Source organism: Amphibalanus amphitrite, unplaced genomic scaffold (genome assembly GCF_019059575.1).
Source record: "Amphibalanus amphitrite isolate SeventyFive unplaced genomic scaffold, NRLGWU_Aamphi_draft 000529F_arrow, whole genome shotgun sequence".
NCBI classification, from domain to species: Eukaryota; Metazoa; Arthropoda; class Thecostraca; order Balanomorpha; family Balanidae; genus Amphibalanus; species Amphibalanus amphitrite.
Window position 1 is genome coordinate 373,471 of NW_024882023.1, and position 102,360 is coordinate 475,830.

Sequence of the window (102,360 nt, forward strand, 5' to 3'; positions counted from 1 at the left end):
ACGACGAAGGTCCCTCCCGGAGGCGGGCGCTGGGTCCTGGCTGAGACAAACATGAAGCCCTCACACTGGCGAGGCACCAATCCAGCGCGTGAAACCCCAGTGACCGTCGTGTTGTGGGTAGGAGATATGTGCCAAGGTATGTGCGAGGACCGACGTGGGTCATCATAGGTCACCGGTTAGCTCCCAGTAGACCGTTCTGGCCGTCCTCAGAGACCGGCGTGGGCCTCTCGGGAGGCATCCGGTACATGCTAGGTCTCGCCACGCCATGGATGGATCGCCCATGATCGTAAATACATACATACAAGCAAATTCTGAATGCTTCCGTGACAGCCTGGCCGGGCCCATATCAGATCTGAGAGACTAATAGGGTCCGTGTCAGTAGAGGACTGAGGTCGGCGGTCGCTATGGAACGGAATTGAGAGATGTAGTAAGTGCACGTCAAGGTCACATGCTAGATCTGGAAGTTAGCCCTGGGGGTCATGCCTGAGCCCACCTCATACGATTGCCGTTATTAAGTCCCCCTTCCCCCCTCCCTCCCCCCAGTGCCCAACGCTGGCCTCTTGCGACCCAATGAGTATCTTAGGGCCCGGCTTTGGGCCTGGATTATATCCCTACGATGGTCTCTGATGTTCTCGGGTGATTGTGAAGCCTCCACGTCGGCCACCCTATGATGGCTTTATTGACTCCTGAGGGCCCAGCCAGGCCATGGCCGGCAGAGCCTCACGCAGGTCAGCCCGTGTCGATCTCTGAGTTCCCTAGGCAGACTTCTGAGACTTAACCACGCAGGCCTTTGAAGCGTCACGTCGGTCTCTGTGAACCTCTCCACACAGGCGCCTAAGGACCAACGCTGGCGGCTATACTGGGGCCTTACACTGGTCTCTGGGGGAGGGTCCCGCAGGCACATCTTGCTGGTCACTCCACTGTGCGTCTGATGCTTGGTCTGATGGCGCCACCGGCCACGCAGGCCCCGTGCACCTCCCAAAGGGCAGCACCCCAGTAAACATGCCGACGTCGGCCGACGTCGGGGTGACGTCGGCAACTCGGCACCGGCATGCCGACGTCGGCCCGACGTCGGTCCAACCTCGGCACGACGTGGGCTGGATGTCGGATATGCCCGCATGTTCCGACGTCCAGCCGAGGTGCAGCCGACGTCGGGCCGACGTCGGACCGAGATCAATTGCTGAGGTCCAGCCGACGTCGGGCCGACGTCGGGACGACGTCGGACCGACATCGGCCGCTGTTTTGACCGTTAAAATAACATAAAATACATGTTTCATGTTTTATAAAGAGCCTCTGTATTCAAAATATCCTCAGGAAACTCAAATCTTCCTCCACGCCGCAACCCCCTGATCCGGACTGGACGGGAAACTTTATCCCATTTGGGATTGCCCGTAAGCCGAGCTCGCCGGTAGCCGGGTGCGGTGATCACCGCACCCGGCTCCCCCCAAGCACTCGAGTGCTTGGGGGCTGCTCGGCCTATCCTTTGGTCAGGCTCAGCCCCGGCAACTCACCAGGGCCGGGCCTAGTTCATATAGAAAGGCCAGTCGGCAAGTGTCACTTTGCCAAAGATCAAAGGGACACTTTGGGAAACGTTGGTGCAGGTGTGTAAGAGTGGCTATATGAATCCATTGTGGGGTCGCCCTTTCCAATAAGTGTCACGTAACAGCAATGGGACCAGGGACTCTACTATGAACTGGACCCAGGGTGCTCGCCAAGAAGACCAATGTCTCCATCCTATGATCCTTCCGGCTCTGAAATGGTCTTGTCAGACCGAAAGGGCATAACACAACAAAACAAACCATATTCGTTAGCTGGTTGTGTGGTGTAGTGGTTAGTGCCCTAACCTCGCGTTTGAATGGGATGGGTTTCGAATCCCATCGCCGGTGGATGCTTTTGGCGTGTTGTCCCAGTAAACATGCCGACGTCGGCGACTGGGGGGCTCGAATCCCGCCGCCGGTTGATGTTTTTGGCGCGTTGTCCCAATAAACATGCCGACGTCGGCCCCGTCGGTCCAACGAAAAACGGTCTCGTCAACCTTGGCAAACGATCTCGGCCCGACGTCGGCTGGACTTCGGCTAGACGTCGGAACATGCGGGCATATCCGATGTCCAGCCGATGTCGGGCCGAGGTTGAACCGACGTTGGGCCGACGTCGGGCCGACGTCGTCATGTTTACTGGGACCGGTTACTGAGGACATCCAAGGACCCTATGCGGACCTCTAAGGGCCCTATACCTACATACTAACGAGGGTCCAGTCTGACCGGTGAGGTCCCAGCGCTGGCCTCAGAGCGTTCCTCGCCGCTCTAAACGTATAGCTTAGAAGCAATCAAATCGGTAACCTTTTTTACCAGTTTGTAAGCGGATTAAACAAACAAATCACCTTTTAACCTATCTGCATTGGTTTGATGCAAAAATGGACGGGCTCTTCCCTGATTTGGGTCCGTTGACTCTCCCGTATTGGCGTTTTCTCAGGTGACTAACGTATAGGTACCTAACAGGAGGGGAAGGGGGGGGGATTCTAGCCCTCCTCCCCCAACCGCTCGGCCCCTCACAGAGCTAGAGCATCGTGAAAAAGCGAGCGTGTTGCTAGTGACCAGGCAAAGCCGAAAGTATTTACTTTTCGTAGCAAATCACGGTACCTTTCGAGTCAGGTTTATAACCTAACCCGGATCTCAAGAAAGTCAACACCTGCGGAGATGACGGTGAAGGTACCTTAGCACCTGCTAAATAAAAAGCACGGCGGGGTGCCTGCTGGTTGACCCGGGCAACCCTATAATGCACAAATTTACCTTTTATTTTCGCAATAACAACTGCTTGACGTAAAATCAGGATTCCAAATCATCTTTAAAAACCTCTCAAGAAGTTTCAAGAAGTCATGATTTTCACGAGAATCGGATCATTTACAAGACCTGGAAGGTCAACGAATGACTTTGGATCGCCTTAGGATCATGCAGTTCAATTCCATTAGCTTCCTTTCGTCACGGGCAAAGCGCTCCTTTTTAGCAGCTCCCATCAGAGGCCGAATGGCTGGAAGTATATAATCGACACCCGCGCCCCTTCACCCCCTACCTGACCTGTACAGTCTGTCTTAAAAGTACCGCGCAAAGTGACGGTGGATCCATCAAGCCTGATCGATGAAGGACTGCCAAATTTGAGTCACCGAAGCAATGGACATCCTCGTCCATTCCCCAGCTCCATTGGTTCGGTGACTTTCAAATTATAGCAGGCCCTTCCTCGGTCAGGTCAGGCTTGATGGATTCACCGTCACTTTGCGCGGTACTTTTAAGACAGACTGTACATTAGCCGCTGTGAAAGCGCCAATGCGGGCGAGGGTAAGGACGAGGTTATACTGAAACTTTGGATCACTTTACGCGAATTATCCATTTCAAACCGTTGAGATCCACCTTACCTGCCTATAACAGCGAGGGACTAGGTACGGACCCGGGCCCTCCCCTTGGCAGCGCCCTTGCGGAAATCCTCAGCCATCAGCCATCAGGGCACGTGAGCCAACCCTGTTTGGTCGCCGGGGATCGGCCCGTGTAGTAGATGGCAGCATACTCCAAGCTCGATGCCAGCGCCACCTACCAACATTGACGAATTTCCAGTTACTGTTCGATAATCATTTGCCAATCCTTTCGATTTGCACCAGCACTTATGTCAAATCATAGCTATTTTTGTTCGAAACACACAGCACACATTCTTCAAAACATGCATGTTCCAATGCAGCTGTTGAGCCACAATATATTTGACCACAAATAGCTAACATGTAGTTCATAGAGCATGGCAGGATATCACAAGTTGTGTTTCTTATTGAGACAGACTAGAGGTATCCCTCAAAATGAATACAGCAAACATTGAATTTTTAACCATTCCTGCATCTTGTTGCCCTGCATGCCACAAAGCCAGCCCACTTGCTGCTTAGCAGCCTCAGCAAACCCACTCAGCAAACTACTTTGCAGCATTCACAATCTTCACAAAGTCAGGCTTCAGGGAAGCTCCTCCAACCAGAGATCCATCAACATCTGGCTGCTTGGCCAGGTCCCTGCAGTTGTCAGCTGTGACAGAGCCTCCATACAGGATTCTTGTGTTGTCAGCAACACCAGGGTTGATCTTTTCCTTCATCCAGTTCCTGATCTGGGCATGGACTTCCTGGGCCTGAGCAGGGGTGGCTGTTTTTCCCGTGCCAATAGCCCAAACTGGCTCATAGGCCACAACAACATGAGTCCAGTCCTTTATCTTCTTTGCACAGGCAGTCAGTTGACGGACCACCACTTCCTCTGTTTTACCAGCTTCCCTCTCTTCCAGCTTTTCTCCACAGCACAGGATGACCTTCAAACCAGTGTCAAGAGCATGCTTGCACTTTTCAGCAATCAGTTCATCTGTCTCACCAAACACATTTCTGCGTTCAGAATGTCCAAGGATTACCCACTCAATGCCGATATCCTTGAGCATCTCTGGGCTGATCTCACCAGTGAATGCACCCTTTGGCTCCTTGTAACAGTTTTGGGCAGCACACAAAACACCAGCAGGAACCTTGGATTTAGCATACTCCAGGTAAACTGATGGAACTCCAACGACGATCTCCACATTCTTGTCGAGAGGACCCTTCTTCAAAAAGTCGCAGATTCCGTCAATGCTTTTCTTGTCCCCATTCATCTTCCAGTTTCCACCCACGAAAAACTTGCGAGGCATTGTGGCCGTTGTATATATGAACCACGCTGAATTGAATATCAAAAACTGAAAATTTGCACTGCGGTCGCCACCAAAGTCAGACGCCAGCGGCCGAAAAATAACAGGAAAAACAGACAGCTTCCGCTCGAGCTCCGGGATTACCGACGATGGCCAAACTCTGCTGTCTTATCGAAACTGTTCGGCTCGAGTTTTGTCATTTGATGACGCATATATAAGTGCCATGAACTTAGTCGATGCTTTGCTTACCATTGCTCTTCTTCTTATAATTATTTTAGTAAGAATTTAGCAGAAATATGCTAAAAGAATTTAAGTCAGCTAAAATAAACCAGTTTTATTTTCATATATTTTCATACTACGGAATAATTTATCCCACGAAAGTGTAGGACGAAGCTCTCCATCCACCCCTAAAAATGACGCAAGCTATACAAAAGATGCTCGAACTTGTTTGACCTCTAACGATTCAAGGTCAAACCAATAATATTCCATCGCTTTGATCTAATTGTTTCAGTGATGGCTTATGAGATAACTGCTTTTTTCACTTATATTTTTTATATGTTATGGGTATAAAAATACTACGGTGGGTACGCACGCTCTATGTTCCTTTCCTTTCCTCCATACAAGGATTTGGTATCTATGATTTGGTAGCAAATTATTAATCCATACATGGCGCAGTGAGTTGAAAATATGCGCACTGCAACTCGTTTGGGACCTCTTTCAGGGGGCTGTCATCCCGAGCTTTCCTATGTGCCGGGCGCCCGACTGTTTAACATTACCCGTGACGTCACGGGAGCGTACACTTGTCAGCTGGCCTTCCCCCTAAGGTTTTTCGCGAATAACTCGCGTAAAAAGCGGCCGATCGCGACGAAACTTTCAGTACCCTCGCATTGATCAATTGTACACCTAACCTGAAAATTTCATGACCCTGACCCAAATGACCTTTGACCTGTGACCTACTTTCCGAGACCATGTTTGGCCGGAATAGCGATTCGGCGTATGTCGGCTCGCATTAGCCGCGCGTTTGCAAGCTTTTCGTGGTTTCAAACGTTCAAACATGTGATTTGATGTTGCTCCTATGCATTAGGGTGGATGTCAAAAGGTCACCTGAAGGTCAGGTCAGGTCATTGACCTTTGGTGACTTCGGTTCACTTTTTCGAGTTTTACATGTTTCTAGGCTAGTTTTTGGAGCTGATTTCGAATTTAACAGCCATTTGAACATTTACGAAGTAGTTTTGGTGCCTTCGTGACATGTTACGAAGCTGTCAGAGTCGGTTGGCACGTATTACGAATACCCGTCACGACCCCTACCGGTTGACCTGACCTGACCTGACCCGATCTGGTCTAAATGCTTAAAGACATCATCTCTGATCAAAACTAACACGATATTCGTGATCAGCACCCCGGAGAACTCCATAGCAGCCACACTTTACGACTTTCTAGGGCCCCGATTTTCCCGATTTTCGGGTCATTGACCTGACCTGGAAGGTCACCCGATGACCTAGGATCTTAAAATTGGATATCATCGGCTTCCTCTCGTGACGGGCAACACGCTCGTTTTTCCGCGAAGCTCTAGCTCAATCAGGGGCCAAACACGAGGGGGGGGGGAGTGGTCGTACCAACCTCTTGTGTCGTCGAATGACGCAAAATGGCCTGTGCCGGCGAGGGTTAAGCAACGGCTACTTAACGCTTTCCTAATTGTAAAGTGTTGCATTGTCTGCATGGTGAGGAGAACGCTAACCGGTCAGAAGGGCGATGTGTTGTGAGGAGGGCGCCGACAGGTCAGGAGGGCGCTGTACGATGAACGGCGACGCTGACTGGTCGGGAGGGCGATGCATGGTGATGAGGGCGCTATGCGTTGCAAAAGGCGCGGGCTGGTCAGGACGGCGCTGAACGCGAAGATGTCGCCGACAGGCGAGGAGGGTGCTGACAGGTCAGGAGGGCACTGCACGGCGATAAGGGCTGCGACAGATTTGGAGAACGCTGTCCGTGAAGAGGGCACCGACAAGGCAGCAGGGCGCTGTATGGTGGGGAGAGCGCCGACAGATCAGGAGGGCGCCCATGGTGAGGAGGATGCTGTACGATGAGAAGGGCACTATACGAGTGAAGAGGGCGCTGACAGGTCAGGAAGACAATGTATGAAAAGAAGGGTGCGGACAAGGTGAGGAAGGCGATGTACGGTCAGGAGGGTGCCGACAGATCAGGAGGGCCGTCTACGGTGAAAAGGGCACCGACTTGTCAGGAGGGCGCTGAACGTAGAGGGCGCCGGTCTGGAGGGCTTTGTATGGTTAGGAGGCCGCTATACAGTGAGGAGGATGGCGACAGGTCAGGAGGGCACTGTACGGTGAGGAGGGTGCTATAATACGATAGGCGCTGCCAGGTCAGGAGGGCGCTGACAGGTCTGCCTGGAGGGCGCCGAATGTGAAGAGGATGCCGACAGGCCAGGAGAGCGCTGAAGGGCGAGAAGGGCGCCGACAGATCAGAAGGGCGCCGAGCAGAGTCGCAGACAGAAGGGCGCTGAAGGTGAGCCGAGGGCGCTAGATGGTCAGGAGATTGGGAGTGGATACCCGTCATTTCAGGATTGTGGGTGCATCTTCACCCACAAAGAGATATAAAATTGTAAATATGGGCGCCAGCACCGCATGATGACGTCGCAATGGCTTACCGTCGAGGGCGACTAGAGTGCTGGACACTGAAAAGGCGCCATCGGCGCACAGAATGATCGTGGAAGGCGTCTGGATGGCGTCTTTCCAGAGGGCGCCTGCTAGATTGGGAGGGGCTAAAGCACAGTGTGCCCCCCCCCCCTTGGCTGCGCCCCTGAGTCCTTTGTCTAGCGATTTTCGAAGTACCTATGTATCGCGACCGTATGGGCCTTGGGAGCTGCCGGTGACCACAGGGGCCTTATAAGGCCCCTGATGACTCGGGACTCGTAGGCCGTATACGGCCTACGGGTCCCGAGTCATGTGGGCCATATCACCACAGGGCACCGTATCTTTTTCGAGATAAATGACCGTTCTGAAGCGTGTCGCATTTTCCTGAGCATGATCTGGCGGCGACTGACGGCCCCTCTCCAGTCTGCGGCTGACAGCTTACTGACAAGCCACCTGGCGATCGCCAACTCAACCCTAATTACGAAGTTGTCCGCTAGGTGGCGGGGCCATACAATCCCAGTCAGGACAAGGGATTCTCATAATTATTTTGCTATCATATTTTCCCCCCTTTAAAATCATTTAAAAGCGCTATTGCACCAGTAATTTTTATACTAGCAGTAATTCCAGCCGCCGCATCAGGGTCCAGATGGAGCCAGGGAGCATATGCACCGGTGACGTCACCGTAGTGTTGCAGATTTGTAACATTAGCGAGCCCGGACGATCTTACCTAACTTATACGGCCTTGACCTCTTTGGACGCATTGCTTAGGACGCTTAGGACAGTTGTCAGTTCAGAGAAATATATACTATGGCAATGGGGCCCTGGAAAAGGTTACTTATTGGGAGCAGGCAGGAGTGGACTGGGATTTATCCATAAGCATTACTTTCTTCCTCGCCCGGCGCCCCTGCCTATGTATATTGAGAGTTGAGACTGTATGCTGCTATATATTGATATGCTATATGCAAAAGTTGAAGTTGGTGGTCATATATTTATAAGCAGGGATATTGGTATTTGTGGGCTGAGAACAGTGGACATGGCTTTCAACACAATGCTTAAGAGTTGCTTAAATTGATGATAATTGTGAATTGAACTCCAAGCTTGGATTAGTATCAAACCAGATTTTGTACCACTGGTTTGAAAACCACAATAGTGCATGGATATGGAATATGGATAGTAGCAAATATCATCTTGACTCACTCTAGATGACACTCATTTTCTCTCCCACTTAGCAAAACAGTGTTTGCAACAACTATTAGCATTTTGCGGCACCTTACATAAATGTCATATATTTACTTTTCAGAAAAATAAAAGGGAGTTGTGGAGGTAAACAGTTTACAGGTTAAAAAAAATCTTCATTTTTGCACCAGAACTTCATGAGGACCTTACGGAATAGCTGTTCTTTTAATCTTGGTGTTCTGCTGTGTAGCATTTCAGCCATTGCACATAGTGATGTTTTGCAGCACTTGAAACACTGGAGACAGAGCCAACCACCGCCAGAGGATAAGTCTCCCAGCCCCAGACGCGACCGCGGAAAACACGGGTCAGCGGCTGGCTGCTACAATTTCGGCGCTAACCTGACTGCGTTTGTGTGCGAGCCGCGGCGGCGTCTGGCGGCGGCCATGTGTGACGAGTTCGAGTCGCTGGTACGCGACACGCTGCGCTGGCACCAGGACACGTACCGGCACTTCCCGCTGGACCCCAGCCGGGAGAACTCTGTCCGCTTCATGGTGCGCGGCGCGCTGTTCTCACGCGTGCGGCCCACGCCGTTCCGGTCGGCCGTGCGGCTGGCGGCCGCCTCGCCGGCCGCGCTGCGCCTGCTCGACCTGGGACCCGAGATCGGCGCCAACAGCCACTTTGTGGACATCGTGGCCGGTAACGACGCCGTGCCCGGGGTGCCGTCACTGGCGCACCGCTACGGCGGCCACCAGTTCGGCTTCTGGGCCGAGCAGCTGGGCGACGGGCGCGCCCACCTCATCGGAGAGTACACAAACAGGTGAGCGGGACACAAACAGGTGAGCGGGACACAAACAGATGGCGGGGACAGTGGACACAAACAGGTGGGCGTGCCCACCTCATCGGAGAGTACACAAACAGGTGAGCAGGACACAACAGGTGGCGGGGACACAAACAGTTGGGCGAGCCCACCTCATCGGGGAGTAAACAAACAGGTGAGCGGGACACAAACAGTTGGGCGCGCGCGCCCACCTCATCGGGAAGTACACAAACAGATAAGCGGGATACAAACAGGTGAGCGAGATACAAACAGGTGAGCATGGACACAAACAGGTGGGCGGGGACACACGCAGGTGGAGGGGTCATAAACAGGTGAGCGTCCAACAGCGAGGCCAAGGTGCACTCTACACACAGTGAGCGGAGACACAAACAGTTGCGCGCTCATCGGGGAATACACAACCAGGTGAGCGCTTATCGGGGAATACACAACCAGGTGAGCGACCATTGGAGGGCATGCAAACAGAGAAACGTCCATTCCTAGAGGAAACAAACAGGTGAACGGCCATCTATCGCTATGAACGGTACGCTCAGCATCAGAATAGAAATTCCCTTTCCCGTCCTGTGATAAGATGTGAAGAATGAACCACGGAATATGTGGGAAATTTATACAGGTGCAGTTAACTCAATTTGATTTTAGAGAAGGTCATTCTAAGGTTGTCTCCCATCACTGCCGTTTCAGTGGTAGTAAATAATAAGTCCTTATTTGTGTTCCTGCGGGCCGTGTTGTGTGACAGTCCCAGAAGGGAGCCACTGTTCGTCAGCGGCGGCGCGCCGGGCTGACGTGTGCCACGTCTGTTCTGCAGCGGCGGCGAGCGGTGGGAGCTGCAGCTGAAGGGCTCCGGCCGCACGCCCTACTCGCGCTACGGCGACGGCCGGGCCGTGGTGCGCTCCTCGGTGCGCGAGTTCCTCTGCTCAGAGGCCATGCACTACCTCGGTGAGTTGTCAGAGGTACCGCAGACCGGGGACCGGCGCGCAAAACTGCCAAGTCACGGAGACGCAGCGCTATCGGAGCGCCCGGTATTGCCTGAGGAAACTGCGGCTGGTGAATGGCCGCGCAGTCTTCTACTGCGGTCAGTTGCCGATTACTCACTTATCACATATTTTTACGTTACAGTCACGCACTTGTCTTGTATTACGCCAGTTATATGTTTGATCGTTCTCACCTCCGGCCTCCCGTTAAATTATGTCCTTATATCTATTTCCATTTCTAGTCGCTGAACAATATCTGCATTTTTGCATTGCGATTTTATCTCTAACACTTGTTCACCGAAAACGTAGGCGCGCTGTGTTTGAGCGACTCCCGTCCCTGCCACCGGGCGCGCTCTGCGGGCGCTGCTGACCGTCCCCGTGCCGTGCCCGGTCCGCCAGGGGTGCCCACCTCGCGCGCCGCCACGCTGGTTATCAGCGACGACCGCGTGGTGCGCGACGCCTTCTACGACGGCCGGCCGGTGGCCGAGCGGGCCGCCGTCGTGCTGCGCCTGGCGCCCTGCTGGTTCCGCTTCGGCTCGTTCGAGATGCTGGCCACGGACGGTGACACGGAGAATCTGCGCCTGCTGGCCGACTACGTGATCCAGCGGCACTTTGGCGACATCGACCTGTCGGCGCCCGACTGCTACCTACAGCTGCTGCGCCGCGTGGCCGCCGATACCGGACGTCTAATCGCCCGCTGGCAGTGGTGCGGCTTCGCGCACGGCGTCATGAACACGGACAACATGAGCATCCTGTCAATCACCATCGACTACGGGCCGTTCGGCTTCCTGGACGCGTACGAGCCCGACTTTGTGCCCAACCACTCGGACGACATGGGCCGCTACTCGTACGGCAACCAGGAGCGCGTCGGCCGCTGGAACATCGAGAAGCTGGGCGCGGCTCTGCGGCCGCTGCTGCCCGCCGAGCAGGCCGGCCAGCTAGGCACCGCGCTGGACGCCTACACGGAGGCGTTCGCGGCCGAGTGGCGCGCCAAGTTCAGCGCGCGCCTCGGGCTGCCGGCCAGCGCCGAGGCTGAGCAGCTGGCGCGCCGGCTGCTGACGCTGATGGAGCGTACCGGCGCCGACTTCACCATGACGTTCCGCCAGCTGGGCGACGTGACGCAGGAGCAGCTCAAGGACGGCCAGCTGCCGGACGACATGTGGGCGCTCCGGACGGCGGCGGAAACGCCCGGCTGGAAGGAGTGGGCCGCCGAGTACGCGGCGCAGCTGCACGCGGACGGCGTCGGCGAGGAGCAGCGCCGGCAGCAGCAGCGCGCCGCCAACCCGCGCTACGTGCTGCGCAACTGGATGGCGCAGCGGGCCATCGCTGACGCCGAGAAGGGCGAGTTCGCCGAGCTGCAGACGCTGCTGGCAGTGCTGGAGCGGCCGTTCGACGAGCAGCCCGACGCCGAGGAGCGCGGCTTCGCCGGCCGGCCGCCCGACTGGGCTGCGCGCCTCATGGTCAGCTGCTCCAGCTGAGAGCGCCCGCCTTCTCGTCAGCTGCTCGAACCGCCCGCCTCCTGGTCAGCTACTCGAGCTGAGAGCGCGACGCCGAAGGCGGCTTCAGGACGCCACGGCTGACCCGGGGCGGCTCCCCGTGAGGACCTGTGTCGCGTAGGTAACGTTACACCGCCTCAGCCCGCTGGTAACGGGACTCAGGTAAGAGGCGTGCTGCTTTAGTGTGCTCTGCGGCAGTGAACGCTGGCGTTTTTTAGTTTAGCAGAATGGGTGCTATTTGTAAGCGCTGCTTGAATTCCTGATGAAGCGCCACCAGCTCGCCAGGCTGCTGCCGGGGGATAATGCCTCGAAGTTCTGGGCGCTCGAATACTGTTTTATGATGGATATTGTTGATGTTAAATGGTCCGTCATCGTGGAGCCTTGGTGGTGTTTCACCGGTGATAGCAGCACGCTGCTATCACACGTGTCACATTGGGTTTCCATGGAGACGTCAACAAGCCCATTGCTCCAACACTACCACAAGTGTGACGTCAGCATAATAGCAGCGTGCTGCTATCACCGGTGAAACACCACCCTTGTATTCGCTCCAACTGTGTTAACTAGAGTAGCCTGATGGTGACTGACCAGACGGAATGAATGGCTGTGTATGTTATCCACATACTGAGACGTATGTCTCAGCGAATGTGCGCAAAAAGTGATGAACGCTCACAATATATTATAACGGTTGAGGTATGAAGCTGGCAGTGTTCGTTCGATGAGAGGTCGCGATTCGTACAACTACACACTATCACCGGGTTCCCCGAGTGGCGCTAGCGCAGCTCAAACTCCTGGTTGAAGAGCTGCTGGAGGAAGATGTCCACGCCGGCCTCCGAGATGAACTCGTCCACCAACTGGTTCACCAGCTCCTGGGGCAGGCTGGAACGGAACGCGGGCGACGCGGCCTGTCAGCATCGACCCTCTGGTGTTAGGTGTTGTCAACCCACTGAAAGTGAGGAATCTGCTACAATACGACTGAGAGAGCTACTGCAACGAGTATTGAAAGCTTAGAATCAAGGTACACGAAAGAAGCGAAATTTCCCAGCTCAGGAGATCCCGATGATTCTCTTGTACAGCCCGTATACTATGACTTGATTTCCTCCGTGAGTAGCATCAGGCGTCTAAGAATGTTTATGTGCGCATAGAAGGTGACATCTCACTAGATTGAATGAGATCCAACTTACACCAAGTGCGAGTATGTTTGTGTTTTAGTACATTTTTCAGTTATAGCGAGCATTCCGACAGTGCTCCCAATAAAAAATATTAGTAAGCCTGCTAAACATAATACCGAAAAAAGGGACGTAAAATTTACATGGTTCAGTTCAGTTACTTTATGTTTATCGACATAGTCTGATACCACGTAATCCCGCCAAATTAGCAAAATAACGTGATAACGAATGCCGGGCTCCTCGGAGCCTAGAAAACCCCCAGCGTCGATTACCATGCCGCTCCTAGGCCCCGTACCGGCCACAGTAGCAGCACCCCCCTCCGCCCTGACCCTGGGGTCCGACACTGACCTGCTGACGGCGCTGTCGTCGCAGCTGCCCAGCAGCCCACGGAGCTGCTCGGTCAGGTCGGTGCGCAGCCGCGGGTCCAGAGCCTCCGCCGCGAACACGTCCCGGACGCAGCGGCGCTGGTCGGCGCCCAGCCCCGCACCCGGCCCCGGCTCCGGCGGCACGGCCAGGGTCGAGGTGGATGTGGCGGCGTCGGCCCGCGTCCCCTGCCGGCCGGTGTCCTGCGCGGCTGTCAGCTCGACCCCGGGATGCGTCCCCTGTCGGCCGGTGCCACCGCCAGTGACCTGTGCGGCGGTCAGGTCGAGTTCAGCCGAGTCCAGGTCCGGGTCCATATCCAGATAAATAGCGTCCTCCTCACTGCGTGACCTGCGAGCAGCCGCGGGGTTTTAGGAAAATATGTGCAAGTGCCTTTCTCTGCACTGCAACGGAAGTCAGTATGCGTCGAATATCAAGTTAATATCAAGAACGGAAGTCGAATATCAAGAACGGAAGTCAGAATGCGACTGACTTTAGGGCGGACTCGGCTGCCAGACTCACCTGGCCAGCAGCAGCGTCTACCGGACTCACCTGGCCAGCAGGAGCGGCTGCTGGACTCACCTGGCCAGCAGGAGCGGCTGCTGGACTCACCTGGCCAGCAGGAGCGGCTGCCAGACTCACCTGGCCAGCAGGAGCGTCTACCGGACTCACCTGGCCAGCAGCAGCGGCGCCCAGCGCCGGCGGATGACGGCTCTCTGTCGCTGTAGCTCCTCCAGCCGGGCCAGCACGTGACGCAGTTGGCGCCGAGACCTCTCCGCCTCACGCTGCCGGCGAGCACTCTGTCACAGCGCGTAAAACGACAGGTGGACGCTTGTCGCTTGTGCAGGCTGCTAGCACTCTCGTGTATTTTATGTTTCTCTTAAGAGGAAAAGGAAGACGAAAGATATGGCAAAACTATCTATGAAACAAGGCCCCCGTAAGAGCACTGGTTCCCTGCCGGGAGCTCACCTTTGTCTGCTGTTTGACGCTGCTCCGCCGTCGCGCCGGCCGGTCCCCGCTGGTACTGTTACCGGCCGGGCCGCGGCCCTCCGCGGCCTGCTGCTGAGAGTCCGGCGGTCCGTCCGGGCTGTCCCCGCCGCCAGCGACCGGCCCGACCCGCCCGCCGGCCTCCCCGGCACCCTGCTCTCTATCCCCCGCGTCTCTCCGGTCCGTCAGGCGTTCGGTCCCGCTCTCGGTGCCTCCCCTGTCCCCCCGTCTGTGGAGCTGCGCGGCCGTCTCCCCCGGCAGCCCCGGAGCGGCGGCGACCTCGGAGAGAGCCCGGCGCACGGCCTGTTCTACAGTGGCCGTCAGCACGTCCGGCGGCCGATCAGGCGCCGACCAGTCGGCCGGTCCGGGACCGGCGCGGCTCCACGGGTCCTCGTCAGAGCTGGAGGCGTCACCCTCCTCCGGCAGCGGCGGCAGCGGAGCACGCTCACCGCCCGCCCGGGCCTGCCGAGAAAACCAGGCACGCGGTGAGGTAGGTGGCATTTATACTAGCAGAGACACATTGTGGCAACATGTGACGGCTGACTGGAAGGTACTGATGGTGGCCCAGCCAACCGATACACTAGAGTCGACCGGTGAATAATAATACAAGGCGAAACATGGACACGCGAGGTGAAGCAACTAGCACGGAAATTAAAATCTGCTTTAGACGTAGCTACCAGCTGGTTGGTGTGCCTCCCTAATCACCTTGTTCACGGCGTGCGGGGCCGAGCCGGGCCGGGCGGCTCTAGGTCGGCCGGCCGGCCGACGGACAGTGGGTGCGCTGCGCACCGATAGCTTCTCACCGGGCCGACCCGAGCGCAGCCGGTCAATGGTCGACTGGGGGGACAGCGGGGTGGTGGTCAGGGTCTACCGTCGAACGTGGGGAAGGCAGGTGATCGGCGTCTACCGTCGACAGGAACGGTAGAGAGGGTCGCGCTAAGGTCAACCATTTCCAGATTGATGCTCATCGAAACGCAAAAAAGGAAAGTCAATATGCGAATCTGTGACGTGCAAATAACAGTCGATGACTAAACTAAAAAATGAGTAGAATAGCATTACTACACTCGACGGTCTACTCTACAACCACATTCGTCACCTCTGAAGCTGATCGGAGGTCACAATGACCTTGACCCTGTGCGCTGAGCGGCGGTCACTGACCTTGACCCTGTGCGGCGGCTGTCGTCCGGCCGGGTGGCCGCGGCTCCGCGCCGTCCCCGTCGGCCGGGCCCGCCCGCCGCTCCGCGCGCTGACCGTGGCCGCTGCCTCGGCCGCCGCCGGGCCAAACCGGCCCAGCGCCATCTCCCGGATCAGCGAGCCCACGTCCCCGGCCGTGGTGACGTGCTGACGAACCATGGCCGCCAGCCGCTGACAGGGACATCAGGTCAGAGGCAGCAGACACAGAGGAACATCGAGAGCCGGTGACGTGAGCCGACCGGGTGAGATTAGGGCTGCGGACAGACGTCTCCATCCTAGCGCGGTGGTCGGTGAATTAATATGATCCAGTGGGAGCATCACACAGAGTAACTGTCGAAAGCCCGGAATAGCGTTGCTGTTTCATCCACCGTCTTCTTAATCTACCCACATTTCACAGGGTTTTCCCAGCCTCAGCCAGCAATGCTGGTCTTCGTCACCGACAGCGACCTCTGAAGTCCTCGACACCCACCTCCCCGTCCCCGACACCTATCCCCAAATATGTCAGATTGACCCCATCCCTGTCGGCTGTCACCCACTCTGACAGGTATCTGTCAGACTGCCCAGTCCCTGTCAGTCACCTCGGGCACATATCTGTCAGACTGACCCCGTCCCTGTCAACCACCTCTGACACATATCTGTCAGAGTGACACCCACCTCTGACAGCATTGACAGATATGTGCTCGAGGCGGCTGATAGGGACAGGGTCAGTCTGACAGATATCTGCCCCCGTCCCTGTCACCAACCTCTGGCAGGTCGGCGATCTCTGCCGACTCGAGGTCCAGGTGCTGGCAGACGTCGGTCAGACTGCGACACACAGAGAGCAGCTGCAGAAACCGGCCCGCCTGACGGCCGTCCAGAGAGCCGTCCCAGTAGTTCTGCGCGAACGCCTGCCGACAGCCGAGACCAATAGTTCAGTACGGCTCTCCATCATAACTCCACATGTAGTTCTGCGGCCGGAGCGGGCCGTACAGACGCACGCAGTCGTACCAGCTACGGTGACGGCCAAGGCGACTTGGCAAAATGACTCAACGAATGAAGAGCCTTGCAACAGCTTTTAAGCCTTAAAGTTCGTTCGTTAGCTAAATATTGTTGAACTGAAAGAAAGACGAATCAGGCGCGGTCGGCACCATATAAGCATATGAGTTTTTTTTTGCTTTTGTTTCACATGAGCTGACAACAGGTACACTTTAGCTCTACCACGATAACGTCTGTAACGTTCATCTGGCGGCGGTTCGCACCTGCGTCACTCGTAGGGCGGATCGGTGCGCGCGCACCAGCTTCCTGATGACGTCACCCTTTAGTGATGACGTCACCCGTGTGCGCGGGATGCTGCAGACATTATCCATGATCAGGTCCACCTGAAACGTCAACAGTCAACAATCATCAATCGTCAGCAACGTCGACAATTTCGACGTTCTAGCGCAGTCGAGGAAACTGCAAACAATTTTCCCGATCAAGAACTGAGAGGTGATAACAGTACCGATGTAAGGCAAAGGCCGCAGGGACCAGTTTCGGTGCGCATTTCAGACAAAAGAGCTGTGGTTTAATGGTCCACTCCTAACCTTATTATGATAGTCCAATGTTTTGTTTTAGGATGAAACAAAATGGCACCCCTCTTCCCAACAATAACAACAGAAGATGACTGATCCAAGAATCTGAAGCCAATTTCCATCCAGAAGCTGGTCCCTCAACAGTTGAATCAGTGCTAGCTTGACGCGCATACGCTGTCTCCAGAACGTTTCCGATTGATCTAACGTATCAGGGCGGACCCATCGACCGACCCGACCTGTCAGGACGAACCTATCGACTGGCCCGTCCTATGAGCGCAACATCTCGACTGACCTGACTCGTGACGATTCTCGACTGACCTGTCGCGGCGGGAGAGACAAAGCGACTGACCTGACCTGTCCGGACAGACACCTCTTACTGACCTGTCTCGTCAGGATGTACATCTCTCGGGTGATTTTGGCGTGGAACTCGTCCATTCTGGCCACCTTGCGGTCCCAGTCGAGCTGGTCGAGCACGCGACTCTGCCAGGGCGCCTGCGCGCGCAGCTGGCCCACCTGCTGGAGGGCGCTGACCAGTCGGCCGCGCAGTGTGCGCAGCAGGTGCAGCGACGGCAGCTGGCCGCCGCCCGGCCGGCCGGCCTCTGCCGAGCACTGCGTCTGGGTGGCTGAAACCGCGGCGAACCAGACGTCACCGGTGAGTCAGACGTCAGCGGGGCGAACAGACCGTCAGCGGGGTAAACCAGACGTCAGCAGTGAGTCAGACGTCAGCGGGGCGGACCAAACGTCAGCGGAGCGAACCGAACAGCGCGAGCGGGGCAAACCGACCGTCAGCGGGGTAAACTGACCCCGTCAGCGGGCGAACCAGACGTCAGCGGGGCGTACCACACACCAGCGGGAGAACCAAACACCAGCGGGATGAACTAACTCGTCAGCTGGGCGAACAAAACGTCAGCGGGGCTAACCACACATCAGCGGGACGAACCAAATATCAGCGGGATGACCCGACTGTCATCGGGGCGAACAAAACGTCAGCGGGGTAAACCAGACGTCAGCAGGGAGAACCATACGTCAACGGGGCAAGACAAATGCCAGCCGGGCTAGCCACACATCAGCGGGATGAACCGACTGTCAGCGGGAGAATCACACGTCAGCAGGGCGACCAACCGTCAGCGGGGTGCACCAAACACCGGCGGGTGAACAAAACGTCAGCGGGGCCACGGTAAATGGCGATCGTGAGGTCAGATGAACGTTACCGACAAACTGATGTGTGATGAGGACATGGGTTGAAATTGGCGGTATGCCAGTGGCGCTCCAGCGACTCCAGTGCCGGCCCGTCCGATACCTTGTTCGCTAAGCAGCGTTGTAGCCGTGGGGATGTGCTGGACCGAGTCGCAGGCTTCATTGTCGCGTCTGTGCGAAATGCTCGACACTTCTGAGTCGCTGTGCGCTGTTTGATCTGAAAAAGAAAATTATGCTATACTTCGGGAAAGAAACATTGTAATACTTCAAACGAAAGATTAAGAAGACTATCCGAATCCCACGAGCAAAGATGAAGCTGGCATAATGGCAACCATCACCCATTTTTTGTGTTATTCAAACAAAGCATTCGACCCTTGATATGTCTAGTATTAGAAAGGACGCCCGTCTCTGAACTACAGGCAGCTGGGGCTGGCGAGCTGAGTTCAGCATAGCCCGCGCTATCATGTTAAACCTCCTTAGCTGAGAAAAGTTCGAGTTCCAATCGTCCCCGAGCCTGTTCTCAACTGCCCGAAACATAGCAAAGATAGTTCAAATTGGCGCACCTTACTTTCCACTCAAGCCGCCAGAAAGCGAGTATCATTTTCTTTTCAGGTCAGGTCACTGACCGGACGTCACACGCAAGCCTTTGTTCGGTCATACATAACTGTCGCCATTTCGGTGCACTCTCATTGCCTGGGATTTCGAGAAAGCTTATAAACTTAGACTTCATGCAGCTTGTAAGCCCTCAAACTTGCAGCTCTAGGCCTTGCAACTTGCGAAACCAGGATTTTTCCTACAAGTCAGCAGCGGTCTTAAAACTATTACCATTTGTTGCGTCTTGTGGCGACCAGCACGCCCCTTTTTGCGCCCCAATTATGGCTCACTTAGGACGAGTCAAACGGCGTTCATACACTCCACTCTATCCAAGGCAGACGTCAAAAATGGATAGGCCTGGCGCAAATGGATGGATAGGCCCAACTTTCATCCATGATTTAATGATGATAGGTGGTAAACATATTTTTGACAAGAGGTGGTAGGTAATAGCCACAAGCATTGTGGATCGCTTAATGAATATCTATGCCCATGTCAATTGTAGCCGGCCAGTGCCACTGACCGAGCTCGGCACGGCTGGGGCCGGGCCGCCGCTGCCGCCGCTCAGCGCTGCCGCTCGTCGGCTGCGTCTGCTGGAGGTTGAGTGCCTGCAGCAGCGAGCGGGTGGTCTGCTCCAGCTGCAGGTCGGCAGCCGCCCGCGCCACGGCCGACTGCAGCCGCCCGGCCGGCAGGTGCTGTCGGCAGCCGAACGGTCAGGATGCAGTGAGTATGTACAACAGAACGGTCCGGGAGGGCAGGTACCTATAGTGGAGCAGAACTCGATGACAGGACTAGGGGACAGATGGATACAATGAGGCGAGACTCGGGGTCGACAGATGGATACAGTGGAGCGGGACTCGGGGACGGACGGGTACAACGGGGTGGGATTCGGGGACGGACGTGTATAATAGTGTCACGGAGGAGTAAATGAAGCGGAACTCAGTGACGGTGGCGGCGGACGGTTAGAACGTAGTGGGCTCGAGGCGGATGCATGGGAAATTCAGTGGGGTAGGCAATGTGGTTACCGTGGGGTGAAACAAGACTGGACACAGTAGCAGGGAAGGGCAATCAAATCATGACAAGATTCCTTGCAATGTGACCAGCTAAAAATGACGAATGGACGATCCCATGCTATGTTATTGTCTCGCAAATTGTCCTCAAATATTCGTCCCTGAATTTATTTGTATCTGCATTGTCTCTGAAACATTTTGCCTTGCCTTACTTTGTTCATCATGAATTTACACCTCTACAAAACTGAAAACGCAATTTTGGATCTACACAATACACATCTTTGTTTACATTACCTTACCTTACCTTAATTTGATCGGAACTTGGCCTGTAAGGAACCGTTCTCATCGAGCTCGTGACCTTTTGGACTTTTCTAGCTCCTATCAGGTACAATGTACCTGATATTTGCCCAGTGGGCATCCAATCTGGATTTGAACTGCTCGATGTTGGCAGCGTCAACTACCGTCTGCGGCAAGCCATTCCAGTCATTGACTGCCCTCACACTGAACGATTTCCTCCTTGGTCTGGTGGTGGCTCTGGGCTTCTGGACCTTCTGCGAGTGGCCTCGAGTACGACCGTCGGTGGAAGCAGTAAAGAACTCTTCCGGAGCCAGGTCAACACCTCCATGCATCAGTTGGTACATTTGAATCATATCGCCTTGCCACCGCCGATAGAACAGCGAAGGCAGCTTCAGTTCTCGTAGGCGCTCTCGTAAGTTTACCCTAAAATCTAAATAATAATTAGGTATCATGTTAACTTGGCAATAAAAACAACATTAACCCTAGAACGCCTAGGGGGGGGGGGGGTTGTATCAACCCCCCGCTGAGGTTTTTTCGAAGTGCACGCTAAACGGCTTGTCGTAGCGGGCTGAAATTTTCAATACCCTCTGGGGCAACCTTTGCGCATCTTTTGCCGAAAAAAAATTGATCGGGTCATGTCAGGTCACGGAGTTATGACGTCATAAGAGGTACAGCCTCCGGCCGGATTTTCACAAACAGAGTGCCAACGCCCGAGGTTTCCTGCCGGTGGTACGGACATCGGTTGATGGATCGTGATGAAACTTCCCATGCATGTTGGGGCAAGTATTGGCTATCATATGGTATAAGAAATTTGACCGGGTCAGGTCAGGTCACGGAGCTATGACGTCACAAGAGGAACAGCGTCCGGTACTATTTTTGAAAAGCGCCCGAACCACTATTTTGCTAATTCTTGTCACCTCAATGGGAATATGCAGCAATATTAGCTTCTATAGGGAGCAAATGGACCTCCCAAATCCAAAAATACAATCAGATTTCAAAAATTTAAATTTTGATTTTTCGAATTTCTGCCGCCGACTGTGACCTTGCCGACTTCCGGCGCTCCCAACGCGCCATTTTTAGAGCTAGGGAAACGAAATACATACCAAACGATAGAGAATTGATCAAGGAACACGATAGTGAAGGTTTCAAGTCGATATCTCCCACCGTTTTGCCGCAATCGCCGCCGAAAGTGGAAAAAAGTCTATTTTTCCGAAAATTTGACCTTTGACCGGTCAAAAGTAGGTCAAATGTTGACCTAGGACCAAAAATATACCACCAATCGCGAGATCTCGTTGAGAGCAATCCGTTGGTTTTTTCCGCTAAGCTCTACGACCTTCCGTTTCGAAACGCCAGGGGGGGTCGTAACAACCCCCCCCCCCCCCCCTGGTCGTTCGTGTTATGAGAAATGGCCTGGTCGTGCGAGGGTTAACATGAAATGACTTACCTTGAACTGATGTGTAGCAGTTGTCTGTTGAGGAACCAGCCTCTGGATGGAAATTGGCTTCTGATTATTTGATGAGCCATCTTCTGTTGTTATTGTTGGAAAGAGTGGTACCATTTTGCTTCACCCTAAAACAAAACAATGGTCTCAAATATAAAAAGTCATTTTATAGATTTATTGGACCAAAAATAAAAAATAAAGAATTTTGAAAAAAACGGAATATATACGATAGTCCCTACCACCTATCCAAATACCAAATTTGACATTGATACCTCTTCTTTTTGCCAAGTTATAGCAAAAACACCACTCAAAATTGATGTCAAACTTTCAAACTCAATTTTTAGCAATACTAGACGACATAGCGTAAAACAAAGACCACCATTAGACTCCCCGTGACGAGCTGCATCAAATCGATATCCATTTTATGCAAAACTAGCAACTTTGAAAATGACCTAATTTGACCCGACCGCTGACCTTCACCAGAACGTAACTAAACTGGCTCCAAAGGTTGCCTGACACACAATCATTGCTGCATTTGTCAAGCAAAATGGGCCACAAAAGTCAAAACATGTATCACACAACACTTTTGTATTTTGACCCTTCATTGATCTGACTTAGTCCGAACCTTTTGATGGGAAGGATTCACAAGGACAGAGCCACCGCTAAGCAAAGCTTGTTGCGATGACCCTGCCCTCTACCCTCCAATCGCACAATTCCGATTCTATGGCAGAATTTAGAGTCCAAAGTTTAACGTGCCCACAAAGCCGCGCACGGCCGGTCCCCTCGCTGACTTCGCCTGGCTACGGCCTGCCACCAACCGCAACCATACCTGTCAGGAGGCCCATAAATGTCGAGCGCCCGTCGTGCTTCGAACCCGGACTGTCATAACCGGGGACGCGTGCTCTCACCACGTGGAGTCCAACGCTCTAACCAACTGAGCTACGGGACCGGCGGCTTGTTCAATAACATGCCTTTTACTTTATTTTACAACACATTTCTTGAAATGCCTGTAAACTGTGAAAATTTGACATTTGACCTGATCTGTGACGTCATCAACAGAGGTCAATGAAAATGGGTCACAAGGTAGTTCCAAGGTAGGGCTATCCAATAACGTTTGAATTTTGAAAATCAGCTGGCAACTTTCCGAGATCTTAGAGGGGGCTGAAACAGACCCCCTACGGGTGGCGTGGCAGGGTCCGCCGAGAGCCCTACGGGGCGGGGGCTAAATGTTCCAGAGGAAAGCAGGACGCATGATTCCTAAAACAGGCTAAAATGGGTGGAACATGAAAGAAGAGAGTTTAGAGTGTGGGGAATCTGATGACATGCTCAAAATTCAAGGCCAAGGTCATGACTGATGGGTGCCTACTAATGACACCAATTCGGACAATGCCGAGGAAAAGAGTTGATAAAAGGTCAGCATAATCTTGTCATTGAACCTTATGTCCTTTTAACTTTGCGGAAATATTATCATCAAGGAAAAAAACCAAATTTGAGGCAATTAGTGAGTGTTCCATATAGCAGATTTATGGACGAGTGAGTGGAATAAAAAAATACGAAATTTAATGAAGATATGTCATGGAGTACGAATAGATCTATTTCCAAAATACATAGTTAAAAGACGAATTTGAATTCATTCAAATTCAAATGAGCACAACACCTTCTTGCTTGTGGAGCCAGGAGCACACAATAATTTGTTTGCGTCGTGTTTGTCCTTTACCATTCATAAATGTAAAAATTAAGTTCAGGAGCTAAATAAAATATTTTAGCTGTTGAAAATACGATTAGAACTCCATTCCTTCAGATCAAAATTATCTGAATATTTTTAGTTTCTATAGAAAATCTATAAAATAAAGGTAAAAAACAATAAAACAGAAGTATGACATGAATCAGCTGATCCAACGCAGTTACGACAAACAAGGCTGACGCCATATTGCCCGTTGTTACATGATTACGTGGTGTTTTCGGAAAGTTTTGTTTCAATTTAGAGGCTTTTGAAGAGCCAAACCCCTTTGGGTTGTTAATGTAAGTATGTCTTTTGAAATTTTGTCATTTATTGCATTTCATTTAAGAAATTGGGCTTGTTATCCTCATGTTTCATCGTGGTCCCTTGACTTAAAAGAATTGCCAATTTTTTTTTATTTTAAAAACGATTTTCCTACATGCTGATGCTTATAAATACTCCCAGGCTTTAAAGGGACCCTCCCACCTTAACATTAGATTTGAGTTGAGATAGCCAAAATGGGGTCCCTGGCTCACAATTACCGGTTTCGGCACTCACAACATCGAGAAATGCCTTAAATCGGAAATATTGAATTTCAAAATTGCAGCATTTTGATTCAGAGGGGCTAATGCTTAGGAATACCCCTCTGAATGTGTGACGTCAGCGCAGATATCTAACGATTTTTAAATGTTTGACTAAAACGTTTTGTAGCACGCTGTGGTATATGCTATTTGCGCGCAACATCTGCCGCAAACGCCGCACTTCTTAAATAAAGTCGCTCGAAACAGCGGAGATCCCAAAAAAGTAAACAAAAGTTAAAGTCTAATATGTATGTATGTATGTATGTATATTTGCTAAAATCCATCCATAAGACATGGTTTTTCAGGAGTTGCGTCATACAGGTATACGGTTAAAACAAATAAAAGCAACACAGGGGTGATCGTGAAAGTAGCGCTTACACAGCCAGGTTAAAAAGCATCACAGTCTCATCCGGCAGCAGCACATCACATCACGCGGCGAAGCGACGCCCGGAAGGAGGACAGTGTCTGCTGTCCAGTGACAGTCGGGGACAGCTGGTTCCAGGAGGCAGCTGCACGGTACCAGAACCCCCTCTGAGTGGCCGACAGTCGGCATCTGGGCAGCTCGAGATCGCCGGCCTCAGATGAGCGCGTTGTCCGGCTGGACACAGTGGATCTCTGGACGAACATGGTGCGGATGGCGGGCGGACAAAGCTGCTGGTGAAGAGCTTTGTACACTTTCAGGAGGTCCCTCTCCCGCACCAGCCGCTCCACCTGCTTCCAGCCCAGGGATACCACAGCCGGACCGACCCTCTCCCGACACCGCACGCCTGTCACGATGCGAGCGCTGAACTTTATAAGTTTTTGGATGCGAGCAAGTTGTGTTTTTATCGCTCCGCCCCAGACCGAGATGCAATACAAAATGTGGGGAAAGACGTGCGTTTCAATGATAAGTTTCATGATTTCGCTATTAAAGTGGTGACGGAAACGGTAAAGTGAAATCAGTAGGGCGTTGCACCTTTTGACGATTAGTCCCATGTGAATTTCCCAGGACATACATGGGTCTATGGTCACACCAAGCAGCCTGATGCATGGCGAGGGCTTTGTGACCACGCCCTCTATGGTGATATGAAAGTTGTTTGTGTTTTTGATGGCTTGCCGAGTGCCGATGATGCAAAAGTCTGTTTTTGTAGGGTTCATTTTTAGCGAATTTGATCGGAACCAGAGCTGCAGCGAATCCAAAGAGTTTTCTATGCGCACTTTGAGTTGAGCTAAGTTTTGAGGATCGGGCAGTGAGTGATCGAGCAGCTGGGTGTCGTCAGCGTACGCAATCACTCGGCAGCCCGGCAAGTGACAATGCAAGTCATTTGTGAACAGGCTGAAGAGGATCGGTCCGGCTATCGAGCCCTGAGGGACGCCGAAGCTGACCGGCAATGTCGCCGATCCACCCTTCACCAGCTGCCCCCGGCCACTCAGGTAGCTCCGGAACCATCCAGGATCGATTCCGTACCATCCTAGCTTTGATAGGAGGACGCCGTGGTCGACGCTGTCGAAGGCCTTACTGAGGTCAGCGGCCGTAATCGATGATATTTCACCCCTCTCGGAGTTACGGTTGATCCAATCGACAGCGTCGAGCACGGCGTCCTCTGTACAGTGGCACGACCTGTAGGCATATTGGCTGTGATACAGAATGTTGTTATCAGTTAGGTACCGAGACAGTTGATTGCAGACCATTTTCTCTGTAAGTTTTGCCAGATGAGACAAAAGTGAAATGGGACGATAGTTCGAGGCCTGATCTATATCGCCCTTCCCCTTATATATAGGCACAATCTCGGCGATTTTCCACGCGTCCGGGAACGAGCATTTTATCATTGATGTGTTGACAATTTTCAACAAGTGCGGGCCAATCACAGGAAAGCAGCGTTTCACGGCACTAAGGGGCACGCGATCCAGACCGACAGCCCCGGACGAGTTCATCTCTCTAACCGCTCTGCCCAGCTCGGGCAGAGTGGCCGGCGCGAGACGGAAGGCCGATGACACAACGATGGGCGGGCGAGGTGGCCGCCCAGCCGCGACATCGTCCCTCAGGTCGTCCGCGATCTTCGACCCCACTGACGAGAAGAAGTCGTTGAAGCTGTCAGCCCTGGCCTGCAGTTCGCCCTGACTGGAGTCTGAGGTGGGCGCTGCCGAGTCAGAGGTCAGGAAAAACCGCTTCAGGCTGCTCCAGAACTGGCGGCGATCGGAGGTCACGAGCTGGCGGCCGAGAAACTCTCGACGGGCTCGCGCCAGCCGACCCTTGACCGAGTTACGCCGACGACAGAAATCGGCTCGTGACTCGGGGGTGCGCAGGTCAAGCCAGGCTCGATACGCCGCGTCCCGCTCCGCCATCGCCTCACGGAGGTCAGGATCGTCCGTGATCCATGGGCAGCCAGCGCGTCGGTAGCGCCTCGTGCGGGCTGGGCAGTGCCGGTCGATGACCTCCCACCATGTCGCCGTGAACTTCTCCACCATCGTGTTGATGTCGCCCTCCGTGTTCAGAAACGTCCAGTCTTGGAGCAGAAGATCAAGGCAGATGGCGTCCCATATCTTGAAAACCGGTGAATATTTTCGGTTAAATTTGGTAGATATTCGTTTTCGCTCTTTATGAACCGAGCGACATCACTTTCATGCCAATTCATAAACTTTTTTGAAGGTGGGAGGGTCCTTTTAACTGTGCAGTGTTGATTTGAGAGCTAAAGATGTTCATATGAAAGGACAGCAGCATCTGTCAACATCTTCAACTGGAGATTGTTACATATCAATACAAATATTAACTTGTCTTGCTTGCATGTTTGCCCTTCAGTTGGTGACTTACCAGGGAAATAAGCTTAAATTGGAGTGCTCTATTTAATCATCCTGTGACAGCACTACCTCCCTTCAGTCAGGGGAGGTTTGATCAATAGCTGTCATTTTAAGCACAAGCTATTTTTGTCACACATGCTAAAATGACAACGATTCTGCTTTTTTTGACAAAGATGAGACTGATTTCACTTCTGGTAGTGCCAGAGGAATAGACTAGTTGATGTCCCCATGGAAACCCAATTTGACACGTGTAATAGCAGCATGCTGTTATCACCTGTGAAACAGGGCCCTGAAAATGTCATGATTGATGGAAAAATGAAAAAGGAAAAGATTTGTTCTCAAATACTGCTCAACTCCCTGTAGAACATACTGAAGTATGACTCCAAACTGTGAGGATAGGTATGTAAATCAACAACACAATAAATTTACCATCATTTTTAATCTTTTATGTACACCATCATATAAAATCAGCCTATTTTTTGGAACACTATCTTTTGTTTAATAAATTATTACAAAATTCATTGGTGAGAAACATATCAATCAAAGTACATCATAAGTCCAAATGGCTATTCTTGAGCCATTAAGACACCTTCCTCCAATTTCCCCACTTCTTACATCAGAACTAAAACTATGAGGGCAGATATGGCTAAAAAAGATGTCCATATAATTTTGCTATTCTATGTACTATAGATAGCTGGCTGGATGCCTACTGGTTGACCTGACCTGGCCTGACCCGACCTGGCTCAAATGCATGAAGACATCATTTGTGATCAAAACTAACCCTCGCCGGCACATGTCATTTTGCGTCCTTCGACGGCACAAGAGATTAGAGAAGAGGGGGTTGGTACGACTCCCCCTCGTGTTTGGCCCCTGATCGAGCTAGAGCTTCGCGGAAAAAACGAGCGTGTTGCCCGTGACGAGAGGAAGCCGATGATACCCAATTTTAAGGTCCTAGGCCATTGGTTGACCTTCCAGGTCAGGTCAATGACCCAAAAGTCGGGAAAATCGGGACCTGTTAGAAAGTCGTAAAGTGTGGCTGCCAAGGGTTTTTTTCGGGGTGCTGATCACGAATATCGTGTTAGTTTTGATCACAGATGATGTCTGTAAGCATTTAGACCATGTCGGGTCAGGTCAGGTCAGGTCAACCGGTAGGGGTCGTGACGGGTATTCGTAGTACGTATCAACCGCCTCTGACAGCTTCGTTAAATGTTACGAAGGCACCAAAACTACTTCGTAAATGTTCAAATAGTTTCAAAATTCGAATTCAGCTCCAAAAACTGGCCTAGAAACATGTGAAGCTTGAGAAAGTGAACCGAGGTCACCAAAGGTCAAGGACCTGACCTGACCTTCAGGTGACCTTGATATCCACCCAAATGCATGGGAGCAACATCAAATCACATGTTTGAACGTTTGACACCACGAGAAGCTTGCAAACGCGCGGCTAATGCGAGCCGACACACGCCGAATCGCGATTCCGGCCAAACATGGCCTCGAGAAATAGGTCACAGGTCAAAGGTCACTTGGGCCAGGGTCATGAAATTTTCAGGGTGAGTGTAAAATTGATCAACTTGAGGGTACTGAAAGTTTCGTCGCGATCGGCGGCTTTTTGCGCGAGTTATTCGCGAAAAACCATGGGGGGTCCATCCGACCCCCCCCCCCGTACACATGCGAGGGTTAATACCTACTCATGATGAAATTGACATTGGTGGTGCCATTTCAAGCAGTTGCATTGATATAGTGATGCCTTTTTCAAATGACCTTTTCTCTTTTTCAGATAATACACAATTCACAATGGCATCACCACGAAAGAAGGTGTTGCTGAAAGTCATCATTTTGGGTGATTCAGGTGTTGGAAAGACCTCATTGATGAACCAGTATGTCAATAGGAAGTTCTCCAATCAGTACAAAGCTACCATCGGTGCAGATTTTCTTACAAAAGAAGTGATGGTTGATGACCGACTTGTAACAATGCAGGTAAGAAACGGAATGTCTTTAGTAAAGTAACTCTTTACTAAAGAGTTACTTTACTAACTAATCCCCGTACAGCCCAAATCTTTAACGAGCTTGCAAAAGATGACTGATGTCATCACTGTCAACCGTGGAAGCCGTATGGCTACCCATCTACGCTGGAGTACGAAAAACATCTCATAAAGTAACTCTTTCTGGCCTGGGGGGACCAATGTATGTTGTTTTTCTCATTGGTTGGTACGCACTAGCGATAGAGAGCTGAGGTTGTCTGGCTGTGGCCGCCGCTGACGGCGACTCGGACTGACTGTGTGGCCGCCGCTGACGGCGACTGACGGTCCACCGCCGGCAGATCTGGGACACGGCCGGCCAGGAGCGCTTCCAGTCGCTGGGCGTGGCGTTCTACCGGGGCGCCGACTGCTGCGTGCTCGTCTACGACGTGACCAGTCCCAACACGTTCCGGTCGCTGGACTCGTGGCGGGACGAGTTTCTGATCCAGGCCAGTCCGCGCGACCCGGACCACTTCCCGTTCGTGGTGCTCGGCAACAAGGTGGACCTCGACAACCGCGCCGTGAGTACACTGAGGGAGGGGATGGGAGAGGGTTAACAAATGTGCCGTGAGTACACTGAGGGGGGAGAGGGTTGACAACCGCGCCGTGAGTAGGTACACGGAAAGGGGAGACCGTTGACAACCGTGCCTCGAGTAAACTGAGGGGGTACAATTACTGCACCGTGAGTAGAAGACTGATGGGCTGAAAGGGGGAGGGTGGACCCTGCGACGTGAATAGACGGAGGAAAGAGAGAGTGATTAACGATAACCACGCCGTGAGTAGACTGGGGTTCTGTGCTAGACAGAGGAGAGGGTAATTAACGATAACCACGCCGAGAGTAGACTGGGGTTCTGGGCCTGGAACAACTGTGCCTTGAATTGGGAAATGAGAGAAGGGTTGGCGGGCAGGGTGAGCCTCCTTTGCCATATCTGGGACACAGGGGGATGTAACCCCCCGGCCCTCATCATACACTCCAAGTCGCCAAGATACACATTACACATGCTAATCACACATGCGCTGTGGAGGAGACGTGCTAAGGAAATCGAGCCGTGCTAGGTGTCTAGCCGTGGCGACGGAGGCGACGGCTTTGTTTCTGGTGCGCCGTGAACATCCAAACCGCCTCCCACACATTGTCACATGTTGATCTCGCCGGCCGGACGGCGGCCCGGCCGTTTGATGACGCCCTCGCGGCTGTCGGGGGGATGTGGCGGGATGAGCGGACGCTGAGTCATGGCTGCATCCTGCCGGACCATCGATCCCTCCGAGCTGGCGCCGAGGCGCCGCCGGACCGCGGCACCTGGAGGGTGCGGCCGGCCCGCGGACGAGCCGTCCCCGCACCACCCGTTATGCAACCCCCACTGCATGTCGTCAGACGGCTCATGAAAGGCTAATCGCGTGCCCGGTGGTCGATGGAGCTTCGCCACCGACAAAATTGGCATTTCGCTTGTTCTAGTAAGAGCTACGATGAACTTGTATAGATCCCTGCTAAAATGCTGTAGTTCGCTTTCGGGGAGGGGAGGATGAACCTTTTCTCCATAGTCTTCTTTGCATTCATGCTGGTCTATTTGGGTCATTTTCGAAGGTCGTCAATGGCGCTGACTGCCCAACTCCATTTCGTTTCCCGGTCCATGGGAAGATACACTCGGATATCGGCTCTTCTGATAAACGTCTCGGAGTCCTATTACAGGCATTTGTTTTCATATTGTCCCATTGTTCAACTTCGTACACTGCTCTATCTCCCAGCATTGCAAGGGTTACGCGATGAGGGCGATTAATGTCGGATGAGGACAATCATTCTTTATAGGCATGTGGGTACAGCCCAAGGTCAGTGTCCCATATCCAGCGACGAGTACCTACTGTCATAGTGCATTGGGTGCATTGGCGGAGTAGGGGTCATTAACCCGTATCCTGGTGCGGGAGCACTTTGTTTCAGCGTTCAGAGGTCATTGTCCTATATTCCTGTTGAACGGCGCATGATATTTCACGGTATGACTGGCCAGTTCCGAACTCTGTTTATAAATGTATATTAATACATACTTTACGGTGCGTTCACTGGAGATTAACCGTGCGTTAATTCGAAGGTAGCCGTGCACCAATTTGAATTGGTGCACGCGCGTGCAGTGATGACTTTCTCAGCTGAAGTTTTTCGGAAGGGTCATTGACTTTATTCTAAGAATTCCCATAAAAGGCCCTTTTAGTGTCATGGACTAAGTTTAATTTTAATTCAAATTCGCACCGTTAAGCATGTATTAATTAGTTTAACACATGGTTTCCGTGCATAAATGGTTTTAACGCACTCGTGGATGGAATGGAGCACTTGTGCGTTAATGCACTCGTTTCACTCGTGCATTAACACACTCGTGCTCCAATCCATCCACGTCGTGCGTTAAAACCATTTACACACGGGAAACCATGTGTTAATATATATTGCCGATCGTAAGCTGTGTAATGTCTGGCTCGCCCTCCACCTTGATGGGTTTCTGGTCACAGCCTCTCGTGTTCGGCTGTTCGTTATGGTGCTGCGCCTCGCCCACCGGTTGGTCGGGTCGTCCCCAGTCCGGCAGCTCCGCAGTGGAAGGGCGCAAACAGCCGAACAGTATCAGCCGCTCGACTTCCCGGCAGCTGTACTGTCTCACCACGGCGGTTACGAAACGTGTTTTTGTCTAATTTATCTGGTCAGCCCTCGAGGCCTGCGCTTCGTGGGGTAACTACAATGGCCCACACAAAGGCGGTTTGACAGTTGTTGTCGATAGTTGTTGGGACTGTCACCGGTTGAGTGTGGCGATTGTCGATATTGGTTAACGGACTTTCGACCCCGTCCTATGTGGAGATGCTAGCTTCTCAACGTTTCGGCCAGATACTGAATGTAGTCAATCTTACATCTCTACGCAAGATGAGGACCAAAGTCCGACAGCGAGCATCTGTAATGCCTCGTACCTATCAAGCATTGCCTTGAAATATTGAGGATGGTCGGGCTCCCTGGCCAATTAATGACTATCATGGGTACCGTCATTGTTTTCACGAGGTGCACGGTTCCAGTTTTGTTCGAGTTGCATGCGCAGCTGGCTGGCTTGTCGCCGCCGCCTGGTGCGGCAGCATGGAAAGGTCGACCAAATATGGGCATAGTAGCATTGATTGATCACGCACCTGGGCCCAATCTTACCAATGCCGTGAATAGGATTTGGCAGCACTGGCCGGAGTTTACGGCACTGATATCAAAGATATCCTTTTTATTTACATCTAGCTAATCTTGTCCAATGATTTTGACTACGTGAATGATTATTAATGTTGCCTGAACGAATGAATAAGTGAATGCGGAATAGTTCTGAATGTTACCAAATGCCGTGAATGCGCATTCACGGCATTTGGTAAGATTGGCCCCTGAAGCCGAGCAGTATTTAATGGCTATAAACTTTTTTAGTCATCACGTTACGAAATTCCAGAGTATGACTGAAGGTGAAACTACTGCCTGGAATCCGACCCATGTTTCTTGTGGTGGACTTTCTAATGTGTCTGCGTTAGGGGACTCTCACACCCTCTTCTCCCATACACCGCTGATGCACACACATGCACTTGTAATTTGTATCACAAGGGATGGAATTGAGGCTATCGTCGGCTGCTGACTGGTAAGGCACTGGTGTGACGGACGTTGTAATAAAGGATTGATAAAGCAACTGTGATTTCAAATACAAAATCCCTTTTTATATGTAATGAATAAGTGTGATTTTGATTTCTGCTTTTTATAGTTGTTAATCCCTTTTCCCCGCCAACCTTTGGATAATAATTACAGCTGATGTTGGCCGCTCATATTTCAGCTTACTGTAAGAACATTTGCCGTTTTCGTAAGAGTTCCGAGTCTCGTCCATGTCCATCCTGTGGCCGGGTCTCTGACGTCTCTGCGCCGACAGATGCCGGCCAAACGGGCGCAGCAGGTACTCTGGGGTCGGGTCTCTAACCACTGTCCGTCTCTGCCCCAACAGGTGCCCACCAAGCGGGCGCAGCAGGTACTCTGGGGTCGGGTCGCTAACCACTGTCCGTCTCTGCCCCAACAGGTGCCCACCAAGCGGGCGCAGCAGGTACTCTGGGGTCGGGTCGCTAACCACTGTCCGTCCCTGCCCCAACAGGTGCCCACCAAGCGGGCGCAGCAGGTACCCTGGGGTCGGGCCTCTGACCGCCGGCCGTCGCTAACCACTGTCCGTCCCTGCCCCAACAGGTGCCCACCAAGCGGGCGCAGCAGTGGTGTCACAGTAAGAACGAGATTCCCTACTTCGAGACGAGCGCCAAGGAGGCCATCAACGTGGAGCAGGCGTTCCAGACGATCGCCAAGAACGCGCTGGCTCAGGAGTCGGAGGTGGAGCTGTACAACGAGTTCCCCGACCAGATCCGGCTGACGGGTGACAGCCGGAACAAGCAGGAGGCGTGCGGCTGCTGAGGCCGGCGCACGGCGCGCCCCGGCCACCGCGACTGACCGACGGACGGACCCAGACGGCGCCCCAGCAGACTCGGACCGACCGCCGACATTACGCCGACGGCAGGGCAGATGCCGCTCCATGTGGCTCGTTATTTGAGTTTACGGGTCGCGTTTACCGGACCGGTGCTAGTATTGAGACATCTTAGAATATTTACTAGCCGCTGCTGTTCAATGCTTAAATTCGAGACCACTAGCTGATTTCTTTCAGTTTCTCCTTGGTCCGGCTTAATCACCGACGAACTTCGCACACCTGCTCATACTCTGACTCTGACTGACCTGACCTGACTTGACGCGACCTGCCCCAACTGCCCCCGACTGGACGGACTGGAGCGGACTTTAGAAGGACTGGGCATGCGGCGCGGCGCGGCGTCTCGCCTGTTTATCCGGGGAAAGCGGACTCGTGTGCCCTCACTCAGCCCAGCTTTATGTCAAGTGACGCGCGACGCGACGCGAAGCCCCCACATCTACCGTGGCGCGCCTGCTGAACTGTGTATCGGAGAGCGTGGCCGTGGATCGTATTAAATCATGAATATGAGAGTTAGCCGGGGTGCGGCCTGAAGTAAATCTGGGGGCGGTAGCTCGGCTGGGGCGTCTGATACCCCCGGCGCAGCGGCAGCGCCCCCTGGGATATACCTATACATACATAGATAGTCGTCTAGTTTACAGTGAACTCGCTCATTTAGGTAAGGGTGCATGATTCTGTTGCGGCTTTTCTGTTACGTCACATGTTCCTCTCAAAGGCTCCGCTAACCACGGTGCGTTACGTGTGGCGAGTGCACGAGCGAATGACTAGTCGGTAAGTGAGGCGCGTTCCGCGCGCGCCCGCCGCCGCGAGCGAACCGAGCCGGCGGCGGCTGTCGGCGCCGCGCCATGATATGTAAACACGTGTCGTGTAGGTGCCTGTGATACACGCGTTTCGGACTTTCACTCTCACTTTCTCGTCCTTTTCCACCGCGGACTGCCGGTCCTCCCGTCGAGCGGGCGACTTTCCTCCTTTTCCCCTCTCTTCCCTTTCCCTCATCTCCTTTCCTTCCTCTCTCTCCTCCATTTTCTTCTCCACTTCTCGCTCTGCTGTCCTCTGTCTCTCCCTCTCCTCTCTCTCTCTCTCTCTCTCTCTCTCTCTCTCCTCTTTCCGGCGCCCACGGTGTAAGGCGGCAATCGCGCCCTTGCGAATGACATAGCTATGCCGTTACGAGTATTTTTCTCATTTGGCTTAAATATTCATGCATCCATATTACACGAAATACAGCCGGTTTGTTGAGCTGCTTTGCAGTTATTTAGAGTCTGATGTAGCTTTGTAAAGGTTCTGTATAATAAAACGGTATAATGTATCGGGTGGCCGGGCTGTGTTGAGGACGTGTGGTCAGCAGTGTGCGTCACTCCCGGGCTGGATCTGACGGGGGGGGGGGGGGGGGTGCGGGCGCCTCGGGGGCCCTGTGACCGGCAGTGGGAGGGTCCCTCAGCTCCCGTGACCGCCGTGGGAGGGTCCCTCAGCTCCCGTGACCGGCAGTGGGAGCGTCCCTCAGCTCCCGTGTAGCCGGGGACTCGTCTGCTGGAGCAGGGGACGTGTGGGTTGGAGAGGAAGGCTACAGGGAAGGAGTCAATCGTCACTACTGTGTGCAGATCAGCTGATCGCCGAGAGCCACCTCTGTTGACTGTGCGATTTGTGTTGGTCCTGGTCTCTTCATCAAATATCTCGAAATGGCGACGACAAACGTACTGGGTAGCTGTGGGCTGCTAAGGGGGGAAGTGACCGTGTGGCACTGCATGCGTTGATTCGGTCCGCCGAACTCACGATTTCGACTTCTCTGACATTGTAACTGAGCGCAGCGCCGGCGATGTAATAGTCTTGGTATGGCCAACGCTGCACGCCGCAACGTACAAACAACAAATAATCTGTACCTATTCGTCACGTTGGTAGCGGTACCAAAGTGTAGACACTGACCAGTGGCCGATGGCCATACAGCTACTAGACATAGAACCCTTCTATTTCTATTGCCATGTCTAGTGCCTCTTTAGTGCCCTGGCCTGTACCGTGCGTTGAGCGAATGAACGATCGCTGTCAGCCGGGAAAAGGGAAGTACAATCACGGATGATATCTCGAGAACTCGCAAGGCGTCAACTCGAGAACTTGCGTCGACAGCCATAGGGACTGCCGGACCCAGCCGGACCGATGGCACCATTATGACGAACCGAGTCAGCTGCGTCGACGTGGCCGAAGTTCTGGGCGATCACCAGAGAAACGGATGTTTTTGTTTTGTTGGGTTAGGCCCTTTCGGTCCAATGAGACCATTTCAGAGCCGGGAGGATGATAGGATACAGGGGGAGACATTGGTCTGGGCAGGCACCCTAGTGAGTCGCCGGGGCTGAGCCCGTCTATAGGACAGGCCACCCAGCCCCAAGGCACTCACTGCACCCGGCTACGGGGTGCGCTCCCTCGGGAGGAGCGGTGCCGCTCAAGGGAGCAGCCCGCATGAGATAAAGGAAACGGATGTATATTCTTCTACTGCCACAAAGACCTGTGCGCCAACCGAGCAGTCAGCGTGGAGGGAGCCGGCGGGGCGCGTCAGGGAGCACCAAGGCCCTATTGATAGGGCCTGAGCCCTGAGCTCATATAGGGCCTTAGTGCTCATAGGGATCGCACAGGGTCTGAGCGGCACCCCGACCGGCGGTGGAAAGACCAAGGCCTAGAAAAGACCCCGACCGCCTCCATGTGTATGGGCGTATGTGTATGTTGGTGAGATAATGTAAAAACCCGTATGTATCATGTCCCAGGTGCTCATATAAATAAATCGAAAACTGCATAATTTGCACTAGCTTCACCCTAGCCGAGACTCTATAGACACTAGCCAAAATGAAGCGTACTAGTGGTTACTTGTACATGCAAGAGATGTCGCTACAGATGGTCACGTGACCTTGTTATTGTGGCGGCCATTGCTGTCGACGAAGAGGTTGCGCAGAGGTTACGCCGTGGATGTAAACAAAAGAATTTCCGAAGTTTGCCAGGATCATCCTGAGTCGGTGGAAAGTCAACTGTAAGCCGGCCAGGTGAGTTTCATCTTTCTTTGCTTCTGGGTGCGAATGGCTCAAAAGTAATAATCCATTCGTTGCATTTTTCTGCGCCGAATTTGTAATGTTTTGTGTCACGTCAGTGTTCATGCTCAAAAGCACCATCATTTGGCGTCACGATTATGGATCACTGTTCAGTCATTGCAAATTAAAAGATGAGTTAATTTGCTAAAAGCTTACTTTCACTCATGACGGTAAAATGGCAGTACTTGTTTCAAATGTTTTATACTGATTCACCTCTTTCTACTGTGACCTTCGCTGGCTTACAACAGTTCAGCAAAACATTTGCCAATATTGCCATTTATTATTTTGCCTTGTAACTCATTGAAACTTTTTTCAAGCTCAAATGCACTTTGTGTGATGTGTAGTGTTAAGTTTTATTTTCAGTCCTTGTTGTTGGATGGAGGGCTAAGGCTTGATGCGAGCAGGACTCAGACTGGTTGTTTAAAGGAAATAGTTCACATTTTAACATGGGTTTTGAACTGGAATAGCAGTTCCGTAGCTTGGGCTGAGATGAGCATAAATCAGGAGCTTTTACAGCCCAACGATCACCCTAGGCAAAGATATTCTATTTCTCGTCCCGAAAAATGTGTCTTGCGTTGAGGATGTGTGCCTTGCATATATTCGCATCCAGTATGAAACGAGCATGGGTCCCGAAAATTCTTCAGAAACTACAGTAATTATCTACGAGAACTCTAGAGAAATTCGCTCCAGTGAGGCGCTCCAGTAACAAAAGCACGAGCAGATCGCCCAAATGCCGGTGGCCGCGATAATTTTCAGTTTCTGAAGAATTTTCGGGACCCATGCTCTTTTCATACTGGATCGCGTGTGCCTTACAGAAACTGAAAAGTTCTTCCTTTATCAAAAATATAGAAAATAATCTTTTGTTGTAAAAAGGTTTTATTTTCTTTGCTGATCATTTTGAACATAAAAAATCACAAATCCATTGCAAAAAAAATAATTTCGTGAAAGTGAACTATTTCCTTTAAGCAGTTAGATAGGCAGCTAGGCTAGGTGCCCTGGAAGTTCACTGGAGGCTCTGGTCTATAATTATTGCACACATCAACATGTGACAATTACAAAGATACACAATGGACTATTGACTGTCAATTTTACAATTTAGGTGTAGAGAAAATAACATTATAATTTCTAAATTTTTTTAACTAAAATTGAAAACAAATTTTGTTTGTGAACCATCATCATTCTTTTGATATCCCTGACACCAATCTCCAGAAATCTCCAGATTGCATTCCTGTGCCTCCAGTAAAACTTGCTATAGAGCCTCTAGTCAAGAAGGTAAATATTGTCAAGAATTTCAACTGGAGGTGCTCAGCCAGGCCAATATCCTAGGATAGATTTGTGATCCAGAGCAATCTTTATGTGCCAGGTTTCACCTTTTTCTTCCATTTAGTTTTTTTCCCTTTTTCTAAAATATCAGCTTTGCTGTAAAAACACAACGGGTTTGTTCCCGTCGCTCCTCTAACCTCCTCCAAGCTCCTCTAACCTCCTCTCGTTTCAAAAAATCGTTCCCGTCGCTCCTCCAAGCTCATCCAAGCTCATCTTGATTTCACATCTTACCACCACTATTTGCCTCCTCCCTCATCCCAAACGAAAGTTGGTTTTTTGGAGGAGGCTCTTGCGTAGACATATTTGGCGCACGTAATACAAATGTGAATTGTTTATAAATGAGATTTGTGGGAAGTAGAAATGATTTTAGTGATTGATGACGATTGGATATCTTTAAAGGGACCCTCCCACCTTCAAAAAAGTTTATGAATTGGCATGAAAGTGATGTCGCTCGGTTCAGAAAGAGCGAAAACGAATATCTACCAAATTTCACCGAAAAATATTCACCGGTTTTCAAAATATTTGACTTTTACTTTTGTTTACTTTTTTGGGATCTCCGCTGTTTCTAGCGACTTTATTTTAGAAGTGCGGCGTTTGCGGCAGATGTTGCGCGCAAATAGCATATACCACCGCGTGCTACAAAACGTTTTAGTCAAACATTTAAAAGTCGTTAGATATCTGCGCTGACGTCACACATTCAGAGGGGTATTCCTAAGCATTAGCCCCTCTGAATCAAAATGCTGCAATTTTGAAATTCAATATTTCTGATTTAAGGCATTTCTCGATGTTGTGAGTGCCGAAACCGGTAATTGTGAGCCAGGGACCCCATTTTGGCTATCTCAACTCAAATCTAATGTTAAGGTGGGAGGGTCCCTTTAAATAGTAATGTTTCATATTAATCTAAGGTTATTTTATTAGAAAGCGATTATTATCTCTTGATTTATGTTTGCGCGCCACAAATCGCCGACCGTTACAGCCCGCAAACAGCTGATTTCCTCGCGAAAATGTTCCCGTGGCTCCTCTGAAACGGCTCTCCTCCAAGCTCATCCAACCTCATCCGAGATTTTTTGGGAGGAGCGACGGGAACAGACCCGTTGAGCTGAGATTTTCATTCCAACTGAAGTTTGAATGGGTGTTTTTTTTTTTTAATTTTGTCCCTTGCAAACTGTAGTGTTCCAGTCCATGGGCAGATAATCTGTACCCAGCCTGCACACCTGATGCCTGTCAGTTGCCTTCTCTAAGTGTTGTCAGGAGAGGACCGGTCAGTCCTGTCTCTGTGGGAATAGAAGATATAGCTTCAGGCAGGAGCCAGCAACTGGCTGCTAAAAATGAGAGCTTGAGACCATAACAATCCACACATATCATCTTCAATGGACACAGAAGTGTTCATCAACTTCATGCTCAATCTTACTCTGGACAAATATTACACCCACACATTCTCAGCAGCTTGATAGTGTGTGCATTGTGCAACATGAGCAGAATTTAACTACTTAGGCATACACATTACACTACTCTCCTTAGGAGAGTCTCCTACATATGCTACAGCCATCTGCTACGCAATGTGTGGCCTGAGTTTAATAGTTGCCATCCTTTTCGCTGGGTGCGCAGGGCTCTGCCGAACTGGTCTCCACAAAGACGTAAGGGGACTTTGTTTGGGTATGTTGTGTCTTAAGCACTATGGTGGCCATGTACCTGTAGCTGGCTGTCATGGCCCCTGTCGGTAGCTGGATGTGGTGGCCCTCTGTAGCGCTATGATGGCCCTCTGTCCCGCCAGCCACCCATGGTGCAGCTGGCTGGCTCGGTTGCCAACCTGAGGCGCTGTGCCTGCTCGTTCTCGGTGAGTCTCGATGTCGGTCTCACCTGCTTCAGAGGGCCTCGCGCCGACCGGCGCCGCGGCCCGGCCAGTACCACGCTGTGCTGAGAGGCAGTCTGTGCTGCGGTCGCTGCATTAGACCAAGCTTCTGTAACTGGTCCAGGCTGCTTCATATTGGTTTGCGATTTTTGCACTACTTGTCGCTGTTCACTTGTCGCTGTCGCTTGAGGTCCCACTCCCAGTTTTTGTAGTTGCGATCAAGATACGCTTTTTTGTTGCAACGTGTCCTTGTATTATTTTGTTCAGAGTCTCACATTCTCTCATCTGAGCCGCTTCTGTTTATTCTTTGCGAAGGTAGATTGTAGAGGGAATGATATTGCATCTCCCATTTAGTGCCATCTTGTTTTTGATGAGGCACTTTTTGCGTTCGATGCGCTCTTCGCGAGCCTTTCACCGCTCACGCCTGAAGAAGGCATAAAGATTCGCAATTCTACCGTCACCTGCCAGATGTAGTGGCCTGATCAGGTGTGCTACTGCTCTCAATCAGGTTTCTACTCATGCACCGGTCACGCACACCTGCACCAAACGTAATTGTGCATCACGATTCCGACTTAGCAAACATGAGGCGCTCACTTTAAAGGAATGTTCCACATTTCATAGATATTCGGTAACATGTGCCGTGTTGCCAGTACGTCGGGCTATTTCTGCAGGAAGGGCGGCCTACATATGACGCGTGTTTCTAGGTATTCCTTGCATTGACCATATTCTGTGACAGTGGTAGGGTTTCATCAGTGGTAAGGCCCAGCGGCTTCCTCTACGAGTGACCCACTTCTGGGTCTCGAGCTGCTCCAAGTAGCCAAGCCTGCTTACATTGATGAATCTGATAGTCATTGCATTATTTGCATATGCCACATTGTCGTCGCGTCAGTAGCAGCTCGGAGATTATTACTGACAGATGGTCTGACGTTTATAGTGCCCCGCCCCCGGACCAGTGCCCCACACACCCACCTCGGCATCTGAGTGGGCCGGCCTCATAAATAAACACGGCGTATCGCCCGGCGCGGCGGTCTCATGGGCCGGCCGCGCCCCCCGCCGGCCGCGTCCTTGAACCGTCCTCCGACCGGCGGTCACTGCCGACACTCTGACCGATGACGGACGGATGGCGGCTGATTAATCTCCTACCCTGTACCTGTTTGTTGAACTGTCTGTCCAAAAGCCGTGTGCAAACGACAGTTCGGCAAGTGCTGTGTTGTACTGAATTAAGAGGGACTTCTTGTCCATTTGCTTGAGACTGAGTACTCAGACGGCGACGTGCTGACTGGAGCATACCCTATTTGTTGTTTGGTCCAGTCAAATAGATGGTGTTTGATTGTACTGCTGGCCTTGGAATTCTCGACACAGCTTGTATAATTCAAGATTATGTAAGATCATGCAAGTTCTGGACTGGATTTGCCCGGCGCGCGGCGTTCGCCTGTTTTCGGCAGTGTCGCCGCTGTTGTTCAGCGTGCTGCGGTTTTACTGTGTCGCTGTGGGCGGCAGTGGTCACATTCTGGCGGCTCGTTTCGCCACACGGCGGGCGTGGGTGCCGGATGGCATCTCTGATCTCGCCGCTCTGCCGTGCCGCCCAATTGGCTTCGCCCCGAGCTCGGCTCAACCCCAGTGCTGCGGCGGTGACGCATCGACTGCCGTGTTCTGACCGGCCCCGGAGCGTCACTGCCACGGCAGGTGTTGTGCCACCTCGGATACCACCTGGTCTGAGCTGGCCCGGCCCGCGGCGCCACTGACTTATGCAGGAGGGCTGACGAGGGTTCGACTGCCACTCCCTCCCCGGAGCTGCTCGGACAGACTCGGACCGGACTGGAGCTACTAGGTCGGACGCCGGCTCACAATGCCGCGCCGATAACTCGATCGGACAGCCACTGCATTGTGCAGTGTGCATAGAGCCGGGGTAGCGTGCCGTGTCCGATCGGGCTCCGCTCGGCGGGGGGGGGGGAGGGATTGCACCGGTCGGCAGAGGGGCGGGGGCCGCCGAGCCGAGAGGCGGCGTCACGTGTCAGCACACGGCCGGCCGAACCCATTAGTGTCGGAGCACGGGCTGGCGCGACACGGCGCCACGGGCCGGACTCGGTCGCACGGTACTCTCCGGCAGGCGACGGCGGATGGCAATTAGGTGCCGGTATATATCCTCCCAGTCGGAACTTGTTGCTATCCCGGCAAGCTATAAGGTCTGCTCACTGCTCAGTGCTCAGTTCTTGCTCCTGCACTGATCTCGCAAACCTCAAACCTGGCCTCTGCACTGGTGCTCGGGAACTCTTTCTCTCTCTCTCGAACTCTCGAACTCGGGAACGGGACAATCGTGACCGTTGCTTCCTGTGTGGACGGGCGTCTTTCCGGCCTCCCCGGTGCCATCTTTCCGATGCTCCCCGGAACTGATGGCTGTCGAAAAGATGGCGCCGTTTCGTGTCGGGTCAAAATGGCCGCGCTCGTTGATATGCAAAGGTTATCAATGTGCCGTCATCGTGGATGTGCTCTGCGGAATCCCGGCTCCGTTCTCAGAGGCTGCTGACCGGCCATTCTGGTCGGCGATTACACAATTAATCTGCTGCAAGTCTGGATTTGGCATTCTGATTATCAGAGCATAACGGTCTGGCCCGGCCCCAAAAGGCAATGCTGCCATATCCCAAGCAGGTCGAGGTGCCTCCGCCTACCGACAATGATCAACGATAAGTCTAATTAACTATGACAGTTGTGAGTTGGTCACGTTCTAGGTTGTCACACACGACACACCTCGGTGCGAGTTGACTTGTTTTTGGGGGACATCGGTTCGAGTTGTCCGTATGGATAGCGTCGGTGCTCCCATTTCCTGTTTGCTCGTTCCGTAACATGCCGTCCTGCGCCGCTGTGTCGTTCTGTCCGCCGTGTTACGCCGGGCGCCGTGTCGCCTGTCTGCCGGCCGGCCGGTCCGCGGTGCGGCGCGGCCGCCCCAGTCCCCACGCCGTCAGTGTGCCGGTGACGGGCGGCGCGCGAGCAGGCGCCGGCCGGCCGGCGACCAGTGAGTGCTGTGCAGACGCGCCGTCAGTGACGTGTGTCGGGCCGGTGATCGATTGCGCCCGGCGCACAGTGCCAGCCGAGACGGACCCGACGCTGTCGCCATGTACGACTACCTGCGGATTTCATACTACCTATCGGCAAGTGCTGTGGGGGGCGCCGTGGTTGGGGGTCAGCGGGACGGGGGCACGCCCACTGCGTCGGCCGGTCGATACGGGCCGGTCGGCCGGCCGGCGTGGACCGATCGGTCACCTGTGGCACCGCCGGCCGTCAACTCTCCGCTGTCCAGACGGCCCGCGGCGGCACACCGGCGGCCTTGTGTTCCGGCTGAGCGCGGCGCCGGTGGCACCCTCGGCCGGTCCACGGGAGCCGAGTGTCGCCGCTTCGACGGTCGATCGGCGCCGACCTCGACGGTTCTCCTCACTCCTCCCTCACCCGCCCACCGGCCCCGCGCGGCTCGGCCTCCACCCTTTCACCGGCGCCGCGCCGGCCGGGGCTGTTTGCCACCTCGCTGCATTGAACTGGTTGTGAAGTGTGCCCGCGCAGATAGGCGAGCGTCCCTGTTTGCCTCGCCCGTCTCCGCTCGGAGAGGCGGCGCGACCTTTCGCGTACACTCGTGCACTTTCTCCCAGGCGCGGCGCTGGTACACAAACAGAACCGGCTCTAATGGTGCCGGGAGGGCGGGGTCGGCGTCCGCCGTGGGACCGCGCTGCCCGCCGTCTGCCCGTGCGCCCGATCCCGTCTCGCCCCAGTAACCGAACCCAGGTGAGACAATGTTCTATATACCCTGGGTGAGACTGCGCCCACTCCTCGCGGTGGGGGAGACAGCGGCCGGGGCGTTGGACCGCCCCTGTGCTGACCACGCCGTCGTCGGCTCCGGAGGCCCACGTCGCTCAGCGGGCCGGTCACAGCGGCCAGCGTGTGTAAAATCAATCGGGTGTCGGCCACCGGCGAGTGGGGAGCCGGGGAGGTCTGCTGGCCACTATACCCGGCGGCGCTGGGGCTGCACGGGCCGCTCGCGGAGGGTGGTCAGCCTCGGCGCCCGCCCCGTCCGCTCCCATGCCCTTCAGGTGACGCCGTAAGCGGAGCCGGCTGAGGCTGACCGAGTGTCCCACACAAACACGGCCTGACTCACTGTTGATATAACCCCGCCGACGTACTCAGCGCGCAGTGCGCACACAGTCATACAGTCGTTCACACAGGCACGCAACGACCGTATGTGCGACTGCACCTCGGGACGTACGGCCTAGACACACATCGCTCAGCGTTCCGGCGAGCTGACGCAGCCTGTGACCTCGCCACTCGTCCCGCTGTTGAGGCGGGTCGCCGGGCGGACCGGTCCGGCTGCACGCAGAAGCCGCCCCTGCCGGCCGTATTTATCACACAGCGAGAGCGCACCGGCGCAAGCTGCTGGCTGCCGGGCGGAAGTGACGGCGCTGGCGGACAGAGCTGTCATCCCCGAGGAAGTCGATGACTGAAGCCTGTCGGCGCGGCCGCCGAGCCCGAGCACTTGGCCGGGGAGGGGGGGGGGGGGCGGAGCGGGCTTACGTCGCAGTTGCAGAGGGCTGCGCTGCGCAGTTTGGTGGAGCTGCTGGTCGTGCCGGCTACGGTCGCTGCCGGGCCTGGCGCGCTGGGGACGGCGGTCTGCCTAGAGGGCCTGCCGCCACGCCGCACACTGGTCGGAAACGCCCTCACGAGAGGCCACGGGCGATTCCGGAGTTTCGGATTATTTTTTATATAGATCGATTTGAAATTGATCAAATTATTATACTTAGGCCAAAAAAACTAATCCGGGTGACCAAAAATAGCTGTAATCAGCCCCCGAAGATGGGGTATCCCAGAACTCGGAAACTGACGCGGAGCAAGAGGTTTCTTGAGCCGGATATTCAGAGTCTTATTGCTGATAGACACCAAATTGAAATCCCACATATTATGCATCAAAATGTTCGTTATGAAGTTGCCGACTGGTCAGTGCAAAATTTTTGGTATACTTTTTCCCTAACTAAGATGTACTATAGATTTTTATGAAGGCTCTCCTACAGTGATTCTGGAATATAACTGCAAAGTTTAGGTAAGGAAACAACAGGTAGTCCCATCTAGTTCCACTCTGATTTTTTGTGAGATGAAGTAGGATTTAAATCTACACCAGGGCAACATAAAAGCTAATTGCGCATATTTGCGCAAAATTTGCAGGAGCCGCTCTTCCTAGCCAACTACCGCCCGCCCCGCCCCAGTTTCGGCTCGGCCGCCGCGCCCGGCTTACGCTGACCTGTGTGGCCTGCACGCATCCATGCGTAGTTGACTTGTCATTAAAAACAGATGCGCTTGAGTTTATGAATTTTGTGAAAAGCGCGTTATATGTATGCATTTATGTATGTATTGACATCAAAAGCCTTCCACATATTGCGTGGCGATTACGGCTTGCATTTAGAGAGCCTTGCTATTGACAACCATCACTCGGCTGAAGAAAGTGGAAATTGAAACCTTCGTGAATATAAGACGCTGCAAATATAGGACACCTGTCACTGACGTCGGGTTACCTTGGGCCGTCTTTTTACATTAGATCACAATTCCGGTATTTAACCCTGGCCGGACCGATTGGTTTTCTACATTGACCGGGGAGGGTTGGTACAACTCCCTCGCCGTTTCGCCTCTAATTGAGCTAGAGCCTCGCGGAAAAAACAAGCTTGTGTGCCGTTATGAGACGCAAAAATTAGGTACTACCCGATTTTAAGGTCTTAGGTCAGCCAGTGACCTCATAGGTCAGGTAAGTGCCACAAGGCACATGCTTGGTTTTAGGTTAATTACTTTGCCAAAAATGGTCGCACTGCCACGATTTTGGCATAATCGTGTTTGTCTAGCTCAGGCGCGTTGAATGCTATACTTGGTGTTCGGGTGAAGTCAACTTAACCCTCGCCGGCACAGGCCATTTTGCGTCCTTCGACGGCACAAGGGTTGGTACGACCCCCCCCCCCCCTCGCGTTTGGCCCCTGATCGAGCTAGAGCCTCGCAGAAAAAAACGAGCGTGTTGCCCGTCACGAGAGGAAGCCGATGATACCCAATTTTAAGGTCCTAGGTCATCGGGTGACCTTCCAGGTCAGGTCAATGACCCGAAAACCGGGAAAATCGGGACATGTTAGAAAGTCGTAAATTGTGGCTGCTATGTGGTTTTCCGGGGTGCTGATCACGAATATCGTATTAGTTTTGATCAGAGATGATGTCTTTAAGCATTTAGACCAGGTCGGGTCAGGTCAGGTCACGTCAACCGGTAGGGGTTGTGACGGGTATTCGTAATACGTGTCAACCGCCTCTGACAGCTTCGTAACATGTTACGAAGGCGCCAAAACTACTTCGTAAATGTTCAAATGGTTGCTAAATTAGAATTCAGCTCCAAAAACTAGCCTAGAAACATGTAAAACTCGAAAAAGTGAACCGAGGTCACCCGAGGTCACCAAAGGTCAATGACCTGACCTGACCTTCAGGTGACCTTGACACCCATCCTAATGTATGGGAGCAACATCAAATCACATGTTCGAAAGTTTGAAACCACGAAAAGCTTGCAAACGCGCGGCTAATGCGAGCCGACATACGCCGAATCGCGATTTCGACCAAACATGGTCACGGAAAAGAGGTCACAGGTCAAAGGTCATTGGGGTCAGGGTCATGAAATTTTCTGGGTAGGTGTAAAATTGATCAATGCGAGGGTACTGAAAGTTTCGTCGCGATCGGCCGCTTTTTACGCGAGTTATTGGCGAAAAACCTTAGGGGGGTTGCATCAACCCCCGTGCCTGCGAGGGTTAAGGTGTTAACCTCGGGTCAAGGTCAGGTCGGAGCCCCTCAGGTCACGAAAATGGTTGAAGGAGGTCATATCGCATATCACTCGATTCGGCAGGTCTTCCTGAGTCCAATAGTGGCTTTCCCGACTCTCTAGCTCCATCTGATCAGGAGTTATTGACGAGAAACTTACATGGCCTTAGTGACGTCATAAATGACGTCACGCAAAGTCAACGATGCTAAAGTTAAGCACTGGACTTGCAAGAAGTGCACGAAACCATTCCCGGTGCCCGAATAGCAGCTCCCAATTTCCCTTGTTGACTTAAAGTGGTGCTAGATCCTGTATTATACTCAATTATGACGTCATAACTTAACAGATTCACGTCATATATCTAGTGCTTGACATCCAAATGATAGCTTACATATGACAGAGAAGGTATGCAAAGTTTTATTAAGTTTGCTTCACTAGTTGTGGAATAACAAGCAAAAAACTTTTGCGGAAAGGCCGCTGGCCTCTCGCTGGAGCGTTTCCGACCAGTGTGCGCCGGGGGGCGCAGAGCATGGCTGACCGGGAAGCATTGTCGCTGAGAGGACATGTGTCGAGTCTGTCCTACGTCCGAACTACCGGGGCAGTCCCGGACCACGCCCCTAACTAGTACGATACGCCGCCTCTCATCTGTCGTCGATCGGCCGTCGACTGTGTCCACCCGCCGCCATCCGAGCACCGGCTCCGTGCCGGCGCCGGCGGCGGTCCGGCGGCCGGCCGGAGCGCCTGCCCTTGAGACAGCCGGCCTGACCTTGAGCCGGTCCGCCGCGGCGGCCGACCGCTGCCGCCGCGGCTCCGATAGAAGCCCTGAGAGCTGTGATCGCCGGCCGGTGCGGCAGCGAGCTGCAACTCAGTGGGAGTCCAAGGAGCGGAGCTTCTGTGTTCAGCTCAGAAACTGAGCCCGGGCGGTGGTCTACGTCCTCGGCTGGTGCGCTGAATACCGGCCGGATTAGCGCTAATGCAGAGCTGCGGCGTGCCGCTGCCGTGACCATCCCCGGGATGGAAGCGGCCGGAAGGCTCCGGATGCCGGCCTGGTTTCAGCTCTCGGCGGCGAACTCTGTGACCGGAGCCGCGCCGGGCGACCGGACAGCGAGCCGACCGGCGCGGCGGAGCGCGATCGATATATTGAGTGGAGTGGACGTGCCGACCGGCGACCGACTGACCGGGCTGGTCAGCAGTCGGCTGTCACTGCGTCCGTGTCGCGCTGCCGCCCCTCCCCTCCCCTCCCCTGGGAGGGGCCACCGCGCCGCGTGGGCGTGTCGTCTGGCCTGCTCCCCTCCGTTCCCCTGGGAGGGCCGTCGCGCCGCGTGGGCGTGTCGTCTGGCCCGCCCTGCAGACTGCGGCGCGGCGAACATCGATTTTAGCCGGCTGTCCCGTCAGGTGCGGCAGCCCGGTGGCAGGACACGTACACAGCTGTTAAATATAGCCGGTCGGGCTCATAGCGCCGGCAGTGCCATCCCGGCCGGACGCGACTCAGCTCTGCCGCTCGACTTGTGTTCGGCCTGGTGGTTCCCAGAGAGAGCACGGCCCGGCTGCCGGGAAAGGGTGACTGTTATTCGGGGTCACGGCCGCGACCCGGCGGTGCCACACTGATCACCGGGCGGCTGAATGGGGTCCGGCGGGTCACAGGGGAATGAATCCACGCAGAGGGTGCCTGGTGATGGGTGGCTATGACCTCAACTTGTCGCGGGAGCTACAAAAACCATGTTTGGTTTGGCCTATTGCGCGTCACACTTGATTCCTTTGCGACTACTTATTTATTTAAACTGTTTCGGCATGTTTTGCTTTTATTTTCAATCCATTTCTCATTCAAAATAATATTTTCTTCAGGCTGGCATAGGACTTTACTGTCTGCCACGACTGGGTATCAATCTGCCTTTGGACGGTCCGGTCACGCTAAAGCCAAATCACGACCACGGCGCTGCGGCAATTCCCGTCCACCGCCAGCTCGGTTCAATTGATAGTTTCTTTTTCAGCGTCTCGTTCCCGTGTCCCTCCGGCGTGACGAAGCGTTTTCAGCACCATGAGGCTCCGCGTTCTTTTACCCTTTCCATCCACCATCACCGCCCCCCGGGTGGGGGGAGGAGGAGGTGTCTGTCGGTCGCGCTCACCTTGCCACGACCTGATGACACGCGCGTTTGGTGGACGGGCTCCCTGAAGCGCCGTCGAAGCTCCGGTCGTCACCGCCTCAAGGACAGCGCGGTTTTGTCTGCGTCGTCGCCGGCGAGGTGACGAGTCAGTCTGGCCGGCGCGTAGGGCTCTGGGCGGGCGCAGACGGCGTGGGACCGGTGGCACCTCACCGCGCCGCCCCCGGGGTGCCGACGGACGCCGGGAGCAGCTGGTGCGCGGGCCACACGGGTCCGGCAGCCTTGGAATGCTCGGTGGAAATGTCGACTTATCAAACCGCGGACAGGTTATTGGCGAAGTCGTTAATTTGATCGGCGGCGTTTCTCACCACCAGGCCTTTGATTTCGGAGCGACTTTGTTACCATTGGGAGGTAGGCACTGTGAGCGCTGGGTGCCGCCGTGGGAGTGGGCGGGCCGCCGCGCCGGCTCGCCTCTGTCAGCTGCAGTGGGCTGTTGCCACGGACGGACGGCCACCGGAATCTCGGAGCGGCCGAGTGGCTCTGAATGTCGAGCAGGGAAGGGCGGGGGGAGAGGGACGGGCGGAGGCGGCGGCAAAGGCTCTGAGTCGGGCCGGCCGCGGTTGCCTCATCGGCGTGCAGGCCGGCCGTCTGACAGCGCTGGAGACGGCGGCCGGTGACCTTTCGCCTCCGTCCGTCCGCCCTCGCCATCGTCGGCGGTCCGAGAGAGCCCCGCCCACTGCGGTGTGTCCGGTCTCGGACGAGCCGCCGCCCCCGCTCCCGCCCCCGCCCGCCGGGGTGTATCCGGTCTGGGACGAGCTGCTCGCCCCGCTCCTCCCCGCCCCGCTCCGCCCCGCCCCTTCTTCGCACGCGTGTCTTGTCGTCCGCGCCGGCGCGTGTCGGTCGGACACTATCGGGCGCGTGCCCAGAATTGTTGCGTCAGCCTCGGACGAGTGAGGCGTCGCTACGGCGCGCGCACAGGCGGCGCACCGACTTTTTGTGCGGCGTCTGGGCTGAGGAGCCGTACACCGACCGGCTGACCGCCTATGCCGTGCCTGTCCGTAAATGGACACAGCTGTGGTGGATAGGGCGGGCTGGAGAGGCCGACAGGCCACGGCCCATTACCGACATAAAGGGACGGGTTTCGTCAGCACTTGCATCAGCGATGCCTGTTCATCATGTGCGGTGTGTCATGTCATTCGACTTTGAGTACCTTAGTGTTTGTGTGCTTGTCTGGTAACATGCCCCATGTTGTAGACCTACGGATTTTCGTATTAGGATCCTAGCAGTCAATGGTAGCGCTCACAAACGCTGCTTGCATTTTTCTTCCACAAGGGAACTGCAGACCCCATGATTCTTGCTCAGCTGCTGCTATAGCTGCTAAAGGCAGGCAACTACGAGATATATCATTTACCCACTCCGGACGTTGGACAGTTGCCCTTCCGGTGGCTCTGTTATTTCAGTCATTCTGTGGCCTGATCAGTGCCCTTCCGCCTTCTGATGCCCTTCCTGACATTCCTGCTCGCCTTCCGCACCATTCTGCCGTCTTCCTGTGGCGGGCAGGGTAGGATGTCCGGCGGCAGAGGCGGCGCAGGGGGCGCGCCCGGCCGCTCAGGTCAGAGCGGAGCCGGACACACAGCACACAGCTCGGTACGGACGCCCGTGGTCGGCCGGCTCGCGCGCGCGATAGTGCTCCGGCACCGGCCGCTGTCGACGGCAGGGCAGTGCTGCGGCGCAACCGAGTGGGCCCTGCAATAGTTATGGTTTGGGCCGGGTCACTGTGACCGTTTGTATAACCTTGGCGGCCGCAGGACCCGCATACCGTTCAGCAACGTCAACCCAGGTGTTTACTTGTGTGGCGAGACTGAGCCAGTTTTAACTGGTAACGTTTGAAGTTCATGAATGGTGGACGGGACTTTAACACTTTCCGTGTTTTGAGATGGGTGTGTCGGCCGACGGCCGTCATAGGAAAATCGCATCGATCGTGTTTCGTGGCACGCTGCCTCTGTCTGCTGTGTGTCTGTATCCGCCTATAGTTTGGCCTGCTGTCGGTTGACAGAGGGACGAGACGACAGACGTCAGTGTGACCGGGCGTCTGGAGCCGTGTTCTGTTTGGCATTTTCCGACACAAATCCAGCGCTTCCTGGCTTTGATGGATGACCGCTCCTCATCTACATATTTGATTGTTTGACCTCCGTCGCTCTTCTCGAAAGCCGGAAAAAAACATGAAGGAAGCCGCTGTGTTAGCAGTGCTCTCCAGACGGCGGCGTCGCCCGCCGAGCACACAGCACCGGCTCCTTGTGTCTGTGTGGTGTTTGGTCTCTTCACCCCCCCCCACCCCCACCCCTCCGCCTCACTGTCACGAAGTGATCGACTGGGCTGTCGGACCTCCGCCATCCCCTATCTTACCCTGACTACGGCTGGTGACCCCCATTGGTATGGGACGACGGTCACCAACGTATCAGCCAGTCTGCCGACAAACAGCGCGTCCTGTTTTGACGGGGCGCCGGTCAGCTGTGTAGAGTAAGGGCGCTGTGCCAGCAGCAGATTGGCCGACCGGGCCGCCGCGCCGCGCTGTAGCGGCTCCCTGGCTGCCAGCTCAGTGGGGAGCTGTCCCAGCCCGCCCGGCCCTCTGTGTCGGCTGTAGTCGGCTGAGTCTGAGCTGAGGGGTGTATCACAGCTCCCCAGCTGCCAGCTCAGTGGGGAGCTGCCCCAGCCCGGTCCGCCCCCCCCCTGCCCCCCCGCCTGGCCCTGTCGGCTGCAGTCGGGCGGTCTGAGCTGATGGGCGTGTGTCACAGCTCCCCGGCTGCCAGCTCAGCTGGGGGCTGCCCCAGCCCGGTCCGGCCCTCTGTGTCGGCTGTAGTCGGAGGATCTGTAGCTGACGGGCGTGTGAGAGGCGGACGGCGGCTCGGAGCGTGGCACCCACCACCACATAACGTCCGTGGGGCAGGCCGACTGGCCGTGTTTGGTGACCGCTGTCCGTTGGGGCAGGCCGACCAGCTGTGTTCGGTAGCCGTTGTCCGTTGCCAAGGTTACGGTCTGTGCGGCCTGTTATGTTGATGGAACGGTGACTGATGATACGGCTCGTAATGGGTAAATCCGCTGAGCGATCGCTGTTTTTAGATGTTTTCGTTACTCGAGGCTGAGGGATGCGTCGTTTTGGCTAGGTCTGGGCATAAGGATTTTTGATCCATGTTGGATGGAAGGTTGGTATGACGCTCGAGATCGATTCGGTTAAGTGCACCAGTATCGTTTACCTAAGCTGGTAAAAACTTATGCTCTTCGTCTTGGATGTCAAATGACCACTGGACCCGTTATTGTCGGCAGACAATGGCAGTCATTGAGTCCGGTGGCTCGCTTCATGGCCGTTCCCTCCAAGTTTGTCCATTTTACAGATCCTCCAAGCCAAACGTGACGCACGCAGCGATTTGCTAAATGTTCTTGGTGATCGACGTGGGCCTAAACCCCGATCATTAGGTAGCCACCCCACCTGACAGTGAAAATAGGATAGTTGCGAAATGAAATGAATGCGGGAGGCTGCGTGGTTGGGAAACGGGCGGATGTTGCCGGGCGGCGGCCGCCTGTTGCGCCATTCGCTGCCGCCTGGGGTCGGGGTCGGTGGTCGATGGATACAGATCCTTACCCCCCCGGTCTGCTCTGTCGGTGGTCTCTGATACAGCTCCTTACACCCGGTCTGCTCTGTCGGTGTCTGTGAGGCGGCTGATGTGCTCCCTTTTCCCGCAGACGATGGAGCCTGAGGAGCCGTCGGCGCTGGAGCACGAGATGACCCAGCTGTCGGGCGGCAGCAGCGAGCCCTCGGCCGCTCCGCCGCCGCCCCAGCCGCCGCCGCCGCCCTCCCTGCCGCTGCCGCCGCCACCACCACCGCCGCCGCCGCCACCGCCGTCATCCGAGTGTGCGGTCCAGCGGGCGCCGTCACCGGCGGCCTTCAGCGGCGGCCCGGGAGCTGCCGAGCCGGGCGGGCCGGCGGCGGCGCGCGCCTGCCACCAGCAGTACCCGAAGCGCGACTGCGTGCTGGACGCCGAGAGCGCCGAGGCGGCCGCGCTGCTGCCGGCGCCGTTCCGGCTGCTGCACGGCGAGTACGTGGTGCGCGCCGGCCGCGTGGTCGAGGGCCGCCTCTACCTGACCAACTACCGGCTCTACCTGCAGGCCGACACGGCCAGCGGCCTGCTGAACGTGCCGCTCGGCCTGCTGGAGACGGCCGAGACGCGCGACATCTGCTACCTGCACGTCCAGTGCAAGGACGCCAGGGCCTTCCGGTGAGTCCCGGACGGGACGGCACGGGATGGGGTGGGACGAGACGGGACGGGACGGGACGGCACGGGACGGGACGGGACGGGACGGGATGGTTTGCAGAACTGTGGAAGTCCCACCAGCCTGCCGGCACGTTGGAGGTGATTTGTGGCCGTTTTCCCTCCCCGCGGCCTGCAAGCTGCATACATATGCGGCAGTGCAGGCCGACTGCTAACCAGATACCCAAACACGTCGGACCTTGGCCCCTGTTCTGTGGGCGTTTGGCCGTTGTTTCTGTCACCTTTTATGACGTTAGCAAGGTGTTACCCACCTCCACTGTGACGCAGTGCGACCAATTTTAATTATGGCGTTACTTGACTTCGAGACGTGAACTATTTGCATTTCTGGGGATGGATGGAGAGGTGTCGGCTGCCGCCAGCTCGCTACTTTTCACCAAACGCGCTTGAGCTGCCTAGCGCTGCGTAATACGTAAATAGCGCCCGTTGGGCCTTGCGCTCCGTTTTTGCACTCAGCCGGCAAAGCTACTTTGACCAATGAGTTATCGGGGCTGAGCGGCCGGGTTGTGCAATGCGGAGCTTTTTGGTGAATCGCCTTGATGGGTTTGATGAACGTCTGGGCGATTACGAATTTTTCTCTAACGAATCAGTTAGATATCAGGTTGTCCGATCATGGGCAACGCTGTGCATAAAAGTTGGATAGGCAACAGGTTGTCTGATCATGAGCAACGGTGTGCTTAAAAAGTCATGTGACTGGAGCCGGAGCTGAATAAGTTGTTTTGTATTGGCGGTCTTATTGGTCCTGTTCAATCCTGCATTTGCTACTCTGTGAGTACCGTCCGTCCGTCCGTGTTCCCTGTAGCTCGGCGTGTGAGTGACGCAACGCTGTCTTGTGGGAGGGGTCGCACGCTCTGTGTGACCCCCGCTGACCCCGCGGGTGGGGCAACTCGGCCGGCCGACCGGGCGCTGGCACGGCCCCGCGCGGACCGGCACAAAGCCGAGCTCGCCAGGCCGCTGTGCCAGTCTGCTGGCGCCCCGCGCCGGGCGTGGGAGGCGCCAAACATACTCGGCAAAAAGGGACCACAAAAACGGAGCGAAAAAGCCGGCCATAACACCGTCCCCGGCTGGTGGCGTTCGTTCGCCTGCGCCGCGTCCGTGGATGGAGCGACATCAGGCACTGTCGACAGAGGCGCTCCATCAGCTGCCCACTACTGTGTGATATTATTGTCCCCCATAAGGGACAATAAGCTGGGCTGGGCTCGGTAGCTGAACAACGCCGTCAATCGTCAGCGGCCAAATGACAGCGTTACATCGGGCTCCAAGGCGCTGTCGATCGACCACCATGAGACGCTGGCGCAGCTTTCACAGGACGTCAGATGCTTGGTCAGGTCAGAGCGTCGGGGTCAGTCGGGGTGCTGAATTTCATTTGAGATGCTGGTTTGCTCGTGATAAACAATCAGCGCGCTTCTCATTGGAGTTTCAGTACTTGACTCTCGACAAAGACGTTCAATTGTCTGACCTTCGTGCAGGCGATAGCGTGCCTGTGTGTGTCGATCTTTCGACGAGCAACTGTGAAGTGAACTGTCAGTTACGTCTGTTAGCGACTGGGTTCGGTCTTCACGACCGGGCCGGGTCAGTGACCAGTCCGTGGCGACGGCATCTGAACAGGTGCGATCCATCATATGCGCCTCTGAGACGAGACATTCCAGCATCCCGTGACCGCGGGGCACCCCATCAACGCTCTATCACGGCTGAGCCATCTGGGCCAGTCTGTACGGTATGGTGGTCACCGCTGCTGCCTCCGGCCGTGGGACCACCTTCTGGTGTCTGAACTGAAGCATCTCGGCAGTGTCGGCACCGTCCGCCGCTGCTGTAGGCCGTGAGACCAGTCGCTGAAGGCGGAACCGGAGCAGCTCGGCGCCGGTCAGCCGCTCCGGCTCAGCTCTCTGTGTGACGTCACAGCCGTCCGGCCGCAGCGGGCCGGTCTCTCCCCAAAAGGCCGGGTCCGGGCCGGGCAGTGTGCGGCCGCGGCCCTGCAGCCGGTCGATAGCGGCCGCTATCCGGGAGGCCGTCCCGATCCGCGCCGGGCCGCCGCGCCGGCGATCGGACCACCAGAATTTTTAGACGGTTTTAGCGGCGTGAGCCTTCTAATTTATGCGTCTGATTGGCTCAGGTTTTTGCGGTTGTATGTAAATCTGAGCGGTTACCGCGGGCGCTGCATGCTAATGACACTTGGGCAGCGGTGGTTTAACACGGTGGCCTCGGCCAGCCACCGGGCACGGGACCGCTGCCTTATGGGGCTATGGATCTTAGTAGTCTGGACGGGTCGGGCCGCTCCCCCGGTCAGCTGGGCGGGTGGGTTGCAGTCAGCTGAGTGGGCGTGGCGCCTTCAGCTGAGGGGCGTGTCACCGTCAGCTGGGTGGGCGTGGCACAGTCTCGGCTGAGGGGGCATGGTACAGTCAGCTGAGTGAATGAGATGTCCTCAACTGGATGAGTGGCATTGTCAGCTGATTGGGCGTGGCATCGTCAGCTGAGGGAGTGTGACGCCGTCGTCGGGGGGGGGGGGGGAGAGGGTGTTCGTCAGCTGACGGCCCCATTCCTGGAAATTGACGGGTTGTGAAATATTTCTTAAGTGTTCTTGGTTCTTATTTACAAGTTTTTGGACGGATATTCTTTCTATTGAAATATCATAGCGACCCGAGTATGTTTGGATGGTTTGTATTTGTATTTATTCCACTAACAGTAGAATTTAGTGCTCAAGCTACTACCAGCCGCGACAATGGCCGTCACAAAGCACCCACCCGCTGTCACCTCTCCGATGGAGGCAGGGCTGCTGCAGCACAGTCCGCGTATGACAGGTGCATGTGCGTGCGGCGGACGGCGCGGCGGACTTTCGCCGAACTGCCGGCGCGTGACGTGCGTGTCGGGATGCGTGACGGCGCGCGGCCGCGGCGGTCCGCCCAGTGACGGTCACTGCACTGTCCGCCCAGGGGCTGCACCGTTCTGTGCTGCAGTGGCTGCCGGCGACGACATATGTGGCCTGGGTGCTGCAGCTTTTCCCAATGTCTACTGGTGCAGGTGTACTGGTATCACCTCCCGAGCTGTGTGAAAGATTATTCTTTTCGATCATGGTGTGCGGAATGGCCAGTAGTGGACAGAGTTGAGTTGTTTGCAGTATGGAGAGCTATTGCGGCTCGTTCTTTGGTTTCCTCTTTCAGTGGGGTGGGAGGGGGAGGGCTGGTGGAATGCAGCGACCGGGCTGTGTCTGTTTACCGTTTTGCCACAAAGGAACGTCCGGCCGCGCGCTGGTCGACTGACATGCTGACAGCGAGCCTCTCTGGGGCGCGGGGCCGGATCGTATCTCTGAGCCGGCGCGGCCAGTGGCGGCCTTTGTTGTCGTGCCATGCGGCGCGCTGTCGTGCCGTTTATCAGGGCAGCGCTGCTGAGCACGCGCCGCGCCCGGCTGGCTGCGGGCCGGCCGAGGGCCTGTCGGGGCGGATAGTGTCAGTGGGGTGTGTATGGCGATCGACCCCGCTGGTGGGGCGCGTGACGCGGCGCCCGGGGTGCAGCTGAGAGCCGCCTCACGGCGCGGCTGACGTCACCGGACGGTGACTCACGCCTCTGTCTGTCTGCCGGCGCGGCAGGGCCGGGCGGACGGAGACGGCGGACCGGTCGGTGTCGCAGCTCCGTCCGCTCGCCGCTGTCTGTCTGCCGGCGGGGCCGGACGGACGGGGACGGCGGACCGGTTGGTGTTGCAGCTGCGGTCCGACCCGGCTCGGTCCGATTCTCTGCTCCGTGACGTCATGGGGCGCCGGTCGGCGAACACGAGTCCGCTACACCGCCGGGTGTCACCCAAGTACCGCAAATGGAGCGGCATGCGACCTTGGCAAACTATTTATAGCGGCGGCCGGCGGCGCTGTCATCGCTCGCTCACGGGGTGATTAGAATAACTGGATGACGCGTTGCGAGTCATGACTAGTGGTGCTGGGCTGCTGATGTTGCAGTTCTATACGAGCTGCAAGCGAGCTACGAGCGTAGGGTGAACTACCGAGACTGTTTGGCATTAATATTGACAAGCTAGTATGGGTGAACGTTGAGCACGGATAAGACAGGTCAAACGGATCATTCCGAACTTTATACAATATACAAGTCTCATTCGTGATCATCTTGACCTAATAACATTGCAACTTATCCGTTTCACTCCGCGATTTTCTAGGATTTCCGGATCTCACTTGCCGGATGTGTGCTGAACTTGGCCGCTTTTGCAGGGAAGTTGAACAAGTTTCAGATTCCCGTGCCACCTTTGAGAGGCGTATTGCTCAGAGGAAGTTGTGTCTAGTTTCCACACTCGGTACGCTGAGCTGCGCCCCCTCTCGAGCTGGCCGCCGCCGCGTGACGCGGAAGTTGGTCTGACGGCGCTCCATTCCAGTTCTGCTGGCCTGTGCTGACTAGGCGGCGTCTCATCGTCTCGGCGCCCTCGCGTCGCTGTGTCCTAGCCGTCTGTCCGTGCCCGTCGGACCGTGCCGGCCGTCTGTGCCGGCATCGTTAGCGCTCCTTTCCCTGAATGGCACCGAATGCCGGGAACTGCTCCGAATTCCCCTAACCGAGCCGATCCGAGAACCGTTAGCTGTTCTCTGGGCTGAAACGGCTGCTGTTTTTGCATGTCCTCGACCAGTCTGTAATTAGCTGGTCGTCAAAGCCAGAGTCGCCTGCTCTGTTAATGACACTTTCCAGTTCGCTGGGTTTGAATTTCACGGCGCTGCATCAGCTCTTTTGACGGATTGTAGGGCGTAGGCGCTGCTGGGTCTTTCCATATCCAACACGTCTTTTTTCTGTGTTTGTGAAACCGCCTCTATCACGCATCATTAACGTTTGGCGGGACGCCGGCGGTTTCTTAGTGACCCACTTCTGGGCGGGGCTCTACCACAGGTGGCCTCGAGCTGCGACCGGCCTCGGTCTGCGTTCGAGTTGTTCGACGGACTCATTCGGCGGGAAGTGTTCTGGGTTTGAACGATTCCTGTTCCTGGTTCCTCTGATCGCACTGGGCTCGAAGCAGTCCGATCCCATGCCCTGCTGCTTTGCAACATCCTCCAATTCCGGTGCTACGCCGCCCAGCTGTTCTGACGACTGCTAGAGAGCCGGCGCGGTGTCCGATGGCGCTCTGGGCCGCCAGCCCTGCTCAAGTGCTCAGTGCCCGCCCTGCCGTGCTGCCTACCCGGAGGTGCACGCCGTGCGCCCGCCCCTGTATGACGTACCCAGCTCTGCCGTACCGTGCCGTGCCGCGCCGTGCCGCCCTGCCGGCAGCTCCGGTAGTGATCGAATGACGGGCATCCGGCCGGCCGGGTCGTGCCCCGGTGTCCTGTTTTGCCGCCAATTCCGCTGAGGGTGGTGGTAGTGGAGGACGGGCTAAACTCTCAGCGGAAGTGGAGGGCAGGTTGGAGTTCGGGTCACCCCGATGGTGCAAATGATTGTGCCATTCTGGGCTGGGACGCCAAATTCGCCAATGCTAGCCAAGTTCGGAGATAGGGTGCCATACGTTTGCGCAAAACTCCGCGATTTTGGGAGCCAGCGCTGGGGAGCAGGAAGTCAGCGGCTGTGGGCGTGCCGCCAATCTGGAGCTGTACTGGTATTGGGCGTTAGCTCGAGTTACTTTGTTGTGATTGCCTTCACGGGGAGGCACCGTGTCCAGAACGAGCGAAACGTGACGTGACATCATAGATATCGGTTAGCGCTACGTCGTATATCGGCTGCAGTGAAGGCGTCAGGGATTCCCCTCTATCAGAGAAGCTCGCGGCTTCCTGTCCCAGCGTGATAGCCTGCTGTTAGTCATGGGGGCCTCCGCCTGCTGACTTCATCGACCAGAGCGCTATTGCTCATACGAGCACATCCTTTCGCTGAGCGGTCCTACGTGCTCTTCGAACGGGTCACAGACAACGGAGAGTCTCCACTATGAGACCATTGGAGCTACGTATCGGTATATCATGGCACGGTGTGCCCGCCACGTGGTTATGGCTCTGGTAGCTGCTCCGAGATTCGAACAGTGCCACCAGACCCCCGAACGTCTCTGCAATGTCGGTGATTCGATATGACCCGGATTGTGGCTGCCTTTCAGCATCAATTGCTGGCAGTCTGGAGTCCTTCAATATGGATTTAACTCGCAGTCTGAAACAGGCGACCTTTGATCACATTATGCTGATTGATGATGCCATTTTTATATTCGTACTTTGAAAGTTCAGTGATGCTTTTTATTGATTTTGTCGTCGTGTGTCATGACCTGCGTCATACCATGTCGCTCAAATATTGTCGTCCCTGGGTTTCATCTAAACCTGTCCCGCCTTCCCTCAGACTGATCTCTGCCCGGTCTCCTGTCTCCTCCCCCAAACTGACCCCTGCCTGGTCAGGGAGACCCCTTCCAGGTCACTTTCCCACACACTGACCTCTGCCTGGTCACTTCCCTACATTATGACCCCTGCTTGGTCAGAGGAACTTCTTCTCAGTTCCCGTTCTCCTCCCCCAAACTGACCCCTGCCTGGTCAGACTGACCTCACCCCGGCCACCTCCCCACACACTGACCCCTCCCCGGTCACCTCCCCACACACTGACCCTGCCCCGCCTCCCGCAGGCTGACGCTGCTGACGGGCGAGGCATGCGCCGAGTGGCAGCGTGACCTGGCGATACTGACCCCCACTCCTCCTCCCCCTCAGGCTGACGCTGCCGACGGGCGAGGCGTGCGCCGAGTGGCAACGTGACCTGGCGGCCGGGCTGGCGCCTCCCGAGCGGCTCTCGGCCAGCTTCAGCCACGCGTTCCACGCCTGGTGTCGCGAGGAGGGCGCTGACGAACTGCACCAGACGCTGACGGCGGCCGCTGTGAGGCCCGCCGGCGCCGAGCTGGCCACCTACAAGGCGGAGGTGAGGGGACAGAAGGGACCGGGTGGGGTACGGTCAGGGCAGGGTGTCAGATGGAGACGGTGTGTGAGAGGGAACTGGGAGACAGGTCAACGGGGGGGGGGGGGGGGGACTAGAGTTGTTGTGCGGAAAGTGGGGTCGATACTAGGGGCCCTAGACTGGAGACGGAGGACTATGAGAAAAAAGGCGTGTGGGTAGAAGAAAGCTGTGACAAGAATGCCGAATCCAGGTTGAAGAGTAATGGTTGTATGAGGCTGGAGATGACGACGCATTGGAGCAAGTCAGCATAGAATGGATGGATTGGAAGTGGAAAGATGAAAAGTTGTAGCGTGGAAGTGCTCAGACGAAGGGGGATAATGCGAGTGAAATAGTAATTCTGGATGGAAGGAAAGGAGATCCGTCGATATGAAATAAAGGGTAGTGCGACTCGCAAATTTGTAGTGAAACTTTCAAGGCTTTAGCTTCTATTGTGGTTGTGGTAGTACAAAGTACTGGTAATACCAAACAGCGTCCTGTTAAGAATTGGATGAAGTTTTGATGTGTAGAACTATGAACAGAAGTTCGGGTAAGAGCCTTGGGGTATGGGGCTGTAAGCGATGAACCGGTCAGGCTGGCAGACAAAAGTTTATACCCAGTTATAATTGGTCTGGGCGCAATAAGCAGAATCCAGGGTCTAATACATTTGTCGGGGTAACTCTCGAATCTTCGAATCTGATGTCGTTACGCCCACTTGACCACACCGAGTTATTTGATTGACTTGAAGTGTCACTCCATCTATAGGTTTGCTTGGCTAATTGAGTGTTGAGTGGTAGTCACCCTGTGTGCCGGCGGGGACAGCCGGGTATTTCCCTATCGGTGACACTGAACTCCGCGCGGTCAGTGGATGGCCGGCTGATAGTCTGCGTTAGTGGGGTTGGTGGATGGCCAGCTGATAGTCAGCAGTTAGTGGGGTTGGTGTCCCGCTGATAGCTCCGGCCCCTGAAGTGGATCAGGCCCGGCCGCGCTATGCCGTAAGCCGGCGGCACTAGCGGCGCTCTGTATCGATAGCCGTGATAGCGGCAGACCCCGCCGCTGCGGACCGATCATCCCACTGATACGGAGAGGCCCACCTGTCGAGGAGCTCTGTCAACAGTGAGTGGTCGCTGCAGGGGACATTTCCGGCGGATAGCGACCCGGTGTCTCCAGATAGCCCGGTCACACCCCCAGCCTGCCTCGCTGGGATCCACTGACGACAGGCGGCCGAGCCAAAAACTGCTTGCAAAACTTCACCTCTACAACATACACACCGCGTGGTTTCAGGACTATCTTAACGGACACTCACAACAGGTGAAGGCTAGGTGCGCAGACGGCTCTTACGCCTACTCAGGATCACTGCCGGTAACAACAGGAATTTACCAGGGAGGGTCGGTTAGTTGCTTACTGTTCGCCATTTTTGCAAATGACTTGAGCTTACACGTGCCCGATGTCTGCGTCGTACAATTTGCGGATGATACGCAGCTCCTGTTATCTGGCAAGAAGGAGAACCTGGCTAGCTTAATCGCAAAAATGGAACGCGCGCTTGACAAACTATTCGCATGGTTCTGTGTCAACGACATGAAAGTTAACGCTTCGAAGAGCCAGCTGATAGTGCTCGGCACGCGGCAGATGTTGAGAGACCTGCCCCCTGTCACTGTCAAATTCGCCGGAACCTCTGTGCATGAGTCTGATATTGTTAAAAATCTAGGCGTTACCATGGACAAAAATTTGACATTCCAGAAACATGTTACCCAAGTGGTATCAAAATGCACGGGATCACTTTTGGCGTTGAACCATGTGAAACATGTGCTACCTGTACTGACTGTGAAACCGATCGTGACATCGTTAGTAGTGTCCGTGTTACGCTACTGCCTGTCAATCTACGGCACGTGCGGAGCCACCGAGCGGCGCCGGCTGCAGAAAGTCCTGAATTTCTGTGCCCGCGTAATCAGTGGACGCCGCAGGAGTGATCACATCTCGGACGTGTTACGCGAGCTAAGGTGGATGACGGCAGAAAACCTGACTTTGTACCACCGAATATGCAATGTGAGACGCATTGTCGAGACAGGACAGCCGCAGAGTATCGCCAGTACTTTGACGAGTGCGACTGACCATGGCCATGACACGCGGAGAGCCAGCCGCCTCAGGCTACCGCAGATTCGAACCGAAACAGGCAGGAGACAGATAGTTTACAGTGGTGTGAAGGCCTACAATGAGTTTTGTGCCACCTACGACGGCAGCGCGTCATTCAACTCAGCACTCAGGGCGTATTTGTTACAAAATCAGTGGAACTGACTGCGCCTCTGTGAGCGATGTTACACTGGGAGGATGAACGTGGAATGAGTGATGAATGAGTGCATGTTTTCGCAACCATTGTCTTATTTTACCTGACGTAGCGTTAATGAAAAGCCGCCCAGGGCGGATTGACGTGAATACACGATCTGATCTGATCTGATCAGCCGCGGGGCCGACAGTCGATTTGACAGGGGTCGTTACTGGCAGCATTTGTCAGACGTTTAATGAGTTCACTTGCGCTTTAACTGAGAACTTGTTATGGCTGTTATGAGCGTCAGCTGACGCATTCATTGATAAGATCTGGCGAGCTTCACAATGTTGAGGGTCTTGGTGTGTCAAGAACGCATCGGCGTTCGCTCGGCGTGAACGTGAATATGACGTGCCGCTCGATGTTCTGGCTGTGTTAGTGCGATGCTGAATGCTCGCTGCCCATTCCCAATGCCTGGCCGCTGTCAGAGACAACCCGGCCTCCAAACGACCTTGGGTGGGGCTCGCGGGCTGTTTTGCTGGGGACCGCTATCCGCGGCGGTGGCCGGACCCGCCCCTGCCGCGCCCGCCAGTCAGCCGGGTCTGGTATGTGACGGCGGCACGGGGCTGTGTCACGACGCTGGAGTACGGCGGTCGGCGGCGGGCTCCCCAGCTGACGCAACGCGGCCGAGATTCCTGGCGGCCGTGGCTGCCGTCCTATTACTATCACCGGCCCCACAGCCGGCCGGCTGACGGCCAGGGGTGGACGGACACCCGCACCAGCTGATCGGCCCGCCGCCAAGGCCGCTGTCCGCCCGCCCGCCCGGCCGGCCGGTCCGACCGCGCCGCTAACGATATCTACCGACGGAGGCGGGAAGCTCAGTCTGCTCTGTGCGGTGGATGTGTCATGGCTGCGCTCTGGTGCAGTGGGCACTGGGTTGATATATAATGTTCGCAAGTGTAAATACTTATCCGTTCTGCTAGCAGAACCCGGGGCTGTTGACACTTCGAACCGCGTATTGCCCGTCTAAACCTCATTTACCTCTGCAAGAGTGGTTAGTTAACACTGGAGTAGATTTCAGACACTCGAAGAGACTTCCTTCCCCGCCTGATCTGGGGACCCTCCACTTCCCCCTGATAAGCCCTCCCCCGCACTGACCCGTTTCCCTCTTGTTGCGGCAGCTGGAGCGGATGGGGTTCGACCTGCGCGCTGCCTGGCGCATCAGCACGGCCAACCAGGAGTTCAAGCTGTGCCCGTCCTACCCGCGCTTCCTGCTCGTGCCGCTGTCCATCAGTGACGACATGCTGGAGAAGGTGGCCCGCTTCCGGGCGCTGCGCCGCGTGCCCGCCGTCTGCTGGAGGTGAGCAGGGCGCGGGGCCGCGCCGTCGTCTGGTCCATCAGATGTAAGGTTAAAGACTGGCCCGAGCTGCAGACATGATTAAATAGCAATCGTCGTGAGCCCAGTCAGCTACTTATCTTTCCGTTAGCGTGCATACCTATTGCGGGCTTGTGTCTTTGAGTCGCGCTGCCGATGGCAGCTGTCTGTTGTGTTCCAGGCACGGCCGGACGGGCGCCGTGCTGGTGTAGCGACGGGTGTGTCTGACTGATGTGTTGTGTGCTGCCTGACTGACTGGCGTGACTGCCTGACTGACTGGTGGTAACTGACTGACTGGCGTGACTGCTGTTCCAGACACGGCCGGACGGGCGCCGTGCTGGTGTGAACGACTGGTGTGACTACTGGCGTCTGGTGTGCTGCCCGGTGGTAACTGACTGACTATGTTCTCCCAGGCACGGCCGGACGGGCGCGGTGCTGGTGCGCTCCGGCCAGCCGGAGGTGGGCTGGCTCGGCTGGCGATCAGCCGAGGACGAAGAGCTCATCAAAGCCGTGAGCGAGGCGTGCGCGGCCAACCGGCTGTCGGCCGAGGCCGGGCCGGCCGCCGCCAACGGGCACGTCAACGGCGACGTGCCCAGCCTGCGCGACCTCTCCGAGGAGGCGCTGCTCTTCAAAAACACAGAGGTCAGCCCGTGGTGCGGCTAGGACGGGAGGGTCGGTAGTTATGCATATGCAAAAATCACGTATTAGTCAAGATGTACAGCTGCGCCGCCGGGTTTACCATCATCTGTGCTGTATAAGGCATTGCTGTGCAGTGATGGTGCTTTGCCAACGTGGAATGGTTCTAGTTGGCTGCTCTACGCTGCCTCATTGTGCCATTAGCTGTCCGTTCGCCGTGTCAGTAACTGTTGGCACCCCCTCTCTGTGCCCCGTGTCAGTAGCTGATGGTGGTCATCCCCTCCCTGCCTGCAGAAAGTGGTGATTGTGGACGCGCGCAGTTACGCGGCGGCGGTGGCGAATCGCGCGCGCGGCGGCGGCGTCGAGTGCAACGAGTACTACCCCAACAGCGAGGTGGTGTTCATGAACCTGCCCAACATCCACACAGTGCGCAAGGCGTTCCAGGCGCTGCGGGCGCTCCTCTCGGCGCCCACCGACCAGACCATGTGAGTGCAACGCAGAGAAACTCAGGAGATTGGGTCTGCTTCCGTTGGACTTTGACATCTACACACGCTGGTTTTTTGATACGTTATGTTCGTCTAGTGATGTTGGTTGCGATTAGTGCAATCAGGCTGTCACTTCGAAATGTTCAGCATGCATACGGAAAATCACGGTCTTCAACAAATTAACTCTTACGAAACGTGGCCACTTTTGGGGCTGGCGTCGTCCATTGTCATTCCCCACTTTGGATTCACGACTTTCAGCCGTTCAGCTGTTTTTGGCGCAAAATGCCTTTGCAGTCGAGGCGACCCAAAGCCCCAATAAAGAATCAGCTGTTCCGGGTAGCTCCAGTCACTGACTGTCGCACGTGTCTGCGCTGTGCTAACCCCTCTCTCCCCTCCTCTCCCCAGCTGGTTCCAGTCTCTGGAGGCCACGCGGTGGCTGTCGCACATGTCTGCGCTATGCTAACCCCTGTCCCTCCTCTCCCCAGCTGGTTCCAGTCTCTGGAGGCCACGCGGTGGCTGTCGCACATGTCTGCGCTGCTGCGAGCGGCCGTCAGCGTGGCGCGCTATATGGACGACCAGGGCCGGCCGGTGCTGGTGCACTGCAGTGACGGCTGGGACCGCACGCCGCAGATCACGGCGCTGGCGCAGCTGCTGCTCGACCCGCACTGCCGCACCATCGACGTGAGTCCGGCGACGGTGGACGGCGAGGGTGGAAGGGCTGGAGATGTGGGAACTTAGAGAGGGAAACTGACGCAATGTGGGTTAGTGTCAAGTGTGTTTATCTGAGGTTTGACGGTGTGTAAGTATTGTCTGTCACATCTCGCATGGTAAGTCCACCTCTAGGTGAACGGGAGTCGGGTGTGCTGATGAGCGGAAACGATAGGTCATGTGGCTCATGCCGCACAACGCGGGTGGGTGCACTGCTGGGTTAGCGGGAGACGGAGTGACAAATACGCAGCTATCGTTCAGTGACTGAGCTGTCGTCATGGAGATGTGATAGGCTGTAGTATGATACCGGTCGTTCTCTGGTGTTTTTGTTGTCTGTTTTTGCGGCAGTTTTTACAGTGATGTGTCTAGTGGAAATGGCGGAGCTGCTATCGGGCACCTCATACACCATATGTTTGCCGTTTGGTAATTAAATTGTATACCAAGCGTGTACCGTCAGTTACTGCGTGGTTTGGCTTGCGTGTTATATCAGCTGCAAGTCTTCCTTTGATTTAAGACTAAACCCTTCCACCAATTTCGCACCACCAACGCGGTTAACTATAACACTTGCAGGCGCTAAATCTGACTTATTTTGTCTGAAGTATTTCAGCTCTCCGCTGACCCCGCCTGTCTGCCTCGTCCACAGGGCTTCCAGGCGCTGCTGGAGCGCGAGTGGCTGGACTTTGGCCACAAGTTCGCCGACCGGTGCGGTAACGCCGTCTGCACAGAGGACGCCAACGAGCGGTGTCCCGTGTTCCTCCAGTGGCTCGATTGTGTCTACCAGCTGACGCAGCAGTTCCCCTGCGACTTCCAGTTTAACATGGCCTACCTGGTGAGAGCGGCAGAGCAGCCCGGGGTCAGAGGGAGCGACAGGGACGGTCTCCGCTCGGCCGCCGCTGCGGTGGCATGGTGCCGCTTAGTGATGCGTTGTGGATCCCTTATTTACCAGTACGGTCAGTGAATACGGTGATCAATAACGTCCTGCACCCACATTGGGCGCACACATGTAACTGAGCCTTGCTTCCTGGACGCCGCACTTATGCAGTGCTGTATTTCGTCGAGTGTAGGCCGTCACTAGCAGCGGCGACCTCTGCAGTGCCGCTGAGCGGGCGGCCGCCGCTCGGGGGCGCCGGCGCCGTCTACTCTAGGTGTCTCTGTGTCCGGATCTGACCTTCCCCCGCTCCGCAGGTGAAGCTGGTGCACCACGCCTACTCGGGGCTGTTCGGCACGTTCCTGGGTAACTCTGCGCGGGACAGGGAGGCCGCGCAGCTGTCCAGCAGCACGTACAGCGTGTTCGCCTACCTGCGCGCCAACCGGGACCGGTTCACCAACTACCTATACAGCAACCGCGGCAAGGTGGGCGGAACGGCCGGCCGGCGGCACTGGGAGATCAGGGTGCGGTGAGGGGAGGGCTGTGTAGATCCAACAGTGAGGTGATAAAAGGACTGCTGTTCCGCATCCTCAAGAGCTCCGCCAGCCGGTTGACGTGCCCCCTCCCCCCTCATTGTAATGTAACTTATAATAATTTCTGGCTGAATAGACTTTGTTGCTAGCCATGCCTTACATCGTTCAGTTCCTCGTCCTCCTCGCCTTGCAGTCCCTCCTAATTCAGTCACTCATTTCCCCTCCGGCTGACCCGCCGTGTCTCTAACCGCCCTGTGTGTGTACGGCCACCAGGTGCTGACGCTGTCGTTCGGCCCGGCTCGTGACCCCTACCCTGAACCCTCCCTGACTGACCCGCCCTGTGTGTGTACGACCGCCAGGTGCTGACGCCGTCGGTGCACCCGCGCGACCTGTGCCTCTGGTCGGCCGTCTACCTGGGCTCGGTACCGCCCTGCCCGGACGAGGCCATCCCGCGGCCAGCGCCGCCCGACGAGCCCTCCGAGCCGGCCGCCGCCGACACAGCCAAACAGCTGGTGCGCACCCGCAGCTGCGAGGACCTCACCGAGCGGAAGGAGCTGACACGCACCGCCAGCGACCCCAGCCTGCTGGACACGTGAGTGGCTCGGAGGAGCGGGGGAGGGGTGACCACAGCCTGGCGGACCCAGCCGCGTAGGGCTGACTGACCCGACCTCAGCTTGCTGGACGCGTGAGTGGCCAGACTCTACCCGCAGTAGGTAGGAGCTAACCCGACCCCAGTCGCGGTATGAGCAGAGTAGCCCCAGCCGAAACAGAGCTGGCTGACCCGCCTTCCAGTCGCGGTACGGCTGACCCGACCCCAGCCGCAGTGGGAGCGATGCGCGCTCCTCTGATGCACATCAGACGCCCTGTTGCTTTTATGGCTGTTGGCCCGGCCGAAGTTGGCGTTCTCGGCTGTGTTGGCTCGCTGCCGCCGAGACATTTCCAACGGGAAGCGGCCCACTTGCCGCTGTTTAACTGCCGCGCTCGCCGTTTAGGGAGCGTTATTTTCAGTTCTATTGGCGTTTGATGGACTCACGAGCACCCTCTCTTGGCTCATTCCTTCCGAGCCATCTAACATGCACAAGCGCTCCGTCTTGTATAGCCTCAGGGGGCAGATGGCCGTCTCAACTGGCGGCCTCCATATGAGTCCGGGCGGCGTCTGCGGCCGTTACGAGCGCGCCGCGCCGCTGCCGGCCGGAGCGGCGGACCCACAGCCCCGACCGGGCGCCTGTTGGGCCGCAGCTGGCGCGGACGGCGGCGGACGCCGGCCACCGCCGTCGGACAGACGGAACTGAGAGCAAACGGCCGCGTTATGGGCGCGCTGGTCTGCGGTTTACTGGCCGGCCGGCCGGCCACCGCCGCAGCCGACGCCAAATGGCTCTGCCGGCCGCGGGATGCGGGCGATATTTGCAAATGTCAGCTGCGGTGAGGGCTGCGGGATTGCTTGAATATTTGATTCTGCAGATGCAGCTAACGGTCGGTGATGGCGGCATGAGTTCTGCACGGCCGTGCCTGGTGCTCTGGGCCGTGGGCCGTGTCCCCGTCGACCCCTGCTGGAATGTCTCTGACTACTGAGGGTGGGTTTGCCGGGCCGTGTTTGACCGCCTGTCTGTCTCTGCGCCAGGTGCGGGAAGGAGCCGGAGTCGGACGTGCCGCCGTGCGCCGGCGAGGAGGCCGAGCCGCCGCCGGACGGAGACGCCGCCGGCCGGCCGGACGCGGCGTCGGCCGTGACTCTGGCCGAGGACGCCGACTCCGGGGTGCCGGCCGAGTCGCCGGAGGGCAGCGAGGCGGCCGGCGACACGAGTAGCTGCGGCGGCGGCGTCACCGGCTCCACGGACACGCTGGCGGCCGAGCGGCGCGAGCGCAGCACCTCCACCAGCGACATCAGTCACTCGGGCGTGCGTCAGCGCTGCGTGTGCCACCAGCTGCGGCGGCTGGTGGCACGCCGCGCCGGCGCCAGCCCCGGCCACAGCCGCACGCCCAGCTCCGGCTTTCCCGCCACGCCCAACGACGACAGGTGAGACTGCGGGACGGGCGGGGCCCCGCCGCGCCGGACCGGGGGGAGCGGCGCATCTACGGGGCTGGACGGGATGTACAAAACGGGCGTGATAGTGTGGCACATGATCGATATAAGTGTCGATTGACTCCCCCGGAATTTGTACAACCATCTGCGATCCTCCCTAGTTTATTTGTGCACCAGCGTGTCCTCGCTCCGTCATTTCCGATACACATCCGTCACATCGTCCTTTCATCATGGTTTGTTAGCCCCAATCCTTCTCTGATCACACCGGCAGCAGTGTATCGCAACACATTAACCTTTTCAGCGTCCCGAGAACGGCCGGCGATCGGCCGGCGCCGGCACGCATTTGGGTTCCTTATTTAGCGCAATGGCCGGTGATCCGTCGCTGATGTCAGTCTATCGGACGGGCTCCAGGAACCGGCCGACGGCGGGGCTCTGGCCTGCTGCGTCGGCCGCTGGTGTTCCGGGGATGGGAGCTCACCGGGCTGCGCCGGTGCCTGGGCTCTGGCCGTACTGTCGGTCGCTGCTATACCGTGACTGGCAGATTACCTGCTGTGGTGGCTGGGCTGTAATATGCTGGGGTCGGAAGACCACCGGTCGATGTATGTGCTCTGTGCTGTGGTACGCCGGGGACGGGGACAGGGGAGGCTCTTTTCTGTATTCTGACGGTGCCGCCAACCGCTGACACGCCGCGGGACTGGAGCTCGGCTGTACTCTGCCGAGGGCTGGGAGGCTCTGCTCTGTTATGTACTCTTGACGGTCCCGCCGACCGCTGACACACCGGGGACGTGCTGCCTGGCTAATCAGCCCCGAACTGAAACCATGATGAGGCGGCTGGCCGCGCGGAGACCCCAGGGGCGGCCGGCAGACCGGCTCCCCGCGCCGGCGACAGGTGCGGGGTGACTGAGTACAGTCGCCCGTCAGCGCGCCCGGTGGCATTCAGAAGTTGGTGGGCTTTCAGAACAGTTGTGGGAATTCACTCGTGCCAAACATGTTTGCGGTTCGAGGCTCGAGCATATGGGTGTAATTTGGATAAGCATTGATCCCAGCTGTATTTCTACGGGCTTTCTTTGTGTGCTGTTTGCCGTAATCTGAATGCAGCGCTCCCTGCCGCTCAGAAGTTTGTCGTGCTCGGCTCGGGTTTGGTGCGCAGAACTAGCCGCAGGGTCGGCTGGGTCGGCTCGGTGTGACGGCTGTTTCCGGTGCCGGGACGTGTCCGCGGCGCCGTGGGCCGGTCAGCCGGCCGGGCCCGGTGGCCGGCTGCCGCGGCCCGTGGGCGGACAGTCCGCGGCGCCGGGTCGGCCGGGCCGGCACCGACTGTAAATCCCCGGACCGGCGCGGCGCGCCGCCGCTCCGGACCCGAGTTACGGCCGGCGGCGCGGTCCACCAGCCGTGGACGGTGCGGCGCAGTCCAGCAGCAGCGGCGGACTGTTCGGCTGAGTCCACCAGCAGTTGTGGATGGTGCGGCACAGTCCACCGGCAGCTGTGGACGGTCTGACACAGTCCGTCGGCAGAGGTGGACGCTCTGACACAGTCCACTGGCGGCTGTGGATGATCCGACACAGTCCACCAGCAGCTGTGGATGATCCGACACAGTCCACCAGCAGCGGTGAACTGTCGGGCTCAGTCCACCAGCACTTTGTCAGTCCACGATTAGGCTGTGGACAGACTGGTTGGCAGTTCACGTCCAGCATCTCTGGACTGCGGATGCAACAGGCCAGACACGGCCACTCCCCGGATTGGCGTGGAACTGATTGCGGGGATGCCCTCTGGACATTGCTGGGAACCATCCAAGCCGGATGACTCCCGGAAGGTCCCGTTATATAAGGCGCTGCTGCCAGCGCGGACGCCCACGCCCCGTGCGTGGCGCAGTGGGGAGGGGCCACTCGGCTCGCAGAAGCTCGGTCCTTAGCGTCGGCTGCAGCCGGCCGTGGCTTCTGGGAAAATGACCGGTCCCGACTGAGTTACGGGACTGACGGCCACATTTACGCCGGCTATTCGTCTTGGGTCTTCCAGCACCGTGAACCTGTGACATTTGGCGCATCGACCTGCTGTCGGCTGGAACGACTAAATGTCCCAGTGCTTCACTGTTGAACCCACTGGTAAGCACGGCTGTGTAATCGCACCGCGCTATAGCGTACACTGGTTGTGTGACTGCACGCCGCTTGTTCCGATTCCGCTGCATTCGTGCGACATTTGCTGCCATAACTATGGGGAAAAGTGTGGGCGGCTGCCGTATCATGCCATTTCGTGTTATATGTTCAGTCAGTTCAATAGGAGTGACCGGCACAGATGTGACGCAGTTGCCGTCAGGTCCTTCCTCACCACCCGTGTGTTGTGTGATCCGCCCTCTCGTCTGACCTTACCTTGTACTCGGAGGCTCTCTCGGGCTCCGATGACCACCGCAGATGATCGGACGGCCCACGGTCTGATCAGAGGCCCGCCGTCCATCCCTCCCCACCTTCTGTGTAACCTGCCCCTCCTCCCCGTCTGCTGTGTGACCTGTCTCCCCCTCTGACGGCGACCCCGTGTCGGCAGGCTCTCTGAGCGGACGGCCCGCCGCATGATCTGCTTCTCCCTCTGACGGCTACCCTATGCGACCCGCAGGCTGACTGAGCGGACGGCCCGCCGTATGACCTGTTTCGTCTGACGGTGACCCTTTGTGACCCTTTGCCCGCAGGCTGTCGGAGCGGACGGCCGACTCGGCGTCGGGCCGCCGGCTGGAGATGGACGGCCTGCCCCGTGTCAAGGACGACCTACACCAGCGGCTCTACCATATGCACATGGCGCACAAGGTACGGTCCGGCCGGCGAGCACTGTCAGCCGACGGGTGGGGTAGCTGTAGCTGTCCCGGCATGTGCTCAACGCACTGGGAGAGCAGGGTCTGCACCCCACAATTACGCTTCAGTTGATTACATGACTCGGCCTTTGCCAAGTTAGTCGACATTCTGTGTTTGCACACGGCCTGTGTCTTCTGTGTTTGGCCGGACCGTCCAAGTCTGTCGGCTCGGGCGTTTTGACGGCGTTTCTTGTCTACACGGACGTTTCTATAAGAGACGAAACCTGTTATGCATCTGTTTTTTTTTTCTTCTCTATCCACCCTTTGCGTCGCGTTTTTCCTAGAAGTGGCATATCGTTAGTAGCGGCAGGCTCTGTGTAGAACCAGTTTACCCAAAGCAAGCACTTCCATCTACGTTGCTTGTGTGGACCGAAACTTTGCTTATTCTGGCCTTTGGAGGTCTGGGCTGGTGTTCTACAACTCCAAACGGAATTACCGTAACTTATGTCTTGTTTCGAATTGCTGCATTCTTTTTCAACTTAGTCCTATTTGTGTGACAGCGCCCAGACTGCACACTCGACGGACCTTTGTTATGTAGATTAGCCGAGCTGCCGACTTCACAAGCTTCTCTTAATTTTGAATTCACCCGAGTTGCTGGACGAATCCCGGGGCCGGTCTGAGAGCGCCGTACGGGCTGACCGTGCGGGGCTCGTTTCCGGGCGCCGGTCTCTGTCCACTCTGGCGGTCGGTCTCCGTCCCTTCCTCCTGTGACCCCCCCCCCCCCCCCCCGCCGGTCTCTGTCCACTCTGGCGGTCGGTCTCTGTCCCTCCCTCCTGTGACTGCCGCCCCCCCCCCCCCGCTGCCCGTCTCTGTCCACTCTGGCGGTCGGTCTCTGTCCCTCCCTCCTCCCTCCCGTGACCGCCGCCCGCCGGTCTCTGCCCGCTGGCTGTTTAGTCGGCCGGTAATCTGGCCGGTCCGTCCCTCTCCCGCCGGGTCGGCCGCCGTTCTCCATCCTCTGGCTGTTTAGTCGGCCGGTAATCTGGCCGCTCCGGCCGCCGGGTGTCCGGGGAGTGCTGGCCACCGGCGCTGGCGGCCCGATGACCCCCCGGTGGGTGCTGCCGGCCGGCGCGGCGCGCCCCACCCCTCCCGACAGAGCAGTGCCGCGCCGCGCCGGCCGCTCTACAGCCGCCGGCACTCGGCGAACGGCGACAGGCCAGTCCGTCTGAAATGGCGGCCACTCTCCGTCTGTGCCCCACGCGTCGGAGCGATGGTCTTTAGGGCTCTCGTGATGGTGATCGTTTTGCTTTAGGGCGTGCCGTAAATGTGGAGGGTTTATGGGCTCGGGCGGATTCGTGTGCGGTGCTGGCGGGATCGTCGGGCTCGAGATTTCATCAATCTCGCCTGCCAAGAGTGTCACAGCTTGTGAAGTAGAGTGGAGCCGGGAGGATATGGCGATGGAAAGGTCCAAGCGTCTCAGATGCATCGCGACGTAAGGGTCATTTATCCACTGAAGTTGTGTGCTTGTGCGCTCCGCATCATTTCACATCACCGGTTTCTGGGAACCCCCGCAGTACTTTCTTATTTCTGGTCACTGGTTGTGTTCTATTGGTATGTTTATTTCCCGTGTCGCCGGCCCCCAATCCCATGGTCGTTTTGTACCCGGCGCTACGCTAGCACGAAAATAATGGTCGGCCATGGGATGACAGAGACATATGCGCTGGGTCGTCGGTAATCTGGCGGCGCGCGGCTCGTCTGCGCCCCTCCCCTCCCCTCCCCTCCCCTCCCCGGGCGGTGCGGCGCTCGATGGCGCGTATGCAGATGACGGTGGCGGTCGGGCCGATGGTCACTCGCCGCTGTCGTCCCGGTCCGGAGACCAATCGGTGGAGCAGCCAGCCGTGAGATGGCCGCCGCGCTCGGCTGGCCCGCAGGCCCGGCCCGCGCGCCGCCGGCTGTCACAGCCACCCGGCCGGCGCGGTCGCCCTCCCGGCCGCCGCGCCGTGTCGCGCCCATCAGCGCTGTTCTGTGGTTTTATGTAGCTACTCGGCGAGCGGGGAGGCGCCGTTTCTGTACGGCAACAGGCGCTGTATTGGCCGATCGCCGGTGACAGCACGCCGCCGCCCTTTGTGCCGGCAGCGGAGAGCGGCGGGGTGGCTGCGCTCTCCCGCGGCGCTGCCGTCGGAGCCGGCCGGCCGCCGCGCGTATCGACCAAGCGGCGGCGCGGCGGCGTGCGCCAGCCACCTGTCCCCGCGGGCCCGGCCACTCGGCCGGTACGGCGCACCGAATACCGACTCGGTGCCGGTTTACGAGAGCGCGCCGCGCCCGACGCGATTGTTTGTCGGCGGCCGCGCCGAGCAGCTCGGTTATTGCCGGCCGGCCGGGGAGGGACGTCCGCCGTCCGCTCGGCAAACACGGGCCGCTCAGTTACGGCCGCCGGCGCAGCGGGGCACTGGGCTATGTTGATGGTCGTACTGCTGGTATTGCGGTGGCGATACGGGACAGACGGCCAGGGAGAGGCATCGGCGGCTGCCTATGGACATGGTGATTTCAGTGCAGTCCTGTGTGTCGATGGTTTTATTAGTCGAATTGCTGCACAGAATTGGCAGGATGCTGATGATGCGCGGTTGGAGTGAGAACTTCTTGAGTTTGCAGTAAGAATGGAGAAAGGATTTCGGCTGATGGATGCCCTGTACAGACACTGGAACTATTCGACTGTGCTTCAGCTTGCTTACTGTTGCTTCAATATGTGCCTGGCTGTATGTTTATCTTGCGATGTATGCAGTACCAGGCCCAATCATTGTGTCATGCAGGAACGGGAGGAGCCTCGAGCCAGAATCGCGATCGGCTATATTTCTGCGGAACCGCGGTGATTTTGCTCGTTAGCATCACCTCGGCGTTAGACGTGCGCCAGCCGCTGATTTACATCCAAATGACAATTTTTAACCGGCGCTCGATGAGCCGTGATGCTGCGCGGATTAATGTTGGCCTTTGATGAAATTCACCCCGACTTGTGAACGCCTGGGATGAGTTTGCCATTAAATTTGATGGCCTTGGCCGGTGGAGTTGCCGGATGCCGGCGGCGGCGGGTGATCTGTGTAGCTGATGAGTTTCTGTAATAAGGTAACTTTGGGCGGCGTGCCGGCAGTGGGAGCCATTCGCCGGTCCCCGCGCCGCGCCGGGCGTCGCCGTGCAGTCGGCAATCTCTCTGCGTCAATTCCCGGTGCCTCCGGTGTGCCGAGAAACGGAATGCCCCAGCGTCTTCGCCACCCAAGTTGGGCCGTAAATGGGCCGAGCTCCGAGCCACCGCCGCCTCAGTCTCAGTATTATGGTCGGATACAATTTAAGCTTTGGTAAAGACGCTGGCTCTAAATTCGGCTATCCGCCCAGACGGCGATGGTAATGAAAAGCACTGGCTTTCTGGCCAATTAGTATTCTGACTGCCTTGAGCTGCAGCTGAATGTAAGGCGTTGTTCCTGCGCTGAATGCAGCACTATGGAAAAGAACAATGGGCGGAAATGCCTGATATTATTTTCAGCGACAACGAAGCTCAGAACAGCGTCGCTGCTTAATTGAATTTGGGCAGCGAGTGGGCTGGTGCCGTCTGCCCGCGTTGCCAGAGTTGGGTCCAATGCAAAGGAGCGCCTGGGAAATTAGGCTGATACGATTTGCAGCAACAACAATGGGCGTCTGACGAGGAAGATCGATGTGGCACGTGCGGTCTGGATGCCGTCGGTGATGGCTGAAGCGTCCGCGGTGGGTGAGCTGAGCGGCCACAGCTGGCCCGCTGGCTGCCGTGTGGGCGTGCCGCCGGACCGGTGCACAGTGTGGCCAAACACCAGTTTAGCGCGAATTAAATCCCAGCGCTGCTCGGATCCGTTGAAAATGGTTCCCTGGTCTCAAAATTGACACATAAACCTATGTGAGACCTTTTACGATGCATTATAAATGCTTGCTGACATATAATGGCATGGTTCCGCCTCTAAAAGTAAGGAGAACTAGCTTACGACGGGTGATGTGCTTACCAGGCCAGGGCTGTGAAGTGGATGGAGTTACTCCGACTCCGACTACGGCTTTCAAAAGTCAATTTCAATTCTGACTCCGGGCAAAACTGTCGACTTATACGATCGACTCGGACTCTGACTCCGCAGCCATGGCAAGTCCACGCAGTCGATGGATTTTCGGTGACTCAGACTACGAGTCTTGGTCCGGATTCCAAAATCGATTCCGATTCCGACTCTGACTGCAGGGTCAGAACTGTTGACTCCGAACGACTCCGACTCTGATTACGAAATCCTGGAATTTAACCGCAAATAAGAGGCATAAAATTGTGGGTCCCAACAATGATGGGCATGTTAGGAGGAGGAATCGTTTACGAAATTCCCATCATTTCTCTGGTAAATTCTTATGATTGTCCAAAGTTTGCTTGAAAAAAATCAACATCTAATTATGTTTCTGTGTAAATGTTTCTGGTGAAGCACATGAATCGATAGATGGTTGCTGAAATACACGCACCGATAGGACTGAACCTCAGCAATGGGAGTAAAAACAAAGACTTACACCATAAGCACCTTCATGTCATTAAGCCTCGCCCGTATTGGTGTTTTGCTAGCCGCGAACGTAGGTCGGGTCAGGTCAGGTCAGGCCAACCAGTCCTGCCTGGTATTCATAGTTAATAGGTGTCAACCGCCAGTGACAGCTTCGTTGCATGTTACGAAGGCACCAAACCTTCTTCCTAAATGTTCAAATGGTTGCTAAATTCGAAATCAGCTCCAAAAACTAGCCTGGAAGCATGTAAAACTAAAAAAGGTGAACCGAGGTCATCAAAGGTCATTGAACTGACCTGACCTTCAAGTGATCTTGACATCGACCATAATGCATGGGACCAACATCATCATATCACATGTTTAGACGCTTGAAACCACGAAGACTGCAAAGGCGCGGCTAATGCAAGCAAACATACGCCCAATCGCGCTTCCGGCCAAACATGGTCTCGAGAAATAGGTCACAGGTCAAAGGTCATTGGGGTCAGGGTCGTAAAATTTAATGGGTAGGTGTAAAATTGATAAACTCGAGGGTACTGAAAGTTTCGTCGCGATCGGCCGCTTTTTACATGAGCTTTTTGCGAAAAACCGAGAGGGGTCCTTTCGACCCCCACCCTCACCCCCTATATGGGCGAGGGTTGAAAATGTTCAAGATTTATTCATTGGCGACCGTATTCTGCAATATAACAAGTCAGAAATACAGCGGTTGAGCCATCCGCGTAACGTTACGGAGCCGCCGCCGCGCCCACCCTGTAGCCGGACCTCCCCGGGCGGGCCAACCCGATACGTTCAAAGCTGAGCCAAAGGCCGGGGGGCAGGTTGGGGCAGGGTTCCTTGAATGGATCATGTCCAGAAAAGTGTGGCGAATCTTCTCATGGTAGATTTGGCGTGGAGTTTTTTGGCCATTTTCTTATATCTCTACGTCTTTAAGATGGACAGTGTTTTCAGGGGATGTTTGAAAAGGTCATTTTCAAATGAGCATAACTCATCGGTTAGTCCAAGGATACCTATAGAATTCGGGTATACTATCAAATATAGGCTCAGTAGTCATATGCCACTCCAATTATTTCCAAACCTTTCCGACAATTACGCCAAAATGTGTTGTAAACATGACGCGGGTTTTCGACAATTTCAGCACATCCGGGACCGGCATTGCGTATGTCCACTTTAGCTAGCTTTTTGGACACCGAAAGGAAGACTTTGAACCAAAGTATATTGATATTGACATACTTTGGACAATTTCCTATCGACTGATAGTTATAAAAAGTCAAAATTCCAAAATTCGTTTTTTGATTAAATTCGCGCTAATCTGGCGTTTGGCCACACTGTGCGGTGAGGGAGGCGCGGCGACTGACCGAACCATCGGCCTCCAATGGTCCGTGGCCGGCGGCGCGGTCACCCGAGCGGGCCGTGCCGCCCCATTGGTCAGCCGCCGCCCCGGCAGTCGTGTGCTGGTCAGCTCTGGGTGCCGGTCAGCTCCGGACTCCGGTGTGCCGGTCAGCGCCGGTGTGCCGGTCAGCACCGATCAGCTCCGGTGTGCCGGTCAGCTCCGATCAGCTCCGGTGTGCCGGTCGCGTTCCGCGCCGTCCGTCTCCCCACCGCCCGCCGGCTCTCCGGCCGTACCGAGTGTTGTGGAGCGCGGCGCCGCCGGTGCCGCCAAGTGTAGGCGGTATATTGACCGGCCACTCTGGCGGCGGTCCGCTGTGGCCATCGGGCCGCGCCGCGCCGCGCCGCCGGCTGATAAATCAGCCAGGTCGCCCTCGCCGCCGCCGCCGCCGCCGCCCCCGCCCGGCCGTATGCAGATGGGCGGCCGCTGTGCGCGGCTGAAGGCGGTGGCCGGGCGAGCGCTGCCGGCACAGCAGTGCTGCTGCGGAGGGGCCAGCGGAATACGTCCGCCATGGGCCTGGATTGATGGTCCGACGAGATCTGAGTGGTTGGCACGCTGTGCTTATCAAAGTGAGCGGCAGCTACATTCTATTGGACTATCTTTGGAATGTTGACGCTCTATATGTGTCGGCCCGCTTTGCTAGCCAACAAAACCCTATAGGTCGGCATGGACCTTTGTCTCTTATGCGCATTGTCTTTGTTTTTGTATGCGGTTCGATACAATCTCATTCCAGGTTGACAGGTCGTTCCCACCTGCTCCCGATGTCACCCCTCCCCTCCCATTGGTGCCCCCCCCCCCCCGAGGGGGCCAATGCTCCCACCTGCTACCCAGTGTCACCCAGAGTGGGTCAGTGTTCGATTGATTGTAGTATCGGCGCCCCCCATAGTTCCCGCAGCAGCAGGCGTTAATTGTCGTGCTGTGACTAATGATGGTAGTTTTAGCTGACTGTCTTTTGAGATGTCTCATGGGTGGTTGTATTTGTGCAATAAGATTGATTATTATAAATAGCCAATGGCCCTAGACTCTGTACACTGTGTACAGAGGTCTATGAAATAGTTTATCATTGAAATGTAATGATGTTTCAAATCATAACCGACCGGTGACTCTGGCTTCGCGCCCTCAGACGATTCGTGAGGCCTGTCTCCGTCGTCTGTGTGGCTCCGGTCCGGAGAGGCAGGGCTCCGTTAGCTGTGGGTATGGCTCCCTTCTGAAGGCCTGTTAGATATTCATGATATGCGCCCGCTGCGAAATGCGTTCCACCGTTTCTATTTGCCGGCTCGGCTTATATGTCGCGCGGAAGCCGCACTGGGCGTGTCACAAATTATCGCCGCGGAGAACGTGTCGATAGTGGCAATTCCAAATGTGAGGTTCGGCTGTGAACACCTAATATCGCTGACGTGTTTGGCGTTTTTATTTGGAACCAATTGTGGTGCGTCTCAGGCCTGTCAGTCCAGCCCGATTTCATTTTCTGTGTATTTATTTGTTTGCCTCCTTTCCGGTCTCAATTAAGCCTAGAATTGGTTGGTCACTTATGTCCGTAGATCCTGATTTATGTCTGACGTTTTGAGCCCAAACACGCAGTTCTGCCAACGCATTACCGTCGCCGTATATCAACTGCTAAGGATGCTTAAAACCGATTCTTACGGGAGGCGTTAATTCCATTACAGCTTATGACAACATTAAGTGTTCTACAGAATGCTCTCAACATGATGCAGTTCTTAGTTGGCTGTCTTTCTTTTGACTCGGTATCCACGCTGTCTGTCACAACTACACTAAGATCAACTATACTAAGATACTATACTAAGATCTAGATGAAAGGGAGGGTAGGAGCCGGTGTGGGTTGAGATGCAGCTCCTCCAATTTCATTTTTCGAAAGGTGCAAATTAAATAAAAGAATCAAAAATGTCTTTAAATGAAACGACGTGCCTGCTGTCAACGTGTCAGCGTCAGGTGCTTCGAATGTCACATCCAATTGACGTAATTCGTTCGTTCAAATTCGAATCAATGCAATCAGTGTGCCACGTTAAATGAATCAAAGTTGATTAAAATTCTGAGCTGGCTCGCGTCCAAGCGTGCTACTGATTGGCGTCCTTTCTGCCCAGCTGCGAACACACTGCTACTCCGCTGGTGCGCTGCCCTTTGCTGAGAGTTGGTGTCTGAGGGTGACCGCTGCCGTGTGCCTGTGCTGGTCTCTGTGTGCTGGTGTCTGCCGTGTGCCTGTGCTGGTATCTGTGTGTTGGTGTCTGAGGGTGACCGCTGCCGTGTGCCTGTGCTGGTCTCTGTGTGCTGGTGTCTGAGGGTGACCGCTGCCGTGTGCCTGTGCTGGTCTCTGTGTGCTGGTGTCTGAGGGTGACCGCTGCCGAGTGCCTGTGCTGGTCTCTGTGTGCTGGTGTCTGAGGGTGACCGCTGCCGTGTGCCTGTGCTGGTCTCTGTGTGCTGGTGTCTGAGGGTGACCGCTGCCGAGTGCCTGTGCTGGTCTCTGTGTGCTGGTGTCTGAGGGTGACCGCTGCCGTGTGCCTGTGCTGGTCTCTGTGTGCTGGTGTCTGAGGGTGACCGCTGCCGTGTGTCCTGTGCTGGTCTCTGTGTGCTGGTGTCTGAGGGTGACCGCTGCCGTGTGCCTGTGCTGGTCTCTGTGTGCTGGTGTCTGAGGGTGACCGCTGCCGAGTGCCTGTGCTGGTCTCTGTGTGCTGGTGTCTGAGGGTGACCGCTGCCGTGTGCCTGTGCTGGTCTCTGTGTGCTGGTGTCTGAGGGTGACCGCTGCCGTGTGTCCTGTGCTGGTCTCTGTGTGCTGGTGTCTGAGGGTGACCGCTGCCGTGTGCCTGTGCTGGTCTCTGTGTGCTGGTGTCTGCCGTGTGCCTGTGCTGGTCTCTGTGTGTTGGTGTCTGAGGGTGACCGCTGCCGTGTGCCTGTGCTGGTCTCTGTGTGCTGGTGTCTGAGGGTGACCGCTGCCGTGTGCCTGTGCTGGTCTCTGTGTGCTGGTGTCTGAGGGTGACTGCTGCCGAGTGCCTGTGCTGGTCTCTGTGTGTTGGTGTCTGAGGGTGACCGCTGCCGTGTGTCCTGTGCTGGTCTCTGTGTGCTGGTGTCTGAGGGTGACCGCTGCCGTGTGCCTGTGCTGGTCTCTGTGTGCTGGTGTCTGAGGGTGACCGCTGCCGAGTGCCTGTGCTGGTCTCTGTGTGCTGGTGTCTGAGGGTGACTGCTGCCGTGTGCCTGTGCTGGTCTCTGTGTGCTGGTGTCTGAGGGTGACCGCTGCCGTGTGCCTGTGCTGGTGTCTGAGGGTGACCGCTGCCGTGTGCCCTGGGCTGGTCTCTGTGTGCTGGTGTCTGAGGGTGACCGCTGCCGTGTGCCTGTGCTGGTGTCTGAGGGTGACCGCTGCCGTGTGCCTCTGCTGGTCCCTGTGTGCTGGTGTCTGAGGGTGACCGCTGCCGTGTGCCTGTGCTGGTCTCTGTGTGCTGGTGCGGACCGCCGTGTCTCAGACGGAGCCGGTTGTGACGGCCGCCCTGTGTGTCCCTCCGTTCCTCAGATGGAGGTGGAGGCGCTGCGGCGCGACCTGCACATGACCCGGCTGGCGCTGTGCAGCCAGGTGTCGTTCCAGTGCTCCTCGGCCGGCCGACACGCCGACCGGCCGGACGAGGCGGTGAGTGTTCACTGTTCAGTGCTCAGTGTTCAGTGTTCAGTGCTCCTCGGCCGGCCGACACCCGGACCGGCCAGACGAGGCGGTGAGTGCTCCAGTGGTCAGTGTTCAGTGTTCAGTGCTCCTCGGCCGGCCGACACGCCACCGACCGGCCAGACGAGGCGGTAAGTGTTCACTGTTCAGTTTTTGGTGTTCACCGGCCGCCGACCGGCCAGACGAGGCGGTGAGTGTTTACTGTTCAGTGCTCAGTGCTCCTCGGCCGGCCGACACGCCGATCGGCCAGACGAGGCGGTAAGTGTTCCAGTGTTCGGTACTCAGTGTTCAGTGTTCAGTGCTCCTCGGCCGGCCGACACTTTACCGACCGGCCAGACGAGGCGGTGAGTGTTTAGTATTCAGTCCCTCCCGACCGGCCAGACGAGACTGAGTGATCAGTGTTCAGTGTTCATGACACCCTGACCGGCCAGACGAGGCTGTGAGTGCTCAGTGTTCGGTGCTTTTGACACTCCGAGCGATGCCGTCGCTCGGCACACCGGCCGGGACGGGGCACAGACTGCAGACTCACGAACACTCATATTTATCACTAATTCTGAACTGTTCCACGAGCCTGTCTGGGTCTGGCCCCACCGGCAGGCGTCCGCCGATGTACCGCGGTTCCGCAGCTGCTCTGTGTTTGTCCGCGGACTCCCTCCCGCTCGGTGCATGCCCGCGCTCCTCGCTGCCATATTATGAAACTCCGATCGCCGCTCAATCAAACTGCCGCCAACAAGTTAGCGGTGGGCGCGGAGTTTGATTGGTGCTGCCGGCGCGCTCAGCTGTCAGTGAGCCGACGGCCGCACTGCGGAACTTCTCCGACAGAGTAAATTGGCCGTGAGTGGATAGCGGCCGGCCGGCCGGTAGTTAATTCACGACGTGGATGCCATCCATTTCCAAAGGTAGTGCGAGCGCTTTTATGAAGATATTTCTTTCTTTCTTTCTTTCTTTCTTTCTTTCTTTCTTTCTTTCTTTCTTTCTTTCTTTCTTTCTTTTTAAAGCTCTTTTTTAAAGCTGCGTTGAAGGTAGCACCTGAGGTGACACCCACGGGTGGAGAATGTTTGAAAAAGTTACCCCGGCCGGCGACCGAAAGTCAGAAAGACGATGATGCTCTAATATTTGTCAACGGTTATCAACAAACCCCTATTCTGTGGCATAGAATAATGGATGTCTGCCGTTTGTACGTTTTTAGGGAAAACTGCTGCACGCAGGTGCGGAAGATTTCGTAATTGTAACAACAATTTTGCAACACGCCTTTAAATTTCGGACGTATGTCACCTAGTGCTAGGTCAGATCATCAGGTCAAATATGCTGGATGATCGTGCTAAAAAATGCCATCATGTCCTTTGCAAAGCTTATTCCGTGGAAGTTGCAACCTTCCCACACAAAACAAAATGTCAAATTTGACCGTTTTGACCCTCTTATTGATTTGAGCTCGCACCTGAAATATTATTCGCGACCGAGCCTTAAACGAGTAATCGAATGTTTTGTTTGCAGTGTTTAAGCTCCATTGTTCATGAACTGTGAGAAAAGTTGTCAGAGAACGCTAAAATCAGAGCAATTTGGCTTTTGATGATCTATGGTGATTTTATTATTGAGCTTGCCTAAAACATGACCAGATTTCTCTGATCACGTTTGTCGCTCTTTCAAACGTCGTTCCGCTTCTCGCCTCGTAGCCCAGTAACCGAGTTAGAAGGAGCGTGAAAAGCCCACCTCTCGACTCAACGTGTTACGATAAGGCCACCACCCTGGCGTGGGTTAAGTTGGGGGAGCCTTGAGCCCCAGCAGCTCGTCCTTCTATCTCACTGATATGACCCTCGTCCTGTCTTGTGATGTTATTACAGTGCCATCTTCGATAACGGCCCTTACATATGATTTACTTCTGTTTGATGAAACATGTCGGGCTCCGCGATGAAAAGACTTAAAGGGACTATCCCACCTTTAACATGGGGTTTGAGTTGAGATAGCCAGGTTTGCGGCGAGGTTCAGAAACCACTATCTATCTAGGTTGCAACCCCCGCGGCCTCTTGGTGTTGAAGAAATTCGTTCCCTTCATTTGAAAATGGGCCTTGCACAAGGCCCTATCTTCAACATGGAGCAACCGTTAGTGTGACGTCACCTCGTTTAGTCATTCTGATTTAAATGGGTTTGTTCGTTGAAAAATCGCTTAAAACTTGGTCTGAACTTTGTTGTGGTGCCTACAGAGTAAAAAGAATCAGCTTTATGACAGTAATGTGGCCTGGGGAAGGAGGTAATTTTGGGCTGTGACGTCACATATTTGAAAGTTTGTGTTTGGAATATGGGAAGCCTAAGATGTTTAATGAAAAATAAATGCCAGAACCGTGTTCCTGGTCATCCAATCTATAAAGTCGGGCACAATTTAACTGGTTTTAACAGCATTTTAGAAGGTGGGATAGTCCCTTTAAAAACATAGAAGCTTCTAAATGAAAATAAAGCAAATTTTCAAGAACTTTTCAAGGCAGATAAGAATAATGAGAGACGCTTTTATAGATGGCAGTTTTTTCGTATCGAGACAGCTTTTAGGATTTACAAAAGTGGAAAAAGTTACCCCGGCCGCGCCGGGGTCGGCTGAAAGTTACCCCGGCCACGGCCGGGGTGGCCGGGGCAGGTTCTCCACCCATGGTGACACCAGTTGCATGGCTGTTAAAACCAGTTTTCTAATTACACTTTGCACCAACGGCCAATGTCTGCATTCAATCTACTCATATACCTTTTATTGGTGCCAATCGGAATTTCTTTTCTTGGAATTCCAATTTTTGTCCAATTCCAATTTGGAATTTGGACGGAATTCTTAACATTTTTTGGAAATCAATCGGAACACAAGGCCTTTAAAATTTAAAATTTTAAAACGGAGGCCTTTAAACGCTTTTAAACACTTTTAAAATTTACGCAAAAAATGCAAAAATCGTTAAAAATTGGAATAGCCCCGCTTTGGACAAGGTTGGAAATTTACTTGGCAATTTCTTGGAATTGGATCGGAATTGGAATTGAAATTTCATGAAATTGGCACCACTAATACCTTTGCAACCAGGCGGCGTCGAACAGTTTGTCGTTTCTGTCTGTCTGTCTGTCTGTCTGTCTGTCTGTCTGTCTGTCTGTCTGTCTGTGTGTCCCAGGATCTGGCGGCGGCGCTCGAGGAGCAGCTCTCGGTCGGTCTGTGATGTCTGTCTGTCTGGGTCGGTCGGCCGGTGATGTGTGTCTGTCTGTCTGTGTGTGTCCCAGGATCTGACGGCGGCGCTCGAGGAGCAGCCTTCTGTAATGTGTGTTTCTCTGTTTCAGGATCTGACGGCGGCGCTCGAGGAGCAGCTCTCGGTCGGTCGGTGATGTGTTTCTGTCTGTGGGTCGGCCGCTGATGTGTCTGTCTGTGTGTGTCCCAGGATCTGACGGCGGCGCTCGAGGAGCAGCTCTCGGTCGGCCGCTGATGTCCTGTCTGTCTGTGGGTCGGCTGCTGATGTGTCTGTCTGTGTTTCAGGATCTGACGGCGGCGCTCGAGGAGCAGCTGTCGGTCGGTCGGTGATGTGTCTGTCTGTCTGTGTGTCCCAGGATCTGACGGCGGCGCTCGAGGAGCAGCCTTCTGTAATGTGTGTTTCTCTGTTTCAGGATCTGACGGCGGCGCTCGAGGAGCAGCTCTCGGTCGGCCGGCAGTCGTCCACCTCGGACGGCGGCAGCTGGGAGGCCGTGGAGGAGGCCGACGCGCGGCCGCAGCTCTGGGTGCCCGACTACGCGGCACAACGCTGCACCGGCTGCGACACAGAGTTCTGGCTGGGCCGCCGCCGACACCACTGCAGGTACGGACCGGCCCGGCAGCGCCGACCGCGACCGGGGCCTTGTGATGACGGCAAGTCATCTAGAAATGAAATAATGTGTGCCAATGATTGTATCATGGCCAGTATTTTTATGAGGAAAAATAATAATTTATTTTCTTCTAGCCAGGTCCACCGGCCAGTTTTAGACTAGAGCCTTGATAGTTCTCGAAACTCTTGGATGGTGATGTGGCGTCATATCATCTGAGACATTTGGACACTCATTAAATTCTGAAATAGCGTCGCCGTTTTGATTGATGTCCGCGTACCTCACGGCCGCGCTCCGTCTCTGGCAGGAACTGCGGCAACGTCTACTGCGCCGACTGCTCCAAGTACGAGGCGGTGATCCCGCGCGAGCAGCTGTACACGCCGGTGCGCGTGTGCTCGCGCTGCTTCGCCAGCCTGAGCGCGGCGCGGTGCTCGCCGGACCCGGTGTGCGGGCCGTGCCGGCGCGCCGAGGGGGGCGCCGACACGGGCCAGCCGCCGCGGGCCGAGAGCGGCGCCCCGTCCGGCTGAGCGCCGCCCGACGGCCACAGGCCGGACGGACGGCGCCCTCCCGGCAGATATTTATTTTTGTAACGTGTGCGAGTCTCGGCCGAGGGCGGCGGCCGATGTCTAGTCGATCTGCGAGCAGGCGTGATGGCTGTTGTTCTGGTGCGTGCCGCCGTTATATCCTGTGCGTTTGCGAGTGTGCGTATGTTGCCGCGCGAGTGTTTGTGTGTGAGCGGTGATGTGCCGGCGGTCGGCCGTCTGTGGTGCAGGTTCTGTCGGCTGGCGGCAATGACAGCCAAGACTGTGTCGCCGGGCCGGCCGGCTGTGGCTGAGGGTGAGTGTACGCCCGAGCCGGCTGGGCGCGGCACTGCGGGCGGCGTCACTGCCGCCTGCTGACCGAGACAGCAGACCCCGGCCGGCCGCGCTGCACCCGTCTGTCTGCTCCGCCTGCTGGGCGCGCGTCCGCCGGTCTGTCCGGTGTACCCCCGTCCGCCGGACGGCCTCTCTATGGCGCGGTGTGTTCGGCCCGCCGTGCTGGCCGGCCCCGCGGCCCCTCACCCTGTCCCTGCCGGCGCCGGCCGTCCTATACGGCCGCAGCTGCAATAACCCCGTGTGTCTGTCTGTCTGCGCGGACGGTGCATGTCTCAGGGGCCGCGCCGAGCCGCTGTCGCCCTCTGAGCAGAGTTTTATATCGGCGATCAGTGCGCGCCCGCCGTCAGGTATTGTAACATTCAAGTGTCGGACACTAAATTGGAGAATCGTTTATCGCTAGAGCGTCGTTGTAGCGTGATCGAGGTCTTTCGTGGGCGGACGGGCGGTGTCCGGCGCCCGTCGGCCGTGGCTGAACTGTGAGCGCGTGGGTAGTGACCGTGTAGTGAGTGCGTGCGACGCCCGCCCGGCCAGCCGCGGCCGGCTCTGTGTTATTCTCGCTGTGAACGCGGCCCGCCCGTGTGACTACATTGCGCGCCATGGGACGCCGGCGGTACGGTGGCCGCGCTGATTTCACCGCTGCCGGTGGGGTGACGTTCTATTTCCTGACACTGGTGGTCGGCGCCCGGATTCTGGTGTTATCCTATCTTTTCGCCATCGCTGACACTGACATGATTTCCTCCTGGAGTTTGAACGGTTTCCGGGCAGCAGCACTGAATATCCGTTCTATCAATGTCGAAAATAATGCAAACTATTTGTTCCTGGGCGGCAGTTTGTGTGAGCACCTCGGCCGATGCCCGGCAGCGGCGTCCTGTTGCCGTCGGCCGCTCGGGGCCGAGCACAGACACCGTCCGGCCCCCCGGCCTGGCATCCATGGCCCCTGTGAGCGATGGCATGCCTGCCGGCGGCGGCCGCGTGTCCCCGCGCGCTGTGTGTATGTGTGTGTGCGGCCACATCGATTTCCGTGGCGCCGTCACCGTGGCCGCTGTTGCCGCGTGCGGGCGGGACGCGCCGGCCGGCGGGGGTCGGCTGCTATCACAGGGTGAAGTGTAACCGGGGCGCGTGGAGTGGCGCCCGCCGCCGCCGCCGCCCGGCCGTAGAAATACATGTCGATCTGGTCAAACGGCAACTGTCTGCGGCAGAGGCTGGGTGTATGAGACAGAGGAGGGATTGGTTGGGGCTGGTCAGAAGCTGAAATAACCTGCGGACAGCGCTGGTCGGCGGGAGGTCGCGGGGCCGACACTGTACTTCTCCCTGGGGAGCGAGGGTGCCGGACCGACCTCCCGCTCGGAACGGCGCCGAAATGAGGTAACGGAGCTGAGACGGGCGGTAGCTGACGGAGGCTGACGGAGCTGAGACGGGCGGTGGGTGACGGAGCTGAGACGGGCGGTGGCCGACGTGCAGCTGAGACGGGAGCTGAGCCGGGCGGTGGCTGACAGGAGCTGGGACGGGTGGTGGCTGACGCAGCTGAGACGGGCGGTGGCTGACGGAGCTGGGACGGGCGGTGGCTGACGGAGCTGGGACGGGCGGTGGCTGACGGAGCTGAGAGGGGCGGGCGCTGAGACAGGCGGTGGCCGACGCAGCTGACGGACAGCACCGCAGGATATGAGGTGCTCTTCATTACATATCCGGTGCGCGGACCGTCGCGTCGTCCATCAGCGATTGCTCGCTGCGCTAACGTCTGCCACAAATGATGGCTGGCACGCTCCATTACGCATGGCCGGCATAATTCCTCACGTACTTAGCTCGATCACATATGTCGGCTGATATTCCCGGAACCTGGGGGGCGGAACATTGATACGCCATTGTCCCGATCCGCGCCCCAGTGGCGCTGCGGCTAGCTGAGCGTTCACCGAGTGACCTGTCTCTGTATCGAGCGGAGGGCCGGGACTGCCGGCTGCCGCTCCGCGTATCTCCGGTCCGGCTCGAGTAGGTCAGCACTCGGACTCACCATGGACGGGTACCGATCGAGTTCGGACCCAACTCCGTCCGAGCCGAGCTGAAATTTTCATCACCGACTGAGACGAGCGGCCCGAACTTCGCTCCGACGCGGCGGCTGGAGCCGTGTCTGAACTGGACGGGCCGGGCGGGACATTACCGACAGACTTCTCGGGACGTGCCGCGCAAAAAGACGTGCTGCGTCATCGACATTGCGTGAGAAGACTGGAATGGCGCCGGTAGATCGGTGGCGAGATGCCATGCTTATAATCTCGCCGATAGATGGCAGCAGCGTATAACGCCTGAAAGTAGACTGTGCCGCCTGGCCCATACCGCCACGCCGTGCCGGCCGCCCGGCAGCATCCGGCAGTCGCAGAGACGGCCGGTCCGTAGCGGCATATCTACCGTAGGTATACTGCTCTCATCGACTGAGCTGAGAACGAACATATCCACATTACATGCATTTTGTACGTGACAGTCACCGACACCAGTACATCCGTTCCGTGCTTCTATCCTCAGGATGCTGAAATCCTACTCCTCCACTCCGCCACCCCCCTCCGGGCTGGACAGGCAACTTTATCTCATGCGGGCTGCTCCCTTGGAGCGGCACCACTGCTCCCGAGGGAGCGCACCCCGTAGCCGGGTGCAGTGAGTGCCTTGGGGCTGGGTGGCCTGTCTTCGGACGGGCTCAGCCCCGGTGACTCACTAGGGTGCCTGCCCAGACCAATGTCTCCCCCTAATTCCTATCATCCTTCCGGCTCTGCAATGGTCTTGTCAGACCGAAAGGGCCTAACCCAACAAAACAAACAAACAAAAAAAAAAACGACACCAGTAACACAACGATACCGGTTACCTATGCTAAATCCCTTCCTAAGTCAAATCTGTACTCATGTGTAACAAATGCCGCCGTCGACATGACGGTAAGTCGCTGCCACGTCACATGTTTATTCAACTCACGGCCATCAATTCTTCATACAAAATGCGTTCACGCTGGAAATGGATGGCTAACATGAGCAGATCGCCCATCCTCTCCCAATGCATGTGGGAGGGTCTGCTTGAGCTTTCCGTTCAGCCTTGGCTAATCAGCTTCCGTCGCGGTTCCGGCCGGCGTTGGGCCGAGCCCAGTCATGCGTTGCATACTAGTTACCTGGCGCGGGAGGCGGCGGCGGCGGCGGTGCGGGGCGGCATATCGACGCCTCCGCCGCCGTCCGGAGCCGCCGCCCGGAGCCGTCCGGAGCGGCCGCCGGGCGGAAGTGGCGGCTCGCGCGCCCGGCATCGATTGCAGCCGACGGCGCCGGGAACGGGCCATTGCACTGGAGACCGGCCGCTGTACTGGCGGAGACCGGTCACTGTACTGGAGACCGGCCACTGTACTGGAGACCGGCCATTGTACTGACAGAGACCGGCCACTGTACTGGAGAGACCGGCCACTGCACTGGCGGAGGCCGGCCACTGCACTGGAGACCGACTACTGTAGGTACTGGAGACCGGCCGCTGTACTGGGGGAGACCGGCCACTGCACTGGAGACCGGCCACTGTACTGGAGACCGGCCACTGTACTGGAGACCAGCCACTGCACTGGCGGAGGCCGGCCACTGTACTGGAGACCGGTCACTGTACTGGAGACCGGCCACTGTACTGGAGACTGGTCACGCCACTGAAAGAGACCGGCAGACGGGCTGGGTGTGGGCAAAGACTGGCAGCCGGAGCTACTGGAGCCACCCTGCGGGACAGGGTGGTTAGCTACGGACAGGACCACCCAGGGGCGACACTTTCCGAAAATTATTGGTAGGGCTCTAATGTAAATTTTTGCCAATTCAAAGCGATTCTTTCCACGCAACGCCATAGGCATAATGTTAAATTTCCAAAATTATTGGTAGGGCTCTGGCCCTACCATGCCTATACAAAACGACACCCATGGGACCACCGGAACTAATCCAAATAGATCCGGAGTGCACCGATATTAGACCAGATCCCAATGAGATAGGAGACTAGAGCGAGCCCAAACAATGCCATATTATAGACCTTATCAGCCCCGAGAACATCGAGACAAAACCAAGCTATTGATTTCGCGGGTTCCTATATGTAGACCTCTTATTTCATGTGATGTGATCAATTTGTTAAAAAGATATCAAAATAAGTAAATTTTAACGCGTAATGATCTCTGGTTTAATCCGACGTCATCTGACCGAACAATGAGGGCTGAAAGTGTCCCGGTCTGGATGTGATGTATGGAATTAAGAGCGACCACAGTCAGAGTTTTGCGCACATAATACAGGCCCAGTGCACTGACCGTCGGTAAAGTAGCTGCATGTTTCTGCATTAGGCGCCGCTCCGCCACCCGCCCCTGGGAAGCCCCTAACACGTTTACCGCGAGCCACTCGTAAAGCATGCCCTCCCCTCGCCCCCGAGCGGCTCAGAGTCGCTGATTGGCTCCTCAGAGAGCAGGCCGGCAGCCGATTGGCTGATTTAGCAGGGGACTAATTCCCGTCCCAGGGGCCGGTCCACTAGCAAATGATCCAGATGGCTGCACATTTTCTTTTCGCCGGTATAGTCAACAGGGGTGAAAGTGAAATAAATGACGACAATCGCTTGGTCGTGAATTATGCGGCCACCGGTCACTTCAGCCCGCGAGTAAAGGCTTTTTGATTGGGGCTCCGGCTGACCATGAACTAACCCTCCTCCTCTACTATAATCGCTCGGCTCAGGTCCATCATTGACCAGCCAGCTGGTCACATTCTCGCAACGCTGAAAACTTGGCCCATTACGGTGGCATAAGCGGGCATCTGGCCGGGCTCGGTGTGCCACCGATATAGCCCCCGTTACGGGTTACCGCGAGCTCCGGCCGCGGCCGGGGGCGGCGCGAGCTCCAAAGGTCAGGCTCGGCTAACAAATGGCGCTCGTTTGGCGGCGCGCCGCTACGTGGGGCTTCATTCCGCTGTGCCCGTGTGCAGCAACGAGCGGCGCGCGAGCGGCCGTCTCGGTTAGAGGCAGCGCCCGCACCGAGAGGCGCCGCTTACCGGCGGCCATTGCCGGAGCTGCCCGGAGGAGACGCCATCAGATATGACATCCTCCCGGGAACACCCGCCGGGCTGGGCTGAGACGGCAGGTGCGGGGGGATAATCACTGGTTTTGAATGATGAGTAATCATTTGCTGTTTCAATCCCTGATCTGTTAACATGCCTATCCTGCTTCCATTCTTGTACGCAATTACATAAATAGCGCCGATTAAGTCCAGTGTGTCTTAAAAAAAGGACGCTACAGAAATAATGCAGGCAATATGCAGGCACCCAGTGCTGCACTCGGTAGAGGCTCCGAGTCATTCGTCCACCTGCATCCTTCGCTGGGTAAGGATCTAGGCGCTCCGCCTCCGATGTACGGTTGCTTAGGACGCCGTTGTAGGTGCTCGGTAACGACAAAACAACGATCGACCCGCGACCCGTGGGCGCGGGAATGAGCGAGAGTGCGTCCGCGGCCACACTGGCGACAGCTCAGCTGTCCGATTTCATGGCTGGGCTGGCTGGCAAAGGACCAATCTCTTCGTTCTAGGAACGTTCTCCGGAACGGCACTGATCTATTCTCTGCACGAGCTCTTTTATCGTAAGACGGCCGATGCGTTCCCCTCCCTGAATGGTTTTCCATTTTGGCCCCAAGCGTAGGACGGTGCATGTAGATAGCGGATTAAAGAATGAATAATATTTTATCTTTGTCCCAAAATAAAATGTCGCTGCCGACTCCCTCTTTCCATTAAGAACAATGGCATAGTTAATAGTTGTTATCTATTGTTCCTTAAAAATGATGTGTGTAGGGGAGAGCGGGGCCAGTTGAGCCACTTTTTATATATTGACATGCACAGCGAGATCTAGTTGTCATATCGAAAAATGCACAATGCCATGAAAAAATATGCTCTTTTGGCTTTATTTTAAGATATGTAAAATTATGTTTCAAACATATTTTGCTGCCAAACGCATGCTTATAAAACAGCTCTACGCCCGTTTCAATTGACCCCGATGCGAGGGTCAATTGAACCAGGCCATGGGGTCAATTGCACCTATCCTTAACAATGGGATGTTTTCCTCTTTAAGGCCACTTTCTGAAGGAGATATTTTGTCCGGTTTACTTTTCCAAATGCTACATTCAATAGGTCGTTGGAAAGCTAAAAGTGCAAAGTTCCTCATAATAGGTGACATAAAGTAGGTACATAGACTATGGTAAAATGGGCGGATGAGAAAAATGAGAAATATCTCAGGCTATAGTGTGCTTTCAAGCAAAAGGCTGGAGAAAAAGGGGTCAAAATTGAGCTCTATTAAACTACTATTTCAGTTTAAAAGCTCATTTCAAAGGTGGACTATTTCCTTTAATGTTTACAGCCCTTGAACAATAACCATTGCAAAGGTCACCGGGGTCCATTGAAACGGTCTGTGGCCCTGTTTCAACTGACCCTCAGAGAAGCGTTTCAATTGACCCCATCCGCTCCCGCCATCTCGCACGCGCCGTAGGGGAGAGCGGGGCCAGTTGAGCCACTTTTTATATATTGACATGCACAGCGAGATCTAGTTGTCATATCGAAAAATGCACAATGCCATGAAAAAATATGCTCTTTTGGCTTTATTTTAAGATATGTAAAATTATGTTTCAAACATATTTTGCTGCCAAACGCATGCTTATAAAACAGCTCTACGCCCGTTTCAATTGACCCGATGCGAGGGTCAATTGAACCAGGCCATGGGGTCAATTGCACCTATCCTTAACAATGGGATGTTTTCCTCTTTAAGGCCACTTTCTGAAGGAGATATTTTGTCCGGTTTACTTTTCCAAATGCTACATTCAATAGGTCGTTGGAAAGCTAAAAGTGCAAAGTTCCTCATAATAGGTGACATAAAGTAGGTACATAGACTATGGTAAAATGGGCGGATGAGAAAAATGAGAAATATCTCAGGCTATAGTGTGCTTTCAAGCAAAAGGCTGGAGAAAAAGGGGTCAAAATTGAGCTCTATTAAACTACTATTTCAGTTTAAAAGCTCATTTCAAAGGTGGACTATTTCCTTTAATGTTTACAGCCCTTGAACAATAACCATTGCAAAGGTCACCGGGGTCCATTGAAACGGTCTGTGGCCCTGTTTCAACTGACCCTCAGAGAAGCGTTTCAATTGACCCCATCCGCTCCCGCCATCTCGCACGCGCCGTAAAGCACATGTCAAACGAGCTGGGGGGACGGCATCATGCTGAATGAAGGGCCAAATAAGGTGTTATTCCGGAGCCAGGAGTTCTTCTTTCAGCAAACAAAGGTATATGAGATATCACAAAATATTCATAAGAACGATTTCTCCCAAACGCCCCTCAAAAACACAAAAACAAGTGTCAAATCAAAATTACCGTCCGTTTGCCGCCCAAACGCCGTTGACAAAGGAAGTGGTCGAGCGCGGATGCGCAGTGGTGTCGGCAACGCCATATGTTGCATACTGTTGAAAATAAAGCCATGTTTCACCTGACCCCGTGTTTCAACTGGCCCCGCTCTCCCCTAGGTGTGGTTTTCTTGTACTTTGTTTGCTGAAGAGAAACGGAATTCAGCAAATTCTCCAGCGATTTATTAGTAACTTGACTTTCTGTGAGTCCCCGACTGTTCCGTCTGTATGTATGTTCGGGCACGAAGTGTTAGGAATTTGAGGTCTAGATACTCGATCAGTAGCCATGTTTCGCGGATGGGGAGATAAGTAGGTAAACATATATGTATTGTACACAGCCGTGAGACGTGCTTACACCGAATGCTGGATAGTCGACAGGTTATTGAAAATGGAAATTGGAGCCATTGTCGGATCCAGCCGAACATGTTTTTTTTTTTGGGGGGGGGGGGGCAAATGGCCGAAATGGCCCCTTTCTTTCCATGCACCGCCATAGGCGTAATATTAAAACTCCGGTCTTTTGGGGAGGCCAAACGGGCTGGGGGGAAGGCCATGGCCCTAAATGCCATGGCCCCCCCCCTGGATCCGGCAGCGATTGGAACTGGTCAGTTTACAAAGCACCATGACTGAAGCAGCACAGCACTCGAAGGCAATTAAAAAGCTGGTTTCATCGAGGACAAAAATTCCTTGCCGTTACCGAGACGTCGTACCTACAGAATTCAGAAGTTACATTTTATGAGATTAAGTCCCAAACGCTAGCCATGACACACATCGCTCCACACAACAGGGATCCAGCAGCTGATACGACGTGTCGTTAGCCGAGCGGAGTTTCTCCGCCCATGTAAATGTGGTCAGCGGATCTATTAGCGCCGTCATCACCACAGCGGCGGCCACCGGTGACGACGCGTCATCGGTCGCGCAGACGACAGGCCGGCCGCTGATGACGCCACATTACCTGACTGGGCATGGCCGCGGGCCAGCCGCCGCCGCCGACTTACCCCTCTCTCTGTTTTCCGTTTCTCTCTCTCTCTCTCTCTCTCTCTCTCTCTCTCTCTCTCTCTCTCTCTCTCTCATTCAGCCTTTCTCTTCTTATTTTTTCTTCTCGTTCCTTTATGTTCGTCTTTTATCAGTTTTACATTCTTATACCTTTTCCTCTCATACTTCGACCTCTGCCCCTCCCTCACTTCCCCTCCCCACCATTGTCTCCCCTCCCTCCCTCCCTCTGCCCGCCATGTCTCTGTGCGCCGCCGCCGCCGCCGCCGCCGAGGGGGGGGGGGCGTCGGCGGCGGCCTTCTTCAGTAGGCGGCTGGCCGCGCTGTGACCGGGTGGTCGCCGGCGGCAGCGGTGTGGCGTCGGTACCGTGCATACTGACCTGGCTGACCCGCAGAGACTGACCCCTGCTGCGGCCGGGTCGCGCACAGAGGTGACCAGCGGAGAGGAGCGGTCGGAACACCCGGGACGACCGCTACGGACGGACATCTGCGTACCGCAGAGCTAACAAAGGCAGGTCAGTGGCCGGAATGTGCGCAATGTCATCGCATTACGTCACGTCCATATAGGTTCGTGGTTATACCTTGTATAAAAGGCTAAGTAAATGTTATCCATGAGTTGGCTTCTTACGCGTCCAATGAATAACCTGAACCGATGATGATAGATTAATGATTGACGGTCGCATTACATGATGGATGACAGCCAGGTCCAACGGGCTATCGCCCAACACCAAATGTTCACTCTTCAATGAAACGTTTCAGGGAATGTCAATAGGTTTCGCTAGCACGCGGCTTCCCGCTTCAGTGTGCACGCTGACGCTGCCAGCCTTAAAGTGACCATCCCACCTTTACATTAGTTTTGAGTTGAGATAGCCAAATTGGTGGCCATGGCCTGCAAATACCGGTTTGGGCACTCACAACATCGAAAAATGCTTTAATTCGGAGATATGGAATTTCAAACTTGCAGTTTTCGGATTCTAAGGGGCTAATGCATTGGAATGCCCCCTTAGAATTTGTGACGTCAGCGGTGATCTAACGATTTTAAAGCCTCATACTAACATCTTTGTGATGCAGTGGTGGTATATGCTATTTGCGCGCAACATCTGCCGCAAACGCCGCACTTCCAAAAAGAAGTCGCTAGGAACAGCGGAGATCCCAAAAAAAGTAAACAAAAGTAAAAGTCTAATATGTTGAAAATCCGTGAATATTTTTCGGTGAAATTAGGTAGATAGGTATTCGTTTGTGCTCTTTCTGAACCGAGCGACATCATTTTCATGCCAATTCATTAACTTTTTTGAAGGTGGGAGGGTCCCTTTCAGTGGAAATTTCGTGAAAACGATACTGGCCGCAAAAACTGGCTAGACAAGTGCCACGCACATATCTCAATATGTGATTATCGCCTCGGTGCCGATGAGTTACGTTTAGTGGTCAGGCTTGACCAAACCAATGATGCGGCGCATCATAAGTTATTACCCGCTTCCTGAAAAGTGTAAACCAAGTTCCTAGCGAAACATACAAACGGCCAGGAAACGGCAACGCAAATTCGACGTATATACCAAACTTGCGAGGACTCGGATCAAAATAATTACGGAGCGAGCGAAGCGAGCGGAGTCTTTCCTTAGAATTTAGATTAAAGGTAGTGTGCCAGCTTTCCTGGACCGTATGGAGTTAATGGCCCAGATAAGGAGAACCGGATTTTTAGAAGTTATCCATACGTTCAAAACTCATGGAAACGTCTTAAATTCTTCAAATTTTGAGTACCCCAGTGCGAAATTCGCCCCGACGGGTTGTCGGTCGTACCCCAACCACATTTCACACCACTATGAACAATAAATGCACACACTGAAATCGCTATTACCGATATGCTCATCCAATCAAGTTTCGATAAACCCGTTCATCATCATCTCCTGCGGTTTCGAACACGCCTGTTAGGTGGTGCGGTAGACGGCGCCCAAAGCCAGGGCCCCGGTAACGTGAGGTAGCCGAGTCGGGACAGCGTGCGCTGACCCAAGCCGCGCCGCGCCGAGGCCGCGCGTCCTCCCGGTGTCATGTGATAGCCCGGGGCTGCCCGCGGGGATGCGGTAGACCGCGCCCAAAGCTGCGGCCCCGGCTTGGGTTAGCGCACGCTGCCCCGACTCGGCTACCTCACGTTACCGGGGCCCTGGCTTTGGGCGCGGCTTCTGCTCATACTTTGTGGTGCGGTGTTGGTGCGTCGGGCCGCGCGCTCTGACATCGGCCAAGAAAAATGCGTCAGCTGATCATTGTCACTTCTGCCACTTGCGTGTGGTGAAATGGGGTCATAACTTAACCCGCGCCCCGTAGGGGGGGGGGGCCGAAACGGCCCCCCTGTCCTTTTCGGTCGATATCTCCTAAACGGCTGGAGATATCGCCACCAAACTTTCAGGACCCCTCCGGGCATCAATTATACACATTGTGACAAAAAAATTTTCCAGAGGCTATGATAGGTTGGCCACAAATGACGTCAGAGTGACGTCATGTTCTGTCATTTTCGACCGAAAAAAGACCTTCGCGAGAAGACCTGTCAGGACTACAGCTTTGAAGATACAGAAAAATGATCAAGACATAAAAGGTGTAGAATTGACAGGGCTACAAAACTGCTATCTCGAATTTTTGAAATTTTTGAGTTTTGACCCCCAAAAATCAAAAAAGCATTTTTTTGGATATATTCGCCAAAAAATCCAAAAAGTTTTTTGAGTTTCGAAAAAAACGGAATATATGTGATAGTGCCTACCGTCTTCTATCTACATACCAAATTTCAGGTCGATACCTCGTTTTTTGGCCAAGTTATAGCGAAAAAACTGTTCAAAAATGATGACGTCAAATTTTCAAACTCAATTTTTGGCAATTCTAGAACTCGTAGAGCAAAACGAAGATCACCATTAGACTCCCCGTGACGAGCTGCATCGAATCGATACCCATTTTATGCAAAAATATCAACTTTGAAATTTGACCTAATTTGACCTGACCTTGACCTGACCTTCACAAAAACGTGACCTAGGCTGGCCCCAAAGGCTGCCTAACCCACATAATCGCATTTGTCATGTAAAATGGACCATAAAACATGTATCACACGACACATTCATATTGTGACCCCCGGTGACCTGACCTCGCTGTGACCTGACCTGGTATCAGTGACCTCAGATAGCAAAGTATGTGTTTGACGAACAATGTACCATCGATGGTTTTCAATAAATTACCAATTTACTCGCTTTCACAGCACATTTCTTGAATTGCCTGTGAACGGTGAAAATCTGACCTTTGACCTGACCTGTGACGTCATCGGTTTGACCTAGGTCAATGAAATTTGGTCACAAGGTAGTTCCCGGGTGGGGCTATCGAACGCCGTTTGAATTTTGAAAATCGGCCGGTAACTTTCCGAGATCTTAGGGGGGGGGCCGATACGGCCCCCCCCCCTACGGGTGGTAGGGTCCGCCGGTAGCCCTACGGGGCGCGGGTTAAGAGACGGCTTTTTCATATCAATTATTTTACATAAAATCATATTTCAAACCATAAATGATGTTCGACAGCCAAATAAAAGAAACAATACCAATACAGGCTTACAGTTTAAGGCTCGACATTGTGTTGTCTACGATTAGACAGCTGATAACTCATTCCCGTACGTCGTAACTCTATGTATAATGACCTTTGCTTATTGTCACATGTGCGCCGCATTCGCGATTGTTGCCGACGCCTGTTTGCAGGTCAGCCCACTACAGTTGTTATACATATAGAAAAACCGATAAACTTTTAGGCGAAAAAGGCACTATTCCAAGCCCATTTTTGATTTTTTTTTGCGATATTAGGTAAAAACAGAAGCTTCTTATCCTAGGAAAAATAGAATGGGAAATCTTTCAAAGGTGTCACACTACCTTTAACGGAAATCTCTGAGTATGAGCGGCCGGCCGGCCGGCCGTGCGGACGCTTTTGCGAGGCTTATATCTCAGCAACCACTTGGCCGATTTACACGCGATAATTTTTGTAGGGTAGCTTCATTCCTTCTACCAAGTATTGGACTATCCCCGATGCATGTGGGTGACCCCTTATGCACGTGCCACGTGCAATACGAAGAGGTGTCAGTTTTGTAATTGTTGCAATATCTCGGTAACTACTTGGCCGATTGCGCTGAAAGTTGGCATGTACTATGTAGGTAGGCTAGGCACCCACTAGGCACTGCACATCCATGTGCCAGAGTTGGGGTGCTGCTGCACGTGCGCACGTGCAGGGGTCGTTTCCAGATCTCGAGAACGGCTGGACCGATGGTGCTCAAATTTGGTACACGGTTAGGGACCAGTTAGTAGGGTGCCGTGCACAAGTCAGTTGGGACCCATTTTGCACGTGCGCACGTGCAGGGTGCCAACTGCGCACGTGCAGGGTGCCTTCCAGATATCGAGAGCGGCTGGGCCGATTGTACTCAAATTTGGCACATCGCTAGAGACCGGTGCCGTGCACAAGTCACTTGGATGTACCCCCTCGAAATTTCGCACGTGCAAGGCCCACCGTCTCGCTCGCTCCGTTACTCGCCCCAAAAGGCGTTATACTGGTTTAATTGTTCTATGATGTATTATTATGGGATAAACAATGGGAACTATTTTGAATTATATTCTTTTGAATTGGCTACACATGTGTTTTGACAAAATCTCTTTTGTCAAGCCTTATATGCCAATTGACAGTGTCAATTGAAAAATTGGCCTAAATATAGGTAGGGGAGAGTGGGGCAAAGCGGCCACCATAACGCTTCTCACGATGCCAACCCTTGATTTTTAAACTTGGAAAGATTCTTTCTATACCAATGTGATCCCTATTAAGTTGCCTTTTATTTCAACTGCGTTTTATTTCCAAAGGCGTTCACATATGAAAGATATTGAGTATTGACAAAACTTTAAACCTATGCAGTATGCATATTGGCCACTTTGCACCATACCCTGGCGTCTTCTCAAGTCCCGATATGAGAAACAAAATAGTTGCCTTGTGTACGACTAGGGTATTTGATGGTGACAAGGTTAACCCATTTACGCCCTTCGTTGCGTTTTCGCAACGCAAGCAAGCGTCGACGTGATCGAAGCTTGAGAAGTGTGTAAAAGAGACTAACCGATGAGACAAATTTAAGCGTGCGTAGCATGGTTGTGCGCATGATGCTACGCAGTAACAAGTCTGTGCGGCCGGTAAGTTACTGCCTAGAGCTCCCAGAGGGAAGTCGAAGGTTTTGTGAGTGATGACGTCACGAAAACCAAGATAAGTAGGCTAAGTGCTTGATAATATCGTAATGCAAATTGTGTAAACATATTCTGCAGAGTCCCTACAATAGCGTAGATATGCATTTTGTTAAGAAATAATGCTACAAAAAGGGTTTTCTGCATATCTTAAAAACCACACTCAGAGCGTCAGCTTCACTGACAATCACGGTGGAGTTAAAAAGTCCCGCCCGCTGCCCAACAGCATCGGAGTTTTTCAGGGTTCAGCCTTAGGCCCCCTCCTCTACTGCGTCTTCGCTAACGACCTTAGTCAGTTTGCCGAGGGCGCAGTAGTAGTTCAATACGCAGACGACACACAAATTCTAGTAAGCGGCAAAAAATCCCAAATTCAATCTGTCGTCACTCGTATGGAGAACACCTTGGCCTCTCTGGACCGTTGGTTCCGGGCCAACGGTTTAAAAGTCAACGCCGCTAAGACCCAGCTGATGCTGTTGGGCAGCCCCCAAAATCTTCGTACATTGCCTGAATTTAAAGTAAAGTACCGCGATCACGAGTTATCCCCAGTTATCTCAGTCAAAAACCTCGGCATCATATTTGATCGTCACCTGACCTGGGGTGATCATATCACAACGCTCACGAAACGCTGCTTTGGAGTTTTGGGTGGTCTCTCGCATCTCCGGGGGCACCTACCGCCCACTGTGATCTCCGTGCTGGTCAGCGCACTGGTCATATCCCAAATTCGATACTGCATCGCAGTATATATGGTGCTTGCACCAGACACAATCTCTCTCGGATACAAAAAATATTAAACTACGCAGCCAAAGTCATTTTCGGCCGAAAAAAGTACGACCATGTCTCCGATTTGATGTGCCAGTTGCGCTGGCTCAGCGCGGAGAACCTCGTCACCTACCACTCCCTGTGCCTGTTGCACAAAGTGCGGTGTTACGCCGAGCCGGAGGTGCTGGCACACAGTCTGACCACTGTGGCGGAGGCGCGCGGCGGGGACGCTGATGTCAGTACCCGGCAGGACGCGCTCCTGCACGTGCCGCGATCCCGTACAGAGATGGGCAAACGCCGGTTCACCTGCCGAGCGCCGGCTGCCCTCAACTCGCTGCCACCTGATTTGACCCGACTGCCCCCTGGAGCTTTCGGACGTCACTTGCGTACCCATCTGCTCGAGGAGCAAAACACTGTCTAGCCAGCATGACTGTTTATCTGCACGTGTGTTTCCCTTTCATCATCTTTTACCGTTTTTATCACCAGATCTGTTTTATTGACGACGGGCAGTAATAGCCACATGTGCACGTGGAATGTCCTGAATAAATTGTCCATTGTCCATTGTCCATTGTCCATTTGTGACTATTTTCAAATATGACTACGGTCGCGTTGCGGGAACGCAACGAAGGGCACATAGGAAAGACAGCGGTGTTGCGAAAACGCAACGATGGGCACATTGACAGGGTAGCGGAAGTATGAATATCAACAATAGACTTCACTCGTGATACGCTGTGGGTTCTCTCTTTCTCTCCCCCATCTTCCTCCCTCTCCTCCTCGTTCCCCAACTCTCTCTCCCTCTCTCTCTCTCTCTCTCTCTCTCTCTCTTTCTCTCAGTCTCTCTATCTCTCTCTCTCTCTCTCTCTCTCTCTCTCTCTCTCTCTCTCTCTCTCTCTCTCTCTCTCTCTCTCTCTCTCTCTCTCTCTCTCTCTCTCTCTCTCTCTCTCTCTCTCTCTCTCTCTCTCTCTCTCTCTCTCTCTCTCTCTCTCTTTCTTTCTCTATCTCATTTTGTAGCCATGAGGCTGTAGCGGCGGAACATCTTCAATTAAGGGGGGGGGGGGCACTGCCGACTTTTGGTCCCATTCTTTCCATTTCCATTTCCATGCAACGCCTATAGGGATAATGTTAAAATGGCAAAATCAAGGGGGCACGGTGCCCCGGTGCCTCCTCCCCTCCCCCCCCCCGCTCCGCCGCCTATGCCATGAGGGTCGTGTATAGGTATGTTTAGTGCAAGGTGCGTTCGCACGTAAAATGTTGCGACACATTTCATAGTTGCTGGCTCAAACAGCCACAAACACTCCTTCTTTTTCTCTCGCAGATTATCGGCCTCGGACTGTTCGTTCACTAAGCAATGTGTTCCCATACATCTGAAAATCGCATGGTAGGAAAAGGACCCAGGCATCAAACGGTCGGCGATACTAACGGAGCTGAGAGATAATTAGGTCCTTTGGAAATTGGATCTACTATGTACATTGTGCATAAATAATGAATAACGGGGATGTATTCTGGTATCAGGCGACAGATAGGCATCGCCATTCTCTGGATAGAATCTGCTGACTACCAACATTTACGTTAGAAAAGATAACTGAGGGTCGGCAAATAGTGGGATAGGCCCCCTCTGGGGGTAGCTGAGCCCTTTGGCAGGGGTAATGAGGGCGGACCTGGGAAAATAATAATTTTTAGGATTCATAACTCGCATAGATTCATAAGCTGCTTGATGTGGAGTATACGCTTGTTTTCTTACTTTGATAGGCTTTTTATCTAATCAGACCATTTGTAGAGCTAGCAGGATTATTGGAATTAGGAGAGACATTTGTCTGACCGGACACGGTTAATCGTAGACTGGAGACTGAGCCCAGCCAATGGGCACGGGCCATCCATGACCCACCCCCTTCCCCCCTCCCAAGCACTCACTGCACCCGGCTACAGGCGCGCTCCTATGTGAGCTGCCCGATTGCGATATACGTTACCGGTCCAGCCCGGAACAGGGGGTTGAGGCGTGGAGGAGGATTCAACTATCCTGAAGACGGAAAGGACGGATTGACGTCGAATCACCATTCTGTCCTGGCATTGTCTCGAGAAAGAGGTTACACGTGAAGGTCGCTGAAGCGGGGCCATGGAAATTTTGGATTAGGTGTAAACATGATAAACTGGGAGGCGATTTGTTATGATGCGCTACGCCTTGCACGGGTAATCTGTGAAAGCCGGATCGGTTCATTTTTTTCTCGTTTTTGCTGAGAGTGGGTACGACTAACCTGGAATGGAATTTAACTTTACTCCTAGGAGGGTGGTTAACGATCATTGCGGATACGCGTATACGTGAGGCACTGGCTTACTCCCAACCTCCGTTTAATTGTTTTCAGTGTGAGGTCTGATAGGTGGGGATAATTGCTCTGTCTGGCATCCAAAAAGAAAGCATCACCCTGGTACTGTCGACCACAACTTTAAATGGACAACTGTTGTTGATAATAACCGTTTGTTGTCATCTCCCCTTCGCGAATCCTGA

General features: G+C 55.1%; 5 protein-coding genes across 11 annotated transcripts; 3 read left to right on the forward strand and 2 right to left on the reverse strand.

The window, feature by feature from the left end:
- Nucleotides 1-3,715: 3,715 nt before the first annotated feature.
- LOC122393310 (triosephosphate isomerase-like) lies at nucleotides 3,716-4,848 on the reverse strand. The gene has a single exon (XM_043389223.1). The coding sequence runs from the start codon at nucleotides 4,690-4,692 to the stop codon at nucleotides 3,949-3,951; it is 744 nt and encodes a 247-aa protein (XP_043245158.1). The 5' UTR covers nucleotides 4,693-4,848; the 3' UTR covers nucleotides 3,716-3,948.
- Nucleotides 4,849-8,086: 3,238 nt separating this feature from the next.
- LOC122393312 (protein adenylyltransferase SelO, mitochondrial-like) lies at nucleotides 8,087-12,512 on the forward strand. 4 transcript variants are annotated; one of them, XM_043389227.1, is made up of 4 exons: nucleotides 8,087-8,121; nucleotides 8,638-9,330; nucleotides 10,154-10,284; nucleotides 10,719-12,512. In XM_043389227.1, exons 2-4 carry the CDS (start codon nucleotides 8,711-8,713, stop codon nucleotides 11,795-11,797), a joined length of 1,830 nt encoding a protein of 609 aa, XP_043245162.1. In that variant the 5' UTR covers nucleotides 8,087-8,121; nucleotides 8,638-8,710; the 3' UTR covers nucleotides 11,798-12,512. The 4 variants fall into 4 exon arrangements, with proteins under 4 accessions (XP_043245162.1, XP_043245163.1, XP_043245164.1 ...); XM_043389228.1 differs by having other exon boundaries at nucleotides 8,088-8,121; nucleotides 8,798-9,330; XM_043389229.1 differs by having other exon boundaries at nucleotides 8,094-8,167; nucleotides 8,798-9,330.
- Nucleotides 12,475-23,301, reverse strand: LOC122393311. Of its 2 annotated transcripts, none has more exons than XM_043389225.1 (13): nucleotides 23,266-23,301; nucleotides 21,612-21,736; nucleotides 19,384-19,555; nucleotides 18,373-18,486; nucleotides 17,454-17,695; nucleotides 16,761-16,880; nucleotides 16,266-16,409; nucleotides 15,487-15,693; nucleotides 15,034-15,165; nucleotides 14,311-14,790; nucleotides 14,014-14,126; nucleotides 13,330-13,692; nucleotides 12,475-12,691 (listed from the first exon to the last, which is right to left on the reverse strand). In XM_043389225.1, the coding sequence occupies exons 2-13, from the start codon at nucleotides 21,723-21,725 to the stop codon at nucleotides 12,586-12,588; spliced, it is 2,307 nt and encodes a 768-aa protein (XP_043245160.1). In that variant the 5' UTR covers nucleotides 21,726-21,736; nucleotides 23,266-23,301; the 3' UTR covers nucleotides 12,475-12,585. The 2 variants fall into 2 exon arrangements, with proteins under 2 accessions (XP_043245160.1, XP_043245159.1); XM_043389224.1 differs by lacking the exon at nucleotides 23,266-23,301 and adding an exon at nucleotides 23,216-23,258.
- Nucleotides 23,285-34,511, forward strand: LOC122393313 (ras-related protein Rab-7a-like). The gene is made up of 4 exons (XM_043389230.1): nucleotides 23,285-23,630; nucleotides 28,462-28,661; nucleotides 29,005-29,223; nucleotides 32,916-34,511. The coding sequence occupies exons 2-4, from the start codon at nucleotides 28,479-28,481 to the stop codon at nucleotides 33,132-33,134; spliced, it is 621 nt and encodes a 206-aa protein (XP_043245165.1). The 5' UTR covers nucleotides 23,285-23,630; nucleotides 28,462-28,478; the 3' UTR covers nucleotides 33,135-34,511.
- A 1,598-nt stretch (nucleotides 34,512-36,109) lies between these two features.
- LOC122393315 (myotubularin-related protein 3-like) lies at nucleotides 36,110-86,303 on the forward strand. 3 transcript variants are annotated; one of them, XM_043389231.1, is made up of 16 exons: nucleotides 36,110-36,221; nucleotides 39,364-39,426; nucleotides 52,099-52,631; nucleotides 59,327-59,531; nucleotides 62,988-63,166; nucleotides 63,595-63,823; nucleotides 64,112-64,302; nucleotides 64,788-64,983; nucleotides 65,654-65,839; nucleotides 66,196-66,363; nucleotides 66,771-67,003; nucleotides 68,033-68,425; nucleotides 71,109-71,223; nucleotides 80,653-80,766; nucleotides 84,415-84,602; nucleotides 84,914-86,303. In XM_043389231.1, the coding sequence occupies exons 2-16, from the start codon at nucleotides 39,370-39,372 to the stop codon at nucleotides 85,131-85,133; spliced, it is 3,207 nt and encodes a 1,068-aa protein (XP_043245166.1). In that variant the 5' UTR covers nucleotides 36,110-36,221; nucleotides 39,364-39,369; the 3' UTR covers nucleotides 85,134-86,303. The 3 variants fall into 3 exon arrangements, with proteins under 3 accessions (XP_043245166.1, XP_043245168.1, XP_043245167.1); XM_043389233.1 differs by lacking the exon at nucleotides 39,364-39,426; XM_043389232.1 differs by lacking the exons at nucleotides 36,110-36,221; nucleotides 39,364-39,426 and adding an exon at nucleotides 42,416-42,590.
- The last annotated feature ends 16,057 nt before the right edge of the window (nucleotides 86,304-102,360 follow it).

Excerpts from the sequence above, each read along its gene's own strand:
- LOC122393312 (XM_043389227.1), top strand. The coding sequence starts at position 8,711 with ATGAGGACCTTACGGAATAGCTGTTCTTTTAATCTTGGTGTTCTGCTG. Across the intron at positions 9,331-10,153 it reads ATCGGAGAGTACACAAACAG|CGGCGGCGAGCGGTGGGAGC; the intron begins GTGAGCGGGACA and ends TCTGTTCTGCAG. Across the intron at positions 10,285-10,718 it reads AGAGGCCATGCACTACCTCG|GGGTGCCCACCTCGCGCGCC; the intron begins GTGAGTTGTCAG and ends CCGGTCCGCCAG.
- LOC122393311 (XM_043389225.1), bottom strand. The coding sequence starts at position 21,725 with ATGGTACCACTCTTTCCAACAATAACAACAGAAGATGGCTCATCAAAT. Across the intron at positions 14,791-15,033 it reads CCCCGCACGCCGTGAACAAG|GCCCGGGCGGGCGGTGAGCG; the intron begins GTGATTAGGGAG and ends TTTTCTCGGCAG. Across the intron at positions 14,127-14,310 it reads GCGTCAAACAGCAGACAAAG|CGTGAGGCGGAGAGGTCTCG; the intron begins GTGAGCTCCCGG and ends GCTCGCCGGCAG.
- LOC122393313 (XM_043389230.1), top strand. The coding sequence starts at position 28,479 with ATGGCATCACCACGAAAGAAGGTGTTGCTGAAAGTCATCATTTTGGGT. Across the intron at positions 28,662-29,004 it reads ACCGACTTGTAACAATGCAG|ATCTGGGACACGGCCGGCCA; the intron begins GTAAGAAACGGA and ends CACCGCCGGCAG. Across the intron at positions 29,224-32,915 it reads TGGACCTCGACAACCGCGCC|GTGCCCACCAAGCGGGCGCA; the intron begins GTGAGTACACTG and ends CTGCCCCAACAG.
- LOC122393315 (XM_043389231.1), top strand. The coding sequence starts at position 39,370 with ATGGTGCAGCTGGCTGGCTCGGTTGCCAACCTGAGGCGCTGTGCCTGC. Across the intron at positions 64,303-64,787 it reads GCGCCCACCGACCAGACCAT|CTGGTTCCAGTCTCTGGAGG; the intron begins GTGAGTGCAACG and ends TCCTCTCCCCAG. Across the intron at positions 67,004-68,032 it reads GACCCCAGCCTGCTGGACAC|GTGCGGGAAGGAGCCGGAGT; the intron begins GTGAGTGGCTCG and ends TCTCTGCGCCAG.
- LOC122393310 (XM_043389223.1), bottom strand. The coding sequence starts at position 4,692 with ATGCCTCGCAAGTTTTTCGTGGGTGGAAACTGGAAGATGAATGGGGAC.